This window comes from Bombina bombina, chromosome 2 (genome assembly GCF_027579735.1).
Source record: "Bombina bombina isolate aBomBom1 chromosome 2, aBomBom1.pri, whole genome shotgun sequence".
Lineage (NCBI taxonomy): Eukaryota > Metazoa > Chordata > Amphibia > Anura > Bombinatoridae > Bombina > Bombina bombina.
The window spans coordinates 1,318,637,748-1,318,781,926 of NC_069500.1; the positions used below are offsets into that span (position 1 = coordinate 1,318,637,748).

A 144,179-nucleotide genomic window follows, 5' to 3' on the forward strand; every position below is an offset into this window, starting at 1 on the left:
TACACACACATCTATAAACACATACACATACACACACATCTATAAACACATACAAACACACACACATCTATAAACACATACACATACACACACATTTATAAACACATACAAACACACACACATCTATAAACACATACAAATACACACACATCTATAAACACATACAAATACACACACATCTATAAACACATACAAATACACACACATCTATAAACACATACACATACACGCACATCTATAAACACATACAAATACACACACATCTATAAACACATACAAATACACACACATCTATAAACACATACACATACACGCACATTTATAAACACATACAAACACACACACACACACTTCTTTCTATATGTTCACCTAGGGCAGCAAAAACACTAAATATGCCACTATTGATTGAAAGGAGAATATGCTATAGCTGCCTCTGAGAAGAGTCGTATAACAGCCTTTTAAGCAGATTTCACTTTCAACAAATAATACCAAGAGAACAAAGCAAATTTGATGATAACAGTAAACTGGAAAGTTGTTTAAAATTGCATTCCCCATCTGAATCATGAACGTTTATTTTTGACTAGACTGTCCCTTTAAGTAACAATATCAGGCTGTAAATAATAATTTTAATATAGCATACGTTGTTAGTATACATTTCTATTGAGCTGCTTATAGCTTGGAACTCAAGGTATATTGTTGAAATGAATGCAATTTACAGTCAGCAAATTCTTACAGACTGGAGGACAGCAGAATTTCCTCTGTATTTAACAATCTGTTTTCTTTTCTTTTTTTCCCCTTAGCTCTTTATTTGTGCAGTGACAGAGATAGCAGAGTAAATTCCTTTCCTACAAATGAAAAAGAAATGGAATATTTCTGTTTTGGCAAGGAAATAGAAATGCTAGCTTAATCTGTTTCTCACATTTAACCTCTTAACCTCCATTCTTATTTTGCATCTCAGTACTGAGTACTAGCATTCACCGGATCTATGAGTTCCCCCATATTAAGCAAACATTCCCTAATAATCAATAGCATGCACATAAATAATAGGTTTTTTTACAGTGCTGATCATAATGTCACCTTTGAAAGATTATGAGATTGCAAAGCTTTTTAAAGTAGTGCATAGGTTCAGGGTTGAAAGGGATAGGAAAGTCAAAATTAAATTTGCATGATTCAGATAGAGCATGTCATTTATTACACTTTTGAGATGGGAGAGTAATCCAATAGCGCTAACTGAAATCGACCTATAGCTCCTAGAACCAATGGGTCCCTAGTTACCCATAAAAGAGCAGACGTTTATTTGTGTGGTTAAGGTAAGGAGCGCCTAAAAGAAGGCTAGGTCTTGATAATATATTGACCCAAGTACCACAAAGGTCCGTCGGTTTACAATGTGTTACTACTGTTATGGGTAGCACAAGGACCGAGAAGGACCAATGGGGGGTTGGAGTTCAAAGAATAGATTTATTACAGATTGCGTTTAATTGTTAATACATACATATAAAACATGGATCCATGTAAGAAGATTTACATAAAAGTTAAAATAAACAATAGAAAATAATTCTATATTGATAGTCTGTTGATTAAAACAGATAGTAACCTCTAATAAAAACAGTTAAAATAAATATGGCATATGATATACTGCTCTAAGATTGCCAAAGTGCATAAGAAATGAATTAGTTACCAAGTGATGTATAAAGGAACCCTAAATAAAAAGTAAACAATTAAATTGGCAATGAAATGAAAATAAATCACATACGGCTAGATTTAGAGTTTTGTCGGTAGCGACCCGCTTAGCTAACGCTGGCTTTTTTCTGGCCGCACCTTTAAAATTACTCTGGTATTGAGAGTCCACAGAATGTCTGCGTTAGGCTCCAAAAAAGGAGCGTAGAGCATATTTAACGCAACTGCAACTCTCGATACCAGAGTTGCTTATGGACGCAGCCAGCCTCAAAAACGTGCTCGTGCACGATTCCCCCATAGGAAACAATGGGGCTGTTTGAGCTGAAAAAAAAACCTAACACCTGCAAAAAAGCCGCGTTCAGCTCCTAACGCAGCCCCATTGTTTGCTATGGGGAAACACTTCCTACGTCTGCACCTAACACTCTAACATGTACCCCGAGTCTAAACACCCCTAACCTTACACTTATTAACCCCTAATCTGCCGCCCCCGCTATCGCTGACCCCTGCATATTATTATTAACCCCTAATCTGCCGCTCCGTAAACCGCCGCTACTTACATTATCCCTATGTACCCCTAATCTGCTGCCCCTAACACCGTCGACCCCTATATTATATTTATTAACCCCTAATCTGCCCCCCACAACGTCGCCTCCACCTGCCTACACTTATTAACCCCTAATCTGCCGACCGGACCGCACCGCTATTATAATAAAGTTATTAACCCCTAATCCGCCTCACTAACCCTATAATAAATAGTATTAACCCCTAATCTGCCCTCCCTAACATCGCCGTCACCTAACTTCAAACATTAACCCCTAATCTGCCGACTGGATCCAATCAGCCAATCGGATTTAACTTGATTCTGATTGGCTGATTCCATCAGCCAATCAGAATATTCCTACCTTAATTCCGATTGGCTGATAGAATCCTATCAGCCAATCGGAATTCGAGGGACGCCATCTTGGATGATGTCATTTAAAAGGAACCATCATTCGTCGTTCAGTCGTCGGCCAGGATGGATGTTCCGCGTCGGAGGTCTTCAGGATGCTGCCGCTCCGCTCTGGATGGATGACGATAGAAGATCCCGCTTGGATGAAGACTTCAATCGGATGGAGGACCTCTTCTTGCTCCGCTTGGATGAAGAATTTGGCTCGGCTGGGTGAAGACGACTCAAGGTAGGGAGATCTTCAGGGGCTTAGTGTTAGGTTTATTTAAGGGGGGTTTGGGTTAGATTAGGGGTATGTGGGTGGTGGGTTGTAATGTTGGGGGGGGTATTGTATGTTTTTTTTTACAGGCAAAAGAGCTGAACTTCTTGGGGCATGCCCCGCAAAGGGCCCTGTTCAGGGCTGGTAAGGTAAAAGAGCTTTGAACTTTAGTAATTTAGAATAGGGTAGGGCATTTTTTTATTTTGGGGGGCTTTGTTATTTTATTAGGGGGCTTAGAGTAGGTGTAATTAGTTTAAAATTGTTGTAATATATTTCTAATGTTTGTAAATATTTTTTTATTTTTTGTAGCTTAGTTCTTTTTTATTTTTTGTACTTTAGTTAGTTTATTTCATTGTATTTATTTGTAGGTATTGTATTTAATTTATTTATTGATAGTGTAGTGTTAGGTTTAATTGTAGATAATTATAGGTATTTTATTTAATTAATTTATTGATAGTGTAGTGTTAGGTTTAATTGTAACTTAGGTTAGGATTTATTTTACAGGTAAATTTGTAATTATTTTAACTATTTTAGCTATTAAATAGTTCTTAACTATTTAATAGCTATTGTACCTGGTTAAAATAAATACAAAGTTACCTGTAAAATAAATATTAATCCTAAAATAGCTATAATATAATTATAATTTATATTGTAGCTATATTAGGATTTATTTTACAGGTAAGTATTTATCTTTAAATAGGAATAATTTATTTAATAAGAGTTAATTAATTTCGTTAGATTAAAATTATATTTAAGTTAGGGGGGTGTTAGTGTTAGGGTTAGACTTAGCTTTAGGGGTTAATCCATTTATTAGAATAGCGGTTAGCTCCAGTCGGCAGATTAGGGGTTAATAATTGAAGTTAGGTGTCGGCGATGTTAGGGAGGGCAGATTAGGGGTTAATACTACTTATTATAGGGTTAGTGAGGCGGATTAGGGGTTAATAACTTTATTATAGTAGCGCTCAGGTCCGCTCGGCAGATTAGGGGTTAATAAGTGTAGGCAGGTGGAGGCGACGTTGTGGGGGGCAGATTAGGGGTTAATAAATATAATATAGGGGTCGGCGGTGTTAGGGGCAGCAGATTAGGGGTACATAGGGATAATGTAAATAGCGGCGGTTTACGGAGCGGCAGATTAGGGGTTAAAAATAATATACAGGGGTCAGCGATAGCGGGGGCGGCAGAATAGGGGTTAATAAGTGTAAGGTTAGGGGTGTTTAGACTCGGGGTACATGTTAGAGTGTTAGGTGCAGACGTAGGAAGTGTTTCCCCATAGCAAACAATGGGGCTGCGTTAGGAGCTGAACGCGGCTTTTTTGCAGGTGTTTGTTTTCAGCTCAAACAGCCCCATTGTTTCCTATGGGGGAATCGTGCACGAGCACGTTTTTGAGGCTGGCCGCGTCCGTAAGCAACTCTGGTATCAAGAGTTGCAGTGGCGTTAAATATGCTCTACGCTCCTTTTTTGGAGCCTAACGCAGCCATTCTGTGGGCTCTCAATACCAGAGTTATTTTAAAGGTGCGGCCAGAAAAAAGCCAGCGTTAGCTACGCGGGTCCTTACCGACAAAACTCTAAATCTAGCCGCAAGTTACTATACATGTACATAATGGGCTAAATGATGGTTAAATCTATGAATGTTTCAGTGATAGCTTTTACTGCATACTAAGGCCTAGATTTAGAGTTCGGCGGTAGCCGTCAAAACCAGCGTTAGAGGCTCCTAACGCTGGTTTTGGGCGCCCGCTGGTATTTGGAGTCAGTGATTAAAGGGTCTAACGCTCACTTTACAGCCGCGACTTTTCCATACCGCAGATCCCCCTACGCCATTTGCGTAGCCTATCTTTTCAATGGGATCTTCCTAACGCCGGTATTTAGAGTCGTTTCTGCAGTGAGCGTTAGAGCTCTAACGACAAGATTCCAGCCGCCTGAAAATAGCAGGAGTTAAGAGCTTTCTGGCTAACGCCGGTTTATAAAGCTCTTAACTACTGTACCCTAAAGTACACTAACACCCATAAACTACCTATGTACCCCTAAACCGAGCTCCCCCCACATCGCCGACACTCGATTAAAAATTTTAACCCCTAATCTGCCGACCGCCACCTACGTTATACTTATGTACCCCTAATCTGCTGCCCCTAACACCGCCGACCCCTGTATTATATCTATTAACCCCTAACTTGCCCCCCACAACGTCGCCGCAAGCTACTTAAAATAATTAACCCCTAATCTTCCGACCGCAAATCGCCGCCACCTACGTTATCCCTATGTACCCCTAATCTGCTACCCCTAACATCGCCGACCCCTATGTTATATTTATTAACCCCTAATCTGCCCCCCTCAACGTCGCCGACACCTACCTACACTTATTAACCCCTAATCTGCCGAGCGGACCTGAGCGCTACTATAATAAAGTTATTAACCCCTAATCCGCCTCACTAACCCTATCATAAATAGTATTAACCCCTAATCTGCCCTCCCTAACATCGCCGACACCTACCTTCAATTATTAACCCCTAATCTGCCGACCGGAGCTCACCGCTATTCTAATAAATGTATTAACCCCTAAAGCTAAGTCTAACCCTAACACTAACACCCCCCTAAGTTAAATATAATTTTTATCTAACGAAATAAATTAACTCTTATTAAATAAATAATTCCTATTTAAAGCTAAATACTTACCTGTAAAATACATCCTAATATAGCTACAATATAAATTATAATTATATTATAGCTATTTTAGGATTAATATTTATTTTACAGGCAACTTTGTAATTATTTTAACCAGGTACAATAGCTATTAAATAGTTAAGAACTATTTAATAGTTACCTAGTTAAAATAATAACAAATTTACCTGTAAAATAAATCCTAACCTAAGATATAATTAAACCTAACACTACCCTATCAATAAAATAATTAAATAAACTACCTACAATTACCTACAATTAACCTAACACTACACTATCAATAAATTAATTAAACACAATTGCTACAAATAAATAAAATTAAATAAACTATCTAAAGTACAAAAAATAAAAAAGAACTAAGTTACAGAAAATAATAAAATATTTACAAAGATAAGAAAAATATTACAACAATTTTAAACTAATTACACCTACTCTAAGCCCCCTAATAAAATAACAAAGCCCCCCAAAATAAAAAATTCCCTACCCTATTCTAAAATACAAATATTACAAGCTCTTTTACCTTACCAGCCCTGAACAGGGCCCTTTGCGGGGCATGCCCCAAGAATTTCAGCTCTTTTGCCTGTAAAAAAAAACATACAATACCCCCCCCCCCAACATTACAACCCACCACCCACATACCCCTAATCTAACCCAAACCCCCCTTAAATAAACCTAACACTACCCCCCTGATGATCTTCCTACCTTGTCTTCACCATGCCAGGTTCACCGATCCGTCCTGGCTCCAAGATCTTCATCCAACCCAAGCGGGGGCTAGACATCCACTGAAGAAGTCCAGAAGAGGGTCCAAAGTCTTCCTCCTATCCGGCAAGAAGAGGACATCCGGACCGGCAAACATCTTCTCCAAGCGGCATCTTCTATCTTCTTCCATCCGATGACGACCGGCTCCATCTTGAAGACCTCCAGCGCGGATCCATCCTCTTCTTCCGACGACTAGACGACGAATGACGGTTCCTTTAAGGGACGTCATCCAAGATGGCGTCCCTCGAATTCCGATTGGCTGATAGGATTCTATCAGCCAATCGGAATTAAGGTAGGAATTTTCTGATTGGCTGATGGAATCAGCCAATCAGAATATAGTTCAATCCGATTGGCTGATCCAATCAGCCAATCAGATTGAGCTCGCATTCTATTGGCTGATCGGAACAGCCAATAGAATGCGAGCTCAATCTGATTGGCTGATTGGATCAGCCAATCGGATTGAACTATATTCTGATTGGCTGATTCCATCAGCCAATCAGAAAATTCCTACCTTAATTCCGATTGGCTGATAGAATCCTATCAGCCAATCGGAATTCGAGGGACGCCATCTTGGATGACGTCCCTTAAAGGAACCGTCATTCGTCGTCTAGTCGTCGGAAGAAGAGGATGGATCCGCGCTGGAGGTCTTCAAGATGGAGCCGGTCGTCATCGGATGGAAGAAGATAGAAGATGCCGCTTGGAGAAGATGTTTGCCGGTCCGGATGTCCTCTTCTTGCCGGATAGGAGGAAGACTTTGGACCCTCTTCTGGACTTCTTCAGTGGATGTCTAGCCCCCGCTTGGGTTGGATGAAGATCTTGGAGCCAGGACGGATCGGTGAACCTGGCATGGTGAAGACAAGGTAGGAAGATCATCAGGGGGGTAGTGTTAGGTTTATTTAAGGGGGGTTTGGGTTAGATTAGGGGTATGTGGGTGGTGGGTTGTAATGTTGGGGGGGGGGGGTATTGTATGTTTTTTTTTACAGGCAAAAGAGCTGAAATTCTTGGGGCATGCCCCGCAAAGGGCCCTGTTCAGGGCTGGTAAGGTAAAAGAGCTTGTAATATTTGTATTTTAGAATAGGGTAGGGAATTTTTTATTTTGGGGGGCTTTGTTATTTTATTAGGGGGCTTAGAGTAGGTGTAATTAGTTTAAAATTGTTGTAATATTTTTCTTATCTTTGTAAATATTTTATTATTTTCTGTAACTTAGTTCTTTTTTATTTTTTGTACTTTAGATAGTTTATTTAATTTTATTTATTTGTAGCAATTGTGTTTAATTAATTTATTGATAGTGTAGTGTTAGGTTAATTGTAGGTAATTGTAGGTAGTTTATTTAATTATTTTATTGATAGGGTAGTGTTAGGTTTAATTATATCTTAGGTTAGGATTTATTTTACAGGTAAATTTGTTATTATTTTAACTAGGTAACTATTAAATAGTTCTTAACTATTTAATAGCTATTGTACCTGGTTAAAATAATTACAAAGTTGCCTGTAAAATAAATATTAATCCTAAAATAGCTATAATATAATTATAATTTATATTGTAGCTATATTAGGATGTATTTTACAGGTAAGTATTTAGCTTTAAATAGGAATTATTTATTTAATAAGAGTTAATTTATTTTGTTAGATAAAAATTATATTTAACTTAGGGGGGTGTTAGTGTTAGGGTTAGACTTAGCTTTAGGGGTTAATACATTTATTAGAATAGGGGTGAGCTCCGGTCGGCAGATTAGGGGTTAATAATTGAAGGTAGGTGTCGGCGATGTTAGGGAGGGCAGATTAGGGGTTAATACTATTTATGATAGGGTTAGTGAGGCGGATTAGGGGTTAATAACTTTATTATAGTAGCGCTCAGGTCCGCTCGGCAGATTAGGGGTTAATAAGTGTAGGTAGGTGTCGGCGACGTTGAGGGGGGCAGATTAGGGGTTAATAAATATAACATAGGGGTCGGCGATGTTAGGGGTAGCAGATTAGGGGTACATAGGGATAACGTAGGTGGCGGCGATTTGCGGTCGGAAGATTAGGGGTTAAAAGTGTAATGCAGGGGTCAGCGATAGCGGGGGCGGCAGATTAGGGGTTAATAAGTGTAAGGTTAGGGGTGTTTAGACTCGAGGTACATGTTAGAGTGTTAGGTGCAGACGTAGGAAGTGTTTCCCCATAGGAAACAATGGGGCTGCGTTAAGAGCTGAACGCTGCTTTTTTGCAGGTGTTAGGTTTTTTTTCAGCTCAAACAGCCCCATTGTTTCCTATGGGAGAATCGTGCACGAGCACGTTTTTGATGCCGGCCGCGTCCGTAAGCAACTCTGGTATCGAGAGTTGCATTTGCGGTAAATATGCTCTACGCTCCTTTTTTGGAGCCTAACGCAGCATTTGTTTGAACTCTCGATACCAGAGTTAAATTTATGGTGCGGCCAGAAAAAAACCCGCGGAGCGTTAACAGCCCTTTTACCGCCGAACTCCAAATCTAGGCCAGAGTATTTAAGGGTACATTTTTGGTAGCACACAAGTAATGTGCCAATTCTAAACTGAAATGCAATATGTGCCTTTCAGTTTTTGAGTTTTATGTCCCTTTAACAGAAATCTGCACAATGGGCACCTTGTTAAGATATCAGAAGTGGAATGTAATAACAATATTGTTTCCTGTTTATCTATTCTACATTTCCTGGCTTGAATTATAGTTCCGGAACCATGTGATATTTGTGCTGAGTCTACAGAATTAAATGCACTGTATGTACGCAGGCCCAGCAATGTATTGATGACAGACACATTTTGAAATATGAACAATTTATGATTTTTACTATTTTTGCATTTATCTTGTGACAGTCAAGTAAAAAATAGTATTTCATGATCTGAAGCATGCAATATTAAACCACTTTCTAATTTACTTTGATTATCAAATTTGTTTATTTTCTTTTGTTATCCTTTGTTGAGGAGTAAACCTAGGTAGCCTCATAGGAGCTCAGGAGTGTGCCCTTGTCTTTAGCATTTAATGGCAGTTACATTACAACAAACATTGTTACAAACACTGTTGCCATAGAATGCTAAAGATACATGCATGCTCCTGAGTTCCTTTGGTTTGCTCCTCAACAAAGGGTTCAAAGAGATGAAGCAATGTTTATGATAGAAATAAAGGGTAAATTTACTTAAAATTGCATGCTCTATCTGAATCATAAATGTTTAATTTTGACTTTACTGTCCCTTTAAGATTCTGAAGCTCAAATCTGATAAACTGGATAAACATATTAAAGAACTGTAAAAAAACAAACTAAATGAAGTCATTAAAGGGACAGTCTACTTGATTTTCTTTCATGTAATTGGCAAGAGTCCATGAGTACTAGTTTGGTTATCTGCTATATGTGGATGGGTGTCTTTTGGTTTTCATTACTTAAGATACTCTCAGCTATGGTTTGGCACTTTATGTATTTATATAAAGTTCTAAATATATGTATTGTACTTATATTTGCCATGAGTCAGGTTTAAGTATATTTCCTTTTGCAGACTGTCAGTTTCATATCTGGGAGATGCATTTTTTAGAAAAAAAAAAAAATCTTACCTGGGGTATAGTCTTTTTTCATTTGACTGTTTTTGTTCGCGGGCAAAATTAGGCTTGCGAGGGCACAAAATGCCAAAGTATATTGCGTGATTTTTGGTGCAAGGTTTTTTGGCGTGAAGTTACGTTTGATGACGCAAATTCGTCATTTCCGGCATCTTAGTTGACGCCGAGTCCTTCCACAAGGTTGCGTATTTAATGACGCGATTGTGTCATTTCCGGATGTTGCTAACGCCAAAAAAAAATTCTGTTTGTTTTGTGCGTCATACTTGCCGCCAAATATTTTCATTATTTAAAACCCCATTCCTATATAATTCTTGCCTTTTTTCTCTATCAGAGGACTATGCTGTTTGCATTTTTTTCCCATTCCTGAAACTGCCATATAAGGAAATTAATAATTTTGCTTTATATGTTGTTTTTTCTCTTACATTTGCAAGATGTCTCAATCTGATCCTGTCTCAGAAATCACTATTGGAACACTGCAGCCTGATAACAGATCTATCAAAGCTAAGTGCATTTGTTGTAAACTTGTGGAAATGTTTTCTCCAGCTGTGGTTTGTAATAGTTGTCATGATAAGCTTTTACATGCAGAGAATGTGTCCATCAGTAATAGTACATTGCCTGTTGCTGTTCCTTTAACATCTAATGTACAAGATATACCTGTAAATTTAAAAGATTTTATTTCTGATTCTATTCAGAAGGCTTTGTCTGCCATCCCGCCTTCTAATAAACATAAAAGGTCTTTTAAAACGTCTCATAAAGTTGATGACCAACAACATACTGAATTATCCTCCTCTGATGAGGATCTATCTGATTCAGAAGTTCCTTCCTCAGATATTGACACTGATAAATCTACTTATTTATTTAAAATGGAGTATATTAATTCTTTGTTAAAAGAAGTGTTGATTACATTGGATATTGAGGAAACTAGTCCTCTTGTTATTAATACTAGTAAACGTTTAAATTCTGTTTATAAACCTCCTGTGGTTGCTCCAGAGGGTTTTCCAGTTCATGATGCTATTTCTGATATAATTTCTAAGGAATGGAATAGGCCTGGTACTTCTTTTATTCCTTCTTCAAGGTTTAAAAAATTGTATCCTTTGCTAGCAGTTACATTGGAGTTTTGGGAAAATATCCCCAAGGTTGATGGGGCTATCTCTACTCTTGCTAAATGTACTACTATTCATATGGAAGATAGTACTTCCTTTAAAGATCCTTTAGATAGGAAACTTGAATCTTATCTAAGGAAAGCCTATTTATATTCTGGTCATCTTCTCAGGCCTGCAATTTCTTTGGCTGACGTTGCAGCTGCATCAACTTTTTGGTTGGAAATATTTAGAGCAACAAGAAATGGATTCTTATTTGTCTAGCATTGTTTGCTTGCTTCAACATGCTAATCATTTTATTTGTGATGCTATTTTTGATATCATCAAAATTGATGTTAAATCTATGTCTTTAGCTATTTAGCTAGAAGAGCTTTGTGGCTTAAATCTTGGAATGCTGACATGACTTCTTAGTCTAGATTTCTATCTTTTTCTTTCCAACGTAATAAGTTATTTGGTTCTCAGTTGGATTCAATTATTTCAACTGTTACTGGGGGAAGGGAGATTTTTGCCTCAGGATAAAAGACCCCAAGGAATCTTTTTCCAATTGGAAACCTTCTTCAAATTGGAATAAATCCAAGCCGCTTAAGAAACCAAAGTCAGCCCCCAAGTCCGCATGAAGGTGCAGCTCTCATTCCAGCTCAGCTGGTAGGGGGCAGATTAAGGATGTTTGGACAAATTCTGTTCAAAATCAATGGATTCTGAGTATTGTCTCTCAGGGGTATCGAATATGATTCAGAGTAAGACCTCCTGTGAGAAGATATTTTCTCTCACGCATTCCAGCAAATCCACTAAAGGCTCAGGCTTACCTGAAGTGTGTTTCAGACCTTGAGCTTTCAGGGGTAATCATGCCCGTTCTGTTTCAGGAACAGGGTCTGGGGTTTTATTCAAATCTATTCATTGTCCCAAAGAAAGAAAATTAATTCAGACCAGTTCTGGATCTGAAAATTTTGAATTGTTATGTAAGAGTACCAACTTTCAAAATGGTGACTATAAGGACTATTTTGCCTTTTGTTCAGCAAGGGCATTATATGTCCACAATAGACTTACAGGATGCATATCTTCATATTCCGATTCATCCAAATCATTATCAGTTTCTGAGATTCTCTTTTCTAGACAAGCATTACCAATTTGTCGCTCTTCCTTTTGGCCTAGCGACAGCTCAAAGAATCTTTTCAAAGGTTCTCGGTGCCCTACTCTCTGTAATCAGAGAATCGGGTATTGCAGTGTTTCCTTATTTGGACGATATCTCGGTACTAGCTCAGTCTTTACATTCTGCAGAATCTCACACATATCAACTAGTGTTGTTTCTTCAAAGACATGGTTGGAGGATCAGTTTACCAAAAAGTTCCTTGATTCCTCAGACAAGGGTCACCTTTTTAGGTTTCCAGATAGATTCAGTGTCCATGACTCTGTCTCTAACAGACATGAGACAATTAAAATTGGTTTCAGCTTGTCGGAACCTTCAGTCTCAATCATTCCCTTCAGTAGCTATGTGCATTATATGTCCACAATAGACTTACAGGATGCATATCTTCATATTCCGATTCATCCAAATCATTATCAGTTTCTGAGATTCTCTTTTCTAGACAAGCATTACCAATTTGTCGCTCTTCCTTTTGGCCTAGCGACAGCTCAAAGAATCTTTTCAAAGGTTCTCGGTGCCCTACTCTCTGTAATCAGAGAATCGGGTATTGCAGTGTTTCCTTATTTGGACGATATCTCTGTACTAGCTCAGTCTTTACATTCTGCAGAATCTCACACATATCAACTAGTGTTGTTTCTTCAAAGACATGGTTGGAGGATCAGTTTACCAAAAAGTTCCTTGATTCCTCAGACAAGGGTCACCTTTTTAGGTTTCCAGATAGATTCAGTGTCCATGACTCTGTCTCTAACAGACATGAGACAATTAAAATTGGTTTCAGCTTGTCGGAACCTTCAGTCTCAATCATTCCCTTCAGTAGCTATGTGCATGGAAGTTTTAGGTCTCATGACTGCAGCATCGGATGCGATCCCTTTTGCTCATTTTCATATGAGACCTCTCCAGTTTTGTATGCTGAACCAATGGTGCAGGGATTATACAAGGATATCACAATTAATATCCTTAAATCCCAATGTTAGACTATCTCTGACTTGGTGGTTAAATCACCATTGTATAGTTCTAGGGGCCTCTTTTGTTTGTCCAACCTGGACTGTGATCACAACAGACGCAACTCTTTCAGGTTGGGGAGCTGTTTGGGGATCTCTGACAGCACAAGTGGTTTGGAAAGCTCAAGAGGCGAGATTACCAATCAATATTTTGGAACTCCGTGCAATTTTCAGGGCTCTTCAGATTTGGCATCTGTTGAAGAGAGAACCGTTCATTTGTTTTCAGACAGACAATATCACAACTGGGGCACATGTCAATCATCAGGGTGGGACCCACAGTCCCCTAGCTATGAAAGAAGTATCTCGGATACTTTCTTGGGCGGAATCCAGCTCTTGTCTAATTTCTGTGGTACATATCCCAGGTGTAGACAATTGGGAAGCGGATTATCTCAGTCGTCAGACTTTACATCCGTGGGAGTGGTCCCTCCATCCAGATGTGTTTCTTCAGATTGTTCAGATGTGGGGTCTTCCAGAAATAGATCTGATGGCTTTTCATCTAAACAAGAAACTTCCCAGGTACCTGTCCAGGTCCAGGGATCTTCAGACGGAAGCAGTAGATGCGTCGACACTTCCTTGGTGTTACCAACCTGCTTATATTTTCCCGCCTCTAGTTCTTCTTCCAAGAGTGATCTCCAAAATCATCATGGAACAATCGTTTGTGTTGCTGGTAGCTCCAGCATGGCCTCACGGGCTTTGGTATGCGGATCTTGTTCAGATGTCCAGTTTCCAACCTTGGCCACTTCCATTTAGGCCGGACCTTCTGTCTCAAGGTCCATTTTTCCATCAGGATCTCAAATCATTAAATTTGAAGGTATGGAAATTTAACGCTTAGTGCTTAGTCATAAAGGTTTCTCTGATTAATACTATGTTACAGGCTGGTAAATCTGTTTCTAGAAAGATTTATTATCGAGTTTGGAAGACTTATATTTCATGGTGTTCTCATAAATTCTCTTGGCATTCTTTCAGAATTCCTAGAATTTTACAGTGGTTTCAGGATGGTTTGGATAAGGGTTTGTCTGCAAGTTCCTTGAAGGGACAACTTTCTGCTCTTTCTGTTTTATTTCACAAAAAGATTGCTAAGCTTCCTGATATTCACTGTTTTGTACAGGCTTTGGTTCGTATCAAGCCTGTCATTAAATCAATCTCTCCTCCTTGGAGTCTTAATTTGGTTTTGAAGGCTTTACAGGCTCCTCCATTTGAGCCTATGCATTCTTTGGACATTAAACTACTTTCTTGGAAAGTGTTGTTCCTTTTGGCCATCTATTCTGCTAGAAGAGTTTCTGAATTATCTTTCTTGTGAATCTCCTTTTCTGATTTTTCATCAGGATAAGGCGGTTTTGCAGACTTCATTTAAATTCTTACCTAAGGTTCAGAATTCTAACAATATTAATAGAGAAATTGTTGTCCCTTCTTTGTGTCCTAATCCTAAGAATTCTTTGGAGAGATCCTTACATTCTTTGGATGTGGTAAGAGCTTTAAAATATTATGTTGAAGCTACTAAAGATTTCAGGAAGACTTCTAGTCTATTTGTTATCTTTTCTGGTTCTAGGAAAGGTCAGAAGGCTTCTGCCATTTCCTTGGCATCTTGGTTAAAGCTTTTGATTCATCAGGCTTAGTTGGAGTCGGGTCAGGCCCCGCCTCAGAAAATTACAGCTCATTCTACTAGATCAGTCTCCACTTCGTGGGCTTTTAAGAATGAAGCTTCAGTTGATCAGATTTGCAAAGCAGCAACTTGGTCTTCTTTGCATACATTTACTAAATTCTACTGTTTTGATGTATTTGCTTCTTTAGAAGCAGTTTTTGGTAGAAAAGTTTTTCAGGCAGCTGTTTCAGTTTGATTCCTCTACTTATGTTCAAGTTTTTTCTTTTCATTATGAAAATAAACTTATATTTTGGGTTGTAGATTAATTTTTTTCAGCAGAAAATGGCTGTTATTATTTTATCCCTCCCTCTCTAGTGACTCTTCTATGGAGTTCCACATCTTGGGTTTTACTATCCCATATGTCACTAGCTCATGGACTCTTGCCAATTACATGAAAGAAAACATAATTTATGTAAGAACTTACCTGATAAATTAATTTCTTTCATATTGGCAAGAGTCCATGAGACCCACCCTTTTTATGGTGGTTATGATTTTTTGTATAAAGCACAATTATTTCCAAATTCCTATGTTCATGTTTTTTACTCCTTTCTTTATCACTCCACTACTTGGCTATTCATTAAACTGAATTGTGAGTGTGGTGAGGGGTGTATTAATAGGCATTTTGAGGTTTGGGAAACTTTGTCCCTCCTGGTAGGATTGTATATCCCATACGTCACTAGCTCATGGACTCTTGCCAATATGAAAGAAATGAATTTATCAGGTAAGTTCTTACATAAATTATGTTTTCTTTCATGTAATTGGCAAGAGTCCATGAGCTAGTGACATATGGGATATCAATACCCAAGATGTGGATCTTCCACTCAAGAGTCACTAGAGTGGAGGGAATAAAAATAAAAACAGCCATATTCCGCTGAAAAAATTAATCCACAACCCAAAAAGTAAGTTTATTTTCATTTTTGAAAGAAAAAAAACTTAAATCAAAAGCAGAAGAATCAAACTGAAACAGCTGCCTGAAGAACTTTTTCTACCAAAAACTGCCTCCGAAGAAGCAAATACATCAAAATGGTAGAATTTAGTAAATGTATGCAAAGAGGACCAAGTTGCCGCTTTGCAAATCTGATCAACTGAAGCTTCATTCTTAAAAGCCCACAAAGTGGAGACCGATCTAGTAGAATGAGCTGTAATTCTCTGAGGCGGGGCCTGACCCGACTCCAAATAAGCTTGATGAATCAAAAGTTTCAACCAAGAAGCCAAGGAAATAGTAGAAGCCTTCTGACCTTTCCTAGGACCAGAAAATAAAACAAATAGAATGGAAGTCTTCCTGAAATCTTTAGTAGCTTCCACATAATATTTCAAAGCTCTTACCACATCCAAAGAATGTAAGGATCTCTCCAAAGAATTCTTAGGATTAGGACATAAGGAAGGGACAACAATTTCTCTACTAATGTTGTTAGAATTCACAACCTTAGGTAAAAATTGAAAAGAAGTCCGCAAAACTGCCTTATCCTGATGAAAAATCAGAAAAGGAGACTCACAAGAAAGAGCAGATAACTCAGAAACTCTTCTAGCAGAAGAGATGGCCAAAAGATACAACACTTTCCAAGAAAGTAGTTTAATGTCTAAAGAATGCATAGGTTCAAATGGAGGAGCCTGTAAAGCCTTCAGAACCAAATTAAGACTCCAAGGAGGAGAAATTGACTTAATGACAGGCTTAATACGAATTAAAGCCTGTACAAAACAGTGTATATCAGGAAGTATAGCAATCTTTCTGTGAAATAAAACAGAAAGAGCAGAGATTTGTCCTTTCAAGGAACTTGCAGACAAAACCTTATCCAAACCATCCTGAAGAAACTGTAAAATTCTAGGAATTCTAAAAGAATGCCAGGAGAATTTATGAGAAGAACACCATGAAATGTAAGTCTTCCAAACTCTATAATAAATCTTTCTAGAGACAGATTTACGAGCTTGTAACATTGTATTAATCACTGAGTCAGAGAAACCTCTATGACTCAGAACTAAGCGTTCAATTTCCATACCTTCAAATTTAATGATTTGAGATCCTGATGGAAAAACTGACCTTGAGATAGTAGGTCCGGCCATAACGGAAGTGGCCAAGGCGGGCAACTGGACATCCAAACCAGATCCGCATACCAAAACCTGTGTGGCCATGCTGGAGCCACCAGCAACACAAAAGACTGTTCCATGATGATCTTGGAGATCACTCTTGGAAGGAGAACTAGAGGCGGGAAGATGTAAGCAGGATGATAACACCAAGGAAGTGTCAGCGCATCCACTGCTTCCGCCTGCACATCCCTGGACCTGGACAGGTATCTGGGAAGTTTCTTGTTAAGATGAGAGGCCATGAGATCTATCTCTGGAAGACCCCACATCTGAACGATCTGAGAAAACACATCTGGATAAAGAGACCACTCCCCTGGATGTAAAGTCTGGCGGCTGAGATAATCCGCCTCCCAATTGTCTACACCTGGGATATGCACCGCAGAGATTAGACAGGAGCTGGATTCCACCCAAGCCAGTATCTGAGATACTTCTTTCATAGCTAGGGGACTGTGAGTCCCACCCTGATGATTGACATAAGCCACAGTTGTGATATTGTCTGTCTGAAAACAAATGAACGGTTCTCTCTTTAGCAGAGACCAGAACTGAAGAGCCCTGAGAATTGCACAGAGTTCTAAAATATTTATTGGTAATCTCGCCTCTTGAGACTTGAACAACTTCCCAACCTGAAAGACTTGCATCTGTTGAGATCACAGTCCAGGTTGGCCGAACAAATGAAGCCCCTTGAACCAAATAATGGTGATCTATCCACCATGTCAGAGAGTGTCGTACATTGGGATTCAAGGATATTAATTGTGATATCTTTGTATAATCCCTGCACCATTGATTCAGCATACAAACCTGTAGAAGTCTCATGTGAAAACGAGCAAAAGGGATCGCGTCCGATGCTGCAGTCATGAGACCTAAAACTTCCATGCACATAACCACTGAAGGGAATGACTGAGACTGAAGGTGCCAGAATGCTGCGACCAATTTTAAACGTCTCTTGTCTGTTAGAGACAGAGTCATGGCACTGAATCTATCTGGAAGCCTAAAAAGGTGACCCTTGTCTGAGGAATCAAGAAACTTTTTGGTAAATTGATCCTCCAACCATGTTTCCGAAGAAACAACACTAGTTGATTTGTGTGAGATTCTGCAGTACGTAAAGACTGAGCTAGTACCAAGATATCATCCAAATAAGGAAACACTGCAATACCCTGTTCTCTGATTACAGATAGTAGGGCACCCAGAACCTTTGAAGAGATTCTTGAAGCTGTTGCTAGGCCAAATGGAAGAGCAACAAATTGGTAATGCTTGTCTAGAAAAGAGAATCTCAGAAACTGATAGTGTTCTGGATGAATCGGAATATGAAGGTATGCATCCTGCAAGTCTATTGTGGACATATAATGTCCTTGCTGAACAAAAGGCAGAATAGTCCTTATAGTCACCATCTTGAAAGTTGGTACTCTTACATAACGATTCAAAATTTTCAGATCCAGAACTGGTCTGAATAAATTTTCTTTCTTTGGTACAATGAATAGGTTTGAATAAAACCCCAAACCTTGTTCCTGAGGAGGAACTGGCATGATTACCCCTGAAGACTCCAGGTCTAAAACACACTTCAGAAAATCCTGAGCTTTTACTAGATTTACAGGGATACGTGAGAGAAAAAATCTTCTCACAGGATACCCTTGAGAGACAATGCTCTGAATCCAATGATTTTGGACAGATTCTATCCAAAAATCCTTGAAAATCCTTAATCTGCCCCTACCAGCTGAGCTGGAATGAGGGCCGCACCTTCATGCGGACTTAGGGGCTGACTTTGGTTTCCTAAATGGCTTGGATTTATTCCAATTTGAGGAAGGCTTCCAATTGGAAGCAGATTCCTTGGGGGGAGGATTAAGTTTTTGTTCCTTATTCTGACGAAAGGAACGAAAACGGTTAGAAGCCTTAGATTTACCCTTAGGTTTTTTATCCTGAGGCAGAAAAACTCCTTTTCCCCCAGTGATAGTTGAAATAATAGAATCCAACTGAGAACCAAATAAATTATTACCTTGGAAAGAAAGAGATAGTAATCTAGATTTAGATGTCATATCAGCATTCCAAGATTTAAGCCACAAAGCTCATCTAGCTAATACAGCTAAAGACATGGATCTAACATCAATTTTGATAATATAAAAAATGGCATCACAAATAAAATGATTAGCATGTTGCAGTAAGCGAATAATGCTAGATATATCAGAATCCAATTCATGTTGCACAAAATTCTCCAACCAGAAAGTTGATGCAGCCGCAACATCAGCCAAAGAAATAGCAGGTCTGAGAAGATGACCTGAATATAAATAGGCCTTCCTGAGATAGGATTCAAGCTTCCTATCTAAAGGATCCTTAAAGGAAGTACTATCTTCCATAGGAATAGTGGTACGTTTAGCAAGAGTAGAAATAGCCCCATCAACTTTGGGGATTTTTTCCCAAAACTCTATAGATTTTGCTGGTAAAGGATACAATTTTTTAAACCTTGAAGAAGGAATAAAAGAAGTACCTGGCTTATTCCATTCCTTAGAAATCATATCAGAAATAGCCTCAGGAATAGGAAAAACCCCTGGAGAAACCACAGGAGGTTTAAAAACAGCATTTAAACGTTTATTAGACTGAACGTCAAGAGGACTGGTTACCTCAATATCCAAAGTAATTAACACTTCTTTTAATAAAGAACGCATATACTCTATTTTAAATAAATAAGTAGATTTGTCAGTGTCAATATCTGAGGAAGGATCTTCTGAATCAGATAGATCCTCATCAGAAGAGGATAAATTATTATGTTGTTGGTCATTTGAAATTTCATCAGCTAAATGAGAAGTTTTAAAAGACCTTTTTCGTTTATTAGAAGGTGGAAATGCAGACAAAGCCTTCAGAATAGAATCAGAAACAAATTCTTTAAAATTTACAGGTATATCATACACATTAGAAGTTGAAGGAACTGCAACTGGCAATGTACTATTACTGATGGAAACACTATCTACATGTAAAAGTTTATCATGACAACTATTACAAATGACATTCGGTGGAATAATTTCTACAATTTTACAACAAATGCACTTAGCTTTGGTAGAACCGATGTCAGGCAGCAATGTTCCAGCAGAAACTTCTGAGACAGGATCAGATTGGGACATCTTGCACAATGTAAGAGAAAAAACAACATATAAAGCAAAATTATCTATTTCCTTATATGACAATTTCAGGAATGGGAAAAAATGCAATAGCATAGGCCTCTGATAGAGAAAAAAAGCAAGAGGCAAACATTCAAGGGGTATTGAAATAATGAAAAAAGTTTTTTGGCGCCAAAAATAACCGGAAATGACACACTCGCCGCCGTGTGAAAAGTTGCGTCATAAACTTATTTTTCGTGCCAAAAATATTTTCGCGGCAAGAATGACGCAATAAAGTTTAGCATTTGACGCACCCGCTGGCCTAATACCCGCAATTGCAAGAAGTAGTCAATTTGAAAAAAGACTAAACCCCAGGTAAGAAATAAAGCGTTCTTTGTGAAACGCGCGTCAGGGGTCCGACAGGAGTAGCTTCGTCTCTCCTTGTTATTTATTTTAACCTGCTTACCATGGTTTAATATATCAGCTAACTGGTATACCATTACTATGTACCTCTGCCTAACAGTTTTATCTAAATTATAAATATAAGATTAATTTAGCCCTCGGATTGTTTATTTCATTTTATTTTTAACTGTTGGCTGATATTTATTATTCATGAGTATTTTTCTGGTAACTTTATATTTAATACCAACCTGGTTTAAGTGTTTTTATAAATTAGCTTAAGTTATTGTATGATTGATTATTCCTGGCTGTGACTTAGATTTTTTAATAAAGATAGCAATGTGTGAATGAAATGGAATAATAATGGAATAATATTTTTCTATAAATTCTAATCAGTCTCAGATAGAGCATGCAATTTCAAGCAACTTTCTAATTTACTCCTATTATAATTTTTTCTTTATTCTCTTGGTATTTTTATTTGAAAAAGCAGGAATGTAAGCTTACAAGCGGGCCCATCTTTGGTTCAGCACCTGGGTAGTCCTTGCTAATTGGTGGCTAAATGTAGCTCTATATAACTTTTGTGTGCAATATATTTATAAAATAATTGTTATCAGACAGTGTTAATATGAGTGTAACTGTACTTTGTAATGTATTTTTGAAGTGTTTTGTGCAACTTTTTTGTTTCTGAAAAAAGTTAACCGCAGCTCTGAGATCACAGTAAGGATTTTGGTCAACTTGTAATATCAGCACAATTAAAAAGGCTTGCGAAAAGACGATATCGCTTGCGCAAAAACGTTTAAGCCTCACTTGTAATCTAGCCCTTAGTGTGTCTTCTGTACATGGCTGTGCCTTGATTGGCACACCAGACTGGCAGTAATAATATGAGTAATTGCCACAAATGAGAATTTACACACATTCTAAAATTAATCTATTTTATGCTACCAGGAATGACTGTGGAACATTGCTTGCAGTTAGTTTTAGGATCCTACTCAATTAATTGCTCTTTCAATAAGTATGAAATGAGTCTTATGGATTTAAGAATATCTATAACACTTAGGATTGCAGCACAACTGGTATTTTTTATAGATTTATGTAAATGTACCTAATTAAAAATACTGTTTGTGAATCTAATTTGAAATACATAATAATTTTTAGTATGGCCTAGTAGCTATGTTTTAAATGATCATTAATGCTAATGTATACTAATTAGCATGTTGGGTATTTTTTAAAAAAATGAAAGATATCAATTGCTCATGTGCCAGAGCTCCTAACCTATTATAATTCCTTTAATAAAAACTGTATATTTCTGTCACCGTCCCATGAGATTATATATTCATACTTACGTGATTATGACAGAAATATAGATACCGTGTAATTGAGTGATTATCTGTATCAATATAACATTTTGTTAACCCCTTAATGACTGGACCATTTTTCAATTTTCTTTCCCTTAATGACAATGGCTATTTTTACATTTCTGCAGTGTTTGTGTTTAGCTGTAATTTTCCTCTTACTCATTTACTGTACCCACACACATTATATACCGTTTTTCTCGCCATTAAATGGACTTTCTAAAGATACCATTATTTTCATCATATCTTATAATTTACTAAAAAAATGATAAAATATGAGGAAAAAATGGAAAAAAACAGACTTTTTTTTAACTTTGACCCCCAACATCTGTTACACATCTACAATCACCAAAAAACACCCATGCTAAATAGTTTCTACATTTTGTCCTGAGTTTACAAATACCCAGTGTTTACACGTTCTTTGCTTTTTTTGCAATTTATAGGGCAATAAATACAAGTAGCACTTTGCTATTTCCAAACCACTTTTTTTCAAAATTAGCGCTAGTTACATTGGAACCCTGATATCTGTCAGGAATACCTGAATATCCCTTGACATGTATATATATATATATATATATATATATATATATATATATATTTTTTTTTTTAGAAGACAACCCAAAGTATTGATCTAGGCCCATTTTGGTATATTTCATGCCACTATTTCACCGCCAAATGCGATAAAAAAAAATAAAAAGTTCACTTTTTCACAAATTTTGTCACAAACTTTAGGTTTCCCACTGAAATTATTTACAAACAGCTTCTGCAATTATGACACAAATGGTTGTAAATGCTTCTCTGGGATCCCCTTTTTTCAGAAATAACAGACTTATATGGTTGCTTTTTGGTAATTAGAAGGCCGCTAAATGCCGCTGCGCACCACACGTGTTTTATGCCCAGGAGTGAAGGGGTTAATTAGGGAGCTTGTAGGGAGCTTGTAGGGTTAATTTTAGCTTTAGTGTAGTGTAGTAGACAACCCCAAGTAATAATCTAGGCCCATTTTGGTATATTTTATGCCACCATTTCACTGCCAAATGCGAGCAAATAAAAAAAAAACTTTACATTTTTCACCATTTTAGGTTTCTCACTGAAATTATTTACAAACAGCTTTTACTATTATGGCAGAAATTGTTGTAAAAGCTTCTCTGGGATCCCCTTTGTTCAGAAATAGCAGACTTATCTGGCTTTGGCATTGCTTTTTGGTAATTGGAAGGCCGCTAAATGCTGCTGCGCACCACACGTGAGTTATCCCCAGCAAGGAAGAGGTTATATTAGGTAGCTTGTAGGGAGCTTGCAGGGTTAATTTTAGAGATCAGCCTCCCACCTGACACATCCCACCCCCTGATCCCTCCCAAACAGCTCTCTTGCCTCCCCCACCCCACAATTGTTCCCGCCATCTTAAGTAATGGCAGAAAGTCTGCCAGTACTAAATAAAAGAGTTTTTTTTTTTTTTTTTAAATAAAAATAATAAAATGTTTTAGCTGTGATGGACCCCTGCCTTAGCCCCAACCTCCTTGACCCCCCCCCCCCCTCCAGCTCTCTAACCCTCTCCCCTACTTAATTACCGCCATCTTGGGTACTGGCAGCTGTCTGCCAGTACCCAGTTTGGCCCCAAAAACCAAAGTTTTTATTTTATTTTTAACTTTAAAACTTTTTCTGTCATGTAGCAGCCCCCCCCCCCCCCCCACACACAATACCCGCACCCCCTCCCCTCCCAGATCCTTTTATATTTAATTTTTTTTTTACTTTTTTCTCCCTTTCTGCCCTCATTGGTGTCAGTGTGGCTAATGCGCGCGCGTGCACGTGCAAGCACCCCCGTGCACACGCACACGCCCCCGCGCACCCACGCCCATGTGCACGCGCACGCCCCCTGCACGCGCGCGCTCCCACTCAGACAACGGCACCATCGCTACCGTTGCAGAGAGGGCCACAGAGTGGCTCTCTCTGCATCGGAGGCTTGTAAAGGGGTATTGCAGGATGCCTCCATATCGATACCCTCAGAGCTGCTGGAAGCAATTGCGATCGCTTCCAGCACTCTGTTAGACAACTGACGTACCTGGTAGTCTATTGTCATTAACTGTTAGTTTTTGCATAACGTACCTGGTACGTCAGTTGTCATTAAGGGGTTAAAGGGACATAAAAGTGAACTGTTGCTTGCAGAGGTATTACACGTGATTATAGTCAGCCCCATAGCAGCAATGCGCTACTGGGAGCTAGTGGAACACATATGGTGAGCCAATTACACAAGGCATACATGTGTAGCCACCAAACAGCTAACTCCCAGTAGCGCACTGCTGCTATGGAACTGACTAGTGGCCAGGAGTTGAATCCCAGGTGTAATGGCTTGTGGACTTTTATCATCATGAAATAAATTAATTTTTCAGATAAGCATACTTTTTTGTTTTGTTTAATAAAGTTATTTTTTTGCTAATCCAATTGATTTAGTATCTGTAACAAGACAAAAAAGAAAGCTGTTTTGACAGACTTTAAATGTTAATGGTCAACTCTTTGTTAGTTCAGAGAGTCAGAGCTCAGCACCAGGCTGTTCAGTCAACAGGAAAGGTAAAGAGGTCATACAGGAAGGGATGTATCACAGGCAGTTCCTTGCACAGCAAAGCATTTACCCGACTGATATCTGACCAAATGTCAGAAGAAATACTCTCTGCACAGGAAGGTAAGAAATACATTTTATTTTAATGCAGAACGTTTCAATTTAGTTTGTATCTAACCTATATTATTAGTGAGGAAATGACAGGATAATCTGTTCTTATTTTGTGTCGCTGATGTTGCTTTTTAGTCTAGAGCTGTATCTCTAAACTAGATACGATTTTAAAGTTATGGATGCAATGCAGAATCTGCTATCTATCTATCTATCTATCTATCTATCTATCTATCAGATTTAATGAACATAAAACATACATGCACTCACCACCACTTTATCAGAATAACATTATAACTTTAGTTTTTATCTAAACTAGTAACTAACTGTGTTTGTGTTTGTGTCTGTGTTTGTGTGTGTCTGTGTATGTGTTTGTGTGTGTGTGTGTTTGTATGTGTGTGTGTGTGTCTGTGTGTGTATTTGTGTCTGTTTGTGTGTGTGTGTGTTTGTATGTGTCTGTGTGTGTGTGTGTTTGTTCGTGTGTGTGTTTGTTTGTATGTGTGTGTGTGTGTGTGTCTGTGTCTGTGTGTGTGTTTGTGTGTGTGTGTCTATGTGTGTGTGTTTTTCTACAGGCTAGTAACTTTTTTTCCTGACTAGTATATGTGTGTGAGTGTGAGAATCAGAACTCGTGCTTGGAATGTTAACAAATTATAGACTAGTAGAAATTAGCAATTTAATTTGAGTCATCGGCACCTTTGCCAAAAAAATGCTGTAACACTAAACTATTCTAAAACTTTAACTTTTAGGTTTATACTCTACATAGTTAAAGGTGAGGGAATGTCTAAGAGTAAATTCCACTACTATATACAAACCATTAAAATAATTTTAGTCACCAACTAAACTATATGTTATCGCATATCACATTTTAAGTTCTAGAATATTGTTATATGCAGCTAGAAATATATATATATATATATATATATATATATATATCTCAAGTTAAATTGTAACTACAGACTGAAAACGTTACTGAGATGGAGTGAGAGATTAATATATGTCAATGTTTCCATTACATGTATTTGTTTTACTTTGTGTTGAAATTTGAACAAAGTTCCAGGCAGCATTTGCAAAAAATAAGTAAAGTAGGCTGTGTATGTGATTAGTTTTAGCTTGCAGTTTGTTTTAGCTATCAGTGTGAATCTAATGAAAAAAACACGTTACATTTCTCTTCAACGTTAATTGGTATATCTCGTTGTCTACATTAAAGGGACAGTCTACTCCAGAATTTTTATTGTTTAAAAAGATAGATAATCCCTTTATTACCCATTCCCAGTTTATTTTAATACACTTATTACCTCAGTGATTACCTTGTATCTAAGCCTCTGCATACTGCCCCTTATCTCAGTGCTTTTGACAGACATGCAGTTTAGCTAATCAGTGCAGACTCCTAAATAACACACATGAACTAGTACTGTCTAACTGTGAAAAACTTTTAAAATGCTCTGAGCTAAGAGGAGGTTTTTAACTGTTTTAGAAATCAGTTTGAGCCTGCCTAGGTTTAGTTTTTCAAAAATACCACTAAGGGAACAAAGCTAATTTGATAATAAAATTAAATTGAAAAGTTGTTTAAAATTGCATGCTCTATCGGAATCATGAAAGTTTAATTTTGACTACACTGTCCCTTTAAGTACAATTAAAGGGAGATTATACACTAGATTTTTTTTGTATACATGTTTTGTAGATGATCTATTTATATAGCCCATCTGGGAGTATTTTCTAACAATTTATAGCTTTGCTTATTTTTAAATAACATTGTGCTGATTTTTAGGCTCCTAACCAAGCCCCAACATGTTAGATGTATACTAATGTATACAGACTTTTCATATGCAGGGGAGGGGGAGGTTCTGCTATCAGCCCCTTTCAGTGGGTGCCCAAGGTTTATCTCATTAACAGGGTTAAATTGGAAGCTTCTAAGTAAGTTTTAGAACTGTTTTATACTGGATTTTTATATCAGTATCTGTGCATATTATTATTTATAGTAGTGTCTGTTACATGCAGTTAAATGAAAATTTGTGTAAACTGCCCCTTTAAGTAATTCCACCCATCCCGTATTTTTTAAGCTGCTTGTAAAGACTAAAAAATGCAGCAAGCACTTCATGTAGCTCACTGTAACAGTACGTACCCTGTCAAGTGTGTGCACGGTTTACACTCACAGTCAGCCTCCCCAATTGTTTAAAGATCAGCACCAAGGATATGCCTACGAATTAGATCTTATATGCAGAATGCAACTCCCAGAGGTAAATATTCTATATTGCAGATTAATTGCTTGCCAGTTGTAAAAACCCCTGCATGTAAGGTAATTTACATCAGATGGTAACTCATGGGCAGGCCTTGCTGTACCTTCATTATTTATGCATTATTTGATTGTTATCATGTCATAGGGCACCTAATGCTTATAGCCAATGGCAGTTTAATGGGGGTTCACAGAGGGTGCAAAACCACCCCAGTTTTTCAACCACCATTGTGCTGAGGAGGAGGGACAACATAGTTTCTTCCTGCCTAGCCAATGCCACCAGCCATACCCTTAATTGCCCAGACTGCTCAACTCCAGAACACATGTGACTTCATCCTACCTGTGTCTTCTCCACATGCAAAATAACTGAGACCCCCTACACCCTTTACTTTGCATTTACTGCCCCCTCCCCATTAATCAGTTGCTAGAACTGCCAGTGCTTATAATACCGTGGAGAATGTTGGTGCTTTGCAAATAAATGACTGTAAATAATATTTTTTCTAAATGCTATAATGTCCCTTTATTAAAGTATAAATAATAATAAAAACATAATCTCTACAACATTTAGAGTTTATTTATATTTACTAAGATGAACCAATATTCAGAGAAAGTTAAAAAGCCATAATAGTTGAAAGATTTCCTGCTCTAATTTATTAGAACATGTAATATTATGATTATCTAGCCTGCACTACTGTGTGTTTAACCCACGCAAAGGGTTTAAATACACAGTAGAAGTATCTCTTGGGACCCACAGAGCACTGCTGTTCCAGAGCAGAAACTGCCAAAACGGAAACCACCTCTGATTAAATCAGCAGCACTAGTTGCATAGCTCACAGCGAAGATGCAAATTTAAAGGTATATGAAACCCAATTTGTTTTATTCTTTCATGATTCAGATAGAGCATGCAATTTTTTTTTTTTTTTTTTTTTTATAATTTCTTTTTTATTCAGCATGATAACTTCCAACATTTTATTAACGCCATGCAAGACACAGTTTAAACATTTGGCAAAAAACAAGAATAATCTACAATCAGTCTTGACTGTCTTAATGATATAGATTCAACGTATCTTATATAAGAAAGAAAAAAGAAGAAAAAAAAAAAATGATTTGATATTAGCTTAGATTAAGCCCTAGCTCTTCTGATTCGTTACTTTCATGTTCATTAGCTGATTTTTAGTTCTATCTATAACCCCCACCCAACCGCCATAAAACAACCCAGCAGGAAGGAAAAAAAAAAGAAAATAATAAAAAATGGGGGGAAAAAGGGGCAAGGGGAATTCCCCTTCCTATCCATTTTCACTCCCCCCATCCACCCGAGGGACTGTGTTTAACAGGACCTCACAGAATGTATGCTAAAACAGCCTGATAAGTTGGTGCTCTCTACTAAAATTATTACCAGGCTCCTAGGAGTATCAATTCAGAGTTTCTAAACGGGAAAATTATATCATTTATCTCCGTGTCTGGCAGAGATTTGATAAATACTGACCATTTACTGAAAAATTGTCCTAATATCCTCTTCATTATCTAAATTGGTGTCTCTTTGTTCTAACAGACATTGGGGCCTAGTTATCAAGAAGTCAACCTCAAATACGCTGGAATTCCGCAGGATATTTGTGGCGAGGCTGATTCACCTTAGTTATCAAAGGCTAGAAACCGGCAAAAGTAGAATTTTGTGACGTAAACTTTGATCCGCCGGACTCAATCCAACACAGATCGATTCTTACGTCACTCCAGATGTTCCGCACACAAGTGCGGCACAATCTGACTACTTTTGCTAGTTATCAAAAAACTAGCAGGTACGCTCGGCACTTTTCCGGCCCAGCGTACCTGGTTTTCAAACCTCCACCCTGGAGGCGGCGGATCCCATAGGAATCAATGGGAGTCTGACCATAGCGAAAGTACAAGTTTGCTGCTGCCAGACATCCCATTGATTCCTATGGGAGCTGTCTACACCTAACACCCTAACATGTACCCCGAGTCTAAACACAACTAATCTGTCCCCCCTACACCGCCGCAACTAAATAAAGTTATTACCCCCTAAACCGCCGCTCCCGGAGCCCGCCGCAACTATAATATATGTATTACCCCCTAAACCGCCACTCCCAGAGCCCACCGCAACTATAATATATGTATTAACCCCTAAACCGCAGCTCCCGGAGCCCACCGCAACTATAATATATGTATTAACCCCTAAACCGCCACTCCCAGACCCTGCCGCAACCTATATTAAATTTATTAACCCCTAATCTGCCCCCCTACACCATCGCCACCTATAATACATTTATTAACCCCTATCCTGCCCCCCACTACACCGCCGCCACTGTAATAAATTTATTAACCCCTAAACCTAAGTCTAACACTAACCCTAACACCCCCCTAACTTAAATATTAATTAAATAAATCTAAAAAATATTTCTATTATGAACTAAATTAATCCTATTTAAAACTAAATACTTACCTTTAAAATAAACCCTAATATAGCTACAATATAAATAATAATTATATTGTAGCTATCTTAGGATTTATTTTTATTTTACAGGTAACTTTCAATTTATTTTAACTAGGTACAATAGCTATTAAATAGTTATTAACTATTTAATAGCTTACCTAGCTAAAATAAAGAGAAATTAACCTGTAAAATAAAAACTAACCTAAGTTACAATTACACCTAACACTACACTATACTTTAATAAATTATTCCTATTTAAAACTAAATACTTACCTGTAAAATAAACCCTAAGATAGCTACAATTTAATTAATAATTACATTGTAGCTATTTTAGGAATTATATTTATTTTACAGGTAACTTTGTATTTATTTTAGCTAGTTAGAATAGTTATTAAATAGTTAACTATTTAATAACTACCTAGCTAAAAGAAATACAAAATTACCTGTAAAATAAATCCTAGCCTAAGTTACAATTAAACCTTACACTACACTATCATTAAATAAATTAAATAAATTAACTACAAATAACTAAAATTAAATACAATTACATAAACTAACTAAAGTACAAAAAAAAGCTAAGTTACAAAAAATAAAAAAAATAGGTTACAAACATTTAAAAAATATTACAACAATTTTAAGCTACTTACACCTAATCTAAGCCCCCTAATAAAATAACAAACCCCCCCAAAATAAAAAAATGCCCTACCCTATTCTAAATTAAAAAAGTTCAAAGCTCTTTTACCTTACCAGCCCTTAAAAGGGCCATTTGTGGGGCATGCCCCAAAGAATTCAGCTCTTTTGCCTGTAAAAGAAAAATACAACCCCCCCAACATTAAAACCCACCACCCACATACCCCTAATCTATCCCAAACCCCCCTTAAAATAACCTAACACTAATCCCCTGAAGATCATCCTACCTTGAGTTGTCTTCACTCAGCCGAGCAGCGATGGAACCGAAGAGGAGACCCGGAGCGGCAGAAGTTATCCTCCAAGCGGCGCTGAAGAAATCTTCCATCCGATGAAGTGATCCTCCAAGCGGCGCTGAAGAAGTCTTCCATCCGGGCGATGTCATCTTCCATGAGGCGCTGAAGAAGTCTTCTATCCGGGCGATGTCCTCTTACAAGCGGGGTCTTCAATCTTCATCCCGCCGACGCGGAACATCCTTCTTTCCCGACGGACTACCGACGAATGAAGGCTCCTTTAAGGGACGTCATCCAAGATGGCGTCCCTTCAATTCCGATTGGCTGATAGGATTCTATCAGGCAATCGGAATTAAGGTAGGAAAAATCTGATTGGCTCATTGAATCAGCCAATCAGATTCAAGTTCAATCCGATTGGCTGATCCAATCAGCCAATCAGATTGGGCTCGCATTCTATTGGCTGATCGGAACAGCCAATAGAATGCGAGCTCAAAGGTCTAATTGTAACTTAGGTTAGGATTTATTTTACAGGTAATTTTGTATTTCTTTTAGCTAGGTAGTTATTAAATAGTTAATAACTATTTAATAACTATTCTAACTAGCTAAAATAAATACAAAGTTACCTGTAAAATAAATATAAATCCTAAGATAGCTACAATGTAATTATTAATTATATTGTAGCTATCTTAGGGTTTATTTTACAGGTAAGTATTTAGTTTTAAATAGGAATAATTTATTTAAGTATAGTGTAGTGTTAGGTGTAATTGTAACTTAGGTTAGTTTTTTTTTACAGGTTAATTTCTCTTTATTTTAGCTAGGTAAGCTATTAAATAGTTAATAACTATTTAATAGCTATTGTACCTAGTTAAAATAAATTGAAATTTGCCTGTAAAATAAAAATAAATCCTAAGATAGCTACAATATAATTATTATTTATATTGTAGCTATATTAGGGTTTATTTTAAAGGTAAGTATTTAGTTTTAAATAGGATTAATATAGTTCATAATAGAAATATTATTTAGATTTATTTAATTAATATTTAAGTTAGGGGGGTGTTAGGGTTATTGTTAGACTTAGGTTTAGGGGTTAATAATTTTATTACAGTGGCGGCGGTGTAGTGGGGGGCAGGATAGGGGTTAATAAATTTATTATAGGTGGCGACGGTGTAGGGGGGGCAGGATAGGGGTTAATAAATTTAATATAGGTTGCGGCGGGGTCAGAGAGCAGCGGTTTAGGGGTTAAACTATTTAGTTGCGGCGAGGTGCGGGATCAGCAGGATAGGGGTTAATAACTTTATTATAGAGGGCGACGGTATAGGGGGGCAGGATAGGGGTTACTAGGTATAATGTAGGTGGCGGTGGGCTCCGGGAGCGGCGGTTTAGGGGTTAATACATTTATAAGAGTTGCGGCATGGTCTAGGAGCAGCGGTTTAGGGGTTAATACATTTATAAGAGTTGTGGCAGGGTCTAGGTGCGGCATTTTAGGGGTTAATACATTTATAAGAGTTTCGGCAGGGTCTAGGAGCGGCGGTTTAGGGGTTAGTAACTTTATTTAGCTGCGGGGGGCTCCGGGGGCGCCGGTATAGGGGGTAGAACAGTGTAGTTTAGTGTGGGTGCTTAGTGACAGGCTAGCAAGAAAGCTGTAAAAAAGCCGAAGAGCAGCGAGATCGGATGATTGATAACTCTCACAGTCCGCTGCTCATTGCCCCGTACTTGGTGCGCGGCTTTTTGACAGCTTTTTTGATAACTTAGGCGAATTTTTGCAGGTCCGCGGCGGCGATGTGAGGCGAGCTTAGGCGGGCGTATTGGGCCGACGAAGGCAGGTAAAATAGACACGTTGATAACTACCCCCCATTGTTTCTTTAAACAGTGTTTAATCTCTGGAATAGATGGTGGTGTCTTAAGCTTCCAATTTTTAAAGATAAGATATCTGGATGCCAATATGGACAGGAGAATTAACTTATCGTTTATTTGATGTGGATTTTGATTCGGTAGCCCAAATATTATTTGTAACTGTGTTATCGCTGATAGAGAGATTTTGAGTGTTTTAGTAAGCCAGAACTCTAACCTGCACCAAAAATGTTTTATTTTAGGACAATCCCAAACCATATGCATTAGATCTGCTGCCTGCAATGAACATTCTGGGCAGTGACTGAAGCCATGGTTACGAATTTTACTGCCTTTTTTGGGGGTAAAATAAGAGTTATGTATTAATCTGATATGCGATTCTCGCCAGGTGGCTGACAAGGTAGCCTGAGCCACTTTCTGAATTGATAATTGAATGAATTCAGTATCAATATTGGAATGAGGGATCATCTGGTTCCATAGCATGCAATTTTAAGCAACTTTCTAATTTTTTTCTATCATCAATTTTTCTTCATTCTGTTGGTATTTTTAATTTGAAAAAGCAGAAAAATAAGCTTAGGAGCCAGGCCCATTTTTGGTTCAGCACCCTATTATATCTTTTCACAATTTTTTTCTCTTTTACTCTCCCTTTTTCCTCCCTCTTATCAGTCCTTTTTTTACCATCCTTATCCCTATTTCTTTGTTATTTTTCTTCCCTCACCATGATTTCTTGTACAACTTTCTTGCTATCACTCTCCGGATCTTTATTTTTACCTTTGGAGGGTCAAATGTAATAAGGAAAAAGTCTGCCTAAAGCACCAGGAAAACACTCCTTTGTGGAGTCACACGTGTACCATCGGTTGAGATAGGGTGAGTGGAGGTGTATTTACGGATGTTCCATGGGCAGGGGGAGTTGGAGTGACAGGTGTCCCACAGGTGCCTGGATGCATATTTACTGGTGTTCCAGGGCAGAGGGAGGTAGAATATCAGATGTTCTGATGTCAGAAACATGTGGTACGGGGTTGAGGTTAGGCAGGGACATGGATGGCCTAAAAGGACATGGGCAGGGAGTAGTAATTTGTACCTTTTTGCCCTCCACCTCAGGCTAATAGTGGTACAAAATAGAAGATTAGGGGTGCTTTGTACCCCTTGCTCCCCCTAGAAACACCATTGGCACCAAAGCTGTAGGTTGGCCATCTTACAACTTTTTTAAAACAGATAGTTGCAAAGAGACATTTTTACCTTAAACAAAAACGCAGTAGGTAGATCTCTAATGAACTTTGTATAACAAAGGACAAGGAATTGCACTAAAAATAAAATAAATATTAGAAGTTTTACTTGGTTGAGCTCCCAATAATATATATATAAAACAAAATCCATGTCCTGAGCATTAAGTTTTACCTTTTGCTATACTTTTACATTTATTTCCCAAACTAAAGGTGACAAAAAGATGGTGAGAGACTGGTTGTTCTACTGCAGAGGCCCAGACTTTAATGACTAAATGTAGTTACTAATTAGTTAGTAGTTTCTAATTGAGCTAGAACAGGAATAGTTAGTCACTAATGGCATTAGAATAGGAAACCTTTTATATGAAAGGTTTGTCACCAATTGTGCAAAAGCAGGGGGACTCAAATTTTTTTTTATATGAAGGGTTTGTTACTAATGGTGCTAGAACAGGGAAGCTAATGTTTCTGTCATCAATTACTAAAAACGGGTAATAAACTCACCCTTTCTGTGCTGAAGTATATCGTCTAAATCAGTGCCTCCGGCCACCCACGGCACATCGCTCTTCTTCATGGAGGTGATGTTTCCACCTCTAAACCTATAGCCATGCGTGTCATCTGACATCCTAGCATGGTTGGCCGGAGGCGCTGATTTAAGCGATATACTTCAGCACAGAAAGGGAGAGTTTAGCACCCGTTTTTGTAGTAATTGATAACAGAAACTTGACTTTATTTTTAGTGATGGTAAATCCTAGCGTTTGTTAAACGCTTGGATATACCATCACTTTAAACTTGCATGATTTAGATAGAGCATATAATTTGTTCTCTTTTTTAAAAAGAATATGCACATATCCTAGACTAGTGAGAGCTAGCTGCTGGTGTTGCCTGCACACATTTGTCTCTTGTGATTGGTTTACTAGATTTGTTTATCTAGCTACCAGTAGTGCAATGCTGTTCTTTCAGCAAAGGATAACAAGAGAATTAAGCAAATTTGATACTATAATTAAATTGGAAAATTGTTTAAAATTGTATATTCTATTCAAATCATGAAAGAAAATGTTGGGGTTTCCTGTCCCTTTAATAGTGCTAAGGAAGGCAACCTTTTATATAAAGGGTTGGTCACCAATTGTGCAAAATGATATGAATGGTTAGTCACTAATGGTGCTATAGTAGGAAACCTTTTATATGATGGGTTGGCCTCTAATTCGGCACCTCAAAATCATGGTACACAAAGTACGTTTTGCGAAGTGCATTAAAATAGTATTTTATTTCTAATTATTTCTCTTTTAAAATGTTATCAGACTGATGATGGTCATTGCTTCTATTTAGAACACCTTAAAAATGTTTGTTTGTTTTTCACTGAATTTTAGAAATAAATAATTAAATATCCTTTAGACTGTAGTTTTCATGAATTATGTTTGTTGTTTTTTAGATTTCTTCTGTCATGCAAGTATCATAGCTTCAGATAAAAGCACATTATAATGGACCAATTGGACATCAATACCAATAACTCTCAGGCTGTGTTTTACAAGCTTCATACTATTCAGGAGGATGAACTAGAATCAGAAGTGAAGAAGGAAACAGACCTAGAAAAACAAGAGTTGTCAACTGGAATAATTAATAAGAGGCATGGTGCAAAATGGGGAGACCCAATATCGGAAGAAGGTCAAGTAAAAAATTCCAAATCTTTGGTTGCTTCTATGAAAAAGGTTATCTCCTCTCTAGGACCTAGTGGTAAGTCATTCTAAAAATCTTGTACTTTTATCAAACATTATTCAGAGATCACAACTGTCCTACATTTTGGGGTCAATTTATTAAATGCCGGATGGACATGATTCGCTGTAGCACCCGACATCATTAAAAATATCAAAGATAAGAGAGGGCGCATACACTATATATACACTGTACAACTTCAAAAAACAACATACACAGCTCATTGAATATATGGCACTTGTTCCTATTAACATACAATTATATCAAAGTTCCATGTAGATATTATGCCGTGGTGAACAAGTTAAGGAGCAGCAGTCTTGCGACCGCTGCTTCTTAACTTAAGTTCCGGTGAGCCTGAAACTTTGGGCGTAGAAAGCAGCATCCGCTGTTTGTTAAATCTTGCCCTTTGTGTAAATATTGTTTTGTGAGATTTTTGCTGGTGCCTCTCGTTCCCCTTTAAAAATTTCGGTTTCACTAGATATTTCCTATCATACCTCCAGACCACACAGCCATAAACATGAACTTATCTGTCTGTACTGTCTGTACTCATTGACTGTTCTCACTCTACCCATGAATGATTCTGTCCCTGGACCTCTTAGCCTCATAGAGAGCCCTTCCCAAGCCAAAAAACAAAAATGTTAATTTTGGGATGCATAGTTATCTATGTATTTAGCTAAAACCACAACCAAACAATTTATTTGTATTTTTTGTTGTCTATAAAATACAAATAATGTCTATAATTAACCCCTATCCCGCCGCTCCAGGACCCCACCGCAACTAAATAAAGTTATTAACCCCTATCCCGCCGCTCCCAGACCCCACCGCAACTAAATAAATGTATTAACCCCTAAACCCCTGGCCTCCTACATCACTACCACTAACTAAACCTATTAACCCCTAAACCGCCAGCCCCCAACATCCCCATAAACTAAATTAAGCTATTAACCCTTAAACCTAACAACCCGCTAACTTTGCATTAAAATTACAACATCCCTATCTTATAATAAAATTAAACTTACCTTTAGAATTAAAATAAACTATATTAAACTATTAATTAACCTACCCTATTATACTAAAATTACATTAAACTATTAATTAACCTACCCTATTATACTAAAATTACATTAAACTATATTAAACTATTAATTAACCTAAATAAAAAGAGAGAAGCGCTCAACCTGGGAACGAACAATAACATAATAACTTGTTCTATGGCCAGTTACCACCCAAGAAGCAGCTATATATATATATAAATATTTGTATGTATGTTTGCATGCCTCCCAACTGTCCCATTTTGTGTAGGACAGTCCCAATTTATTTTTGAGATCTGTCCCGCTGAGACAGCCTATAGTCCCAAATTGCCACCACTCCCATGCCCTTGACCTACCAAGATACCAGTAATCAGAGTAATATAACTGTCACACAGTCTATAAAAATGCCATGTCCAGTAACTTCAATTCTCCTCTGCAGAAATCAGTCTGAGACCTCTCTCCCTCCTACTGCTCAGTAGTAGGCATTACATTGCGGAAATTCCCTGCCTTGCACATGCCACACGCAAGGGGGAACTGTTCTCACAATGCTCTGAGAAAACTTCAACTGGGTTTTACACACCGGCAAAATTTGCTGCTCTGGTCATCTTCTCCTGTTAGAAGAACTCATGCACTAACTGAAGGACCATCTGCCCAGTTACCCTGGCTTCTACAGTATCTCATAGGACCCCCGTGATTAGGAAGCTTGTGACTTGATCCCTGGCAGTATGATGCAAGTACATATTACTTGCCCGCCATCATGCCTTGTCATTTAACCCCTTGGTGATAGGCCCAGGACCACGTCAAGGTCTCTTCATCCCTGGGTCCCTAACCTACTGCCACACAATGCATGCCTTCAACCAAACACACTGAGATACAAACAAGGATAAAACAAGCCCATAGGGCAAAACAAAATTATTACTACAACACATAGAAAGTCTGGTACTCTCTTGTAGGCACACATCTAGATTAGCATTCAAGTGATAAAAATAAAATATTTTTTTAGCTCATCCTATAAAAGTCTGGGGAGTATAGACAGAGAGTTAGAGTGGTTGCAATATGCGGCCTCCAGATGTTAGCACGCCTGAGTCTTTTGCTTGCGTGCTAACTTTTTTCTATCTAAACCATGAAATAATATTTGGGTTTCATGTCCCTTTAGCAAAGCCTCAGTATATAAATGGGGGAGATTAAACATGTTCCAAATTGAGCAACACTAATTAAGGAAAAGTCTAGTCAAAATTAAACTTTTATGATTCAGATAGAGCATGCAATTTTAAGCAACTTTCTAATTTACTCCTATTATTTTTCGTTCTCTTGGTATCTTTACTTGAATGTAAGCTTAGGTGCCGGCCCATTTTTTTGTTCAGCACCTGGGTAGTGCTTGTTTATTGGTGGCTACATTTCACCACCAATCAGAAAGCCCTACCCAGGTGCTATGCCAAAAATGGGTCGGTTCCTATACTTAAATTCCTGCTTTTTCAAATAAAGATACTAAGAGAATGAAAAAAATTGATAATAGGAGTAAAATTAGAAAGTTGCTTAAAATTGCTTGCTCTATCTGAATCATGAAAGTTTAATTTTGTTTAGACTATTGTTTTAAGATGATAACCTTAAGTGTAATAGAAGACCAAGGTACACAGCAACCCCAGATGATCATTTCAGCCTTCATTGGGCCTTGTCAGTGAGCTGTAGCCATACTCCTCTAAGCACACTGAGCAAAGAGTCCACATATGGTTGCCCATTTTTCCCTTAGGGAGGCTAAATACATACAAAGAGAAGCACACTCACAGGAACGAACAACCGGCTCAATAACATTTTTAGCCTGTTCTATAGCAAATTACCACCTAGTTGCAGCTTCTTTTTAGCCCAGTAATGCTTTTCACAGAGTAGAACTTTCCTGTAGTATATCAGTCTGATTCCGCCAAAACGATCGTCTGGGGTTGTTGTGTTTCTTGTTCAGAGAGGAATTCCTGGTATTTCTGCACTTGACTGACCGTGAATAGGCGAGATCAGACTGATATACTACAGGAAAGTTCTACTCTGTGAAAAGTATTACTGAGCTAAAAAGAAGCTGCACCCAGGTGGTAAATTGCCATATTTGGCAACTATGTATCTGACATAGTTTTAGCGTTTCCCCATATAATGTAAGCACACACTAGACTATTATTTGAGAGATAAAAAAATACTTTGGACTTTTAAAATGAGCACTCCACTTGTAATTTAAACCAAAATGATTAAGTGTAAGTAGCAAAAATTACTACTTGTTTTGTCCACCTTTCCAATAAAATGTTTGGAAACATTATCCTTAAATATTATATAAATACAAAAAGAGAAGTGTTCTATCTAGGAACAACAGCTCAGTAGCTTTTTCTATAGCTCTGTTACCATCTGGGAGTAGCTTCGTTACCCCAATAGTGTTTTTCGCAGAGGAGAACTTTCCTGAAGGTTATCAGCCTGATCCTGCCTCACAAGGTCAATTCAGTCCAGAAATACCAAGCAATTTTCATTCTGAATAAGGGAAATAGCAACCCCAGACAATCGTTTTAGCCTCCTTTGGGCTTCAGTGAGGTGCAGCCATACTGTATCCCTCTAGGTACATTAGGCAAGATGTTCACGTCTGTTTTCCCCCTTCAATATTAGGGAGACTTTCCCCAGGGTCATAATACAAATACATACAGAAATAGAAGCAGTCTTGCAGGAACAAACAGCTCAGTAGCTTGTTCTATGGCCAGTTACCACCTAGGAGTAGCTTCTTTTAGTCCAAATCCAGAGAAAAATAATCCCATTCTTCTTTACAAAAAAGTTCAAGTTCTTTCAAATTGTGAGGGGATCTCCTGGGTACAACTCTGTTTAGGTAATTTCACAGGTTTTCAATGATATTCTTTGATTTTGATTTTCTGATACCTTGGTAGACTTGGATGTGTTCTTTTGCCATTGTCATTTTGGAATGTGAAATTCCTCTTCATCTTCAGTTTTCTGACTAGCAGGTTTTCTGACAAAATATCTTGATATTTGGAGCTATTCATTACCTTATTTATCTTGACAAGAGCCCCTGACCCACTGAAGAGAAGCAGCCCCAAAGCATGATACTACCACCACCATGCTTCAAAGTCGGTATAGTGTTCCTTGGATGATGAGTTTTATAGGCTTTGCACCAAACATGTCTTTTACCGGACCATAGCACATTTCCCCACATGGGGTGACTGAATTAATCTTTTGGTATACTTTAGACAGGTTTGGATGTTCCTTTTTGTAAGAAAGGGTTTCCATCTTGCCATCCTACCCCATTGCCCAGACATGTATGGAATATGTGAGATGGTGGTGGTCACATGCAAGGAATGACTGGTACCTGCCAGGGATGCTGTTGTCCATTCAGTGTTGCTATTGGCCTCTTGGTAGCCTTCCTGATAAGTTTTCTACTCGTACTGTAATCAAGTTTGAAACATTGTCCTGATCTTTGCAATGTCTCTGTGGTGCCACATTTTCTTCACTTATTGATGATGGTTTTGACATTACTCCATAGTACATCCAGTGCCTTTGATATGCTTTTATATCCCTCTCCTGATTAGTACTTTGCAACAATTAGATCTCACAGTTTCTTTGGCAACTTTCTGTGGACCATGGCTCTACCAGTTGGATACAACCCCAAACATTCAAGCAAATCCTACAGCAACAGCTGACTTTATCTTGGGTTTAATTAAAATCACTTTCATTGATTGCAGGTGTATGATATTTACCTACAGGAATGAGTTATAATGTGATTGGTTAACTGTAAATACAGCTAGATACCCCTTTATGCAATCAGGGTGATGTAGCTTTTTTATTGTTTGTTTGTTTTTTAATTTAAAATGTTCAAAGTTGACCAAAGCATGGCTTCAGAAAAGGAAAATTGCCCAGTCAGAGACCAAACTCAAATCCCACCGAAAACCTGAGGAATAACCTGAATAGAGCTGTACACAGGAGATCCCCTCACATTTCGAAGGAACTTTAACTTTTTTGCGAAGAGTGACATATAATTCCAAAGTCTAGATTTGCAAAGTTAAAGGGATAGTAAACCCAAATTTTTACTTTCATTATACAGATAGACCATGCAATTTTAAGCAACTTTCTAATTTACTCCTTTACGCATTTTATCTTCATTCTCTTGCTATCTTTATTTGAAAGAAAGAATGTAAGCTTAGAAACCGGCCCATTTTTTGTTCAGCACCTGGGTTGTGCTTGCTGATTGGTGGCTAAATGTAGCATAGCCACCAATCAGCAAGCACTATCCAAGGTGCTGAAGCAAAAATGTATCGGTTCCTTAGCTTAGATTCCTGCTTTTTAAAATAAAGATAGCAAGAGAATGAAGAAAAATTGATTATGGGAGTAAATTAGAAAGTTGCTTAAAATTGCATGCTGTATCTGAATTATGAAAGAAAAAATTTGGGTTTACTATCCCTTTAAAAGAGACTTATTTTACAAAGACTTGCAGTTGTAAAAAAAATCAAAAGTTTCTTTCACAAAGTACTATTTAGGTTGCAGACATATGCAATCAGTGTGTTGTCATTTTTTTATATTTATTTAAAATGTTCCTAATAATTAACTAGTTGGGTTTTTTTCCTCTAGATTTTTGTTTGTTGAAAAATCCCATCACAAATGGAAAAAGCCTGAAATTTCATAAGGGTGATGTAGACATTTTATTAAACTCTTTATTCACTAGAGAGAGTCTGGAAGTCAAATTTTGTATCCTAAGTATGCTGCAAATTTGCCAGAACCTGCTAAATACTATACAGGTGGCCCTCGTTTTACAACGGTTCAATTTACAACGTTTCAGAATAACAACCTTTTTATCCAGTCATGTGACTGCTATTGGAAAGCATTGAGAAGCAGTACATTTATTAAAATAGCCTGTAGGTGGAGCTGTCCGCTTGTGTTGCAGCAAAGCCAAGCAAGCTGAAATTAATCAGTTTAACCAGACCTGAGCTATTGAGCAGATTTCAAAGATCTTCCTGTCTATAAATCAGTCCAGATTGGAATGCATAGAAAGAACTGTTTGCAGAAAAATGCAAGTGAAGTCTGTGTTGTGTGATTATTTTATTAGGTTTATAATGCTGTTTAGCAAATGTTTTTGTTCATTTAACTTAGTTTAATTATATATTCTGTGTTGTGTGATTATTTTATTAGGTTTATAATGCTGTTTAGCATTTAAATTCTTCATTTCAAAGCTTTAAAAATAATGTATTAGGTGTTATTATGACAATTTTGAGAGGGGCCTGGAACCTATCTCCCTCACTTCCCATTGACTTACATTATAAACTGGGTTTCAATTTATGACGGTTTCAATTTACAACCATTCCTTCTGGAACCTAACCCTGGCGTAAACTGAGGGCTACTTGTACAAGGAAATCCATTAAATGTCAATTTACAACAAAAGCAAATATAGAGTGTATATTAAAATGCTGTTTCCTTTTCATTGAATAATCTATTGGGAATTCGGTTATGAGTTTAATGTGACATAAAACCCCAATTTATCTTTCAAACCCCAATTTGTCTTTCATGATTCAGGCAAGAGTATACCATTTTAAATACCTTTCCAATTTACCTGTATTATATTATGTGTTTTTTTTCTCTTGTTAGACAGTTTGTTTAAGAAGCAGCAATGCACTAATGGGAGCTGGTTGAACATATTAAGTGTGCCAATCACAAGAGACATTTATATGCAGCCACCAGGCTCCTGAGACTACCTAGGTATGCTTTGTCATAAAGGATACAAAGAGAACAAAGCCATTAGCTCACATAAGTTAATTGGAAAGTTGTTTAAAATTGCATGATCTGAATCATGAAAGTGTAATTTTAACTTTACTGTCCCTTTAATGGCACTATAAAAATATTTTGTAAAATAAGTCAGATTACCAAGTTATAGACTAGGGATGGGCGAATGTGTAAATTTCCGAATTAGAATGTTAGAACGAATGTTATTACCAAAATTCGAATTACAAATCCGAATGTTGATACAAACGAATATTCTTAAAAAATCTATAATCGAATGCTATTTACAGTTTTCGAATGTCACTTTTTCGAATTCAAATGTTTATAAATAGATCTCGAATTTAACATTCTATTTAACAAATACTATTCAGAAGTTCAATAGGTCATGTGGTAGGGAATCTAGTAAATTGATACATAATAGATACAAATATATCAATTTGAATGTTTCTATTTCAATCGAATATTGCATAATTTGAATATTACATTTAAAGAAAGCATTAGAAATACTATTACAAATATATAAATTCAAATTTTTCTAAACAAATATTTTCTAATGTAATCGTAAAATTCAAAACCGAACATTCGAAAATTGAATGTTAGAATGTTATGTAAACATTCGAAATTCGATTCAAACGAACAAATGTGTTAAAATTCGTTTCATTTTTCGAATGTTGCGAAACATTTGCCCATCCTTATTATAGACACAGACATTTTGCTGTGTTAGATAGTTTGACAGTTTCTGAAATGGTTGTGGTTTCCTTTAACATTGCTAATTTTGGAAGTGGCTTTACACCTCTTTTTTTTCCATTAACTTAATTAATCCCATTTAAAAAGTGACCCATTACACAAGCAATCATATCCATGAATTCTGTTTTTAGCCAGAAATGTATCTAAACTATTTTTAAATGTATCTAAGGTATTGGTATTTACTACCTCCTTAGGTAATGAGTTCCACAATTTGATTGCCCATACAGTGAAAAATGTTGCAGTAGATTCAATTTCCTTTTCTCCAGTCTTAAATTGTGACCTCTTGTCACAAACAATAAACATAGCTTCTGCCATCTCTATATATGAGCCTAGAATATATTTATATCAAGTTATCATGTCACCTCTCAAGCACATTTTTCTATAGAAAACAGACTCAGTTTGGCTTGTTTAAACTTTTTGTTAAATTATTTTAGATGATGTCTAACTTTAACTAAGGCAGAACACATAACAAGGTGCCTACACACACCATACACTCATAACATAAATGTATTTTATAACATTTTGCCACTTATTTAACTACAGTAGTTCCTTTTTATTGTCGCTTAGGGGTCTCAAATATTGTTATTAATGTATACTGTTTTAAAGAGACTAGAAGAATCATGAGATATTAATATATATTTTTTATGAGTAATAAGACAACTTTACAATATACTTTCATTATGTATTTTGATCCTTTTATGTAATTTCGTTCTGAAAATCGCACACTGTAGAATTCTCAAGGTTTAAGTGATGGTAAACTCTTTTTAAAATCAGATCTGGAATTTAAGCGCTATTTTAGAAGGTGTTTTATTCATCATGTGCAATGAAGATGCGCTATAACTTAGATATTAATATAGATATGAAATTCAAATACCCCACGTTACACTACCCACTTCAAAAGTCAATTTTCCTGTCAGCTAAATGATTGAATTACTCTCCAATCAATGCTCTAGCTACAACAAAAGTGCCATATGGGGAGAGCGCTGATTGGACAACAATTCAATCTGTTAGCTCACAGAAAATGTTACTTTTGAAGTGGGCGGAGGAGCATGCAGTATTTGAATTTCATATCTATATTAAAAAGCATGTTATACTGCATCTTCATTACAGCTAATGAATTAAACTCCATCTAAAATAGCGCTTACATTCCAGATCTGATTTTAAAAAGGGGAGAGTTTACCATCACTTTAACCGAGCTATATCTTCCCCTAATTGGCTTCAGCATATATACTGGTAAAACAATGCAGTTAATACTTAAAGGGACACTGAACCCAAATTTTTTTCTTTAGTGATTCAGATAGAGCATGCAATTTTAAACAACTTTCTAATTTACTCCTATTATCAATTTTTCTTCGTTCTCTTGCTTTCTTGCTTTCTTTATTTGAAAAAGAAGGCATCTAAGCTATTTTTTGGTCCAGAACCATGGAAAGCACTTGTTTATTGGTAGGTGAATTTACCCACCAATCAGCAAGAACAACACAGTGTGTTCACCAAAAATGGTCCGGCATCTAAACTTACATTCTTGCATTTCAAATAAAGATACCACGAGAATGAAAATAATTTGATAATAGGAGTATATTAGAAAGTTGCTTAAAATTGCATGCTCTAACGGAATCACGATAAAATTGTGTTCAGTGTCCCTTTAATGACCGTGGCTAGCCTTGTATCCTGCTGAAGTAAGCCCAAATTGGTTCCTTCAGATGAGGCAATTGATAAATGGAAATCTATGAGAAGAAAAAACAGAAGCGCCACATGGCCCAATATTGTTTTTTCTTCTCATAGATTGCCGCTCCTGGATCCTGGCCTGGATCATCACAGATAGCTGCCTCCCATCCCAATAGAGACTTTTCACTTTATTACCATTGTGTTTGTATGATTGTATAATATTTGTCTCACTTTGTATTACATTGTCACTAATTTTTTATGCCTAATATTGCACATTTTTTATTATTTACAACCCTTTATTCGCATTGATATTGGTATACACAGTATATTATATAGATATCCCACTATTATACTTAGATTTGTTAGCACTATATTTATAACACAGGTACTTAATATATAGACATATAAGTATAGATTTATGTGGTTACATTCCCTCTCTTACACTTAGGGCGCCCCCTCTCTATCTCTTTAATTGATAAATGGAGTTTGCTGTTGAAAAACAACTGCAGCAAACAATATGTTTATTTGTTTTAATTTTTGTTTGGTCCTAACTGAATTTTTATTCTATAGCAAGGCAACAGAAATGTCTTATAAATAAAAGGTGTTTACTGTCCCTTTTAGACCCCTTAAAGTCGTGGTAAACTCTCCTCTTTGGATAAACAGATCCGGAATGTTAGTGATATTTTAGATGAAGTTTAATTCATCAGTTGTATTGAAAATGCACTATGTTACTTTTTAATGTAGATATGAAATTCAAATACTCTGCTCTCCACTTCAAAGTCATATTTTTTTTGAGCTAACAGTTTGAACTCTACTCCAATTAGCACTCTAGCTACAATAAAATTGCCATATGGCTAGAGTGCCGATTGGAGAACAGTTCAGATCAGATCCTGTTTCCTGCACACCCTGTGAATTATATGCCCACCTAGGACCTCAGATCTGACTGAGATGCAGGCCCAATCTGTCATATGCCCACATTATACCTCAGACGGTATAAGTAACTTGTGGAAGTGCTTCTTCACGTGGAAAACGCTTCAGTTAGGGGCAGTAAAGTGAAACACTATGGTGGACTTCAAGAATGCCTGAGATAAGATAGCGTACGTACTAATTAAGCTTATACTTTTTAGGAAATGGGGGCAGCCTTGTTGGGCCTATGGTTCTTATATGCTGTCCAAATCTATGTTTCTTTGTTACTATTAAAGGCTTAAAGGGACAGTAAACCTTAAAAATAATGTTATATAATTCTGCACTGTTATTTTTAGTCGGCGCATCAGGCCAGCTGTATAGTCACAGCCCGGCCCGACCGCGCCATAAGACTCCTGTCCTGTGACTATACAGCTGGCCCGATGCGCTGACTAAAAATAACAGACCCGCTCAGCAGAGAGCAGAGAGCGGGTCTGTAAAAGCGCCATATTTTTAGCAAAGTAAAAGGTAAAAAATGCGTTTATGGCTATAGCACCTAAATAATGTTATATAATTCTGCACTATGTGCAGAATTATATAACATTATTTTTAAGGTTTACTGTCCCTTTAATTTCCATTGATGTTGTAAGCGGTATAAATTGGTGGCAACATGAAACACTTCCATGGACTTTAATGGAGATTCCTGTTACCACCAGTTTACAACAGTAGTGAATCAGACAGAGGATTCTAAATTTACTTCTATTATCCAATATTTGTAATTCTCTTGGTATTATTTAAGGATAGCTAGGTATGCTCAGAAGTAGCAAGACACTACTGGGAGATAACTGGTGATAGGTGGCTACACACATATGCCTCTTGTCATTGGCTGATCACATGTGTTAACCTTGATCCTAGTAGTGAATTGCTGCTCTGAAGCTGGATTTAATAATGTGTGTAATAATGTGTGTATCCCCTTTGCAGGGTTAAAACATAGTTATATGCAAGGAACAGAGCAATAATATGTTTTAACATTCTCTTTGTATCCTTTATTGAAAGAGCACCAATGCACTACTGGGAACTAGCTGAGCACATTGTTAAGACAAAAACAACAGGCATATATGTGCAGCCATCAATTAGCAGCTAGCTCCCAGCTTATGAGCCTACCTAGGTATGCTTTTCAACAAAGGATACCAAAAGAACAAGACAAAGTTAAATAATAGAAGTAAATTAGAATTTTTTAAAATTAAAATTATATGCTAAACTATGAAAGAACATTTTTGGTTTTCATATCCCTTTAAATTAATTTTATGAAGAGTAGTGTCCCTTTTACAAACATTTTTTGTTATGTCTTCTTTTACAGCACCAGATGTGGTTGCAGACTTTGTTCATATTAATGACTGCTTAAAAACAGATTCAGGGCAATGCAGTGACCAAACAGACACATTTATTACAGGTACGTACTTGTCCTTGGTGCTGATGTGACTATTGATCAACAATTTGGAATTTTATCATCAAAAACAATAAAAACAAGATATTTTCACATGAAACATGAATCTCTCATAAAATGTGTTATTTGTGTTCTTCTTCTAGAACAGGTTTGTTCTGGCATAAGCTGCAGGGGCCAATGTGGCCCTAAACTGATGTTTTTTGTACACGTCTAAAAGTAAAACAGGTCAGCGTTACAAAGATTATTACATTTCACTCCTGGATTATTACATGGCTGGAAATAATGCTCCCATCTAGAGTTCTTGTAAATGTATAAAATTCTTGTAAAACTGCTGCCATATAGTGCTGTAGACACGTGCATGCTCCCGAACGCACTTTCCTGCTTTTCAACCAGGGACACCAAAAGAATGACATGCTCTGTCTGAATCATGAAAGAAAAAAATGGGTTTCATTTACCTTTAAAGGGACACTGAACCCAATTTTTTTTTTCTTTCGTGATTCAGATAGAGCATGCAATTTTAAGCAACTTTCTAATTTACTCCTATTATCAATTTTTTTTCATTCTCTTGGTATCTTTATTTGAAAATCAAGAATGTAAGTTTAGATGCCGGCCCATTTTTAGTGAACAACCTGCGTAGTTCTTGCTGATTGGTGGATAAATTCAACCACCAATAAACAAGTGCTGTCCAGGGTTGTGAACCAAAAATTGGCTGGCTCCTTAGCTTATATGAACAAACCAAAAGAGAGAGAGTCCCAACTAGACTTTATATATTTAAGCCCCACTGTGGTTTGAACCGGAAACACAAACTTTAATGTGAAACTCTGGATAATATCAAGTAGTTACACCTTAGGATTCATAAATGGATTGTTGACTTAATCCAATTTATGCCCATTTTACATTTCTTTGGTAGAGATTAATTGCCTTTATAGCTACAACCGCCAGTTAATATTAAGAATGAATCAAATAGGATATCCAGTTCTATAAACCTTTCCGTAGTGCACACTCTCACAATGACAAGGTTCTTTTTAATCAACAGTTCAAAGTACCACTCCACGGCTTTATATCACCCCAGAAATAAAACAGGAGAAGCTAAACGTATCTCACCAGTTATTCGCACGCTCTTCCAGACCTCAGTCTGTCCACCACCGCGGATCGAGCGGCGTCCTTCTGCTGACGGGGAATACCTGTGGCTTGTAGCACTTGGTTGTTCAAACAGAACAGTTCCGTTGCGTGTCCAACGTGTCGACCCGGCTCCTGTCCAATGAACGCCCAGTATGGTGACGTATCCTGCGTGTCACCACCGGCACAGGCCAGGGGCGTATTCAAGATATCAGGGGCGTACTGGCGTTATCCTGCAGTACCCCAAAGGCTGCAACTGTTCATCCAAGGCAAGGAACTTGTATTGACAATTGCAAGTGGGTGCATAAACGGAAGGTTTAAAACGTCATATAGTACTGGCAAGGTTGTGTTGTATAGGTAGGGTTTCAAATTACCATAGGTGAAACTTCCGAAGAGGGAAAACCAGCTTTCCTTTTCCTCCTCACAGATAGTCAATCCGGTGGGCTTATGCAGAAAGTGCTGGCTAGTGGTAAAATGGCATTATCAAAAAAATCAGGAAATAAGCCAAGCACCAATGAGTAAAAATAAAACTTAGAACTTTATTTTGACATTTAAAATGAAGAATATAAGCGATAGAGAGTATGGGTAACCCCCAATAAAGACTAACGCGTTTCGGCTAGGAGAGCCGTACTCATAGTCCCTAAAACCATTGAAAACACACTGACTTAAATACCCAGTGTTACATCATGATAGGTTGGACAGTTAATTGAAATTTAAAGGTATATTCTCTATCGTAGTTTCACATCATATAGTATCTTATTTAATATATTGCTAGATATTGGAATTACCTTTACAAAAATTCCTTTAAATGTCCAACAAGTGGGGGGATTTTTTTTTGTTTTGTTTGGGGTGATCATGTTTGTATAAATTTAAATTCATTTATAAAGTATTAACAACAAATTGTACCTTGCTATAGGATTGTTTACATCAGTAAAAAGATCAGTATACATATGGTTTACAAACTGCATCCTAAACCTAAATATACAAAATATATATAATAAAGATACATGAAAAATGATAATAAAAGGAGTATATTCTTTGTGTATACACCATCCAAAGGATCCTATTGCACCCTAACAACTAACCAAAAGTGTCTATACAAAATAATAATGCAAAATTATATAAATATATTCAAATCCCAAAATTGAGCCTATGACAAGAGATATGGCCAAAAAGTCCAAAATTTATCTAATTGTTTTCCAATACATAAAAAATTAAATTAATTAAGGAATATGTGAATGGAGAAGTAGAACCAAAAATGTGTACACATGTGCTAATTTGTATATATTATTGTTACTGAGCCTATGACTAGAAACTATACTACATATTGACAATTGATCTCTAGATCAATTAAAAAATGGAAATAAATCTAATAAGGACACTCACAGGGGATACATATCCTTTTGGAATGTTATCACGACCAGTGATTGATAAAGTCGTATTCGGAATTCAGGCCCCCAGGTCTCTTAGTTTGGAGCCTGAAAATCCAATACATTTCCTGTCTTGAAAGGACCTTAAAGCGGTCTCCCCCTCTCTTCTGGGGTTGGACTTTTTCAATAATCGTCCACTTAAGTGAACTACAATCCTTGTCATGTTTTTGGACAAAATGGGTCACTAATGTGGTACTACTCTTGCCCACCCGGATAGTGGACAAATGTTCGCGTATCCTTGAGCGAACATCCCTGGTGGTCAGACCCACATATTGTAGATTACACTCCTCACACCAGAGGAGGTAAACACAGTATGTGGACTTGCAGTTCACACAAGAGGAAATATCAAAAGTTTCCCCTGTGACCATTGAGGAAAAAGTATTACCTACTCGTACGTGTTCTCTGTGTCTAAGCCAGGAAGAAGTACCTGTAGCTGGAGTAGCTCTTTTTAATTGGGAAGGGGAAACAAGATTACCTATTGTTTTATTTCTCCTGTAGGAAAACCTACAGCCTTTCTTCACCGTCTCTGTGAGGGCATCATCTGCCACCAACAACCGAAAATGATTTCGGACTATGTTACAGATCTGTGGGTATTGGACTGAATAATCTGTTACAAAGGTAAGTGTATTTTCAGAACTTTTAATAGAAATTTGTTTATCTTGAAGGAGACTTCCTCGTGGGATACTATCTACTTCCTTTCTGGCTCTTTTGATGACTTTTCTATTATACCCCCGTTGTTGCAGACGTTTCTCCAGATCATCCGCATGTGTCACATAACTTTGGGATAAGGTACAGTTGCGTTTAATACGCACAAATTGGCCTTTGGCCACTGAATAGGGCATATGTTTAGGATGGCAACTTTTGGTGTGTAAGAGGCTGTTTCCTGAGATGGGCTTCCTATACACCTGTGAGGATACCCTCCCAGAGGACCAGCCCCTTAGTTCCAGATCCAAATAGTGTACCCAGGTTGGGCTGTACTCAAATGTGAATCTTAGATTCACCTCATTGAGGCCCAAATAGTCAGCAAAATCCTGCGCTTGTTCCTTAGTACCCTTCCATATAAATAGAAGATCATCTATATAACGAATATACAGTTTGATTTTCGATCTGAAGGGGTTCCCAGCCGCATAGACGTGGGACCGCTCCCACCAACCCATGAACAGGTTGGCGTAAGTGGGGGCAAATTTGGCCCCCATTGCAGTCCCACGTCTCTGCAGGTAGAATTCCCCCTCAAACCGAAAATAGTTATGAGAGAGCAGGAATTTAGTGACATCAAGAACAAAGGAGATGAATGACTCACTGTGGGTTGTTCCCTCCTCCAGAAAATATGCAACTGCCTGAATACCCCATTCATGTGGTATCATTGAATATAGGGACACAACATCCACAGTGAGCCACCCAAAATCCTGCTCCCAGGGTACCTTTTCTACCAAGTTCAATACTTGTTTAGAATCCCTGACATAGCTGGGGAGAGACTTAACCAGGGGTTGGAGTATTCCGTCCAGCCACTCAGAGAGATGTTCCAGCATAGACCCTATGCCATTCACTATGGGTCTACCCTGGACATTCTCTAGTGACTTGTGCACCTTTGGAAGGTGATGGAACAAGGGGATGACCGGATGTTCTACAAAAAGATATTTGGAAGTCTTATCATCTAACAGTCCATCCTCCACTGCTCCATCAAGAAGGTGCACAAGTTCTCTCTGAAAAGTGTGTGTGGGGTCTTGTTTCAAATGTTCGTAATTTTCTACATTTTCTAGTTGTCTCAGGGCTTCCTTAATGTAGTCAGACCTGTTTAGGAGGACCACTGAGCCCCCCTTGTCCGCCTGCTTGATAACCACATCTGGGTTCTCTTCCAAAGCCTTAAGGGCTTTTCTTTCATTCAGTGACATATTACTCGGAGTGTTTACCTGTGACAAAGTTAATTGCCTTAAGTCAGATTCCACCCTTCTGTAAAAGGTCTCTATGATGTTACCCCTACTTTGGATAGGGTAGAATGTGGAGGGATTTCTGTATTTTCTAACCCTATCTGGATTCTGCTGTTCCATACTTGATGTTCCCTCTCTCTCTAGTTCCCTTAAAGTGATAAGATCACATGTTTCCAAAAAATCTAATTCCTGAAGAGGACCCCCCTGAGTTGGTGTGAATCCAGTTGCTATCTCTTGGTCTGAGTTTGCCTTTGAAAAGTGTTTACGCAACGTCAAATTACGAATAAACTTATTCAAATCCAACATTGTCTTGAATAAATTGAAGTTTACTGAAGTTTTTTTTTTTTTTTTTTTTTTTTTTTTTTGATAATGCCATTTTACCACTAGCCAGCACTTTCTGCATAAGCCCACCGGATTGACTATCTGTGAGGAGGAAAAGGAAAGCTGGTTTTCCCTCTTCGGAAGTTTCACCTATGGTAATTTGAAACCCTACCTATACAACACAACCTTGCCAGTACTATATGACGTTTTAAACCTTCCGTTTATGCACCCACTTGCAATTGTCAATACAAGTTCCTTGCCTTGGATGAACAGTTGCAGCCTTTGGGGTACTGCAGGATAACGCCAGTACGCCCCTGATATCTTGAATACGCCCCTGGCCTGTGCCGGTGGTGACACGCAGGATACGTCACCATACTGGGTGTTCATTGGACAGGAGCCGGGTCGACACGTTGGACACGCAACGGAACTGTTCTGTTTGAACAACCAAGTGCTACAAGCCACAGGTATTCCCCGTCAGCAGAAGGACGCCGCTCGATCCGCGGTGGTGGACAGACTGAGGTCTGGAAGAGCGTGCGAATAACTGGTGAGATACGTTTAGCTTCTCCTGTTTTATTTCTGGGGTGATATAAAGCCGTGAAGTGGTACTTTGAACTGTTGATTAAAAAGAACCTTGTCATTGTGAGAGTGTGCACTACGGAAAGGTTTATAGAACTGGATATCCTATTTGATTCATTCTTAATATTAACTGGCGGTTGTAGCTATAAAGGCAATTAATCTCTACCAAAGAAATGTAAAATGGGCATAAATTGGATTAAGTCAACAATCCATTTATGAATCCTAAGGTGTAACTACTTGATATTATCCAGAGTTTCACATTAAAGTTTGTGTTTCCGGTTCAAACCACAGTGGGGCTTAAATATATAAAGTCTAGTTGGGACTCTCTCTCTTTTGGTTTGTTCATTTTGGTGGCAGGTGGTAAGCCACTGGAACCAACTAGATATTTCAATATGCAGCAAGCTCAAGAAGAAACAGTGATGGTATTTTTCTCACTTAAAAAAGCGGATGAAAGAGATGGGGATAACAGAGAGGTTGATCAAATATTTTCACAGGATAGAAATAATTTTGACTTACCTATGCTTTTTGACGATATGGAACGTTTGTTAATCAAAGAGAAAAAGCTGAAATGGGACATATGGACTTTAGAAAAATACTCTGCCCTTAACATGATACCAAGGGGACTAAGAGTTAACAAATTCCCTACTTTTGAAACTGAGGACTCTGAATTTATAGATATGTGGAACACTGTGCTTAATGATTGCTCTTTCAGGTTGATGAAATTGTTGATTACTTATAAGTCCAAAATGTTAACATTTGTAAGATCTGAGATTGTGGAAGTGCAATTGTTGTTAAATGCCTATTCTAGCACAGTGGACTATCCTAATTTTGATAAGGTATTACAGCGTACCATACAAGAAGTGAAAAATGAGATAGTTAATATTAAACATACCAAATTCATCAGGGACAAGGCAGATTATGACAGCAACAAAATCTATATTTGGAACAAGAGCCAAAGATCCCAATTCAGGAGATCTCAAAATTTCAACAGAGGGGGTAGACGGGGTAGGAGGAGAAGATCCAGGGGCAGAAAAACTGTAACTTTTTCTGAAAGTGAGGCAGATTCTGGTGGTGATAGTACACAATCAGAGAATGAGGATGGGAGTAATTTTTCTCAAGAAGTTGTGAGCATGAATACTGAATTCAATAGAAATGGGGTCACACTTATCAACAGCATAGGATGGGTGGTAGGGCAGGATCAAGGAGAGGTAGAGTAATATATAACTCTTCTCGCTCTAGGGGTCAACCAAATCAACAAATAAGATACCAACCCACAGTTGACCATTCCTACCCCCCTGCCCAATCTGCAGCAGCTCAGAATAGAGATAATGAGCTGGTACAGTTGGAGCAGGTTTTTCAGGTAGGACACCAACCCCGGGAAGGGGGAGGTACGAATCTACAGGGACCCCAACAAGGGAGATACCCATCCCGTCAGACAAGAGCCCCGTCGAAATACGTACCGTCATAAACCTATCTAACCACATCTTAAGTAATTACGAGGAAAGAGTGCTGTCACTTGGTCTGGGTTTTGTACCCACAGTAAACTTCAATTTATTCAAGACAATGTTGGATTTGAATAAGTTTATTCGTAATTTGACGTTGCGTAAACACTTTTCAAAGGCAAACTCAGACCAAGAGATAGCAACTGGATTCACACCAACTCAGGGGGGTCCTCTTCAGGAATTAGATTTTTTGGAAACATGTGATCTTATCACTTTAAGGGAACTAGAGAGAGAGGGAACATCAAGTATGGAACAGCAGAATCCAGATAGGGTTAGAAAATACAGAAATCCCTCCACATTCTACCCTATCCAAAGTAGGGGTAACATCATAGAGACCTTTTACAGAAGGGTGGAATCTGACTTAAGGCAATTAACTTTGTCACAGGTAAACACTCCGAGTAATATGTCACTGAATGAAAGAAAAGCCCTTAAGGCTTTGGAAGAGAACCCAGATGTGGTTATCAAGCAGGCGGACAAGGGGGGCTCAGTGGTCCTCCTAAACAGGTCTGACTACATTAAGGAAGCCCTGAGACAACTAGAAAATGTAGAAAATTACGAACATTTGAAACAAGACCCCACACACACTTTTCAGAGAGAACTTGTGCACCTTCTTGATGGAGCAGTGGAGGATGGACTGTTAGATGATAAGACTTCCAAATATCTTTTTGTAGAACATCCGGTCATCCCCTTGTTCCATCACCTTCCAAAGGTGCACAAGTCACTAGAGAATGTCCAGGGTAGACCCATAGTGAATGGCATAGGGTCTATGCTGGAACATCTCTCTGAGTGGCTGGACGGAATACTCCAACCCCTGGTTAAGTCTCTCCCCAGCTATGTCAGGGATTCTAAACAAGTATTGAACTTGGTAGAAAAGGTACCCTGGGAGCAGGATTTTGGGTGGCTCACTGTGGATGTTGTGTCCCTATATTCAATGATACCACATGAATGGGGTATTCAGGCAGTTGCATATTTTCTGGAGGAGGGAACAACCCACAGTGAGTCATTCATCTCCTTTGTTCTTGATGTCACTAAATTCCTGCTCTCTCATAACTATTTTCGGTTTGAGGGGGAATTCTACCTGCAGAGACGTGGGACTGCAATGGGGGCCAAATTTGCCCCCACTTACGCCAACCTGTTCATGGGTTGGTGGGAGCGGTCCCACGTCTATGCGGCTGGGAACCCCTTCAGATCGAAAATCAAACTGTATATTCGTTATATAGATGATCTTCTATTTATATGGAAGGGTACTAAGGAACAAGCGCAGGATTTTGCTGACTATTTGGGCCTCAATGAGGTGAATCTAAGATTCACATTTGAGTACAGCCCAACCTGGGTACACTATTTGGATCTGGAACTAAGGGGCTGGTCCTCTGGGAGGGTATCCTCACAGGTGTATAGGAAGCCCATCTCAGGAAACAGCCTCTTACACGCCAAAAGTTGCCATCCTAAACATATGCCCTATTCAGTGGCCAAAGGCCAATTTGTGCGTATTAAACGCAACTGTACCTTATCCCAAAGTTATGTGACACATGCGGATGATCTGGAGAAACGTCTGCAACAACGGGGGTATAATAGAAAAGTCATCAAAAGAGCCAGAAAGGAAGTAGATAGTATCCCACGAGGAAGTCTCCTTCAAGATAAACAAATTTCTATTAAAAGTTCTGAAAATACACTTACCTTTGTAACAGATTATTCAGTCCAATACCCACAGATCTGTAACATAGTCCGAAATCATTTTCGGTTGTTGGTGGCAGATGATGCCCTCACAGAGACGGTGAAGAAAGGCTGTAGGTTTTCCTACAGGAGAAATAAAACAATAGGTAATCTTGTTTCCCCTTCCCAATTAAAAAGAGCTACTCCAGCTACAGGTACTTCTTCCTGGCTTAGACACAGAGGAACATACAGGTGCGGATATTCACAATGCAAAGCATGTGAACACGTACGAGTAGGTAATACTTTTTCCTCAATGGTCACAGGGGAAACTTTTGATATTTCCTCTTGTGTGAACTGCAAGTCCACATACTGTGTTTACCTCCTCTGGTGTGAGGAGTGTAATCTACAATATGTGGGTCTGACCACTAGGGATGTTCGCTCAAGGATACGCGAACATTTGTCCACTATCCGGGTGGGCAAGAGTAGTACCACATTAGTGACCCATTTTGTCCAAAAACATGACAAGGATTGTAGTTCACTTAAGTGGACGATTATTGAAAAAGTCCAACCCCAGAAGAGAGGGGGAGACCGCTTTAAGGTCCTTTCAAGACAGGAAATGTATTGGATTTTCAGGCTCCAAACTAAGAGACCTGGGGGCCTGAATTCCGAATACGACTTTATCAATCACTGGTCGTGATAACATTCCAAAAGGATATGTATCCCCTGTGAGTGTCCTTATTAGATTTATTTCCATTTTTTAATTGATCTAGAGATCAATTGTCAATATGTAGTATAGTTTCTAGTCATAGGCTCAGTAACAATAATATATACAAATTAGCACATGTGTACACATTTTTGGTTCTACTTCTCCATTCACATATTCCTTAATTAATTTAATTTTTTATGTATTGGAAAACAATTAGATAAATTTTGGACTTTTTGGCCATATCTCTTGTCATAGGCTCAATTTTGGGATTTGAATATATTTATATAATTTTGCATTATTATTTTGTATAGACACTTTTGGTTAGTTGTTAGGGTGCAATAGGATCCTTTGGATGGTGTATACACAAAGAATATACTCCTTTTATTATCATTTTTCATGTATCTTTATTATATATATTTTGTATATTTAGGTTTAGGATGCAGTTTGTAAACCATATGTATACTGATCTTTTTACTGATGTAAACAATCCTATAGCAAGGTACAATTTGTTGTTAATACTTTATAAATGAATTTAAATTTATACAAACATGATCACCCCAAACAAAACAAAAAAAAATCCCCCCACTTGTTGGACATTTAAAGGAATTTTTGTAAAGGTAATTCCAATATCTAGCAATATATTAAATAAGATACTATATGATGTGAAACTACGATAGAGAATATACCTTTAAATTTCAATTAACTGTCCAACCTATCATGATGTAACACTGGGTATTTAAGTCAGTGTGTTTTCAATGGTTTTAGGGACTATGAGTACGGCTCTCCTAGCCGAAACGCGTTAGTCTTTATTGGGGGTTACCCATACTCTCTATCGCTTATATTCTTCATTTTAAATGTCAAAATAAAGTTCTAAGTTTTATTTTTACTCATTGGTGCTTGGCTTATTTCCTGATTTTTTTGATAATTCCTTAGCTTATATACCTTCTTTTTCAAATAAAGATAGCAAGAGAACGGAAAAAAATAGATAATAGTTGTAAATTAGAAAGTTGCTTAAAATTGCCTGCTCTATCTGAATCACAAAAGAAAAAATTTGGGTTCAGTGTCCCTGTAAGGACACTAAGTTTAAACATGAATTAAAGTGAAGGTAAACTTTGGTGAATGAAAGCACGTATTTTTAAAATACTATTAAAAACAGGGACACTTTCAATCATCAAAGTTTAGAAGGCAACCGTTTTGATTAAAAACTTACCTTTGTATTTTTCACAGCCAGAGCAGCTTCCCCCACCCTGAGATCCTCTCTTCACACGTCATCAATGACTAATCAAGCTTCCTCCAATAACGGCATGGCCTCAGGCAATGACTACCCTGGGGGGAAAGCTGTGATTGGAGGAAGCTGGATTAGTCATTGATGATATGTGAAGAGACGATCTCCGGGTGGGGGAAGCTGCTCTGGCTGTGCAAAGAGGAGAGGTAAGTTTTTAATCAATGGCTGCTTTGTAAACTTTGATGAATGAAGTGCCCCTGTTTTTTTAATAGTATTTTTAAAAAAACGGCTTTCATTTATCAAAGTTTACCTTCACTTTAAACTCTCATAAAACAATCTTAGTGGAGTCATGAATTCAAGCAGATTTGTTTTATAATCATAAGCCCATCAGAGTGAAAGTGTCCATCCTTTTTTCTCACCGATAATATTTAGGAAGAGTGATGAAAGTTCATTGGTTAACTAACATTTAATCATCATCCTTGTTCAACCAATCAATGAAGATAAACGGGGAAGGATTGAAAAATAACATGAAGGAACTGAAAATAATACATGATCAAACAGAAATAGGTTGTATACAATGTAAATTTCCCACACAAGAATAACAGTATATTTAATAAACAAACATAGTCACAAAATGCCTTTTAAAGGGACATACCTAGAGTTAGGATAAAAGAGGCAGGGGTGGAACTACCATTGGTGCAGCAGGTTCATTGGAACAAGTGCTGGGATGGACCCATAATACTCCATCTATACATAGGTAAATATGTGCAGAATGTGCATAATCCTAAAGCAGGGGAGCCTTTTATTAGTGCAGGTTGCAGGTCCATCTTATCTATCAATCTTTTTATCATCTATCTATCTATATCTTATCTTATCTATCTATTTGTCTGTCTGTCTATCTGTCATCTCTCTATCTATCTATCTATCTATCTATCTATCTATCTATCTATCTATCTATATCTTATCTATCAATCTATCTATTTATCTATCTATCTATCTATGTATCTATCATCTTATTTATCATCTATCTATCTTATATATCCTATCTATCTACTCAAAATCATTATACAGAGCAGCAGGTGTATTATTAATATTGCTTACTACCAAGTTACCTTGGTGTGTGTGGGGGGGAAACAATTTTTGCATTGGTGCCCTCTGTTAAATAGTTCACTACTGGAAACTGGCTGATAGATTTTAGTCTGGGGGAGGCAGGTAGTTTTGAATTCAAGCATCTCAAAGGAGTTGATATTCTTTTACCGTTATTCTAAGTATAGTATAGCAAAGTCTATAGCAGTATTCTCAAGTACTAGGTCTATTATAGTTCGCTCAGCACTGAGATTCCAAAATATATAACATGTTATAATAAAAGTCCATTTTATCTGACTAAACTGCTTTTTACTTGGCTTCCCCATCTCAAACAACTCCTCAAATATCTCCTTCGGCAACACACATACGCCTAGATTTAGAGTTTTGTCGGTAACGCCCCGCGTAGCTAACGCATGCTTTTTTTCCCCTGCACCTTTTAAATACTGCTGGTATTTAGAGTTCACAGAATGGCTGCGTTAGGCTCCAAAAAGGGAGCGTAGAGCATAATTTACCGCCACTGCAACTCTCAATACCAGCGGTGCTTACGGACGCGGCCAGCTTCAAAAACGTGCTCGTGCACGATTCCCCCATAGAAAACAATGGGGCAGTTTGAGCTGAAAAAACCTAACACCTGCAAAAAAGCAGCGTTAAGCTCCTAACGCAGCCCCATGGTTTCCTATGGGGAAACACTTCCTAAGTCTGCACCTAACACCCTAACATGAACCCCGAGTCTAAACACCCCTAACCTTACACTTATTAACCCCTAATCTGCCTCCCCCGTTATCGCTGACACCTGCATATTTTTTTAACCCCTAATCTGCCACTCCGTACACCGCCGCAACCTACGTTATCCCTATGTACCCCTAATCTGCTGCCCCTAACACCACCGACCCCTATATTATATTTATTAACCCCTAATCTGCCACCCCCAACATCGCCGACACCTAACTTCAAGTATTAACCCCTAATCTGCCGACCGGACCTCACCGCTACTCTAATACATTTATTAACCCCTAAAGCTAACGCTAACCTTAACCCTAACACCCCCCTAAATTAAATATAATTTAAATCTAACTAAATAAATTAACTCTTATTAAATAAATTATTCCTATTTAAAGCTAAATACTTACCTGTAAAATAAACCCTAATATAGCTACAATATAAATTATAATTATATTGTAGCTATTTTAGGATTAATATTTATTTTACAGGCAATTTTGTATATATTTTAACCAGGTTCAATAGCTATTAAATAGTTAATAACTATTTAATAGCTACCTAGTTAAAATAATTACAAAATTACCTGTAAAATAAATCCTAACCTAAGTTACAATTAAACCTAACACTACACTATCAATAAATTAATTAAATACAATACCTACAAATAAATACAAATAAATAAACTAACTAAAGTACAAAAAATAAAAAAGAACTAAGTTACAAAAAATAAAAAAATATTTACAAACATTAGAAAAATATTACAACAATTTTAAACTAATTACACCTACTCTAAGCCCCCTAATAAAATAACAAAGACCCCCAAAATAAAAAAAATGCCCTACCCTATTCTAAAATTAAAATAGAAAAGCTCTTTTACCTTACCAGCCCTGAAAAGGGCCTTTTGCGGGGCATGCCCCAAAGAATTCAGCTCTTTTGCCTGTAAAAAAAACCATACAATACCCCCCCCAACATTACAACCCACCACCCACATACCCCTAATCTAACCCAAACCCCCCTTAAATAAACCTAACACTAAGCCCCTGAAGATCTTCCTACCTTACCTTCACCAGCGATTGGTCATCTTCCGGATCCATGTTCATCCCGACGACGCGGAACATCCATCTTCACCGACGACTTCCCGACGAATGACGGTTCCTTTAAGGGACGTCATCCAAGATGGCATCCCTCGAATTCCGATTGGCTGATAGGATTCTATCAGCCAATCGGAATTAAGGTAGGAAAATTCTGATTGACTGATGGAATCAGCCAATCAGATTCAAGTTCAATCCGATTGGCTGATCCAATCAGCCAATCAGATTGAGCTCGCATTCTATTGGCTGTTCCGATCAGCCAATAGAATGCAAGCTCAATCTGATTGGCTGATCGGATCAGCCAATCGGATTGAACTTGAATCTGATTGGCTGATTCCATCAGCCAATCAGAATTTTCCTACCTTAATTCCGATTGGCTGATAGAATCCTATCAGCCAATCGGAATTCGAGGGACGCCATCTTGGATGACGTCCCTTAAAGGAACCTTCATTCGTCGTCTAGTCGTCGGAAGAAGAGGATGGATCCGCGCCGGAGGTCTTCAAGATGGAGCCGCTCATCATCGGATGGAAGAACATAGAAGATGCGGCTTGGATGAAGATGTTTGCCGGTCCGGATCTACTCTTCTGCCCGGATAGGATGAAGACTTCTGCCCGAAGATGGAATTCTTTAGCCGCCGCTTGGATCAAGACTTCAGCCGGAGGATGGACGTCACTCTTCAGCCCCCGCTTGGGCTTGGATCAAGACTTCGGAGGCTTGGATCAAGACTTCGGTGGACGGATCGGTGAACCCGGCGTGGTGAAGACAAGGTAGGGAGATCTTCAGGGGCTTAGTGCTAGGTTTATTTAAGGGGGGTTTGGGTTAGATTAGGGGTATGTGGGTGGTGGATTGTAATGTTGGGGGGGGTATTGTATGTTTTTTTTTTACAGGCAAAAGACCTGAATTCTTTGGGGCATGCCCCGCAAAGGGCCCTTTTAAGGGCTGATAAGGTAAAAGAGCTTTTCTATTTTAATTTTAGAATAGGGTAGGGCATTTTTTTATTTTGGGGGGCTTTGTTATTTTATTAGGGGGCTTAGAGTAGGTGTAATTATTTTAAAATTGTTGTAATATTTTTCTAATGTTTGTAAATATTTTTTTTTTTTTGTAACTTAGTTCTTTTTTATTTTTTGTACTTTAGTTAGTTTATTTAATTGTATTTATTTGTAGGTATTGTATTTAATTAATTTATTGATAGTGTAGTGTTAGGTTTAATTGTAGATAATTGTAGGTATTTTATTTAATTAATTTATTGATAGTGTAGTGTTAGGTTTAATTGTAACTTAGGTTAGGATTTATTTTACAGGTAATTTTGTAATTATTTTAAATAGGTAGCTATTAACTATTTAATAGCTATTGTACCTGGTTAAAATAATTACAAAGTTGCCTGTAAAATAAATATTAATCCTAAAATAGCTACAATATAATTATAATTTATATTGTAGCTATATTAGGGTTTATTTTACAGGTAAGTATTTAGCTTTAAATAGGAATAATTTATTTAATAAGAGTTAATTTATTTCGTTAGATTTAAATTATATTTAACTTAGGGGGGTGTTAGGGTTAAGGTTAGCGTTAGCTTTAGGGGTTAATAAATGTATTAGAGTAGCGGTGAGGTCCGGTCGGCAGATTAGGGGTTAATGCTTGAAGTTAGGTGTCGGCGATGTTAGGGAGGACAGATTAGGGGTTAATACTATTTATTATAGGGTTATTGAGGCGGGAGTGAGGCGGATTAGGGGTTAATACATTTATTATAGTGGCGGTGAGGTCCGGTCGGCAGATTAGGGGTTAATAATTGTAGGTAGGTGGAGGCAACGTTGGGGGCGGCAGATTAGGGGTTAATAAATATAATATAGGGGTCGGCGGTGTCAGGGGCAGCAGATTAGGGGTACATAGGGATAACGTAGGTGGCGGCGGTGTGCGGTCGGCAGATTAGGGGTTAAAACATTTTAATAGAGTGGCGGCGATGTGGGGGGCCTCGGTTTAGGGGTACATAGGTAGTTTATGAGTGTTAGTGTACTTTAGAGCACAGTAGTTAAGAGCTTTATAAACCGGCGTTAGCCCAGAAAGCTCTTAACTACTGACTTTTTTCTGCGGCTAGAGTTTTGTCGTTAGATTTCTAACGCTCACTTCAGCCACGACTCTAAATACCAGCGTTAGAAAGATCCCATTGAAAAGATAGGATGCGCAAATGGTGTAGGGGGATCTGCGGTATGGAAAAGTCGCGGCTGCAAAGTGAGCGTTAGACCCTTACCTACACGACTCTAAATACCAGCGGTAGCCCAAAACCAGGAGCCTCTAACGCTGGTTTTGACGGCTAACGCCAAACTCTAAATCTAGCCGATAGTAATGAATTATTCCTCTTTTATCTCTGCAGATCTAAGTTTCTTGGTTTATATGTATAAATAGTTTTGACGCATTTATAATAATAAATAATTGATCCTTTGTAAGTTGTTTGTAGACAACGTATTTTTATTCTCATTTGTAAATGTTATTAATGGTTCCAAATGTTTAAATAAATTGCAATGTGGCCCCTCAGAGTCATTACACAAGGTAGGACATGCACATTCTGGAATAAAGAGACACTGTAGTTAAGGCACTTAGTAATAAAAGTACCTCTAATCAAAAACAAACACAGTTATTGTTTGACATTTACCTGCAATACCAATAACTGGTTAGCCTTTGAAGGAGTCCTTTACAGAAAAGGCATGAAGTTAATGTGTTACCAGTTGTTTGTTTTCATGTGCTGGAGTTTTTACCATTATGTTATGAGCAATAATTTAAAGAAGCATTTAACTAAAAAAACAAAATCCCCTTTAATCGCTTTTGCTGTAAAATATCTCTGAAAATGCTGCTAGTTCTGCACGAACAAGAGACGTTGGAGCTATAAAATTCTGCAAATTGGACATCTGAACAAAAATATCTGGCAATTGTGCTTGTTCCACTTCTTCCATAGAGATTGGAGTGTCAATATTATTTTTAATAATGACCCTGCAATATTGTGCAGAGTGATTGGTTAGATCCGAGCTCAAGTTAATTTACTTCTGTCCTTAAAGGGACATTGTACACTAGAGTTTTCTTTCCATAAATGTTTTGTAGATGATCCTTTATATAGCGCATCTGGGAGTGTTTTTGTAACAATGCGTGGTTTTGCTTATTTTTTAATAACATTGTGCTGATTTTCAGACTCCTAACCAAGCCCCAAAGTATCAGATGTAGACCCAGGTCTACAGACTCCTGCTGCTCTTGTTTGTGTAATCTTTCTTTTCATATGTAGGGGAGGGGGGTGTCTGCTCTTCCTGATTTCCCAGCCCCTTTCAATGGGTGTCCCAGCCTAACTTCATCAACATTGCTAAACTGGGAGCTTCTAAGTAAGTTTTTAAAAGGTTTTATACTGGATGTTTAGATCAGTATCTGTGCATATTCTTTATAGTAGTATCTATTATATGCAGTTTTATGGAAACTGTACACTGTTCCTTTAATTAGCTACAGCAATGGAGACCACCAAACTTTCCAGTCAATGTATCCCTGAACGTCTCTTGATTTAAAACCTTGTAAATCACTAGTTAAAAAAAAAACATTTAGGCTATGCACAGGACTAGAAATTTCCACTGATCCACTTATGCCAGACAAGTAAGAAATGTCAGCAAATTCATTATTCTGATAGCGCATACAATGTTAAACTGCTTTCCAAATTACTTCTATTATCAAATTTTCTTCATTCTCTTGGTATCTTTTATTGAAGAAGCAGCAGAGCACTACTGGGAGCTTATAAACACATCATGTGAGCCAGTCATATGAGGCATATATGTGTAGCCACCAATTAGCAGCTAGCTCCCAGTAGTGCATTGCTGATCCTCAGATTTCCTAGAGATGCACATATTCTGTGGAATTCCCTGCCTTACTGTGTAAGATTGGCCTTGAGCATTCAGAGTTTCAAGGTCTCCCTAATAACACACCCAAGTGATGTGACTAACGCTATTATCTTAATTCTCAGTTCAGACCCTTCACCTTCTCTCTCAGCATGTATTTCCTCTAGCGTGCACCTTCTCAACATTTTCCAGACACCTTCTTGGACTGGGAGGTATAGACTGTGCAAGGGAAATTTCAGGGTGGGAACATAAGACTATGTGGGCGGGGTCATGACTAGAAGGGAGGAGTTACAAGTGTGGGGTCTGGACAGTCCCTGAGCTTACTTTAGGAACTGAGACATTTGCACTAAAGGGCAAGTTGCAAGAGGGACAGTGAGGATGATCTCTCAGACCATTATAATGCTGCAGTGTGTGGGGTAGTTGGGAATTCTGTGTAAGCTAATGGGCCCACGCGCCTTTCATTTATCAACCTGGGTAAAGGGGATAAATAGGAATTCACAAGCAGGGCCTTATAGCTTTTATTATTTGAGTAATTGCCTTTTTACTCTATTCATGTGCCTAAGTCATGTCTGTGGTTTATAAAATAATGATAACTACAGTACCACCGTGTACCATTAAAAAGATCCACAGAAGGCAAAAGCACTATATTGTAGGCTATAAAGATGATAGATATTATAATATTTTCCTTAAAATTAAACCATGTTTTTTTAAAAATTAATTTTATAAACATTTTTAAACAGAATTAAAGTTGCAATAAAGTCAATATTGAACTTTCATGATAAAGCATGCAACTTCACAATTTACTTCTCTTATCTCATTTGCTTTGTTCTCTTGGTATTCTTTGTTTAAAAGCATACATAAGTAGGCGCAGGAGCAACAATGCCCTACTCGGAACTAGTTGCTGATTGGAGGCTGCACATAAGGTGACCAGATTTCCCAGACTCAAATTGAGGACACATCAGACTAAAAAATAAAACGGAAAATTTGAATGTAAAAATAGTAAAATATATTGCTAAGATAAAAATGCTGTTATCCTTACTTACAATTAGGAAGAAGAGCTGCTATATTTTTCAGAGCTGTGAATAAGAAGGTCTTTCTTCATCTGAAGTATCTTAAAACTCAGCACAAGTTTCATCATAGTCAACCTTAGTCACTAACATTGCCTTTAGCTTAGTTTTGTCACTGGTCCATATGTTATTTAGTATTTAAATGGAACTGTATTAAATTGCACATCTACATAGGGTTACTACAAATCTTTTACTGTAATAAAAGTTTGAGACTATTATAAATAGGGATCTGGTGAGAGCTATTGACTGCTCCTTCTTTCACCAGCTATTGTCAGTTAAAGGGACAGTCAAGCCCCAAGGCAGAACATAGAGTGATCTGAGATGTCATCGCAGAAAATGCAGCATGTCTGCAGAAAGAACAGCAACTGTTAGCACTTTAACTTTTCAGTGCTGCTCCACATTAGGCTGTTCTTTTTAAACAGTGCTGTTCTCTGTATAAGTTTTCCATAACACAGTGCACCCAGAGCAGAGTGCTGTTTGAAGACAACAGTCAAATATGCAGTAGTGCATTGATTGTTGTCTGGCTCTGAGATTTTTGCAAGCTCGTTCCCTAGCTTTTCACAGTCTGTAAAGCTGTTTTTCTCTGAATGTAAGATGTTTGTATGAGCAATGCACCTTTTTATTACTACATTTCTATGTTAGACTAAGAGAAAAGGAATCAAATTAATTCAAGAGACATTTTACAATTACTTTTTTTGTCTGCAGCCAATTTGCAATGCGATTTTCAACTACTGCACTAGATTACACAACTTTAAATACTGCTTTATTCTCCAGTTAACCAACACATTGCAATTGATCTGGTGCTTTAGTGTAACTGACAAATTAACAATTTTATTGAAAAATGACCTGCAGAAAAGTTTTTACTAAAAAAATCTCATCGCAGAAAGTGAAGAAAATTCTGTCTCTGGGCAGTCAAGAATAAATAAAACTTTCATTATTCAGATAGGACTTTTAATTTTAATTGACTTTCCAATTTACTTTTATCATCAAATTTGCTTTTTTCTCTTGCTATTCTTAGTTTAAACTAAACATAGGTTGGCTCATATGCTAATTTCTAAGCCTTTGAGGGCTGCCTCTTATCACATGCTTTTTAAATCTCTTTTCAACACAAAGAGACAGAAAGTACACGTGGGCTATATAGATAACACTGTGTTCAGGCACAGGGGGTTATTTAAGATCTAGCACAATACAATGCTAAATTTAAGACAATAGATAATAAACAGTCACAGTCATGTGATCAGGGGGCTGGAAGAAGGTTCCTAGATACAAGGTAATCACAAAGGTAAAAAGTACATTAATATAACTGTGCTGGTTATGCAAAACTGGGGAAGGAGTAATAAAGTGATTATCTATCTTTTAAAACAATAACAATTCTATGGTTGACTGTCCCTTTAATAGTTTCAATACTGCCATCTAGTAGCAATTTTTATGAACTGCATATTACCTCAAATTTATTGTTTAAAGGGACATTGAACCCAAATTTTTTCTTCCGTGATTCAGATAGAGCATGCGATTTTAATCAACTTTCGATTTTACTCCTATTATCAACTTTTCTTTATTCTCTTGCTTTCTTTATTTGAAAAAGAAGGCATCTAAGCTATTTTTTTGGTTCAGACCATGGAAAGCACTTGTTTATTGGTAGGTGAATTTACCCACCAATCAGCAGGAACAACACAGTGTGTTCACCAAAAATTGGCCGGCATCTAAACTTACATTCTTGCATTTCAAATAAAGATACCAAGAGAATGAAAAGAATTTGGTAATAGGAGAAAATTAGAAAGTTGCTTAAAATTGCATGCTCTATCTGAATCACGATAGAAAAAAATTGGGTTCAGTGTCCCTTTAAGTTAGTCAATCTAACGTAAAAAAACAAACAAAATGCTCAATTGCCTAACAGATAAAATTCTCTGGTTAGTTTAAAGAGACATTCTAGGTTTAAAAAAAAAAAAAAGCTATACTTTTTAGCAGATTAATCTTAAACAAATCCCTTTATGTGTTTAACCCCATCAAAAGGGTTAAACACACAATCAAAGTTGCAATCCTGGGTCACAGCCAGTCTGTTCCTGATGAGAATAGAGCCAGTGATTGCATCATATACGTGTTTGCTTCTCATTTATCATAGCTTTATCCACATGTTGAGTAGCACAGAAGCACAATTTGAATGTGTATTTAATCCACATGTACACATATATACTAGAATGTTCTTTGAATGCTGTTTATAAACATGAATAGCATAAATGTCAGTTTGCATTTAAGTCCCAGGAAGAGAGACATAGAACTACTATGGGAACACAATACAGGCTTGGACTGTTGAATTTTGAATAGCCTTTTCAGGGCAGAAGCAGAACGTAAAAGAAAAAACAAAATTGAAATCTAGGAGCCATACACACATATATACATACACTCACACACGCTCACACATTCACACCCATACACCAACACACACACACACACACACATGCACACCAGGGATATATTATAGCCTATGTATGTAAATACATATTGATATTTAAATAGGAACATACAGTATCTCACAAAAGTGAGTACACCCCTCACATTTTTATAAATAGCTTATTATATCTTTTCATGTGACAACACTGAAGAAATGACACTTTGCTACAATGTAAAGTAGTGAGTGTACAGCCTGTATAACAGTGTAAATTTGCTGTCCCCTCAAAATAACTCAACACACAGCCATTAATGTCTAAACTGTTGGCAACAAAAGTGAGTACACCCCTAAGTGGAAATTACAATAAAAGTAAAGAAATTCTGATGACTAAAATACAACTAAAACTAAAATGTCAGTTTAGTCAAAAGTCTATGACTAAAACTAAATCAAAATGCGGACGGGTATTATACGATGTAGCGTATCATGTATGCCGCATATCGATAAATGCCGACAGCATACGCTGTCGGCATTTATCATTGCACAAGCAGTTCTGTTGAACTGCTTGTGCAATGCAGCCCCCTGCAGATTTGCAGCCAATCAGTCGCTATCAGGGGGTGTCAATCAGCCCAATCGTATAAGATCAGGCAGAATGAAGACCGTGCCCTCAGAGGCAGCGGACAAGTTATGGAGCAGCTGTCTTTAGACCGCTGCTTCATAACTACTGTTTCCGGCAAGCCTGAAGGCTCGAGCGGAAACAGGGGCATCAAGCTCCATTTGAAGCTTGATAATTCGGCCCCTATGACACGTTATGCAAGGTGTTATAATCAATCCATGTCTAATTACTGCTCTTTAGTAACAAAAAAAAAGCACGGCTATCTTCTTGTTTATTTACAAAACTTGTTTTTATTTCATCTTAAAATAAAGACAAGTTATATACCACAACAGTTAAATCTGTATTGCATGTACTGTATTGTATACTCCAGGAGTATATAAGAGCAGTGTTAATTTTGTTGCTGAAATTTATTCGAAACTGTGATCAGTTAATTGATTCTTCCTATAGAAATAAGAATAACTCACGAGTATGGGTTTGTTATGCTGTGCCTGTGCTAGCTGCAGAAACCTTTTGTTGTGTTGAGTTACTTGATACTTGTTTTAATTATTAACAGAGAACTGTTAAAGTTTTTATATTGGGTAATATGTGCAATGGCGTTACAGCCAATACAGTTTACAGTTTTTTGTTTTTATATATACTTCTGTTTGTTTATGAAACCTGGTTTTATTTAATTTTTAAGTTTAATAAAGACGTTATATATCACAACAGCTAACTCTTTGGGGCATATTTATTAAAGTCTGGCGGACCTGATCCGACAGTATGGATCAGGTCCGCCAGACTTCGCTGAATACGGCGAGCAATATGTTCGCCGTATTCAGCATTGCACCAGCAGCTCACAAGAGCTGCTGGGGCAACGCCGCCCCCTGCAGACTCCCGGCCAATAGGCCGCCAGCAGGGGGGTGTCAATCAACCCAATCGTACTCGATCGGGTTGATTTCCGGCGATGTCTGTCCGCCTGCTCAGAGCAGGAGGACAGGTTATGGAGCAGCGGCCTTTGTGACCGCTGCTTCATAGCTGCTGTTTCTGGCGGAGCTTGATACATATGCCCCTATGTCTGTATTGCATATTTAAACCTTAATACCATAAATAATAACAGGTTATTAAATGTTACATCCTGGAGTATATAATGAGTTTGGAAATTATAGAGAAATGCTTAAAGGGACATGAAACCCAAATTTTTCTTTCATGATTTGGAAAGAGCAAGCAATTTTAAACAACTTTTTAATTTACTTCTATTATCTAATTTGCTTCATTCTCTTGATATGCTTTGCTGAAAAGCATATCTAGATATGCTCAGTAGCTGCTGATTGGTAGATGTACATAGATGCCTCGTGTGATTGGCTCACCCATGTGCATTGCTATTTCTTCAACAAAGGATATATAAAGAATGAAGCAAATTAGATAATAGAAGTAATTTGGAAAGTTAGTTAAAATTGTATTCTCTACCTGAATCATGAAATATTTTTGGGGGATTTAGTGTCCCTTTAAATAATGCATTACACTTTAACTAAACCACTTAGATTTTAGTCCACTAAAATCTACTGGAGATTTAGTCTACTAAAACTAGACTAAAACTAAAACAATTCAGATGACTAAAATACGACTAAAACTAAAATGGCAGTTTAGTCAGAAGTCTATGACTAAAACTAAATCAAAATAAAATTTCAAGACTAAATCAAAATTTTCTGTCAAAATTAAAACTGGTGCTTTCAATGGAAACCTGATGTAAATTTGCACTTTTTGGCTTCTATTATTTTCTATGGGCTGTGTAATTCTTTGTCGTCAGCCGAAGCCCGGCTGCCAGTAATGATGGAAAACGCACAATTGCAAACTGTCAATAAGCATAATGGCTTCTGACAGCAGTTTTTTTCATTTTATGGCCTCACGAAAACCCAATTGCAGCACAATGGAAACAAGCCCTTGGTTGGCACAAAGTATAAAACAGTGATTTAATGTAATATGTCCACAGATAGTGTATCAACCCATGGGTTATCATTACTTTTTAGGTTTCAAGTAAATCACACAGCAGAGTTAGAACCCTCCAGCATATCATAGGACTGTCATGTTTTGGGTATTCTCCCTCACTGTCCCTCCCACATCTTCCAATGTGGATCACTTGACCCAACCCATGTCAAGTGCAACTCTCCTTACAGTTCACTGGTGACAACCTTTTCTTATTGTAACTGTTTGTAACTGTGCTATTTATGTTCATAAGGGCCCCTATAGAGCCATATTTTTTTTAGTGGACCTCATATCCACCTCCTATTTATGAAGCTCCCCTGATCATTGATTTGGGGTTTAGACACCTCATAAAGTGGTTAAGGCTTACGTGCCATGAAGTTTTGTGTTATTATTGGTCCCATCTTATTAATACAATTTACACAAAAAAACAAATCAATATGTGATCAAAGATATGCCTAGAAATAACTATTAATTATCTCCATTAACAGATGATATTCAATTTTGTGATTAATCTTATTGCATTTGACTTTTTATATTTTACCAAAATAAATTGCTGTAGGGTGTCTTCAGGGACCACACAGTGGGGTAAATTCCATTCCAATCTTAGCTCCAAAATTCCTCGTAAAAGTATATTTGGAATTTTCTATAGAAATTACATGATAAGCTTTATAATTTAAATAGGAATTATCCCTATTTTTTATGGGCAAAAGACAACGTATCAAATTAATTATTAATTTAGTATTAATTATTTTGTGTTTTAGATCTTTGTCTCCAAATAGTCATGGTAAGAAATGGAGTTCCTGATCCACATTTACAAGGCGAGGTCAGGAAGAGACTACGACTATTGGAGAATGACAATAAAGAAGTAGCTGCAGTATTAAGTGTAAGTGAGAAAAACTTATCATTGCATCATAATAAACTCTTACCTCTTTTTCTACAATAAACTGGCTTCAGTACTTGGTGGATTATTAATTGTGATATAATATACTAGTTTATAAACTCTTGCTACGTCATTACTGCTAGTCTTGCACCTTCTGTGCCCACCATTTTACACATTGACTGAATCTCAGCTCCTGATAGCTTTCCACCCTTAACATTGTGCTTTAGCCAGTCCCTTTTTTATCATCCATAATCCAAAATAATTTCTATACAAAAGATAATCTTTAGGTAGTTTATTTACACTTGTCGGAAGAGCATTTCATTTTAGCATTGCTGTATATATGGGGTATAAAACAATAAGTTCATAGGAAAATCATTCTGGTTGTTATAGGAACTACTTTTAAATCTTTAATTATTTTTAACTTTTTGGGCTACATCCTCCTATTTCTGCATCTTCTCCAATTTCCTGAGGAGGGTTCTATTCTGCCTTTCAGCTTGTTCTACATGAATCTGTATGACTTTAATTATTTCAACAATCAGGATTTGGGAAAATGATCCTATTAAGGATTATTGCGCATTAAGGATAATTATTGGAAGGAATAAAGATGGGGATTGGTGGTTTCAAGCAGAAATTAAGAGGCAACAGAATGTCACTAAAACAGATATTGAACTTGAAACGTAAAACTAATTGTGGGTGCTGGTCCTTGGGTCGCAAATTGGGTGGGCACCAGGTGTTAATTAGTTCACTATCCAAGTACCAGCCTCCGCTTTAATAAAATTTTGTGGTTCCCAATGGAGCTGCCAAAAAAAAAGATAATAAAACCAAATCCTTAACGTAACATCACATTTCTATGAATTATACAATATGATTCACTGTATTCTTCTCACTTTCTGCAAATACACAGGGTAAATGGTAGAATATTATACAGATCATGCCTAGGGTGACCATATTGCCGCTTTAAAAAGGGACACAAATGAAAAATACATATGTCAGGGCTGTTTTCAGTGCTGTTTAAAGAAATGTTTTGTATAGGAACCCTGACATGTATTTTTCATATGTGTCCCTTCTTAAAGCGGCAATATGGCCAGTCTAATCATGCCACATGTTCTAAATGATTCTTTGGTTCAAACAATGTTTTGAGCCTACATAATTTCTCACCAAATCATTCGTTACTAGATGAACAATCATTTCTTATTCCCTTTCTTTTCCTCCTGCAAGAACATTTTTTATAACATGTTTCCTATGTGTATGTGCAATAGTTCCTAGAAGACACCTAATCTTACTTAACATTCTGCTAGTTTCACCCAAATACAATATTTTCTCCTCAAATGTACATTTGCAGCTCCTATGTGTATCTTTCCTTTTTGGCAATAGACCAGTTTTGATATTACAGCTTCAGAAGATTGATGAACTCAGCAAAACAGTATAGAAATTTTGCGAGGGAATAGGTTGAGGGAGACATATTGAATCCTCAACTCTCAGGGCATTGACAGAAATCAAGCAAAAATTGTTTTATTTTAGAATTATACAATGTATGCATCTCTCCTTCACATCCAGACCTGTGATTTGCAAGATTAACCGTTCAGAAGCTAAAATTTGCTTTTCTAAAGTCTTTTGAGGAACCTCACAGTACTGATGAGACTTATTAGTAGATGTGCATTTGTGTATTTAGTTAGTATCAAATGTGCAGAAAGGTGGCCAATCACAGCATTCAGCTATTTTCAAGCCGGATTCATAGTGTGTTTCCACTTTCACAATAAGAAATCTGTCTCTGAAAAGAGCTGTATATGCTGTGAGCGCCAGCCTTCTTCTGCATTTGGATACTAAATAAATAAATGCACATGTATACTTATTAGATACCCTCTTGAAACCACTGAGCCAGGGGCGGAACTACAGGTGGTGTAGAGGTCGCAACTGCGACTGAGCCCCTGAGGCAAACGTTGACCTGCCACTGCCTGCACTGATATCACGTGAGTGTGACATGATGCTTCACTAGTGTCTCTGACTACAGGGGTTAGTGTTTCTGTTTTACCCATTGGTGTTTATGTGTGTATGTGTATGTGTGTATGTTTGTATGTGACTGTGTGTGTATTTATGCATGTATGTGTGTGTGTATGTTTGTAGAACCAGCAAATTACAGACCTTGTTACTACAGCATGGGGGGGCGGGGGGTAAACAGTGTCACTATACAGTACCACTATATACAGTACGGGGGTGCTGGACCATGTCACTGACTACTGTGGTCACTTTATAAAGTACTGGGGCGGGTAGGGTCAGGCCAGCCATCTCACTGGCAGATTACAGACTGTGTCACTGACTCACTATATACAGTACTGGTGGGTTAAACAGTGTCACTATATAAATTAATAGGGGGTCAGACCATCTCACAGACTGTGGGCACAGGGTACCTCCTTTTGCAGATATGTAATCAGATTCACATTGTTTTTTTCTGTGTTAAATGTAAAAAAAAAAAAAAAGATATGTATCAAATTCTTTTGGGGATGGGTGGGGGGGGGGGCCTTCTTAGATTCTTGCACCTGGACCCTGTGGTTTCTAGTTACGCCTCAGCACTGAGCTTTAGAGAACAGAGCCCTCAGTCTTTGAGAGCAGTAATCCATCTTCCTGGCTTTGTTGGTCTCTGAAGTAGTGATGTTTATCATTGAGACAGCTGGAGTAAAAAGGCAAATTACTATCCTTACATTTAAGTTTAGCTATTTCTTCCATTAAGAGAAAACTATAAAAATGTGAATTTTGATAGTCAAATATCTGAATACTACATTTGATAAAGAAGAGTTAACCTGTGTTTTGGCCAAAATAAAAGCAATGCCTAATAACCAGTATTCAACATGTGTTTAAAACAATATAAACAGAAAAGAAGCCAAAGGGGAGAAATAGATAATGTTCAATAAACAATATTCATTTGCTTTTTTATGTTTTAGGAACTTTCTGCACGGTTGCTGTCAATTCAGAGTGATAAAGATCTCATAATTGTGACCTTCAAAACATTTGAGGAGATATGGAAATTTTCCACCTACTTTTCACTAGGTAAAATTATATAAGTAACTATTATAATATTAACTGTCAAAAAATGTTAATAGTTACTTTCCTGTTATCGTACGTTATTGTAACTGATGTAATAATGTTGTAAGTGACAGTCTTAAAGGAATATGAAACCCCAAATTTTTCTTTAATGAGTCAGAAAGAGAATACAATTTTAAACAACTTCCCAATTTACCTCTATTATTTAATTTGCTTTCTTCTCTTGTTATCCTTTTCTGAAAGGTTTATCTAGGTAAGCTCTGGAGCAGCAAAAAACCTAGGTTATAGCTGCTGATTGGTGGCTGCATATACTGTATATACCGATTGTCATTGGCTGGCCCATGTGTTCAGTTAGAAACCAGTAGTGCATTGCTGCTCCTTCAACAAATGATACCAAGAGAATGAAGCACATTAAATAATAGAAGTAAATTAGAAAGTTGTTTAAAATTGTATGTTCTTTCTAAATCATGAAATATATTTTTTGGGTTTCATGTCCCTTTAATTATTAAAAGAAAATTGTATATCATAATAGTAAAAGAAATGTGCAAAAGGGGATTTTAATTTTATACAGAAGGATTTTTGCAACATATTTAAATCATGAACAATTCATCTGGTAAAAGCTAAGATTGTTTCAGGGACATATGCACATATGCTGCCTATTTCCCTGTAGCTCTGTATCTCACAGTCTCACTATGTTTCTCACCATGAAAAGAGATACATATAGAACAATAGTGTACTCAGAGAAATCTGATCTTTACTCACGTTAGTTTGTGTTTTGTGTAAAGTCCTGGGGTTTGGAATATGACTTTATGATATGCTGCAGAGCTTCTAAATGTACTGCTGTCCCACCACTACATTCCTTCCTTCTAAACAGGAAACAACCGCACTCTCCCTACTTACGAGATTAAGTCAATGGGACACCCTGCTCACTGCCCTACCTGATTTTGCCCCTGGACACAGATGGGAATATCTGTGTGGACTAGACAAGGGCATTGATTGAATGTGTTTAAAGTAAAATGAAAGTTAAAAATAAACTAACATGTAGAGCGTGTAAATGTGAACAACTTTCCATTTGACTTTTAGCATCACGTTTACTTTGTTCTCTTGGTATTCTTTGTTTAAAAGCAAACCTAGGTAGACTCCGGAGCATGCATGTAATCTCAGCACTATATTACAGAAGTGTTTGTAGCAATGTTTTTACCAATATTATACATTGTTGAGCACTATATAGCAACAGCAAATATTGTGGAAAATACTGCTGCTATATAGTGCACAAGATGTTTTCTTTTTGCAGCCCCTATTAGGTGTGTGTGTGCTGATTGCTCCAAATCACAGGAAGCTTTAATGAATTTAGTTCAGTTTGGTTCAATTTACCTGACACTTTCACTATTTTTTATTTAAAAATAGGGCCCAGTTAACAATGTGTGTACAGACAACGTTCCGAGCCATGGAACCTGTCAATCTGTGTATAATAAGGCTTATATGGCAGCATCTGCTGTCCTTCTGCCCCCTGCTCGTGCACAACCACAGGGCTTGTCACTTATCTGCAGCTTGATAAATGGTGACAATAGTTGAGATTGAAAACCTATGAGCTCCAGTAGTGTTCCAGGCAATGAACATGTAATGGAAAAGTGTATTTGTTAAAAAAAATATATATACCACGTATGTGGTATATATTTGACATATATGTACCATGTCAAGGTCTCTCTCAAAACCTGGGTCCCTAAAATAGCCAAACAATTACCTAGATTACAAGTTTTGCGGTATGGTGCAGTACGGCTATACAGCTGAAAAATTGACCACTGCATGTGGAATGGCAGGTCTCCCGTATTACAAGTCGCTGCGGTATAGCTATAACGCAAGTGTTTTAGCCTGTAACCCAACAATCCATTCCGCACTCAAAAAATGACGTTTGAGTGCAGGATTTCCATAGTGCCGTATTACAGGTTTTGCGGTTCAGCTAAAATGCTTGCGTTATAGCCTATACCGCCCTGATCCATACCGCAATTCCGCACTCAAAGAATGACGACAATGATAATGTTTGAGTGCGGGAATTTCCATAGTGCCGTATAACAGGTTGTGCGGTCCAGCTTAAATGCTTTCGTTACAGCCTATACTGATACAATCCATTCTGCAATCTGAGATCAGTAGTTATGGATTTTGCAAATCAAAAATGTTTCACAAAACTTACAACTAAAATTTTACAAAGTAAACTAACACCCATAAACTACCTATTAACCCCTAAACCGCCACCCTCCCGCATCGCAAATACTATATTAAACTTATTAACCCCTAATTTATTTAATTTTTATTTATTTTTTCCTGTCTGTATGTCACAATCTTCTCTAGCTGTGTCTTTGGTTTGGTTTTTGTGTTCTAAAATGCAAGTAATAGTCTATATGTATTTAAAACAACAAATATGTCCTTTCTGATTACAGTGCTAAAGGGTACCCTGTATACAAAAGCATTAGAAATGATATAAAACTACCTTTAGGTTGCATTTATAAGCTATGTAATGACATTAACTATTGCCTATTTTTGTTCACACTTGGTCCTATCCCTTTTCCCAGTTATCAAATTTTACAGATGCAAATATTCCAAAATCCAAGCTATTCCGCAATCAAAACCTTTTCTGGTCCCAAGTGGTTTGGATTTTCTTTTACCTTTATATAATTATACATGTATATATATATATATATATATATATATATATATATATATATATATATATATATATATATCTAAAAAGCTCTTGTGTTTTGCATCAATTCAGGGTTTCTGAATCATTGCATGGAGAACATATTTTTAGACGAATCATATTGGTTATCATCACCAGAGGAGGACGATACTGAAATACAAGTCCATTTCAGTGAAGAGTCATTACACTTGATATATAAGGGACTTCTGGTGGAGGAAGGTAAGAGGAACCTGCATGTGACAGATCAAATTATTACTGATATAAATAGTACATAGCTATTTATTTCATTCCATTTCAGATTTTAACATTTTTATAAATACAGGTCAAGGGCCACACTCAAATGTATACAGGTAATATAATATACTTAGACATTTTGAACTATATTTGCTCTTTTGATGTAAGCTATAACATAACCACTAATGCTAGTAGACCTGTCAAGTGTCCGGTATTTAACTGGGCAGTCCAGTATTTAAATTGGCTTTCCAGTACAATATATGAAGAAGTAATGAATACTTAATTGATTGGGACTGATATTGACATATGTCTCACTGAATACTAGGTAGAAGGTCTGGTCTGGCAACTATAGATACTGAGTATATCTTGGAATCCTGCTGAAACTCAAAAAATAGCAAAAAAATACTAAATGCAAGCAGTACTATAATTTCTGTGCTGAGTATTGCAGGCTATGTCCACCTAGGGTTCTGATTTCATTAGCGATTAAGGTCATAGGTTTTTCAAACAGGGGGCGAGATTACATATGTGGCGTAAGTTTCAGAGCTACTGCTGAAACCCACGTCGCCCGTAAGTTCACCTTGCACATCGTGTGAATCACATAACCTGCGCCTCCAGATGATATACTGCCGTAAGTCGGAAAAAAACGATGAGGCTCAGAAATGTATACTTACGCCAGTATATCTTCTTGCACGCATAACTAAAAATGAAATAAATATTGAATTTACCCGTAAAAATCTAAACCGGAATATAAAAATTAAACCAACACGTCAAAACGCCATTCAAAACCCCTAATCCGCCATTCCCCCATATCGCAATCACTTATAAAAGTTTTTGACCCCTAAACCGCCATCCCCCCACATCGCAATCACTAATAAAAGTTTTTAACCCCTAAACTGCCATCCCTCCACAACTTGAAGTACCTAATAAAACTATTAACACCTAAGCCGCCAGCCCCCCACAACGCAAACACCTAATTAACCTATTAAAAACTAATCCGCCAACCCCCTACAATGCAAACACCTAATTAACCTATTAACCCCTAATTAAAATACACTAAAATAAAAAGATACTAACTACATTAAACAATAATAAAAAAAAAAAAAGGTTGCTACTCCTTACAATCAATCGGGATCATTGATAGCCCCTGCTAGCGTCCAATTGGCCACCAGTGAGCAGAGCAGGGGGCGGCATTGCACTAGTATTTCACTAGAAATGCTTGTGCAATGATAAATGCTGACAGCGTGTGTTGTCGGCATTTAGCGATGTAGAGCGGACATGATTCGCTATAGCGAATTGTGTCTGCTCGACATATGATAAATGTACCCCATAGTCTTAAAAATTATTCAAAGCCATCTCCATCTAATTATTAGTCACACGATAATGGTTAGTCAAGTTGATTACCCTAAGATATTTGTAAAGTTGTGGGTAGCATTATTTTGTTTTTCATAGCAGTTAAGTGTTAAGACTATAAAAAAAAAATAATTAGAAATAATTTATGCTTTTTTTATTATCATTGTTGTACTGTACATTACTGATAATAAGTTTGTAACAAAACCATTATCTATTTATTCAATAGGATTGTTCTTTGTTCTATGTCCTGACAACCATATACGACAAGCTACCGTTGTAGACGAGGTCCTGCAAGTCTCCCAGGACAGCCCTATTGCTGAAGTGCAAACTGTTGGATGGTACCCAACAAAGCACAGTGAGACTGGGGCCAGCTCATTAAATGCTAAAGATTCTCCTGTACCATTATGCCCATTTCATCAGTAGGTAGCTGCCTTCTAATGTTTCATTCTATGTATTCATTTTGAATTCTAATGGTACGTTGGGAACTGCTGCACTGTTCCTTTGCGAGAAAGTATTGATTACTGACTAGAATCTGTACAGTGTACTCAATAGGTAACCAAGATCTTAATAGTTACCAAGCTCCCCTAAGAATTCAGTGCAGCTGCCTATGTTCTTCATCTAATTGGACTTACAGAAGCATAATGGAACTCTCTAAATTAAAGTGAACCAGAGTTACATTAAGAAAATAAATATTTGTCAGATTAGATCAGTTAATTATTTAAGGGATAAGGAGGTGATGGCTTCAGACTAAAGCATCATTTCTACTCTCTATTGTTAAAAATATGTACTGTTTGTTTTGTACAATCTTAAATAAACCATATACCTTCACCATCTACATTCTGCTCCCTGTCACTGCACAAAATTCAACTTAAGGGGCCTGGAAGCAGTGGTTTGCCAAAGAGGGGGGCACTAGCCTCCTCAGCATAATGGCTGCCTACCATATACCCCACCCCTTTGTTCACACTTGATTTTGCCTCAACTATTATGCCCACTGCCAACCCCACCCAGCTCCACCCATAGCACACCTAATCAAACCCACTGACCTTGTCCTTGATATACCTGCTCCTCCTGCTGTAGTTCTGCCCATAATACTCTGGTGGACTTCTGGGAAGTGCCCCTGCATACCATTTATGGAGATACAACTATCTAGAAGTTAAATTCTCATGATACAGATAGAGGATACAATTTTAATTTTTTTCTAATTGATTTCGAATAACCTCTTTCTATTGGCATCCTTTCCATTAAGGCATACTGAGGTAGGGTCAGGTGTGTGCACGTGCCTTGTAATACTTTACTAAGCATGTATCAGATGACTTTAGTGCCTATTTAACATGCAGTAACTATTTGCCACATTTAACTTCTATGTAATCTTAAATAATACTTTATTTCTGCTTTTTAGGTGGTTTCTTAAAACAAATTCTGTCCCTGATCTGGATGATGTTGAATTTATGAAGAAAAATATTATTGGTAAGGAAGAAATTAGAATTTTGTTCTGTATATTGTCATTGCACATCTTTTTCATAATATTAACATAGACACAAATAACTATACATAGCTTCAATAAACTTCAGAACATCCAAGCCTACTGAAGGGGTAAATAAGCAAATTGAATTTGGGCTACTAATACTTAATTTAAAAAAAAAATTAGTAACTTTTATAATTATGTTCATGAGACCCAAAGAGACTTCAGTCTTACGTCTTCATTCCAGTTCACTGGAGTTTGTTGTGTAAAATATTTGGCTCCTTTTCTACATCTGTTAAAAAAGGACAAATTAGTCAAATCAACATAAAAGTCAAAAGAAAACGTTCATCATTCAGAGTGTACAATTTTACAAAAACACTTTCAAACTTACTTCTGTTAGCAAATGTACCTTTTCTCTTGGTATAACTCAATAAAACTGCATTAGAGCACGTCAAGTACCCGGTATTTAACTGGGCAGTCCAGTATTTAAATTGGCTTTCCAGTACAATATATGAAGTAATGAATACTTAATTGATTGGGACTAATACTGACATATGTCTCACTCATTACTAGGTAGAAGGTCTGGTCTGGCAACTATAGATACTGAGTGAATTCAGAGCAGCTGCCTATGTTCTTCAACTAATTGGACTTACAGAAGCATAATGGAACTCTCTAAATTAAAGTGAATCAGCTCACTAGAGTTACATCAGGAAAAGAGATATTTGTCAGATTAGATCAATTAATTATTTAAGGGATAAGGAGGTGATGGCTTCAGATTAAAGCATCATTTCTACTCTCTATTGTTAAAAATGTGTACTGTTTGTTTTGTACAATTTTAAACAAACCATATACCTTCACCATCTACATCCTGCTCCCTGTCACTGCACAAAATTCAACTTAAGGGGCCTGGAAGCAGTGGTATTGCCATAGAGGGGGGCACTAGCCTCCTCTGCATAATGGCTTCCTACCATATACCCCACCCCTATGTTCACACTTGATTTTGCCTCCTCAACTATTATGCCCACTGCCAACTCCAGCAAGCCCCGCCCATGGCACGCCTAATCCAACCCACTGACCTTGCCCTTGATATACCTACTCCTCCCATTGTAGTTCTATGGGAGGAGCACATGAGCATTATGTGATGGTGATGTTTGTAACAATGTCATAGATTCAGTGCTCATAACGTGTGCGCACTCTCAAACGTATCCAGATCTGCTCTTGTGGAAAATTTAAAAAAGTAACTGTGATGAGAGCAGGATGTGATGTCACTAGCATGTGGGCGGGGCTTGGGTCCGGTGTCTGTGTCGCAGTTAGTTTAGTACAATCAACCTGTCTGGATGTGTATTGCTATGCTCTGTAATAAAATAGAGTTGTACCATCATTGCTGTGTCCTGCATATGTCCTGCATCTCATGACATGGTGTCAGAAGTTCTGGACTGCGCTTCTGTTCCTGATCGATTGCAATGTCAAAGTTTACCCCACCTGAGCCTTTTGACTTTTCTCAGCCTGCAGCTTGGCCCACATGGCGTCAGCGGTTTCAGCGCTTCAGGATTGCATCCAAACTGAACAAGGAGAGTGGTGAAGTACAAGTTAATTCTCTTTTATACTCCATGGGGAAAGATGTAGAGCCAGTGTTCAATGCTTTTACTTTTCAAGAAGGGGAAGAAGTTAACTTTGATATAGTTATGGATAAACTCAGTGCCCACTTTGTGCCCAAAAGAAATGTGATTCATGAGAGAGCTTGTTTTCACAAACGTAATCAGCGTGTGGGAGAATCTGTGGAGTCATTTGTGCGCAGTCTGTATGAATTAGCTGAATTCTGTGAGTTTGGTGTTGCTAAAGAAGAGCAAATCAGAGACAGAATAGTTATTGGAATTGCAGATGCTGAAGTCTCCCTGAAGCTGCAGTTAGAGCCTGATTTAACGTTAGAAGGGGCTATTAGGATGGCCCGCCAGAGTGAACTGGTGAAAAAGCAAAGTGCTGATCTGAGGTCTGAGAGTATTGTGGATGAAGTGCAACAGTCTAGAAAAATTACTAGTGAAAGGCACAGTGTGAGCGGTAGATCAAAAGTACTGGAAAGGCCTAGAAGTGGATGGGCGCAACATGGCCGATGCACACGGTGCTACCGGGCTCATGATCAGAGTGCCATATGCCCGGCCAGAGATAAAAGATGCAGAAAATGTAACAGAATAGGCCATTTTGAAGTGGTGTGTAAAACTGAATACATTAAGGAGATGCAGGTGGACAGTGACCAGGAGGGTCAGGAAGTGTCTTTTGTGGGGTCTGTTGTGGAACGGACAAGCTCAGAGGAAGATTGGAAAGTTACTTTTACTGTAATGGGAGCCAATGTTGATTTTAAGATTGACACAGGAGCTGATATCACTGTAATGTCTTTTGCTGAATTTATGAAACTGCCTCGACAGCCCCAGCTGGCGAAGGTTACGACAAACGTCCATAGTCCTGGTGGCCGCATTGATTGTGTGGGGAAATTTCTCGCCAGCTGTGAGTACAAACAAAAAAAGTTCACCATGTGGGTGCATGTGATCCGAGGTCAGTGTGTTAACAGTTTATTGAGCAGAAAAGCAGCCTGTGACTTGGGCCTCGTGGCCAGAGTGAATGAGGTCTCTGAAGATATGTTTGGCGAGTTGGGCCTACTGAACTGCAAACCTGTCCGTATAGCACTTAAAAGTGACGCAGTCCCATACAGTATTTCTACTCCTCGTAGAATTCCGTTCCCGCTCATGCCTCAAGTGGAGAAAGAGCTCATGCGCATGAAGTCTATGGGGGTTATTGAAGAGGTTGTTGAAGCAACTGACTGGTGTGCCCCCATTGTTCCAGTTGCAAAGAAAAATGGGAAGGTGCGCATCTGTGTGGACCTGAAAAGGTTGAATGAGGCAGTGAAGAGGGAGAGATTTGTGCTGCCGACGTTGGAAGATATAGCCCCGAAGTTGGCTGGGGCGAAGTTCTTTTCCACATTAGACGCTTCTAGCGGCTTTTGGCAGATCCCCCTGGATCCAAAGTGCCGCAAACTGACTACCTTTATCACTCCGGTAGGTCGGTTCTGCTTCTGCAGACTTCCCTTTGGGATATCCTCCGCTCCTGAGATCTTTCAAAGGGAAATGAGTTCTCTCCTGAGTGGCCACGTGGGCACAGCAGTCGTCATGGACGACATTCTAGTGTATGGGTCTACAGTGGAGGAGCATGATCAGCGTTTGAGTTGTGTGCTGCAGGCTATCAAAGAGTCTGGGCTGAAGCTGAATAAAGAAAAATGTCATTTTAGGAAAACTGAATTATGCTACTTTGGGCATATCATCAACGGGGATGGCATCAAGCCGGACCCCGAGAAAATTCGGGCTATCGAACAGATGAAAAGCCCTTCTGATATACATGAGCTGAGACAGATATTGGGCCTTGTAAATTACGTGGGCAAGTTTCTTCCAGATTTATCTACAGTTTTACACCCTATCACAGAGTTGCTTAAGAAAGATGTTGCCTGGGTCTGGGGACCCTCACAAGAAAAAGCGTTCCTGCATGCTAAGTCCCTGCTGGGGTCTGCCCCAGTGCTGGGGTTCTACGACCCTTCAAAAAAGACTGTGGTTAGTGCTGATGCAAGCAGTTATGGGTTGGGGGCTGCACTCCTGCAGCTGAATGACAACAAGCTACAGCCCATCGCCTACTGTTCCCGCACACTGACGGCTGCGGAGTCAAAATACGCTCAAATTGAGAAAGAGTGCCTGGCTGCAGTTTGGGCCTGTGAGCGCTTTCAGCGTTATCTAGTGGGTTTGGAGAAATTTAGTCTGGAAACTGACCACAAACCGCTAGTCCCTCTTATCAATTCTTATGACATCGACAAAACACCCTTGAGATGCCAGAGACTTTTAATGAGACTGCTCAGGTTCAATGTTCAGGCAGTGCATGTGCCGGGGAAGCAGCTGGTTGTGGCAGATACACTGTCCAGGCTCCCGCTGGCTGCTGCTGAAGAATCCTCCACAGAGTCGGATGTAAAAGTGTATGTTGATTCAGTTCTGGCCTCTAAGTCCATTTCTTCAAGGAAACTGGAAGAGATAAAGAAAGAGACATATTTGGACACAGATCTGCAAGAAGTTATAAGGTACATAAGAGATGGCTGGCCCGAGAGCCGGGCAGCCTGGATGTCTTTAAATGCTTACCAGCCAGAGAGGTCGCAGCTCACGGAGCTGGAGGGGTTGGTGCTGTTCCAAGACCGTATTGTAATTCCTGTCAGCATGAGGAAGGAGATGTTAAACAGGATTCACGATGGCCACTTAGGCATTACAAAGTGCAGAGAAAGAGCAGCTACAGCTGTGTGGTGGCCTGGGATCAGCTCCGACATTGCAAATCACGTGTCTAAATGTGCCTTTTGCCGGGAACGCCGGCCTACTCAGAGAAGGGAGCCCTTAATGTCTACTCCGCTGCCTGCGGGGGCCGTGGCAGAAAATAGCTGCTGATTTGTGCGAACTGCACGGGAAAAAGTTTCTTGTTGTTATCGACTACTATTCCAGGTATTTGGAAATAGCACCCCTGAATGATATCACAAGTCAGGCCGTTATCATTCGCCTGAAGAGCTTGTTCGCCCGCTGGGGCATTCCAATGGAGCTGGTGAGTGATAATGGCATGCAGTTCGCTTCTACAGAGTTCAGTGCTTTCAGCAGGGAATATGATTTTGTACATTCCACGTCAAGTCCACATTATCCGCAGGCCAACGGAATGGCTGAAAGGGCAGTTCAAACAACAAAATTCATTCTAAAGCAATCTGAACCGTACCTAGCCCTCTTGTCATACAGGGCGACGCCCATTCAAGCCACCGGGTTTAGCCCGGCACAGCTGATGCTAGGACGCCAGATTCGCACCACTTTACCCTCAGTGGGTGTCTTCAAGCCGCCTGGCCCTGTTCCTCGGGACGAAGTCCTTAGGAGGGATGAAGAGGCCAAAAAGGGTTATCGTTTCTTCTACGACAGGAGACATTCTGTCAGGCCTTTACAGGAACTGAAAGCGGGCCAAAGTGTCAGAATTAAACTGGATGATGAGAAGAAATGGAAGACGCCTGCTACGGTAGTGGGCCGCTCTCCAGAACCAAGGTCTTACACAGTCCTTACAGAGGGAGGGACGGTTACACGCCGTAACCGAAGACATCTTCAGCCTGTACCTGAGAGTCTGGAACCGGATACCTCAGTACCACCGCCGGTGGGATCCCCTGTTCTAAGAGAGGTGCCTTCCCCTCAGCAAGATCATAGCGGGGATATATCTTTGCCTCCAGCAGACTCTTGTTCACCATCTTCTGTATCAGAGGACAGTTCATGCAAAGTTACATCAAGCGGAAGAGTGGTGAAACTTCCGGCCCGATACAGGGACTGACTTTAGCTAGAACAGTGACCGGAAGTATGGGCAGAATAATCCCATGGTCACTGTGGACTAGGGTAGTCTACCCCGATGTCCAAGTCAGAATGTAATTTATTTGTTCATGTTTTCTAATCTATCTGTTTTTATAATGTTCAAAAACAAAATGTTGTTGTATACCCTGTTGGTGTACCTTGTTATTTAATATATGCGAATGTATGCTTTGCCTTTGAAAAAGGGGAAGATGTGATGAGAGCAGGATGTGATGTCACTAGCATGTGGGCGGGGCTTGGGTCCGGTGTCTGTGTCGCAGTTAGTTTAGTACAATCAACCTGTCTGGATGTGTATTGCTATGCTCTGTAATAAAATAGAGTTGTACCATCATTGCTGTGTCCTGCATATGTCCTGCATCTCATGACAGTAACCAAAGAGGTAAATTGGGCAATAGAAGTAAATTTGATGTTAAACAGTGAATACATGATAGACATAATGTATTCATTGCAAAGATTAGCCTTATAATTCTTTGTAGATGTATTTGTACAATTATATTAGTCATTTAAATATTTAAAATAAAAGTGAAAAGGCATTTTTTTTTTTGCCTTTTCATTAGTGTTTTTAGCAGATGTTTTGTCAAATCGAGCATGGAAGCAAAAGAAATGGCGAAATGAAACTAAAACATGGTGTTTAATTGATTCAATAATAATAACAACTGTGTATGAATTCAAATATTTTTTTCACCAATATTATAATGATTTTAGTTTAGTCTTATTTTAGTCTTGTACTAGATTCATAGGGGCTGATTTATGAAAGTGCGAACGGACATGATCCGCTGTAGTGATCATGTCCGCCGCACATCGATTAAAGCAGACACTAGAAATGCTTGTGCAATGCCACCCCCTGCAGATTCACGGCTAATCGGCAGCTAGCAGGGGGTGTCAATCAACCCGATTATCTGTGATCGGGTGGATTGCTGTCTGCCGCCTCAGAGCAGGTGGACGAGTTATGGAGCAGCTTCCTTAAGACCGCTGCTTCTTAACTTCTGTTTCCGGCGAACCTGAAGGCTCACGTGGAAACAGGTGTATACGGCCCCATGGACCACATCGTTAAAAAGTGGGATTCAAGGAATACTTCAAACTTTTTATTAAACCATAAAGCAGTTGTGTTTATTATCATGGCAAATGAGCATATGCAAAACATGACATATTAAAAAAAGGCATGTACACAAGAAACTGTGTGCAAAACAGACAAAACCTAGCTTTCAAGTAGGCAAAGATGTATTAAATAATCACAGAAATCATGTGAAAACCTGTGCTAAAGTATTTTCTGATGTATATGAATTCTGTTGATGATGGTTCTTCATATACAATCTTGAATGTCTTTCACTTTATAGAAAACTGAGAAATCATGCGTTTCTGATGGATTGTAATTGTCTAGTAAATAGTTTAAAACCCTGAGTGAAACAGGCGCCGAGCACAATGCATAGCTTCTCTAGAGAGAATAGAAGGAAGGAAGAAAAGAGATATAGCGTTATAAAATGAATCATGTCCGCTTGTGCAATGCTGCCCCTGCTTACTGGCGGGCCAATCAGTCACTAACAGGAGCTGTCAATCATCCCAATCTTACGACCGCGAAAAGAGAGAAGAAAGATGATTTGGGAAAAAGAAAAGAGATAAAAAGTTATTAAAAGAGAAAAGGAAGGAGAAAAAAAGAGAAGAATGAATGAGAGAAGATAGAGAGAGAGAAGGAGAGAATTAAAGATAGAAAGTGAGGAGAAGGGAGGAGAGAATGAAAAGAGAAATAGAGGAGAAGGAAAGAGAGAGAGAAAAAGAGGAGAAAGAAAAAAGAGTGAAAGAGAAAAAAAGAGAAGAAAGAGAAAAAGAGGAGGGAAAATATGACAGAAAAAAAATTACGCACCATTGTGGTTTACTGTACAAGTCACACAATTAAGGCATCTGAATAAATAGTACTAGTCTAAATTACATATAGGGGCTGAATTATTAAATGGCGGGCTACATGCTGTAGCGAATCATGTCCGCCCAACATCACAACATCACTAAATCCCAACAGCATATGGTGTCGGAATTTAACATTGCACAAGCAGTTCTGGTGAACTGCTTGTGCAATGCTGCCCCCTGCAGATTCGCGGCCAATCGGCTGCTAGCAGGGGGGTGTCAATCAATCCGATCGTATTCGATCGGGCTAATTGCTGTCCCCCGCCTCAGAGGCGGTGGACGAGTTAAGGAGCATCAAACCTAAAGGCTTGCGCAGAAACAGGGCCCTTGATATTCGGCCCTTGATAATGTGGCCCCATAAGATAGAACCTCAGACAGCTTGATTTGCATTTTGATATATATATACACATATACAGAGAGAGAGAGAAACAGAGTGTTAATATTTCTTTAATCTATCATTCAGCTACAGACAAATGTGAAGCTCTAGTGAATTATGAAAGTACAGCTCCTGATGAAATCAGCTACAGAAGCGGAGATATTATTGAGATTGTCAGCACATTTATGCAATGCATGACGTGGTTTGTTGGAAAGAACGTGTCATCTGGAGATATTGGCTTTGTAAAAACCAGTAATGTAAAGGCTTTGGCATCAGAGAACGGGTGAGCGATGAAATTATTATGATGTACATTTACAATTGTGATGTAAAATGTCTTTTATTGAGTTCCAACCAAACATTCTAAGTCCCTGATAAACATCATAAACTGATCAACATGAAGAGAAATCACACAAAACCTTAGGGGGGCTTATTTTTGAGCATTATATTATAATGCCACTGTCTCTCCCCCTCTAGAGCCCTGTATAGTGAGATTAGCAGCTCTCAAGCTAAAATTTACTTTTATACAATTCTTTGAAGGACCTTACAGTATTGAGAAATTTTAAATTATCTTAAAGGGATACTGCACTCAAAATGAACTATCATTCATATGAAAGAACAGCATTTAAATATATTGATATTTTAGTAAGTACATAACTGTTACTGTTTACATTTAAAAAGCTTTTACTTTACATTACTAAACACTCTCTTGTTTTTGCCTAATTTATATCTGTCCCTTATTGTTCTCAGCAAAACAAAAAAAGGGGGGGGGGAATCTAGATTCCAACATGGTGGTGCCCATTAATTTATAGAGACGTAGCAGACTTGACAAACCCAATCTTTTTCAGAGTTATTTTATTTTATGGACCAAATAAATATAAAAATTATATTGCAAACATTTTATATTAGAATCGCAAACTATTTAATGCGCCTTTAAGACTTTGTCTGTCAGTGGCATTGATTATTTATAGCAAGTCTTAGTATAATTTGGTAACACATATTTATTTATGTTTAACTAAGATTTGCACTAGCTAGGATTTAAAGGGACATGAAACTTTTTCTTCCATAATTCAGATAGAGCATAGTATTTTTTCCTTCAACAAATGATACAAAAACATGAAGCAAATCTGAAAATTGAAGTAAATTGGAACATTGTTTAAAATTGTATGTTCTATCTGAATCGTGGAAGAAAAAAAAATGTGGTTTTCATGTTCATTTAAGTCCTAGCTAGAACAAACCATCAGGTGACTAGTAAACTACTAAAAACCCCAGCATTGAGCTTTAATTTGGCTGAATTTTAGATGTTGGTTATTTTTGGATAGCTGGTGTGCTATACTTCTCGCAACCTATTACAACCGATTACAACCGTTTTAGCTTATGCCGTTGGTAAAACATGACTCTACAACTGACTTGCATAAGGTGTATTGGCAAACCAGCTGACTTAGCAAGGTTTCTACTAGTCAGCGATTTTATCTTTGCTTGTTTTTGTGTAAATAAATGTGCTATTCCCACTCTCCCTAGAAAGACCAAAAGGCAAATACTGTAACCTGAAAATGCTGAAAATTGTCTACAGAAACTATTTAATTTGCAGCATTTTGGAAAGAAAGGTTACAGAACTTGTGGGTCTCTCCAGGAGGCTTGGGACAGGCACATCTTTTTTAACAGCTGGAAGTGTATAAGGTCCACTTAAAGGGACAGTCTAGGCCAAAATAAACTTTCATGATTCAGATAGAGCATGTCATTTTAAACAATTTTCCAATTTACTTTTATCACCAATTTTGCTTTGTTCTCTTGGTATTCTTAGTTGAAAGCTTTACCTAGGAGGTTCATATGCTAATTTCTTAGACCTTGAAGCCCACCTCTTTCAGATTGCATTTTAACAGTTTTTCACCACTAGAGGGTGTTAGTTCACGTATTTCATATAGATAACACTGTGCTCGTGCACGAGAAGTTATCTGGGAGCAGGCACTGATTGGCTAGACTGCAAGTCTGTCAAAAGAACTGAAAAAAGGGGCAGTTTGCAGAGGCTTAGATACAAGATAATCACAGAGGTTAAAAGTATATTATTATAAATGTATTAGTTATGCAAAACTGGGAAATGGGTAATAAAGGGATTATCTATCTTTTAAAACAATAAAAATTCTGGTGTAGACTGTCCCTTTAAGTCAGTTCATAGTCAGAGTATTCTTGCACAATATCAACATTCCTCAACATCACAATTTGGACCTGGAGAATATGCTTTATGTTTTATAAAGTTTGACAAATATTCTACATTTTAATGTTTTTTTTCCTTCTTCCATTAGGCAAACACAGATAACATTTATATTTGATCAAGAAAAAGTATACCCCGGAAGCAAGGATGGTTTTAACTTAAAGAATGCAGAGGATTTACTACAGAAAATATCACATTCAGATGTTTGTACTATTTACAGAATTGGTAAGAAACGTTATTATCGAATAGCAGAATATAGTTTTAATTTTATTATTTCAGCAAAATTGACTGCTTAAAGGGACATTGTACACTAGATTTTTCTTTGCATAAATGTTTTGTAGATTATCAATTTATATAGCTCATCTGGGAGTGTTTTTGTAACAATGTATAGTTTGGCTTATTTTATAATAATATGTTGCTGATTGTCAGACTCCTAACCAAGCCCTAAAGTTTTAGATGTATACTCATGTATACAGATTCCTGCAGCTCCCGTTAGTATAATCTGTCTTTTTCATATCTTAGAAAGGGGGGAGGGGGAGTGTCTGGTCTTCCTGTTTTTCCAGCCCCTTTCAATGGGTGTCCCAGCCTAACCCCATCAACAGTGATAAACTGGGAGCTTCTAAGTAAGTTTTTTAAAAGTTATATACCGGAGTTTTAGATCAGTATCTGTGCATATTCTTCTTTAAAGCTCTTCCTGTATTCCCAGCCCCTTTCACTGGGTGTCCCAGCCTAACCCCATCAACAGTGCTAAACTTAGAGCTTCTAAGTAAGTTTTTAAAAGGTTTTATACTGGATTTTTAGATCAGTATCTGTGCATATTCTTCTTTAAAGCTCTTCCTGTATTCCCACCCCTTTCACTGGGTATCCCAGCCTAACCCCATCAACTGTGCTAAACTGGGAGCTTCTGAGTAAGTTTTTTAAAGCTTTTTTATACTGGATTTTTAGATCAGTATCTGTCCATATTCTTCTTTATAGTAGTGTCTATTACATGCAGTTTTTATTAAATTGGTGTATACTGTTCCTTTAAAGGGGCAATACACTTAAAAATGCAATTCCCCATAAAACATTTAATTTCTCATTGTCCCAAAAGGGACAGTGTTTTCAATCAAGCAGAAGTAAAGAGTTCATTGCATTTAAAACTGAATAAGGAACACCATTTGAAAAGGGCTGGGCTCTCCCAGCTCCATCAGGAGGCGTTTTCTTCTGATGCCTCTTGGTATACATAGCTTTTCAGCAGCCAGTACTCCTGTACTGAAATTTTTTAGCCAAGTGGAGGATTGAACATGAAAAAAAACTATTTCACATAATAAAATAAAGTAGGTAATTGTAAACAATTTAATATATTCCAGCATCTAAAATTGATCAATGGGAAACTTTAAAATGATAAAATACAGTACACTGCCCCCAATGTAGTTGTTTAATAGTTCATTCATTTAAAACTTTAACCCTGCAACATTGTACATTGTGATTGCTTGATCAGTTCAGGAGTCTGTCCCTAAGTGGTTACAACAAAGGACATATGATAAACAACTGGCTTTTCAAGGGTATGTCCTTGACTGTAAAACTATTTCTTAAAAAAACTAGCAATTGCAATATGGTTCTTAACTGCTTTTATATAATTTGCATTTAATGTCTTTTTTTAAAAGAGATACAGAATTCGAGAATAATTGACCTATAATCAAATCTCCTTTATTTTTCTTAAAAAAGTCTGCTCAATAACTAAAAGTTTTGATTTTTTTGTGTGTGCTTATTTTGTGCCTGAAATGTAAAGGATTTAAATTAACACGAGCATGTAACTGTCATATCAAACAGTTGTCAAACGCATCCATTCTTGCAGTTACATTTAACCACCAATCAGCATGCGCTACCCAGGCTCTGAACCAAAATTTGCTCCTAAGCTTACATTCTTGCTTTTTCAAATTAATGATACGAGGAGGACTTGTTTTATGTGCTGGGAACCGAATGGTTAAGAGACAGATGAAGTTCCATTGATTATAATGGAGCTTAACTCACAGATGTGACCAGGGCAGGTACAAATAGGGTTGCCCACTTTTTTTGAAGAAATTAAGAGACGAAGGAATCTACAAATTTCACTAAGAAATCTACAAATTATACAGTTGTTATTGAAAAAAAAAACAGTTTATTTTATAATTTTATAAAGTTTGGTAGTGGTACAAAAAAATTCTTCACACAAACCATCTTCACTCACCTAGTCTCGTTTAATACGGTCAACAAGTTTCCGCAAATCCGTGAATTCTATTTCTCATTTAATGCATTTTGGGAGTAAAGACGTTAAACTGTCAGATACAACAAAATTATTAGCTAAATAAGAGTACAATGTTATATGTATGACATGTAGATTTTACATGTTGTAGAACATTAGGGAGAAATTGTTCTAAGAGCAGATTAAAAAGGAAGCCTGTGAGACTGTAAATATGTTGTGAAAATCAGGGAAATCCCTGGAAATAAGTGAGCGTTGGCAACACAAGTTGCAAATCTTTATGAATTTGTACAATTTTCAAGTTGTAAAGCTGCGTTAAGATTTTCTCTGATATGTGTTAGTTTTACAAATGAATTTATTGAATCTAAGTAATTAAATTCAAATGTCTACATATTATCAAATTAGTTTTCTTCAAACCATTTTATAATGCACTCAGTCTAATAGTTTATAAATAATGTTCTGAGTTCTGGTGACACCAGCAGATATATTAGCAACATACAATTTCTGTGATCTTTTACTGTTCTATAGATTTCCCACTGAGCTGAACAGCAATTTATGTAAATGAAAAAGTGATTCCTGGTTATGAGAAAGGAAATGTTGTTTTTATGACTCACAGGTGAAACATTGATCTGTTACAGACCATACATAACCATAATTAAAATGTAATTCACATTATTAAAAAATAAAACTGTAGTTAAATATTTTTTTTTCATCTTTTGTATTTTTCTGTATTTATTCAGATGAATTTGAAGAAATGAAATGCTCACAAAATAGAGGTAAATTTGCTACCTATTTTACATTTATTATTTACTTTGGCTTTTGGAATCAAACTGGGGAATAGTTAAAGGACACAATGGGGCCTATCTATAAAGCTCCGAATGGAGCTTGATGCCCCGTGTTATGCAGCAGCGGTCACAAAGATCGCTGCTCCATAACCTTGTCCGCCTGCTCTGAGCAGGCGGACAGACATGGCCGGAATTCAACCCGATCAAGTACGATCGGGTTGATTGACATCTCCCTGCTGGCGGCCCATTGGCCGCGAGTCTGCAGGGGGCGGCGTTGCACCAGCAACTTGTGTGAGCTGCTGGTGCAATGCTGAATACGGAGAGCGTATTGCTCTCCGTATTCAGCGAGGTCTGGCGGACCTGATCTGCACTGTCGGATCAGGTCCACCAGACTTTGTTAAATAGAGGCCAATCTATTTATCTCACAATTGTTGCTAACTACAGTTAAGATATTATTAGATGCCTCTTAGGCTTCCTGTATAGTCAATAAAACTCATTGAAAGAATTAAAGTTAAAGTAATGTCAAAATTAAACTTTCATGAAAATTTGTGCAGTTTTAAACTGCTTTCCAATGGACTTCTGTTATATAATTTGCTTCATTCTCTTTCTGTCCATTGTTGAAAAGCATACTTAGGTAGGCTCAGGAGCAGCAATGCACTACTGGGAGCTAGAAGCTGATTGGTGACTGCAGATATATGCCTCCTTCCTTTGGTTCACCAGATGTGTTCAGCTAGCTCCCAGTAATACATTGCTGCTTCTTCAACAAAGGATACCAAGAAAAAGAAGCATATTTGGTAATAGAAGTAAACTGGGACGTTTTATGATTGTAATCATAATAGAAAACATGTTTTATGTCCCTTTAATTTGAAGATGTTGAGATGCCCTTGCTACCTATTTAGGCACTAATCTCAGCCACAACTCAGATGTAAACTCAAAGCAAAGGGCTTTGCTTAAATGTTGGTGTCTGTTGAGATCTCTGTAGTTTAAGGAATAGAAAAGTGTAAAAAGAAAATGCTCTTTTATGTTAGAGCATTTAATTATATCACTATTGTTTGCATATAACTATGTGTTTAACCTCAGCAATGCCGAGCTAACTGAACACATCTGGTGAACCAAAGAGGAATAAAATGTTTGTAGCCACTAATTACCAGCTAGCACCCAGTAGAGCAATCCTGCTGCTTAGCATATGTACATAAGATTTTCAACAAAGGATACTAAGGAAACAAAGTAAAGTTGATCATTGAAGTGAATTTAAAAGTGTCTTAAAGTGAATGTTAATTTTCAGCAATGAGTGCCCGGTTTTTAAAAATACTTTTAAAAACAGGGGCACTTTCATTGATGAAAGTTTACATTGCACCGGATTTGTAGAAATACTTACCTTTTACTTCTGCAAAGCTGGATCAACATTCCCCAACCTTCTTCTTCCTGCTGTACAAACAAAGCAATGACGAAACTGGCTTCCTCCAATCACAGCCGGGCATCATGAGATGGACGCTCTGGGGGGGATGCCATGATTGGAGGAAGCCGGTTTTGTCATTTCTGACGTCAGGACAGTGGAAATGAGGCTGAGATCGGCGATCCGGCTTTGGAGAAGAAAAATTTAAGTATTTCTACAAATCCGGTGCAATGTAAATTTTCATCAATGAAAGTGTCCCTGTTTTTAAAAGTATTTTTAAAAACCGGTCACTCATTGCTGAAAATTGACAATCACTTTAAAGTTACATCTCTGAACCATGCAAAGGTAATTTTGACTTCCCTATATTAACAACAGTATCTATATACTATAGGTGGACAGTATCACTCCTATTCCATAAAGAATATTCTGAACTATTAGCCCACCCTGTTTCTTAGCTGCGACCTTCCCAAAGGATTACACTTTTAACCCCTTCATCATTAATTCCATACACTGAAATATTAACTTTATTTATTTTCATCCAACGCTGACAAACACCCAAGCCACAGCACCTTTAGATTTTGTTACCAGTAACATACTCCCCTAAGTTAAAGGTACTATACTCCCGACCCCTAATGAATACTCCAGTCCACCATGGTATCGTACCACCTATAATGCTGCCTCCAAGGGGTGCTCATCTTCCATTTATTCCTCTATTTCTCCAAACGCAACACCATAGCACACAAGTTATACCTTTCTATGATCACCAGAATAAACACCCTGCTTGAGTGTATGTTTGATCCAGCAATGTATCACTACTGAATAAAGGCAATGGTCTGAATCACTAGCCTCTTCTAGCTTTGACCATCCCATAAAATTTTACACTTTTCATTGGTGCTCAGTCCCAGCTGATAATTTGGGGGGAAAAACATGTAATTTGTAGTTTCCAAGTTCCTTTTTAATTTCTCAAATAAGTTTCAATTCGGCTGTACTGCAATGGTGGCTAATTACTATATGCTCAAGGGAAAATTAACCTATATCACTAGTGGCCAAGAGGCAGCCTAAGGAATTCTATCTATCTATCTATCTATTGATGAATTCTATCGATACATACATTCTCTCTATCATCTATCTATCTTTCTATCTATCTATCTATCTATCTATCTATCTATCTATCGATGAATTCTATCGATACATACATTCTCTCTATCATCTATCTATCTTTCTATCTATCTATCTATCTATCTATCTATCTATCTATCTATCTATCTATCTATCTATCTATCGATGAATTCTATCGATACATACATTCTCTCTATCATCTATCTATCTTTCTATCTATCTATCTATCTATCTATCTATCTATCTATCTATCTATCGATGAATTCTATCGATACATACATTCTCTCTATCATCTATCTATCTTTCTATCTATCTATCTATCTATCTATCTATCTAGGTATTCTATCTATGCATTCTATTGATCTAACATCTATCTATCTATTTATCTTTTTAGACACACTCTTGTTAGCTGTTATGAATTTTTTTTCCAGCAAAATCACTTCTGCAAATAAATGTCCCATTATACAATTATGTGTTTGTCCTGTATTATTTGTTAGAAGAAATGAGTAGGAACAGAAAGGGGGATGGAGCGCAGCCAAGGGGAAACACACTAGTCTAAGTGCAGATTAAAACAAATATTCCACTTTATTCATACAGATAAAACATCAAGATGTACACTTACAGACTTCACCCTCAAACATATGAGGTATATCAAACAATATGAGGTATATCAAACATATGAGGTATATCAAACATATGAGGTATATCAAACATATGAGGTATATCAAACATATGAGGTATATCAAACATATGAGGTATATCAAACAATATGAGGTATATCAAACATATGAGGTATATCAAACATATGAGGTATATCAAACATATGAGGTATATCAAACATATGAGGTATATCAAACATATGAGGTATATCAAACATATGAGGTATATCAAACATATGAGGTATATCAAACATATGAGGTATATCAAACAATATGAGGTATATCAAACATATGAGGTATATCAAACATATGAGGTATATCAAACATATGAGGTATATCAAACATATGAGGTATATCAAACATATGAGGTATATCAAACATATGAGGTATATCAAACATATGAGGTATATCAAACATATGAGGTATATCAAACATATGAGGTATATCAAACATATGAGGTATATCAAACATATGAGGTATGTAATGACACTTCGTTTTGATGTCCAAAACTAAGCAAAACAGTTCATACTTGTATATGCAAAGGTATTCCAAAACTGCTTGTGTCCCACTGAGAAAAACACTTAGCCCACTGTGAGTGCTAGACTGTCCAGGGTAATTATATTCCTTTAATGGTGTGCTATATGCACTAGGAGCGTTATTCCCCACAGTCACAGGTGATGTAAATATAAAGGGGCCTGATAACCCCAGAGGGCACCAAATATCAAACAATAGGAGGAGGTAGATACCGTGGCAGCGGTAATCCTGAAATTGGATGCCGGCTAAAGGATCCACCGCTGCACACAGCTCACCTGAAACCTCCGTCTACGAGATGGGCGTGGCCTTACGCGTTTCGCTGGGCTGCTCCCAGCTTCGTCAGAGGCAATGCCCATCTTGCGTCCTGACGTGTCTAATGGAGGAGCCCAGCGAAACGCGTAAGGCGACGCCCATCTTGTAGACGGAGGTTTCAGGTGAGCTGTGTGCAGCGGCGGATCCTTTTGCCGGCATCCAATTTCAGGATTACCGCTGCCACGGTATCTACCACGGTATCTACCTCCTCCTATTGTTTGATATACCTCATATGTTTGAGGGTGAAGTCTGTAAGTGTACATCTTGATGTTTTATCTGTATGAATAAAGTGGAATATTTGTTTTAATCTGCACTTAGACTAGTGTGTTTCCCCTTGGCTGCGCTCCATCCCCCTTTCTGTTCCTACAGATTTCTTCTAACAAACCTTTTACCTCACGGAGATCACACCAGTGATTGGAAGGGAGCTGCACGGCGAACACACAAAAAGACAAGAACTCTCTATAAGGGAAGTGAACAGCATATATTTCTTTTTCACCACTGAAAAAAACTTTATTCCTTTTATAAGGGGACTATACCTATGTGGTTTACTGAACATTTTTATACTACATTTCATCTGGTATTTTGTCATACAGCTGGTAACTGTTTTATGATTCTTTAGCATTAGCATATTTGTTTTTAGCTCGTCTATATGTAGTGTTTTTCATTTGTAACATCTACCATACTATTTTCACCTATTTGTGGCGCTACCTTAGTATTGTATTTTATACAATATTTTTCTCTGTTGTCCTGTATTATAAAGTGTTTTGTTATAATGACATATGTTTCATTTCCCAGAGACACAAACTCCAACACCTAATACTGAGGCAGCAATTTTAAAGGAAAGAATTAAGGATTTTATAATAAAATGCAACAAGAGTCAGGCATTGTCGGAAACCACTGAAAAAATACAAAATAACAGTAGTAGTTGTTTAGCAAATGAAATGCAGATGAACTGTGAAGATTATGAAGATCCAACTTTTTGTATATTTGAAGAAAAAGAGAAAGATGAAGCCTTGCAGTCATTACTTTTGTTCTTAAACAGTGAAAAATTTCTTCCAAGTTTCAGGAATCTCTATGATATGTCTTATTCATTTCTAAAAATCTCTTTTAATGGCTATAATGAAGAGGAGGAATTGGTGAGGTACCTCAGCATGGCACGAGAGGCCGCAAAAAAAGCCAACATGATTTGGGCCTTGACAAGGCTTTGCTTTCTTTTGGGCAGGTTAAGTACTAAAAGGAACAAGTTCTCTCAAGCTAGAGTTTATTTTGAAGAAGCTCTAGGTGTTATTAATGGGGATTTTGGTGACCTTTATCTCATTAGCGCACTATATGCAAATGTAACTGCCATTTACTTGAAACAAAAATACAAAGAACGCTATCTACACGTGATTGACAAAGCAGCTTCTCTTCTCATGGGAATACAAAATAATATCAGTAGCACGGAAATGGAGTCGGTCATACTAAAATATGCGCTAAAGAAGACAATATTCAGTCAAGATCAATATACTGAGGCAAGAGCCAGCCTTCTTTTGGCAAAACTATACACTAACTTAAGACAGTATGATGAAGCATTGCCATTCATAGAGCGTCTGCAAGTTCTAATGAACATATTGTCCCTCAACAACAGTTCTTCTTCTTCTTCAGGACTGTATTTTAAGCTGGCAGAGATATACAGTCACAAGTGTCTACCACACATGGCATTAAGTTGTGTTAAAGTCATTTCTTGTGGTTCTTGTAGTTTTTTGGACTCTTTGAAAAGAGTGGATTTCATCATTGAAAATTCCCCCAAGTTCTGTGAAATAAAAAGAGGTCGGCTGATTTTTCCTACTCAGATTGCCTACTACCTCAAGAAAGCACTTACGTTAGCACACACCGAAGAGGAACAAGCACTCTGCACTTTGATTTACCTGAGCTTATCTGAATTATGCACTAATAACAAACAGTACAAAAAAGCAAAGCTGTATTTGCTGAAGGTCATTGACAGCAGCATCTCAATGGATGTTAAAATTAGGGATTATATTTCTGTTTCCCTTGCGTGGTTGTATATGCTTGAAGGGGAAAATAATGTAGCACTTGATATTTTAGACAGTGTAATGAAACTGTGTTCTTGCACATCACATCAGCTAGGTTACATACATAACATATGTGCCATCTCCTTGAGAAGGACAAATAATATTAAGGATGCTGCTGTGCATTACTGTAAAGCATTGCACATTTCAAAGGAGACTGGCAATCTACAAAACCACGCTGCTGCACTGGCTAACTTTGGAACATTGTGTTTGCATTTAAAAGCCCCTATTTTGGCAGAACACTTCCTAGTTAGATCTGTCTCTATTTACTCCAGACTTCCAACCAAGGACACAGGAATTGATTTTATCCACGTGCTGATTATGCTAGGACGCTTTTATATCAGTGGGATTTATAAGGAACAAGGAAGGTTTTATTTTGAGTGGGCATTTCTTGTGGCAATGGAGACCAACCATTTAGAAGGTATGTGTTGCTCTTTTAATCAGTTCAAAGACGCCATTTTAACAACAAATGGTGTCAATTAACCACACATGTTTAATTATAGACATTTGCACAACCCTGTATGTACATGTACGGTATAAACCTATGGACAACCTATTAAAAAGAACCTAACCTTATAAATACAGCTACACTAAACATGCAAAACTTTTGGATCAGTTTACTATTGAACAGAATCCAGTTTAGTTTACTACTTGCTTTTAGTACAGTACAACTTTTTTTTTTTTAAATAAAATTGTATAATAATGTTATATATTATTATCGTATAAGTTTTGGGATATAACACAATTATATTTTTGAGAGAGATATTTTATGTATGGAAAGATTGTTACACAAAATTTACAAATGTTATATTGCATATGGAGTATAGTAGTATAAATAACTATTGTTGGTCTAGAATTATGAAATAACACTTTATAGATAGGGGACTGCGTCTTTAGCTGATTCATACTGTAATGTCAAATTGCTAAGCTTACTGTTTAGACTAATCTTTCAAAATGCATTTTATTTTTCTTTTGATAATATTTTTGCCCTAGTCCATGCTTTCTTTTTGTGCTATGGAGACACAGTGAGTTTTCTTCTCATTTTTATTTTCAACACAAATTTAGGCGCAGTCAGTCATGGATAGATATTCAACATGTTATACATTTGTTAACATTCGAACCCTGTATGTATAGTATATACAATATTCCAATTTACTTCTATTATCTAATTTGCTTTGTTCTCTTCATATCCTTTGTTGGAAAGTATACCTAGGTAGGCTCAGTAGAAGCAAAGCACTACTGGGAGCTAGCTGCTGATTAGTAAATGTACATAAAAGCCTCTTGTAATTGGCTTACCTGATGTGTTCACCTAGATCCCTGTAGTGTATTGCTGCTCCTTCGACAAAGAATACAAGATAATGAATCAAATTTGATAATAACAATAATTTGGAAAGTTGTTTGAAATTGTATGCACTGTCAAAACAATGAAAGACAAAAATGGGTTTTATGCGCCTTTAATCATGCGGCAAAAGCAGGCGAAATCACTGTTAGAAGACACTTCACTGTGGGAGGCGATGGTTCTCTGCCACTCAATATCAAAAGTAGTATGGCCATCTGCAGAGAAGGTGTAATGTAAATGATCCCTTTAGACAATATTAAATGACAATGCAACCCAACCTCTTTTGTTACAGTACATGAATAATGTACAATTACACAATGAGCAATAAAAATGTAACTTTTTTTACCAAAAAATGAAAAAATTACAGCTCAAAGGCAAGGCACAGTCTAACATGTTTCACACCTTCAATGGCGCTAAATTATAGCCTAAGTCTATGCTTTTGCTGTTAATAGTCTTGAAGCTCAAAATTCTTACCTCCTTAAAACAGCACAAAATCATTATCTGCGTTGCTAAACTCCTGACTTAGTTATCCAAAAATTAAATGTGCACCATTAATAACAAACTGGCGATTTCTGGGCCTGTATGTGGATTGAACCCTTTTAGTGGTGTGTGCTGATGCTATTAGGTTACGTGCGCAATTAACCTGTGGTTCTCCAAAACCATAGAGTTATGTGTGTATATCTTTTTAAGGGATCTGAACAGGTGTATTACTGATATGAGCCCAGATTACAAGTGGAGCACTAATGATAGTGTGGGACATAATTTCAATATTGCTGGACTGTGCTAAAATTAGCACTCAAATTTATATTACAGATCTGTGGTAAAACAAATTTGCCAGAGATGGTTTAGCACAAACTACATTGATTTAGCAAGCCCTATACGTTCAATGGATATTGTGACCAGGCTAAATATCAAAAGTTAAATAGCGCTAGGAGAATTAGTGCTAACTGAGACCTGAAGTCATGTGTTAGGGTTATAATAAAAATTTCACAAAACACATCGAAAACAAAGGAAAATAAAGTATTACACTCATATATAAAGATTTCTAATAACAAAATGTTTAATATTGAAAACATTTTTTAAAAAGGGTTAAAAAAAGGGTTAAAAAGGAATATGGCATTTGACAAGGTGTTTGACTGGGAAGGGTTTTTTTTATATATATATATATATATATATATATATATATATATATATATATATATATATATATATATATATATATGTCTATATGTTTGTGTGTGTTTTACCCCCCCCCCCCCGTTTCACTTTATATATATGTGTGTGTATGTATATTGACAGCATGAACACGCTAAAAAAATGGGAGTGCAGCATTGATTCTGCCCTGTGAAGCTATACTAAAGATTGAACAAAACATAGACACTTGGATTTTAAATTAATTATAAATAAAATTAAAGTATTTTAAAGTCCTGTGAGTGCCCTTCCATGACTTGCCTATATTCAGTGCTCAGCATAAATGAGTACACCCCAACAGATTTGTCAGAAAACCTTTACTTACCTTTCAGAAACAACATATATTCTATGGGACACTATACTACAAAATAATCCTACAAATGCGGGCCATTGATTGCAACCAAGATTTGTTAATTGGCACACACAACAAAGTATTTTTCCTAACAAATTCATTCAAAACCATGTTGCAAAAATTAATACACCCCAATGAAAGTCATAGGAGCAAAGCTAAATGTCTGACAACAAATTTTTAAGTAGAATTCAACTACTACTAATTATTCATTAAACAGGTGTCCAGCAGACAGTTGATTATAAAAGGGTGTTACCTACCAAATAAAACCTCTTCCCATGTCATGCTGTCAGCAATGGCACCACATAGAAGAGAAATGTCACAATGCCTGAGAAAGAAAATAATTTCTTTACACAAGAAAGGTGAAGGCTAAAAGAAGATCAGCAAAGCTTTGCTTATCATTCAGAATACAGTAGCAAAAGTGATACAAAAATGTAACAAAGATGAGAAGGTTTTAAGAAACTCGCCATGCAAGTTCACTGCAGAGGAATGGCCTGCATGGATGTCGTCCATGAAGGAAGCCTCTCCTAAAGCCCATGCACAAAAAAGCCTGTCTAGAATTGCCAGGGCACATGCTGAAAAAGAAAAAGACTACTGGGACTCTGTACTCTTGAGTGATGAGACCAAGATAAATGCTTTTTGGAACTGATGGATTTAAAACTGTATGGCGTTGCAAAGGTAAGAAGTACAATGAAAAATTCATGGTGCCTACAGTGAAACATGGTGGTTGCAGTGTCCTTCTGTGGGGCTGCATGAGTGCTTCTGGTGTCAAGGACCTGCATTTCATTGATGTACTGCTCTATACATCTCATATACATATCATAAATTCACAGATGTACTGCTCTATACATCTGTCCTTGATCGTCGTGCAGTTTTCTAACATGACAATGATCCAAAACACACATCAAAGGCCACCATTGCATTTCTGATGAAGAACAGGGTAAAAGTGATGCAGTGGCCAAGAATGTCTCCTGATTTAAACCCAATTGAACACCTATGGGGATTTCTGAAGAGACAAGTTGAGCATCACTCTCCATCCAGCACCCAGGCTTTAAAAGAGGTTGCTCTTGAAGAATAGAAAAAGATAGATGTTGCAATATGTCGCCAACTTGTTCATTCCATGCCTATAAGGCTTGGTCCTGTCCTTACAAATCATGGAGTTCATGCAAAATACTAGATGTTATCCAAAACTTAGTAATTTTTGTTGTGGGGTGTATTCATTTGTGCATCACCTACTTTGAGTAAACCTGAAGATTTTGTAATCTAAGTTATATTATTAAACTTACTTTTATGTAATGAGCTAAACAAATGTTCTATAAAACTCAGTTTTGTTAAAATTCTGGAAATTGTTCTTGTGTTCATTGAGATACTGATTAAAATCTTGCTTTTCAAAAGTGGTGTACTCATTTATGCTGAGCATATTATGACTTCTAAATTTATCACATTCAATAGGTCAACTTCAATCCATCCAGTTACTGTGCTATTTCTACAGCAAAGTTGTAGTTAACGAAGCTCAGTGTATTATCTACAATGAATATCAGTTGTCATTAGCAAGGAAGATGTCTGACAAAGTGTTGGAAGGACAAATACTGGAAACAATTAGTCAGCTTTACTTATCTTTAGGTACCGAAAGGTAAGTGCAATTCCTTACTGAAGTGAATACTTAATTAACTCCCACTCCCACAGAATCAGTTATGGCAATAATAACAGTAGTTGTTTTCATTCTGTATAGCAGAAAAGGCAAACATGATGCAATATGGGATGTTATTGGACTGTTAGTAAGATAGAAATACTAGAGTTCACAGTGTAGTGTTATTCATTTTAGTTTCCTAAGATTCCATCTGACAACTGTTTAGATAAGGTAGACTTTATCTTGGTCTAGATTTGTAGCTCTTGTGGGTAAGAAGAACATTAGATTCTTTGTCAGTGTTTTTACTTTTTCCTGTTTATTTTCATTATTTATAATTAATTTGGAATAGATCCCAGAGTTACACTTTCACTCGCACACATGTTTGTAGGTTTATACAAATTAAAAGTGCACAAATATGCTCTAATGTGTTATCTATGTGTGTAACTCCTACAAATAGATTAGATACAAAGTTATGGTTGGTTCTAGAGCAGCAATGCACTACTGAGAGCTAGAGGAACACATCTGGTGAGCCACTGACAAGAGCCATATGTATTCACCAATCATCAGCTAGCTCCTAGTATTGTATTGGTACTTCTGAGCTTTCCCAAGTATCCTTTTTCAAGAGAGCTAAGCAAATTTGATAAAATAAGTAAATTGAAAAATCTTTTAAAATTACATAATCTATCTGAACAATAACATTTTTATTTTGATTTTTTGTGTCAATTTTAGCAACAGAAGGATAGTTATCTGCAGGACAGGAGCAAAATGAATTGGTCTTTAATTTTCAAACTACATACAGACATCTGATATTATCTATAATTATACTCCTGGCAGGAAAATATAACGTTTTATTCATTATTGTTTCACTTAGAGCTTGTAGATCTGCTTTGGACTACACCAAAAGAAGTCTTGGAATTTTTATTGATCTGCAAAAAAAAGAAAAAGAGGCTTACGCTTGGCTCTGTGCTGGAAAAATTTACTATATCCTGGGACAGAATGAACTAGTGGATCTTTATATCCAGGTACTCCAAATGTAACAATTATACAAAAATAAAAAGTGTAGTGTTAGTGTGGTTATTTGTTAGCCAAAGGGATCATTTTCAGAAATCTCAACCCTCCCTATATTGTGGGATTACAAGTCCACAGTCCGGAAGCTCTGTCACCATGTCTTATTTTTTCTTTTTTTTAGGCAGTATTGGCTTGCTGTATAGCCAAACAAATGCTGTACCATCTGCCCTATAGGAGGCAGTACACCTGAGCTGACCACAGGCAGTGATTGGCTGCTGGTCACCTTTGCCACTCATTGGCTCACTGGTCATTGCTGTTCTAGAAATAACTATCGGCTAGATTACGAATTTTGCATTATGAGTGAAAAAGCAGCGTTATAACGCTGCTTTTTCACTACCGCTGCTATTACGAGTCTTGTCAAAAAAGCTGTACCGCACACTTTTTTGGCCGTAATGCAAATTAATTTACGCAATTTGTGTAAAGTCTTTTTTCAATGGGACTTCCATAGCGCCGATATTACAAGCTTTTTCTGGGAGGCCAAAAAGTGAGCGGTACAGCTTATACCGCAAGATTCGTAATGCAATCTAAAGTCAGTAGTTATGAGTTTTACGCTACAAAGCTGTAGCATAAAACTCATAACTAAAGTGTTAAAAAGTACACTAACACTCATAAACTACCTATTAACCCCTAAACTGATGCCCTCCTGCATCGTAAACACTAGTTAAATATTATTAACACCTAAACTGAGGCCCTCCCGCATCGCAAACACTAAAATAAAATTATTAACCCCTAATCTGCCGCTCCCGACATCACCGCCACTATAATAAACATATTAACCCCTAAACCGCCGCACTTCCTCCTCACAAACACTAATTAAATATTATTAACCCCTAATCTGCTGTCCCTAACATCGCCGCAACCTACATTACAGTTATTAACCCCTAATATACCGCCCCCAACGTCGCCACCACTATACTAAAGTTATTAACCCCTAAACCTAAGTCTAACCCTAACACCCCCTAACTTAAATATAATTAAAATAAATCTAAATAGAAATTACTATCATTACCTAAATAATTCTTATTTAAAACTAAATACTTACCTGTAAAATAAACCCTAAGCTAGCTACAATATAACTAATATTTACATTGTATCTAGCTTAGGGTTTATTTTTATTTTACAGGCAAGTTTGTATTTATTTTAACTAGGTAGACAAGTTAGTAAATAGTTATTAACTATTTACTAACTACCTAGTTAAAATAAATACAGACAATAGAATGCAAGCTCAATCATATTGGCTGATTGGATCAGCAAATAGGATTGAAACTCAATCCTATTGACTGATTGCATCAGCAAATATGATTTTTTAACCTTTAATTCCGATTGGCTGATAGAATTCTATCAGCCAATCAGAATTCAAGGGATGCAATCTTGGATGACGTCACTTAAAGGAACCTTCATTCTGGAAGAAGACTTTGATTGAAGAGGATGCTCCGCGCCGGATGTCTTGAAGATGGATCCACTCCGTGCCGGATGGATGAAAATAGGAGATGCCGTCTGGATGAAGACTTCTGCCCGTCTGGAGGACCACTTCTGCCGGCTTGGATGAAGACTTCTCCCAGCTTCGTTGAGGACTTCTTGCCGCTTGGATGAAGACTTCTCCCGGCTTCGTTGAGGATGGATGTCCGGTCTGCAAAACTGTAAGTGGATCTTTGGGGGTTAGTGTTTGGCTTTTTTAAGGGTTTATTGGGTGGGTTTTATTTTTAGATCATGGTTTGGGCAATTGAAAAATAACTAAATGCCCTTTTAAGGGCAATGCCCATCCAAATGCCCTTTTCAGTGCAATAGGGAGCTTATGTTTTTATAGTTAGGATTTTATTTGGGGGGTTGGTTGTGTGGGTGGTGGGTTTTACTGTTGGGGGGTTGTTTGTGTTTTTTTTACAGGTAAAAGAGCTGATTTCTTTGGGGCAATGGCCAGCAAAAGGACCTTTTAAGGGCTATTGGTAGTTTAGTTTAGGCTAGGGTTTTTTATTTTTATTTTGGGGGGCTTTTTATTTTGATAGGGCTATTAGATTAGGTGTAATTAGTTTAAATATCTGATAATTTCATTTTTTATTTTGTGTAATTTAGTGTTTTGTTTTTTTTGTAATTTAGGTAATTTTATTTAATTTAGGTAATTTATTTAATTGTAGTGTAAGGTTAGGTGTTAGTGTAAGACAGGTTAGGTTTTATTTTACAGGTAAATTTGTATTAATTTTAGTTAGGTAGTTAGTAAATAGTTAATAACTATTTAGTAACTAGTCTACCTAGTTAAAATAAATACAAACTTGCCTGTAAAATAAAATTAAACCCTAAGCTAGCTACAATGTAACTATTAGTTATATTGTAGCTATCTTAGGGTTTATTTTACAGGTATTTAGTTTTAAATAGGAATTATTTAGGTAATGATAGTAATTTCTATTTAGATTTATTTTAATTTTATTTAAGTTTGGGGGTGTTAGGGTTAGACTTAGGTTTAGGGGTTAATAACTTTAGTATAGTGGCGGCGACGTTGGGGCAGCAGATTAGGGGTTAATAAATGTAGGTAGGTGGCGGCGATGTTAGGGGCAGAAGATGAGGGGTTAATAATATTTAACTAGTTTTTGGGATGCGATAGTGCAGCGGTTTAGGGGTTAATATGTTTATTGTAGTGGTGGTGATGTCCGAAGCGGCAGATTAGGGGTTAATAAATATACTGTAGGTGTTGGCGATGTTGGGGGCGGCAGATTAGGGGTTAATAATTGTAAGATTAGGGGTGTTTAGACTCGGGGTTCATGTTAGGGTGTTAGGTGTAAACATAAATTTTGTTTCCCCATAGGAATCAATGGGGCTGCGTTACGGAGCTTTACGCTGCTTGTTTTGCAGGTGTTAGGCTTTTTTTCAGCCGGCTCTCCCCATTGATGTATATGGGGAAAACGTGCATGAACACATAAAACCAGCTCACCGCAGATTTCAGCAGCGCTGGTATTGGAGTGCGGTATGGAGCTCAATTTTGATCTGCGCTCACTTCTTGCCTGTTAACGCCAGGTTTTTATAAACCTGTAATACCAGCGCTGTAGGGAAGTGAGCGGTGACAATAACGTGGGGCATCAAGCTCCAAACGGAGCTTGATAAATATACCCCTTAGTAGTGCATTGCTGCTCCTTCAACAAAGGATGCCAAAAGAATTAAACACATTTGGTAAAAGAAACAAAAGTGCAAAGTTGTTTAAAATGATATGCTCTTTCTGAATAATAAAAGAGAAATGTCATGTCCCTTTAATCATGCTCTCTTTTACCCTACAAGGTAGCACAAAATGTAGCTCTTAACACTGGAGATCCAAGCTTGGGAATGGAGTTGTTTGAAGCAGCAGGGGATATATTTCTCAATGGTACCAGTGACAGAGATAAAGCAATCTCCTTTTATAGGGTAATGTAAAATACATTTTTATCCCTTGACTAACGTATTGCTAAGGAATGCCAGCAACTCGCAGACAACCAAAAGACGAAATAATTGTTGAACCAAAAACAAAAGTAAAACACAATTTTCTTAAGGAATGCATAATCATTTTTGTCCTATGTATATAAAAAGTAAACATTTATTATAATAAATGAGCGCACTGTTATCTGACGTTACATAATACTAGTAAGAATAATTGCCTATTTGCTATTTTAAAATATATTTTTTTATTTTTGTTTTTTAAGGAGCGTGCTCTTCCACTGGCTGTGAAAACTGAAAATTTGAGTGTGGAGCTTCGGCTGAGCAACAAACTCACAGAGCTGCTAATGAACAAAAAAAGTTATGAAGAATCCCTAGAACATGCAAAGACAGCACTTGCACTTAGTGTGAGTTTAGGTAAAAGTCATGCACTGTTTAATGTATCTAAACTCAAATGGGCATTACATATCCTGCAAAATGTTATTCATGCAAGAGTTGAAGGTTCAAATTATTGCTGATTTCTCTAAAGTTATTGATAATTTGAGGTGGTTTATGCTGTATTTAATTTGTTTATGAATTATTCTAGTCCAAAGAAAAATGTGTACTTGAACATCAAATGCGAATGCACCCAAATCTGTAGGAGCAAGGTACTGAGAGGTATGCAACAGAAGGGAGAATGTGACTTTGGTCCCACACTCAATGACAAATTAAGACACATCCATATTATGTCCACAGACATTCCAGCAAGCTCTGACCAGGCCCTGACCATTCATGCCTTTAAAACAAAGCTATACTCACAAAACCTACAGGGCAATACGGTCAGACTGATTCATGCCATAGTCACAGAGCAGCAAAGGAATGTGTGTCCAAAGTGTGGTAGGGTACATCCAGCACAAAGATGCCTAGCGTGTCTGTTAGTTTGTTATGCTGGCAACAAAAAATAATTACTTTGCAAAAGAGAACCAAGATGCCAGCATGAAAAATTCTGTTCTGGCCTCTCATGTCCTAGGACATAAAACAGACATATTATAAATATGATGCATGTTAGGTATGTGCATTTGGATTCTTGTGAGGATCCGAATGCAGAAGTAAAGAGCCGCTCGTTCCCTTCAGATATTTTGATAGCTGGATTGATTCCTGTAAAAGATCCCCACTCAAAGATCTGGCTATGCAGTGACGCAGGGAAAGAGCTTTAAAATAGAGATACATAGTACACATATACATGTCTAAAGATGTATATGTATGTATATTTATATGTCTATATATGTGTTTATTTATGTATTTACAGACAAATATACACATAAATACATAGGTACACACATATAGACATATAAATAAATGCATTGGAGCCCTTTGCAGTTAAAGTGATTGTAACGTTTCTGAATGCAATCCACAGTATATACAATTAGCCTTCAAAACAGGGGCACTTTCATTGATTAAATTTTTTCAAGGCAATTTATTTGTAAAATATTTACCATTTAGTGGTGGTAAACATACCACTGTTCCTCCACCCACATCTCATAGTTCATTTAGCTGAGTGACACTGCTAAGTCTAAAGGTCACTACTCTATGTTAATTCCTTTCAAACCTATCTGCAGCCTTTGATACTGCTGTTTGAAACTCTTCAAACCTTGGATAATTGTGACAGAGGTGTGGCTTTCTTCCAAATTTTCTAACCATACCTTCAGTGTATCGATTTCTAGCTCTTCCTTCTCCCCTCTACACCTCTCCATTGGGGTACCTCAAGGCTCAGTTCTAGGTCCTCTTCTTTTTTCAGTCTATACATCATCTCTAGTCTCCTTAATAAAGTCTCATCTTTATGCTGACGACACCCAAACCCTCCTTTCTGCACCAGACATTTCGTGCTGACTTGTGTCACCAAACACATCGTACTGTGAATATCTTTGTCATCCCCTCTACCCATCAGGCCTGCTGCCTTGGGGTCATATTTGACTCTTAACTCTCCTTTGCTCCCCATATTAAGTCCTCCTTAACACTTTCCACTTCCACCTTAAAAATATCTCTAAAATAAGTCACAGCTGACTGTCCCCACTCTAATCCATCATGAATGGCTCTGCCCAGCTCATCTCCCTTATCCATCATTCCATATCTGCTGCATCTCTCTGTCAATACTTCCATTAGCTTCCCTTAGCCTCAAGAATAACACTCAAAATGTTTACCCAAACATACAAAGCCCTAACCATCTCTGCACTCTCCTATATTTCTGCCCCTGTCTGAAACTTACGTACTCCCCAACTCGCCCCCTCTGCTCCGTCTACAAACTTCTTCTTTTCTCATCTCTCATTACTTCTTCACACTCTCGTCTGCAAGACTTTATCAGAACTGCACCTATCATATAAAACTCCTTGCTTCACCCAGTTAGACTTTCTTCTAGTCTCCAAAGCTTCAAGCGTTGTTTAAAAAACATATCTGTTCAGGGATGTATACAACTTACTTTTAGATGTCTCGCCTGTGTCTGCTCCCTTTCTCTCAACTTCCCCATGTACTTCCTTTAGAATGTAAGCTCACAAGTCCACCTGTCCTGTTGATCATCTTACATAAAGATGGTTTATAGTTTACAGTGACTCAAGGGTGGTGCCCTTTATGTAAATGTCTTCTGATTATAGTACTACACAACTGTATAATTAATGTTACAGTGCTGCACAATATGTTGGCACTTTATAAAGTTTGTAAAGGATAATAATAATAAAGTGATCGAAGGTTACGTTTCTATTGTAATATGATTAAATAGTTCTTACATAATTCTTAAATTTTTTATTGGATTTATGTGTGTGTGTGTGTGTGTATATATATATTGTTTTCAGTTATTTTTTATATATACAACAGGAAACTGGTAGAAAGAGAAATCATATTGAAGTGTAATTATGGAATTCACCACTTAGTGGTACTGTTTCATTATGTCTATTGTATAGGCGTTCTATTTTTGTATTAGCTAGAGTGACGTAAATAATAAAAGGGAAGAATAGAGGGACAGAATTATGAACTGAGTACTGGTATAAGTACTTGTAAAACAAATTACATGGCAAACAAAAACAAAAAGTTTAAATATGGGGAAATGTAAAAGAAAAGATGAGGAGAGAAGTTAATATCACTGTTATTAGTCAGAGAAGGTGACTGTTTGTTCCTACTTGCCACCAATGTTATACCATGTACCTGATCTCAGAAGTGTTTCAGAAAGGTAGGCTACTATAAGAACATAATGCTTTCCTAAGTCTTCCCAGAGGTCTATTCATTTACGTTTATGCTTAAGAAAAAATAAGTATAGCCACTAACAGATGTTTTGAAACTACATTTCCCATGATGCTTAGGCATTCTGCAGTCTGGTTGAGCATCATGAGATATGTAGTTCCAAAACATTAGGGGTGTCAAGGTTTGCCATAACTGCCCTATACTGATATAGGTATATTCTTAAAATTGTGTCTGTCCCCAGCCCTCAGCAATAAACTATTGATAATAGTCTCTCTTTTATAAATTATACCTGCACCAAATAAACATGGCATGCATTTTAGTGGCAACACAACCATTTATACTGTTAATTTGTTCTGTAGTGTAGTGAAATTAAATAAAGTTTTACTGTCTGAGAATCATGCAGAATCTGTAGCTATTTAGGTCTATTGTGAAGTTTAAAAACAAGAATTAATATAAATCAGTTATTAGTCTTAACTGTGTTATTAGATACAAATAAGGTGAAGTAAGTAATGTTATATTAATAATGTCATCTTGTAATGTGTTTTAGGTAATCTGCTGAACGAGAGAGTTGCCTATCACAGACTAGCTGCCATATATGGCAATATAGGCCAGTATGAACTTGCTGAGCACTTTTACCTAAAAGCTCTTTCTCTTTGTCCATCACCCTTGGAGCTAGAAGAGGAAGCTGTGTACTACATGAAGGTTTATTTGATACTGGGAGATATAGTCTTCTACAGTCTTAAGGTGAGACTGATAAGCAGCCATTTTGTTTGAAGCGAGACTTTATAGTGTCATGCCATTCACTTGTCTAGATCTTCTGACTGAGTTGTAAACAAAAGTCTCCAAAATATTAAATATGGAGGTGATCCTGGTGAGAGTTGCTTTCTTCTATTAACTGATAAAGAACCATTTCTTAAAAATCTTCCTCCTCTTTGTTAAATAAAAGAGGCATTAAACCACATTTTTCTTTCATGATTCAGATAGAGTATATGATTTTAACCAAATTTAGATTATAGAAGTAAATTGTAATTTGCTTTGTTCTTTGGTATATTTTGTTGAAAAGCATATGTAGGTAGGCTCAGGAGCATTAATGCTCTATTGGGAGCTAGCTGCTGATTGGTGGCTACACATATATACCTTGTTCATCTGATGTGTTCAGCTAGCTCCTTCACTAAAGATGCACAAATGCTCCAGGCCCCAGCTCAAGCACTTTGTGCTAAGGAACAACATTTTCTATCACACATTTAATAAGCACACACACATATACAAATCCATGTGCCCTTCTAACACTGAGCGTTATTGTCTAATCTATAAACATTTTAGGTCAAAATAACAACATGCTTCCAAAATACTACAGAAAATTGGCTTTCAGTATTGTAAATAGATTTTCTGACTTCCTTTTCAGGATCCCTACGATGCAGCTGGATATTATCATCTTGCACTTGCAGCTGCTTTGGATTTAGGAAACAAAAAGTCTCAGCTGAAGATCTACACCCGTCTTGCCATCATTTACCATAATTTCCTTGTTGACAGAGAAAAATCTCTATTCTTTTATCAAAAAGCCCGGACTTTTGCTTCAGAACTAAATGTACGAAGGATAAACCTATCACCAAAGCAGTATTATCAAGACACAAAATGGACTTCCTATAAAACAGCCGTGTAAAACAACAAACACTAGTAAAGTTTATAAGAAAATATATATAGAAAATTAATATTTTAACACTAAATGCCAAACACAATTGTTTATTAGGTGCTGCATAGGCTAACTATTGATTATATGTGTGCTAATTCTTCAAAGTTAAAATTAAGATTAGTTTAAACTGATTTGTCAACCAACCCTTCTTTATTCCTGAAATACTGGAATGAGATCAGATGCCTTCAGCCTCTCCCAATGGGTTTGCCCAAAGTGGTTAGCACTGTATATTTTTAAAATTGAATGGACTGGGAATAAAAAGCAGCCCTGTAAAAAATGTATTTTTTTAATTTACTCTGTAGAATGCACATGCATTAGCATGCTCCCCAGAGCGCTACAGGTAAGTAAAATACCTAATAAATTATATTCGTTATTCTTTAAAATAGTTAGTGAATTCATTCAGATATTTGTTTCATTAAAACAAAACAAATATATGAATTTTCATTACAAATTGACATTCATAACAAAATTAAAGCACATTCCTAATTATCCATAATGTGATCTGGAGAAGACGGTCAAAACAGTGCGTCTTGACTAAACACTGGAAATGGTACATGGTCTAAAAATAAAACATACAAGGAAATACTTTGTGGCCTTAATACTTATAGCTAAAAGAAGAGACATGACACAACTGCTTTGCCTCACCAGCAGAACCACCCCCTTAAATTATGGTTGGCCAGCACCAGCTGCTGTGGCACAAGTGAAATGTCCTGGTAGGCCAATCTGGGCCGCGATCCGATATAAATCGTCGCCCACAAAAGCCGGCAACGCCAAATTTTGCGCTGGTTTGGTATCACATATACGGCGTAACATAGAAGTTACGCTTGTATATTTCTGCCTTCGGCCGTAGTTTTTTTGGCCCATAGACAGGTATACCAAACCAGCGCAGTTTGGTATCCAATATACAGCATAAGGATCTTACTCCATTTTCACCTCACCACAAATTGTAGGCGTAGTAAGCCTTACGCTGTGTATTGGAGCCCTGTAACTCCCTAAACTAGCTGCAAAATAAAACCTAACACCTAACGCATGCGCAATGTCTATCTACCTGTCAACCGCGAACTGCAAAATAAAACCTAACATCTAACGCATGCGCAATGTCTATCTACCTGTCAACCGCGATCCCCCGCCACAATCCCTAATAAAGTGTTTAACCCCTAAACCGCCGCTCCCGGACACCGCCGCCACCTACATTAAATGTCTAACCCCCTAATGTGAGCCCCCTACACCGTCGCCACCTACATTAAAATTATTAACCCCTAATGTAATCCCCCTACACCGCTGCCATCTATATTACAATTATTACCCCCTAATGTGAGCCCCCTACCCCGCCGCCACCTATTTTAACTATATTACCCCCTAATCTAATCCCCCTACACCGCCGCCACCTATAATAAATGTATTACCCCCTAAACTGTCCCTACCGTAAACTAAATTAAAAATAGCCCTGAAAAGGGCTTTTTGCGTGGCATTGCCCCAAAGTAACCAGCTCTATTACCAGCCCTTAAAAGGGCCTTTTGCGGGGCATTGCCCCAAAGTAATCAGCTCTTTTACCAGCCCTTAAAAGGGCTTTTTGCGGGGCATTGTCACATAGTAATCAGCTCTTTTGCCTGTAATCTAAATCCCCCTACACCACCGCCACCTATAATAAATGTATTACCCCCTAATCTAATCCCCCTACACCGCCGCCACCTATATTAAATATATTAACCCCTAATCTAAACCCCTACACCGCCGCCACCTATATTAAAATTATTAACCCCTAATCTAATCCCCCTTTACTGCCGCCACCTATATTAAATTTATTAACCCCTAAAATACTAAAATTTCCCTACCACTAAACCTAAGTCTAACCCTACAAATAGCCCTGAAAAGGGCCTTTTGCGTGGCATTGCCCCAAAGTAACCAGCTCTATTACCAGCCCTTAAAAGGGCCTTTTGCGGGGCATTGCCCCAAAGTAACCAGCTCTTTTACCAGCCCTTAAAAGGGCTTTTCGCGGGGCATTGTCACAAAGTAATCAGCTCTCTTGCCTGTAATGTAATCTAATCCCCCTACACCGCTGCCACCTATATTAAATATATTAACCCTAATTATATTAGGGTTAATATATATATATATAATATAGTTATTATATTATATATATTAACTATATTAACCCTATCTAACTCTAACACCCCTAACTTAATTATTATTAAAATAAATCTAAATAATATTAACTAAATTATTCCTATTTAAAATGAAATACTTACCTATAAAATAAACCCTAAGATAGCTACAATATAATTCATAATTACATTGTAGCTATTTTAGGGTTTATATTTATTTTACAGGTAACTTGGTATTTATTTTAAATAGGTACAATAGCTATTAAATAGTTAATAACTATTTAATACCTACCTAGTTAAAATAATTACCAATTTACCTGTAAAATAAATCCTAACCTAAGTTACACCTACACTATCAATAAATTAATTAAATAAACTACAAATATCTAAACTAAAATACAATTAAATACACTAAACTAAATTACAAAAACAAACACTAAATTACAAGAAATAAAAAAAGATTACAAGATTTTTAAGCTAATTACACCTATTCTAATCCCCCTAATAAAATAACAAAGCCCCCCAAAATAAAAAAATTCCCCTACCCTAATCTAAATTACAAAAGTAATCAGCTCTATTACCAGCCCTTAAAAGGGCCTTTTGTGGGGAATTGCCCCAAAGTAATCAGCTCTTTTGCCTGTAAAAAAAAAAAAACAACCCCCCCCATTACAACCCACCACCCACATACCCCTACTCAAAGAGTAAAAGATTATTTTTAATCAGGCATGGATAACTTATTTTGCTTACATGTGAAATACCATTAACAAATTGAGTACTTACATTACACATTATGTATTGATTTGAGCAATTAGATGGAGTGGTTGAATGGTATCTGATTCCATTCTCTTTCGCATGATTCCATGAACTTTATTTGTTTTTGTAGAACTGGTACTTACACATTTCACACATACTCAGAAATTAAAGGGACATGAAGCACAAAAAAAATTTATTTCATGATTCAGAAAGAACCTACAATTTTAAATAACTTTCAATTAACTTCTATTATCTAATATGCTTTATTCTCTTGGAAATTATTTTTTTAAAATAAAAGAATACCTTGGTAGGCTCAAGAGCAGCGATGCACTACTGGTAACTAGCTGCTGATTGGTGGCTGCACATATATACCTCTTGCTATTGGTTCACCCAATAGCAAGAGGTATATTGGATCGCGGCCCTGGCCTTGGTTTTTTTTAATATCAAAGAGTAAAAGATTATTTTTAATCATGCATGGATAACTTATTTTGCTTACATGTGAAATACCATTAACAAATTGAGTACTTACATTACACATTATGTATTGATTTGAGCAATTAGATGGAGTGGTTGAATGGTATCTGATTCCATTCTCTTTCGCATGATTCCATGAACTTTATTTGTTTTTGTAGAACTGGTACTTACACATTTCACACATACTCAGAAATTAAAGGGACATGAAGCACAAAAAAAATTATTTCATGATTCAGAAAGAACCTACAATTTTAAATAACTTTCAATTAACTTCTATTATCTAATATGCTTTATTCTCTTGGAAATTATTTTTTTAAAATAAAAGAATACCTTGGTAGGCTCAAGAGCAGCGATGCACTACTGGTAACTAGCTGCTGATTGGTGGCTGCACATATATACCTCTTGCTATTGGTTCACCCAATGTGTTCAGCTTGCTACCTATAATACAATGCTGCTCCTTCAAAAAAAAAATTTGCTAATTGAAGTAAATTTGAAAATTGTTTTAAATTGTATGCTCTATCTGAATCATTATAGAAATGTTTTGAGTTCCGTATCCCTTTAGCCTACACCTCAGTCTAAGTAACCAAAATGTTTTCTTATTTTTTCCAAACTGACATGATGCGTGTATATTCATAGTCCTGTTTGTTCCAAAAAGCAAAAGTAAGCATTTTATTGCAGTAAAATTATACCAGTTTCAAATATTTTATTTAACAATTGCTAATTATGTTTAATATGTATATAAAAGACCAAACCGTTTAGATTCATTGAATAAAATTCAAATTGTACGTTGTAATATAATATGCCTTTTCCTATTGTTGTGTAATTGGTAGTGAGCACTAAGTAGTGACTAATTATTATTGATTATAATATTGATTCATTATTGATTATAATAAAAGATCAGATAATCTCAATCTCCCAATCAATAATTTGTATTTTGCATCAGCTGAAGCTGGTTCTGATTGGCTAAACCTTTTTTAATGAAAATACCAAACCTGCATCACTTGGTTAGAGCGACAACCTTAAGCCACAATTATTGCTATATTATATATTGTTTATAAATTGTTTTTAGCTTCCTAATTTTAAATGTGGTTACATATTTATATTCAGAATCTCTTGTATACTATATAGACTTTTTGAGTGTTTTTGTCACCAGTAATATCAAATGTAAATACAAACTTAATAAAATAAAAAGCTTAATTCTGAAAAACAAAAATCACAGCATAATTATCTGCTTATTCACTAATCTATTTCAATATTAAAATTTAACAGCTTCTTATAGTAGTTTGTTACTCAATTCTGTCTTTTCCTCTTTTGAGGATAGGCTTTGCTATATTGTCATTTATATTCAAGACTGTTGATGTAACAGGAAATATATATATAATTGTACAGAGTTCCTTCCAGTTGAAGCTGACATGAGAATTTTGCAATAAATAAACATGGTTATATAACGATACAGCAATAATGTAACATGAAGGATGTCGACCAGAGGTTCTGGAAATTTTCTAAATTATACTTAACTAGTCCTAAAGCCCGTGTACACAGGACATTTTTTGCAGTACAGCGGCCCCACCCCTTGCTCTCTCTCTATCCCCCCTCTCTTTTGCTCTCTCTTTCTCCCCTCTCTTTTGCTCTCTCTCCCCTCTCTTTTACTCTCTCCCCCCTTTCTTTTACTCTCTCTCTCCCCCCTCTCTTTTGCTCTCTCTCTCCCCCCTCTCTTTTGCTCTCTCTCTTCCCCCTCTCTTTTGCTCTCTCTTCCCCCCTCTCTTTTGCTCTCTCTCTCCCCCCTCTCTTTTGCTCTCTCCCCCTCTCTTTTGCTCTCTCCCCCTCTCTTTTGCGCTCTCTCTCCTTCTCTCTTTTGCGATCTCTCTCCTTCTCTCTTTTGCGATCTCTCCCCCTCTCTTTTGTGCTCTCTCCCCCTCTCTTTTGCGCTCTCTCCCCCTCTCTTTTGTGCACTCTCCCCTCTCTCATTTGTGCACTCTTCCTCCTCTCTTTTGTGCACTCTCCCCCCTCTCTTTTGTGCACTCTTCCCCCTCTCTTTTGTGCTCTCTCTCCCCTCTCTTTTACTCTCTCTCTCTCCCCTCTCTTTTACTCTCTCTCTCTCCCCTCTCTTTTGCTCTCTCTCTCCCCCCTCTCTTTTGCTCTCTCTCTCCCCCCTCTCTTTTGCTCTCTCTCCCCCCTCTCTTTTGTTTCTCTCTCCCCCCTCTCTTTTGCTCTCTTTCTCCCCCTCTCTTTTGCTCTCTCTCTCCCCCTCTCTTTTGCTCTCTCTCTCCCCCCTCTCTTTTGCTCTCTCTCTCTTCCCCCTCTCTTTTACTCTCTCTTCACCCTCTCTTTTGCTCTCTCTCTCCCCCCTCTCTTTTTCTCAGTCCCCCTCTCTTTTGCACTCTCTCTCCTCTCTTTTGTGCTCTCTCCCCCTCTCTTTTGTGCTCTCTCCCCCTCTCTTTTGTGCACTCTCTCCCCTCTCTTTTGTGCTCTCTCCCCCCCTCTCTTTTGCTGTCTCTCTCCCCCCTCTCTTTTGCTCTCTCTCTCCCCCTCTCTTTTACTCTCTCTCTCCCCCTCTCTTTTGCTCTCTCTCTCCCCCCCTCTCTTTTGCTCTCTCTCCCCCCTCTCTTTTGCTCTCTCTCTCCCCCTCTCTTTTGCTCTCTCTCTCTCCCCCCTCTCTTTTGCTCTCTCTCTCCCCCTCTCTTTTGCCCTCTCTTCCCCATCTCTTTTGCTCTCTCTCCCCCCTCTCTTTTGCGCTCTCTCTCCCCCCTCTCTTTCGCGCTCTCTCTCCCCCTCTTTTTTGCGCTCTCTCCCCCTCTCTTTTGCGCTCTCTCCCCCTCTCTTTTGCGCTCTCTCCCCCTGTCTTTTGTGCACTTTCCCCCCTCTCTTTTGTGCACTCTCCCTCCTCTCTTTTGTGCACTCTCCCCCTCTCTTTTGTGCACTCTCCCCACTCTCTTTTGTGCTCTTTCCCCCTCTCTTTTGTGCTCTCTCCCCCGTCTCTTTTGCTGTCTCTCTCCCCCCTCTCTTTTGCCATCTCTCTCCCCCCTCTCTTTTGCCGTCTCTCTCCCCCCTCTCTTTTGCCGTCTCTCGGCCCCCTCTCTTTTGCCATCTCTCTTCCCCCTCTCTTTCACTGTCTCTCTCCCCCCTCTCTTTTGTGCTCTCCCCCTCTCTTTTGCTGTCTCTCTCCCCCTCTCTCTTTTGCTGTCTCTCTCTCCCTCTCTCTATCCCCCCTCTTCTGCTCTCTCTATCGCCCCTCTTTAGAGCTCTCTGTCTCTTAGCAGCTGACCCGGAATCTGGCCCGGCCCCGCCCACATCATGCCCGACCACGCCCACATCACACCTACCCGGTCACGCCCACTCCACACCCGTCCGGCCTCGCCCACTCCCCCACACAACGCCAGGTTAGTTTGAAGGCCAGGTGTGTTTGTCCTCGCGCGCTGTAAGGATATATTCTGTAAACCCTAATATATATATAAATACCACTCAGTCTCACACCACACTGCGAGTATTGTAAAGTCTGCAATACTCTGGTTTGCTCATAGACTGAGGGTGACCTAGCATAGGTCAATTAAGTGCTGATACACTGAGGAGGAAGTAAACAGTGGAGAGAATCAGTAATTCTGATAAATAAGTTTGGAGCACAAGAGATGACTCCTCAGTTATATGAGGCAGACTTGAGAGTGTTACTTAGTATGCATAGCAGAATATGGTCAGGTACATGGTAGAGGCACATGAAACAATGTAGAAGGAAGATGGTGTCACTTTAAGGGAACTCCGTTACATGTGTAGTCAATTGCAAGGTGTTTTGATGAGAGGGTACAACTGTAATGTTTGTTTAACTGAGCAGCAAGGTGAGGAAGTTGAATCAAGCAGGTAAGTTTAACGTAGATAGCTTGTATATCAGAGCACAGTTCAAATAACGTTAATTAGAAGTGACTATAAACAGTACCATAGTTTGGAGCCTCCCACACAGTCCGGAGTCCTAGACGTTATCAAGAGGTTAGGTAGCTTCTAGCAGTGTCCCCACACTTGTCCGGAGACTAAGGGGATACGGAGGCAGTTGGTTATCTGGCGGTACACGCAGTCGGTCTGAGAGCCGACGCTCTGCTGAATGACGTCACATGCTCCAGCGTGTTTCATGCAAGTGAGAGTGGTAAGTTCCTCACAAGCACAGAAGGTTGAAACGAAAGTCCTGTAGCAAGGAAACAGGTAGAGGAATTAGTAATAGAACAGAGGCTTGAGTTGAAGCTGCAGACCTTGGACAATAGCGCAATTCACGCAAATAGGAAGTTCACAAGCGTAGAAATATCCAACAGGATCAAATTACCTAGCAAAGGTAGGTGGGTGAAGGATGGTTAAATACAATCTTGAGGTCACATGTGAAGAGACTTAAAGGGGAAGCAAGTATATACATATGATGTTTAACATATTCCTGACACGCGCAGTCTCTACTGCGCATGACAGCTTCAGACAAACACACTTGGCCTTTTATTATATAGGACAGATTTTTGTACTGATACCTATGGACATTGGGAAATGGAGAGTGGATTTGAAGCAGGAGGCGGGGTTTGAGACATCTAGAGACAGGGCTCCTATAGAGTCCTTGTTTGCAAGCCAATAAAATAAATATAAGGTGAGGGTAATAGATAGCTACAAAAAGATGTCTTGTATCTGCTTTACTGCTATAGATATACAAAGGGCAAATTTAATTAAAAGGTGAATAACCTGCTGCTTCATAAACCCTCTCTGGAGTTGTTTGATGAAAATCACCCCAGATTCATTCAACTGGGATGATTGACAAGCTCTACTCTCACTCAATTGGTTTGCGTAAGAGTAGGGGGGCCGTATTGCACAAGTGTTTCCTTGTGCAACGATAAATATGGGGAACACATCTGCCTACAATTTGTTTTAAAATGCAATCAGGTTTATAATATGTGAATCCTGTCCGCTCGCAAATTGATAAATCGTGCCCTAAATCCCTAGGAATGACTTCAAAGCAAGTCTTAACACATTAGCTTATTAGTTCTGTAGCTTATTAATCAACTATTAACTCAGTCAGTGCAGCAGAATGTGGTGCAATGATGAGCTGGGTTTCTGCATTAAAGTTTGTAAGGAATATTATAGCTTTCAGGCACATACTGCAAGGTATTGACATTGCATTGATATTGGGTAAAAAGCATAACAAGGTATTATAAATATATTAATTACTAAAATTTTAAGATCTTGAAGGATAATGTAAAAAAGCAGGATTTGCTCTGAAACTTAGATATTAAAAATACAGAATTTATTGCAATGCAAGATAGTAGAAACATCTGTACCCTTATTTTTTCCTATTTATTTAAAAATGCTAAATCTATTAATCCTCAGTTCAGATCTATGCAGATCTCAAATATTATTATATTATATTCTCCCTCACACCCACATCGCAATATCTTCTGTAAAAACGTATTTATTATTTGAGTATCCAGCTTTCTTCTAAAACCAAATATTTATATTTCCTCATGTACTTAACCCTTTGCCATACCCCTTTCACATTTACAAATCCACCCACAGACATCCCTGTGTTGTGTTGCCACCCCCCTCAAAAAAACTGTGTTTATGGAACTCCCACTGCACTCAACAATCATAAATATCAATTTGTTTCTAAAAGTTATTATTTAAGAAATTAAGCTAAAATTAAAAATGTTTCCTAAGAAACTGGACATTAAACATTAAATAAATGCTATAGTTATAGTAAATATTGACAAAATAAGTGTAAAGTTTTGGTGTCTATAAAACAATGGGAGCTGCCATGTTGTAACTTAGGTTACCTTCTTTGCTGTGCCCAATTAGGGGCAGTTATAAATAGGTCACTAGAGTGTGCAGCCAATGGCTATGTGGAATATAACAGTGATCTGCACTTTCATTTCTAGCAGGAACTGAAAAGCTCACAATTTCAAAACTATATATATATGATTTATCTTTTTATATTACCATCTCAAATTGTTTAATGTCTCTTTAAATTAGAAAATGTTTCGTATCCTAACAGTTTCTGCTGTATTTAACTGAACTGCAATAAAAACAAATTCCAATAGACAGCGCTGTTGTTTTATTCAGAACAATACAGGGATTATTTATCAAGAAAGTTTAGTTTTGTAAGAGTCCTGCATATTCTGTTTTAAAAACACAGTATCATGTCTTAGTTTTAATAGTGATGCATTTGATGTAATTAGGTGTCTATTTCTTAAAACTCTGAAAATAATAATTAATTCATTTAATTGCTGGCTCCCAATCTTTTTCTTTTTTTTTGCCTTGGGATGTTCTTAGCGTTAGTTTTATTTTCATGTGAGCTATGAGGTATTATGGCACACTATTTCAAGTTTCTTCTTCATGATCACCATAAACATTCTTAAACTATAAAAAGGAAGCCAGATATATATATGGTTGTCTTTAAATGTTTTGATTATATTTAAGGAATATGAAATGTAAATTGTAATACTTGTCTTAGGGACATATTTCTTTAAAGAATATAAAAGTAAAAATTAAACTATTTACTTCTGGAGCTTACATTAACTATGTGTTTAACCACATTGCATAAGCTAGTATGTTTCTTTAATTCTGTGTGTTTCCATCTACTATGGGCTTTAATACCCAGTGTATCCCTATACTTTGATAGCAGTTGCTGATGTAAACCATCCTAGTAAAACGTATTTGCTTTTAAAATGTTTTAATTTCTGTAGCTGCAGTTCTGATTTTGACGTTTTTGATGTTGAAATATCTTTTAAACTGCAATTCATATCTTCACCTCAGGCTGTTTAGCTTCTGATTAGTGCATCCAATAGCTTATGGTAAAACAAAATAATATATATATACTGTATATATATATATATATATATATATATATATATATATATATATATATATATATATATATATATATATATATATATATATATATATAACCATAATATATCTTAAGATGTAATGATTAGGGTTAGGGTTATTTTATTTACAAACATATTTGGGAGATTTATATTTTTAACAATCTGTTTAATTTAGCACTAATTAAGAGCAAATAAGTATAATTATTTGTATGTATACAAGCCTTTTTAACTCTTAACTTACCAGGCAATCACAACAACATGTCTGAAACAATTTTTAAAGAAAGAAGACCTTTAATTGAAGTCAAAATTGTGTTACGACTATAATTTTTAAAAATGTATATATAACATGTAAATACATTTTAAAAACATATGTAAAAAAACAACACAGGAATTATATCAAATCTTTTTATTAAGACATAAAGATAAAGGATATGATGACACCAAAATACTGTCAAGTTTTTTATTTAAGATATTTCAAGAAGATGACGACATAAGTTTCATGTCAAATCTTTTTCAGAACAGCTTTAAATAAATAAGATGACAACACAAGATTAATGTCAATTGTTTATATTCAGATGATGTTTTCTTTAAAAATGAATATCTCACATAGATATGAATATTATTAAAGGGACATTATGGTGAACAAATCTAAAAAGTTATTGCGCATTAAATATTAACATATTAACATAATTGCAAATAATTTATCCTGACAATATAGTACATCAGGTAAAATTATATTTATGTGAATAAATATAGCAAGTGCATGTTTATGCATAAAGTATACCTTGGTATCCAAGTTTTATTGCCTCATATGAGAAACTTTATCAAATAATAACTGTTCAACTTAGTTCAATGCCATACTATTCTTCCATCACAGTACTATCAAACAAATCCATATTGCATGAAACACATGGAATTCTAAGGTACAATGTCTCTTTAATAATAATGATTTCAAGAAAATTGCAATTGGTCTGAGAGAGCAAGAGACTGCTTTAAAACATTTTTAAAAAATATATATATTTTTTAATGTCACTCATGAAATGTTTTTTTAAAATAATATGTGCACACCACCATCACATATTTAATTATCTTTTTTTTTTTTTTTATTGAAGGTCTATGGTTCAGTAACAAACAGAGACAGACATTCAAATTCTATTGGACCAGAACACAAATCTGCTGCATGTTACATATCCAAAACATTCACAAAAACATAAAATACAAAATTACATCGATATTTCCAGGGGGAAAAAACACGGCCTCAAAGACCTCAAGTTATACAAAAAAATAGGGAGATCTTTGGGAGAAATACTTTATTATTATTATACTTTATTTATGTAGTGCCAACATATTCAACAGAGCTGTTCAAGGATACAATTTGTTTAAAGGGACTGTCTAGTATAAATTAAACTTTCTTTATTCAGATAGGACTTTTAATTTTAATCAACTTTCCAATTTACTTTTATCATCAAATTTGCTTTTTTCTCTTGGTATTCTTAGTTTAAACTAAACATAGGTAAGCTCATATGCTAATTTCTAAGCCTTTGAGGGCTGCCTCTTATCACATGCTTTTTAAATCTCTTTTCAACACAAAGAGACAGAAAGTACACGTGGGCCATATAGATAACACTGTGTTCAGGCACAGGGGGTAATTTAAGATCTAGCACAATACAATGCTAAATTTAAGACAATAGATAATAGTCACAGTCATGTGATCAGGGGGCTGGAAGAAGGTTCCTAGATACAAGGTAATCACAGAGGTAAAAAGTACATTAATATAACTGTGTTGGTTATGCAAAACTGGGGAATGAGTAATAAAGGGATTATTTATCTTTTAAAACAATAACAATTCTATGGTAGACTGTCCCAATAAAATAAAACATTTATACAAGAATTGAAAGAGACAAGACAAAATTGGACAAACACATACAGGAGCTGAGGACTCTATTCCTGTGGGAATTTACAATTTAGAAGGATAGGAGGGTGAGAAAAAGGAGGTGAGGACTGCAAGGGAGAGAATATGGTAAATACTGAGTTAGATGAGAACAATTATTGGGTAAGTGGGATTAATTTGTTACTCAGCTGGGTGGTAGGCTTCACTTTGTCATTAGGGAGCGTTTGAAAGAAGGCAGATTAGAGGAAAGTCTGACAGCATGAGTGAGAGGATTCCAGAGCATAGGTGCCGCACAAGATAAGTCCTGCAGTCTAGCATGGGAAGAGGTGATAATCAAAGATGCAAGAAGCAGATAGGTAGTGGGAGCGGCATTGGTAAGGGCTTTGTAGGCCATGGTGAGAATTTTGAATTTGATTCTGCTGTGAATGGGGAGCCAGTAAAGGGACTCGCAGAGAGGTGCAGCAGATACACAGTGATGAGAAAGGTAAATTAGCCTTGCAGAGGCATTAAGGATGGATTGAATGGGGGAGAGGCAGGAGAGATGAAGGCCAGTGAGAAGGTTATTGCAGTAGTCAAGTTGGGAAATTACAAGGGAGAAGATTAATTGCTTTGAATTGTCAGCGCTCAGAAACAGGTGAGTTTTGGAAATATTACGTGGATGGTTGTGGCAGAATGAAGATAGCAATTGGATATGGGGGATGAAAGACAGGTTGGAGTCAAGTGTAACTCTGAGGCAGCGGACTTGAGGTGATGGGGAGATGGTGATGCTGTCGACAGTGATAGAGAAGTCATAAATTGGACTGGAGCTATGGGGGGGGGATTAGAAGGAGCTCAGTCTTGTACATATTAATCTTTAGGAAACAATGCCAGATAAGCAGTCACTGACATTAGAAAGGACAGAGGGAGAGAGAGCAGGGGTGGAGAGGTAGATCTGAGTGTCATCAGCATAGAGGTGATATTTGAAGTCATAGCTGTTGATACGTTTACCCAGTGAAGAAGTATAAACGGAGAAGAGTAGATGACCCAGGACAGACGGAAGCCAGATTGCAGTTGAGTCAAGCAAGAAGATGGAGGACAGTTTTTTCTGGAGTTTTGATATTAGTGGAAACAATGATATGGCGAGCTAGATTGCCAAGGGAGGGTTTTTTAAAGTACGGAAGTGACCTTTGCATGCTTGAAAAAAAGATGGAAATGAACCAGTAAAAAAGGGATTGGTTGAAGATGTGAGTAAGAGCTGGAGTGAGGGTAGAATACAGAGAAGGTGTTAGCTGGGAAGGAATAGGGTAAAGTGGGCATGCAGTGAGGCGTGAGGAAGACAATTATGAACCCACTTCATTCTCGGTGGCTGAAGAGAAGGTGCAGAGAGTCGTTGAGGAGTAACTGGGGGTGGAGTTTATAAGTTTGCAGTTTACTGACGGGATGGTGCTTTGGATCATATGTGTTTTGTCTTGAGCACTAAAGACAGATGGAGGGGTGGTGCAGGTGGGGAGAGGAGAGAGTTGAAAGTTGAGAAGAGTCATTTATGGTTTGATGAAAGAGTAGCTATAAGAAAAGAGAAGTAAGTTTGCTTGACTAAGTGAAGGGCAGATGTGTATGAAGAATGAACTTTATTTCAAAAGATTGATTTATTATCCATATCTACATCTCCTCCCTTATAAATTTTCTGACACTATTTATAAAATGCTTTCCCATAATGGCCACTATATAGCGCTTTTTCTCTCAGGTTTGCCTATAATTATTTTTGCTTTAGAAACAGATCTTTCTCTGTCTTGCTTGCAATATACTTAACCCAAACAATTTTGGTTGGATTCTGTAAATACGTCTTAAAACTATTTCTCGCCTAGATGGATAACAGAATTTCTCTGGCTTTATTTTTCTTTTTCCATTTGCTTAGGTAAGCTTTAATTTTACCTCTGAGGAACGCTTTTGTGGCTTCCCAGAATATTTCAATTTTATTGTAATATTTATTATTAAAATAACAATCATCCTTCCATTTCCTGACAAGCCAATTTCTAAAATGTATATTATGCAGAAAATATCTTGGGAAAAATATCTAGAGGTACTGTTTTGTGTGTATTTGATTTGAATTTGTATGCAACTTTTTTTAGGATAGTCATAAACAATCAGCAATATTTGAATGTCAGCTTATCCCTGATAAGCTGATAATTCTGATTGTACAAAGCCAAAAGATTCTCTCTTTGTAATGTATTTTTATTAAAGTTGGATAGACCAAGGATTTTAGCTTATCTTGCTCTCTTTGTAATAAGTTAAAGAAATCTCACAACTATATAATTCCCTGTATAATAAATAAGAGGCAGAAAAAAATCAAAGTTATAGCACAGTCCTCCGGCATAAGAAAAAAAAAGTGCAAGTGATAACAGGTTAGCCATGTAGCAGACTTCCATACTGATGACACTGGATAAATCCAAGTGATTAAAGCCTTGTATGAGCAAAACTTATATTTTTTTGTATGTTAGGGTATTGTGACAGGAACACTTTTAACCACGGTCTTCTAGGGCACAAATGCAGCACAGGACAATCCACTGTAGTTTAAAAGGCTTTATTTTTCACAGCAATAACAAACAGGCAGTTCATTTTCAAAAGAGGGAAATCCTTCCTCTGCATCAAAGTTAAGTACTTTTAAATGTGTCCCAGCACTTCACAGCATTCCACAAGTGCTTTGTAAAAATAATGTCCTTTTACAGTTCACAGGAACAAAAGTCTTTTACACAGTGTAACAAACACACACACCAGCTTCTGTAGCTGTGTAACTCTCTCTCAAGGCCTAAGTGAGGCTGCTATTTAAACCCTCACAACTTCTAATTAGCCACACCTGTGATTAGCTGCTAGACAGCTTCCCAGCTGTCTGGGATAATCAAATACACACTCTTTCTCCCTGGGGTTTTAACTGAAAGGAGAAATAGCATGTACAATGCTTGGTCTTAAATATCTTCCATTTATAACCAGGCCTTGCTTTCTGTCACAGTATATAGAGCGTAAACAAATAGTGTAGGTTTTCTGGAACCATTTATTGGCAGCATATATTGAACTCAAAAGCAGAATATCGGCTTTAGTCATGTCTGCATAAACAGTGTTACACAACAAGAAAAACTATTTTACAGTACAACAACAATGCATTTATTTGAGCCATTAAATATCAAACAGAGAACAAATGAGGGCCCTAATTTCTGCATTAAACTAAATCACCCACAGAAGTCTCCAAGTGCAGAGGAAGATGGTGAGAGATCTGCAAAGTTATTGGCCATATCTGTTATAAATTGGCTCAAGGTTTTTTAGATCTAGTTTACCATACTTATATAAAATACAATACCAACAATACCTTTTTAAAATACATGATTGTTCTCCATATTAGTTGTGAATCTCAAACATTTTAGCATTGATCTATGTAATAAATCCAGATATATTATTTGTGCATGAGTGACAAGAAAAAACATTTTAAAATAAAAGAATAAAGGAAAAGGAAGAGGGATGATGTGAGTGATACTGGCTCTAAGGCAATAGTGGCAGGAGGACAAGAAGGCAACAAGCTTAGGAAGGGGGATGTCAGGGTTTCACCTGACTTTGCTTGTTGTTTGCAGATTTTTGTTTTAGCTGTCATTTCTCTCACCTGTGTTCTCTCCTTGTCTGTAGCAGAGTGTGTAATGCTGCTCACTACACACAGGCTCCCTCTTGTGGCTAAACTAGAGAACATCTTCAGTGAGAGACAGGTTGCAGTCCCAGAATTGTGATGTCATCACTTTCTATTTAAAGTGCCTCAGTTCAGTCTGCCTTTGCCCTTGCTTTGTCTCTGAATTCTCTGTGAGTTCCAGTGTTCCTGATTATGTGTATACCTGGGTTGTTTGACATCCATTTTGGTACCTCATCCCTGGCTTGTTCCTGACTCCATTGATCTGACTCCTGACCTGGTTCATCTGACTCTGGCTTTGAATCTTGGCTTGTTATTTGGTCTTTGGACTCTTTATTATTTTTTAATAAAGGTATGATTAATTTAGCATTTCATGTCTCTGCCTGATTCATGGTACCCTGACAGGTGTGCATCAGGGAAGGTGTTGTAAGTGTGCTCTGTGGTGCTGGAGCCCGTCTACTTTTTGAGATACATCACCAGTCTTTTCAATAGGCTGTTTTGTCTGCTGACTTCGTAGTGCATTGAATGAAGCTCTCTCACCATCTGTCTCTGCACCTGGATATTTCTGTGGTTGAATGTTTTAAAAGCAGATATTACGGCCCTCATTTGTTCTCTGTCTGCTTCTTCCCCTTGTGGTGAAGCTTGTGGTGTTGTAGCCTGTGATGGTAGTGTAGCCTATGGGGGTGGATTTGTTTTTACAAGGTGGTGGAGTGGAATATAGAATGGGTGTGGCGTAAGGCACCAGTGAAGTGAGTAGTGGTGGAGTTGGCGGAAAATGATGGGGAGGCTAAGCAAGTTGGGAGAGGTCCACGGGCTGAGAGGAAAGAGTCAATGCTGTATCTTGTCCTGAGTTGAGCAGGGTGTAGTCATCTCCTGGAGGAAGAGGGGACACATTAGCTACTGGTTGGGGGATGGATGGCTTTTTCTGCATTTTAAAAGTGGGCTCCCCATCTTCCTCCAGGAGTTGCAAGAAGAATACTCCAAGGGAGCACCAATCCTCTTTAGCCTGAGGTTCCTCCTCATGAAGGGCCTTTTCACCTTGCTCTTGCAATCTTTATGAAATATAGAAATACAATACACAATTTTGTTCCAATTATACATAAATCTTGTTTCAAATCCAAGACATCTAAATTACACTGCATAGTGTCTATTAATATATGTAATCGATTTGGGGAGTAGGCATCTTTTTCAGTGTAATTTTAACCAAACTTGGTCGAGCATGTAACTTTAATAATAGCTACCTTTTGATGCTATATGTTTTAATAAAGCAAATGGGGTTAAACACATAGTAGAAAGAACACCTCAGTACCCACTTAAAACTGCTAGTCCTGATTGGAAACTGCTGCTGATCCAACTAGCAGCCCTAGTAACAACGCTGAATTGTGCCACCGGCACTTTTGATTAGGTCATCAGTACTTTCAGCAAGGGCCCAGTAGTATATGAGAATATTTATTGCAAAAAAAAACATCAAACATTTTTTTTTGTTAGCTAGTAGATGTGTCTCTCAGAAGAGCAGAAGTGGTGTCCTTATGATTGCAAAATGTAATGTTTTCTATTGGTAACCTTTGCTTAAATACAGATTTCTTATGTGACACCATTGTAAGGTAGGTACTTTAAAAGAAAATAAAAACTAATTAAAGGGACACTGTACCCAAATTTTTTCTTTTGTGATTCAGATAGAGCATGCAATTTTAAGCAAATTTCTAATGTACTCCTATTATCAAATTTTCTTCATTCTCTTGGTATGTTTATTTGAAAAGCAAAAATTTAAGTTTAGATGCCGGCCCATTTTTGGTGAACAACCTGGGTTGTCCTTGCTGATTGGACAGCACCAATAAACAAATGCTGTCCATGGTTCTGAACCACAAATTTGCTGGCTCCTTAGCTTAGATGTCTTCTTTTTCAAATAAAGATATCAAGAGAACGAATAAAAATTGATAACAGAAGTAAATTAGAAAGTTGCTTAATTGTATGCTCTATCCGAATCATGAAAGAAAAAATTTGGGTTCAGTATCCCTTTAACTATGATTTCATAGAATTATTTTAACTTTAAAAATTCATATTCTCCATAAAAATTATGAAAAATAAAAGTTTGTAAACATTTTCAATAACTTGTCTTTTTTGTTATGTCTATATATTAATTACCTTTCTTTTATTTCACTTTTTTAAAACAAAATCGCTTTGAAGCTTTTTAGATTAAAAAAAAATGTATACAAATACTAAATATAGTTTATACTTACATGACTGCCTTTCAGAAGATGCAGCAGCCATTTCTCCTCCTGTTGGGATCTTGGGCTCTTAAGACGCAGTCATTCTATCCCTCAGTAACTCCTTACAACCACTATAGACTATGCGTTGGCCCCTGGGTTGACTTGGCCACACTTTTTCCATTTTTATTAAGCAGTTTATACTTACCTTAGCATCCTCTCTATGCTTTCCAGAGCACATTAAGATACGTATTGTAGCTGTAGCTGAACTTTTCACCTCTATCATTGAAACATTTACAATAAATTTATGAAAACCAATGTAAATGTTTAATGAAAAGTTTTCATTTTGTTTAAATGAAAAGAAAAACAAATAGGGCAGCCAACGAATATTCGGGGGAAGCAAAATTTTCTTGGCTGCACATGTCTAGTTAAAAAGAGACGTCGAGATCCGCTGGGTTACATTAAAATCAGAATTTATTAATCAGTTAAAAGTTCACATTCGGGAAAAGGCAAACAGCACCATACAAACAGATGAACAAGTGAAGTGGTGTGGCACTATTGGCTAGTGCTTATTACTGGCCATGGTGCATCTTCCAAGCGGCGAGTAGTCTTCATCCAGGTGGCGACATCCCAGTGTCGCAGAGCAGTGGAGGTGCGGAGCTGTGGTGGCAAGGACATCCAGCTTGGATGATTCTCTTCATACGGTTACCACTGTACATTGAAGCTTGAATGCAAGGTCTCCGTTTAAATATGGGGCACCTTGCATTCCTTTTGGCTGACATTTTCAAATCAGCCAATAGGATGAGAGCTACTGAAATCCTATTGGCTGATTTGAATAGCCAATAGGATTTCTGTACCTTTCATCCTATTCGCTGATTTGAAAAAGTCAACTAATAGGAATGCAAGGTACCCCATTTTTAAAGGGGTACCTTGCATTCAAGCTTCAGTGTACAGCGGTGACCGTATGAAGAGGATCCTCAATGCTGGATATCCGTGCCGCCGGCAATGATGCTCCGCGCCTCCACAGCTCCGCCACACTGGGATGAAGATAGAAGATGCCACCTGGATGAAGACTTCTCACTGCCTGGAGGAAGATGGATGTCCAGACTTCAGGAACCGTGAGTAGATTTCCTGGGGTTAGTGTTAGGATTTTTTAAAAATATTTTTGGGTGTTTTTTATTTTTAGATTAGGGATGGGCAGTAAAAGAGCTGAATGCCCCTTTAAGGGCAATGCCCATACAAATGCCCCTTTAGGGGCAATGTGTAGCTTAGGATTTTTTTAGAATTAGGTTTTTTATTTTGGGGGGTTGGTTGGGTGGGGGGGAGGGGGGTTACTTTTAGGGGAGACTTTGTAATTTTTTAATGTAAAATAGCTGTTTAACTTAGGGCAATGCTCTACAAAAGGCCCTTTTAAGGGCTATTGGTAGTTTGTTAGGTTAGGGGGTGTTTTTATTTTGGGGAGCTTTTTTGTTTTTATAGGGCTATTAGATTAGGTGTAATTTTTATTATTTTGGATCATTTCGGTTTTTATTTTTGTAATCTTAGTGTTTTTTTATTTTTCATAATTTTAGCTTTTTAATTTTTTGTAATGTTAGATTTTTTATTTTTTCGTAGTATTAGGTTTATTTAAATTTGTAATTTAGGTTTTTTATTTTTTCTTAGTGTTAGATTTTCTTTCATCATGTAATGTAATGGGTTTAATATAGTAATGTAACAGATTTAATATAGTATTTGCGAATCGGGAGGGTGACAGTTTAGGGGTTAATAGGTAGTTTATGGGTGTTAGTGTACTCTGTAACATTTTAGTTATGAGTTTTGTGAAACATTTTTGTTTTGCAAAATCCATAACTACTGATCTCAGATTGCAGAATGGATTGTGTCAGTATAGGCTGTAACGAAAGCATTTAAGCTGGACCGCACAACCTGTTATACGGCACTATGGAAATTCCCGCACTCAAACATTATCATTGTTGTCATTCTTTGAGTGCAGAATAGAGGGATGCGTTAAGGCTAAAATGCTTGCGGTATAGGTATACCGCAGCGACTTGTAATATGCGTTACCTGCCATTCCACACGCAATGGCTAATTTTTCAGCGGTATAGCCGTACCGTACCATAATGCAAAACTTGTCAGGTACAAATGAAGCCCAGTCATATTTATATACAATATACAGGGATGAGGTATATGCATTTAAAAAATGTTTTAAATAAACAAGAGAGCTTAAAAAGCAAAACAGATGTGAGTATGAAAAAAAAAAAATTTTAAAAAAAAAACGTAGTAGTGAAGTATTTTCCACCATGAAGTGTCTGGAATTCAAACAGTTCTATTACATCAGCCTGTTCTGTTGTTTTCCTCAATATGAAACACGCCCAAAAAGTACAACTCAGATTTCTTACTCTACAAATCTTAGTGCCAGTATAAATAATACAATATTCTCAGAGACTGTTCTTGAATGAAGTCATCTGAGTTGCAGAAATCAGGTGCTTAACTAATGAAGGAATGGAGTGAAGAATATAAGAAATTTCATGTTTGCTGTCTTACCATTTTGCTCATGGTTAGTCATCACACTATTGTTCACATGGTCTCAAAAACTATAGAATGGTCAAATATAAGAAGTAAATCCCACAGTCCCTGGACTTTTATAAATGTTTTTGTAAACTAAGCTGTGTTCCCTGTTTCATATATTTAATACATTTATTTTTATATTAAATTATATTTATTTATATATTTAATGACAAAAAAATCTTACAAATTTATTTTCTCACATATGTTTTTTATATACATAGGATTTTGTCCTTAAAGGGGCATTAAACACTAAGGGCTAGATTACGAGTGGTGCGGTGAAAGTCGCGTGAAAGCAAAACGTTTTTTTTTTGGAGGTGTTTGCGTGCGTCGGGTTTGTATTACAAGTAGAAAGTAAACAATCGCTTGAGTGCAAGTTAACATGCGTTGGGTTAGTGCAAGCTCAAAGTTCTGGTTAAAAGTTTTGCAAAACAAAAAAGTTGCACAAAACACATAAAAAATACATTACAAAGTACAGTTACAGTCATAATAACACTGAAAAAAATATTACATACAAAGTTATAAAGGCTCAAAGATTTGAGGTCTCAGGTGTTAAGAAAAAAAAGGCAAGTAAAGAGCTTTAACATTGAGATACATACATATACTTCTCTCAAGATGTGTATGTATGTGTATATATACATATGTCTATATATGTGTACATATGCATTTATATGTGCATTAATGTATTTACATTTATACACATATAAACACATAAATACATATTTACACATATAGGGGCCGATTTATCAAGGGCCGAATGGTCCCTGATGCCTCTGTTTCCGTGCGAGCCTTCAGGCTTGCTGGAAATAGCAGTTATGAAGCAGTGCTCCTTAACTGGTTTGCAGCCTCTGAGGCTACGGACACCAATCAGCACAATCCTATACAATCTGGTTGATTGCTAGCGGCCGATTGGCCTCAAATCTGCAGGGGGCAGCATTGCTAGAACTGCTTGTGCAATGTTTAATGTCAACAGCGTATGCTGTTGGCAATCAGCGATATCTGGCAGACATGATACGCTACAGCGTATCATGTCCGCCAGACTTTGATAAATCAGCCCCATACTGTAAGTGCATTAAAACCCTTTGCAGGTAAGTAGATAAAACTTGAAAAATATATTTATGCAATATTCATATTTAATAAATGTTTTAACTATATATATATATATATATACCTATACATATCTGTATATATCTATACCTATATGTTATCATGTATATATATAGGCATAAATAAATAAATTTGTGCAAAAGACCGTCAGATATATGTAGAAATATGTATTTATGAATAAATAGAACATATTCTTCTATGAGAAGAACATTGGAATGTGAAATTTTCGTATTTTCATGTCAGGTTAGCGCACTTGAGAATATGCAATCATGTTTGCATGCAAGTTGGGTGTATCCCATTGAGTTCTATGGGGGAATAGGTTATCACCCTTTTTTACGTGCTTCGGGTTAGCACGCAAGCAAAAACAGTTTACTTTCAACTTGTAATACGAGTGCAAAAACCTTACTTCTAGCGCAGTTAACGCTCGCGCAGGAGCATTAAATAGCGCTCCACTTCTAATCTGGCCCTAAATACATTTCATGCACCCCCCCTCTAATTTTGATGCAGCTATTTTGGAAACTAGGTTTCACCGCAGGTATCCGAGGGTGAGTTGCTGCGTAAGCATTTCTATAATGTTGATGAAAGGCAGGAACAAGACTTAATTGATCTACCTAGTGGAAATGCAAATAGGTGTGATGATGTGGAGGGGAATCTCTTAGAGTTCTCTGATTGGTGTAGTGTAATGGATCTTGAAAAACTAGAGCAAGAAAGTTCTGGAACAGGTTTACTTGACAGGACCGGGATTTCTCTCAAACACATAAAAAAGAAAAGTTATTTTTATCCTGTTCACACGAGACCAAAGGTTTTGGATAGTTTCCAAAAAAACTATAGAAGAAAAACTAGGATCTCTTAATGAAGTGAGAACAAATAAAAATAACAACAAACATTATCATAACTTTTTACCTTCAGAAAAAGAAGCCCTTAAATCCCTTACAAACAATGAAGAATTAGTTATCAGGCAGTCAGATAAGGGCGGCAATATAGTTGTCCTAGACAGGAAGGATTATATAGCTGAGGCCACGAGACAATTTAGTGATAGGGAAAACCCTAGCAAACAATTCAAGGCTGAATTATCCAATATAACCCAATATGCCAGATACAATAACATAATAAATGAGACTGTACAAGACGCACTAATACCACAATTTCCTGTTATTCCTATATTTCATTACTTTCCCAAAATTCATAAAGATCCCATATCTCCACCAGGCCCATTATTGCAGGCATTGACTCACTAAACAAATCTTTATAAGAACTAATTGATTCTTTTTTGCAACCACTTGTAAGAAACTTACCAAGTTTTATATAAAATACTACAGCACTGCTAAGAAAAATGAAAAACATCTGCTGGAAACCTACTTATAGGTTTATTGTTGTGGATGTCTCAGCGTTGTACACATCCATACAACATGAAAAGGGCATAACAGCCATAAAATTCTTTATTGATAACTACAGTAATTATGACCCAGCAACAAAAACTTTTTTGCTAAGAGCGATAGAATTTTTACTTACCCATAATTTTTTTTATGTTTAGGAGTGATTTCTATCTCCAGAGACGTGGGACGACTATGGAGGCCAAATTTGCCCCCTCCTATGCCAACCTTTTCATGGGTTGGTGGGAGCTGTCCCACGTCTTTGGAGATAGAAATCCATTCAAAGACCAAATTGTACAATTTCATCGATGTATAAATGATCTTCTATTTGTATTTGATGGGGATGCTAAAGAGGCTGAGCAATTTTGTCAATATCTCAATAGAAATGAATGTGAACAGAATGCATCTAGCATTAACTTCTTAGATCTTACCATTACCAGTAACGAAAGTAAACAAAGGATTAATACATCCATGTTTAGGAAGCCAACAGCAGGGAATACCATTTTAAAATATAATTCTTGTCACCCCATATATGTGGTTAAAGGTATCCCCAAAGGGGAACTAATTACAATAAAAAGGAACTGTTCGACTGAAGTAGACTATCAAAAACAGGCAGCAAAAGCTATGCAAAGGCTTAAAACTAGAGGTTACTCTGAAGAAGCGCTCTTAATGTCAAAACACAGTGTTGATAGCATCCACAGAGAGGAACTGCTAAAACATAAAGGAAATATAAATAAAAAGGACCAGAGCAAACAAAAACCAAAATTCATCACTACTTGAATACAACAAGGTATGTAACATCGTTAGGGATTCAATCCTATTTTATATTCAGATCCTATTTTAAAGGATATTATGAAAGATGGTTGTGACTTTATATCAAAAAGAGGGAAGACCCTTTCTAACTATTTCTCTCCCTCAGATCTCAAGACCAACAAATGTTGACTTCAGAGAAAGAAAGGCTTCTTCAAATGTAGAAGGCCCATATGTAGAACGTGTGGCTTTGTGACTGAGGGAGACATAGTGACCTCTTCTGTAACCCAAAAACACATAAAATTATTTTTTCCATAAATTGTTCCACTACACATGTAGTATATCTCCTCACATGTAAACTATGGGGCCTATCTATCAAGCTAAGATATGGAGCTTGACACCCCGTGTTTCAGAAACAGCAGTTATGAAGCTGTGGTCTAAAGACCACTGCTCCATAACCCTGTCCGCCTGCTCTGATGATGAACCTGATCGAGTACAATCGGGTTGATTGACACTTCCCTGCTGGTGGCCGATTGGCCGTGAGTCTGCAGGGGGGCGGCGTTGCACCAGCAGCTCTTGTGAGCTGCTGGTGCAATGCTGAATACGGAGAGCGTATTGCTCTCCGCATTCAGCGATGTCTGTCGGACCTGATCCGCACTGTCGGATCAGGTCCAACAGACATTTGTTAAATAGGCCTCATAGTCTCAAACAATATACAGGCAAAACTAAAAAGCCTCTCAAGGAGAGGTTTTTAGACCATCTACGCAGTATTGAAGATGAAGAATCAGATACCCCTGTCGCTAGACATTTTAGGGATCTTCATGACTCAGATATTACTGCACTCACGGTAAAAGGCATAGATTTTGTTCCTATATGGAGGAGAGGAGGGAATAGAGAAATGTGTCTAGATAAAAGAGAAATCTATTGGATGTTTACTCTTAAAACTAGTCAACCTCTAGGCATACATAAAAGGAGAGATTTATATTTATTTGTATGACCATGTCATGATATTCCATTATTTGATTAATGTCTTTTTTCCAAGTACTTTTTTTTACCAAGATCAATTTCTCTTAATGCCAATTAATATGTATCTCTTGCTAAGAAAAATCATGTTGTATGTTGACGTTTGCTATAACACACACACACACATATATATATATATATATATATATTATTATTATTTTTTTCATACTAAGTAAGTATCCACTATTACACATAGAAATATGAATATTGAATATGGTAGGTTGCTAAATATATATATATGCCAATTTTGCAAAACACTAGGGCCTAGATTTGGAGTTCGGCGGTAAAAGGGCTGTTAACGCTCCGCAGGCTTTTTTCTGGCCGCACCATAAATTTAACTCTGGTATCGAGAGTTTAAACAAATGCTGCGTTAGGCTCCAAAAAAGGAGCGTAGAGCATTTTTACCGCAAATGCAACTCTCGATACCAGAGTTGCTTACGGACGCGGCCGGCCTCAAAAACGTGCTCGTGCACGATTCTCCCATAGGAAACAATGGGGCTGTTTGAGCTGAAAAAAAACCTAACACCTGCAAAAAAGCAGCGTTCAGCTCCTAACGCAGCCCCATTGTTTCCTATGGGGAAACACTTCCTACGTCTGCACCTAACACCCTAACATGTACCCCGAGTCTAAACACCCCTAACCTTACACTTATTAACCCCTAATCTGCCGCCCCCGCTATCGCTGACACCTGCATATTTTTTTTAACCCCTAATCTGCCGCTCCGTAAACCGCCGCAACCTACGTTATCCCTATGTACCCCTAATCTGCTGCCCTAACATCGCCGACCCCTATATTATATTTATTAACCCCTAATCTGCCCCCCTCAACGTCGCCGACACCTGCCTACACTTATTAACCCCTAATCTGCCGAGCGGACCTGAGCGCTACTATAATAAAGTTATTAACCCCTAATCCGCCTCACTAACCCTATCATAAATAGTATTAACCCCTAATCTGCCCTCCCTAACATCGCCGACACCTACCTTCAATTATTAACCCCTAATCTGCCGAGCGGACCTCACCGCTACTGTAATAAATGTATTAACCCCTAAAGCTAAGTCTAACCCTAATACTAACACCCCCCTAAGTTAAATATAATTTTTATCTAACGAAATAAATTAACTCTTATTAAATAACTTATTCCTATTTAAAGCTAAATACTTACCTGTAAAATAAATCCTAATATAGCTACAATATAAATTATAATTATATTATAGCTATTTTAGGATTAATATTTATTTTACAGGCAACTTTGTAATTATTTTAACCAGGTACAATAGCTATTAAATAGTTAAGAACTATTTAATAGTTACCTAGTTAAAATAATAACAAATTTACCTGTAAAATAAATCCTAACCTAAGATATAATTAAACCTAACACTACCCTATCAATAAATTAATTAAATAAACTACCTACAATTACCTACAATTAACCTAACACTACACTATCAATAAATTAATTAAACACAATTGCTACAAATAAATACAATTAAATAAACTAGCTAAAGTACAAAAAATAAAAAAGAACTAAGTTACAAAAAATAATAAAATATTTACAAACATAAGAAAAATATTACAACAATTTTAAACTAATTACACCTACTCTAAGCCCCCTAATAAAATATCAAAGCCCCCCAAAATAAAAAATTCCCTACCCTATTCTAAATTAAAAAAGTTACAAGCTCTTTTACCTTACCAGCCCTGAACAGGGCCCTTTGTGGGGCATGCCCCAAGGATTTCAGCTCTTTTGCCTGTAAAAAAAAACATACAATACCCCCCCCCAACATTACAACCCATCACCCACATACCCCTAATCTAACCCAAACCCCCCTTAAATAAACCTAACACTAAGCCCCTGAAGATCTTCCTACCTTGTCTTCACCATACCAGGTTCACCGATCCGTCCTGGCTCCAACATCTTCATCCAACCCAAGCGGGGGTTGGCGATCCATCATCCGGTGCTGAAGAGGTCCAGAAGAGGCTCCAAAGTCTTCCTCCTATCCGGCAAGAAGAGGACATCCGGACCGGCAAACATCTTCTCCAAGCGGCATCTTCAATCTTCTTCCATCCGGTGCGGAGCGGGTCCATCTTGAAGCAGGCGACGCGGATCCATCCTCTTCTTCCGTTGTCTCCCGACGAATGACGGTTCCTTTAAGGGACGTCATCCAAGATGGCGTCCCTCGAATTCCGATTGGCTGATAGGATTCTATCAGCCAATCGGAATTAAGGTAGGAATTTTCTGATTGGCTGATGGAATCAGCCAATCAGAATCAAGTTCAATCCGATTGGCTGATCCAATCAGCCAATCAGATTGAGCTCGCATTTTATTGGCTTTTCCGATCAGCCAATAGAATGCAAGCTCAATCTGATTGGCTGATTGGATCAGCCAATCGGATTGAACTTGATTCTGATTGGCTGATTCCATCAGCCAATCAGAAAATTCCTACCTTAATTCCGATTGGCTGATAGAATCCTATCAGCCAATCGGAATTCGAGGGACGCCATCTTGGATGACGTCCCTTAAAGGAACCGTCATTCGTCGGGAGACAACGGAAGAAGAGGATGGATCCGCGTCGCCTGCTTCAAGAAGGACCCGCTCCGCACCTGATGGAAGAAGATTGAAGATGCCGCTTGGAGAAGATGTTTGCCGGTCCGGATGTCCTCTTCTTGCCGGATAGGAGGAAGACTTTGGAGCCTCTTCTGGACCTCTTCAGCACCGGATGATGGATCGCCAACCCCCGCTTGGGTTGGATGAAGATGTTGGAGCCAGGACGGATCGGTGAACCTGGTATGGTGAAGACAAGGTAGGAAGATCTTCAGGGGCTTAGTGTTTATTTAAGGGGGGTTTGGGTTAGATTAGGGGTATGTGGGTGGTGGGTTGTAATGGTGGGGGGGGGGTATTGTATGGTTTTTTTTACAGGCAAAAGAGCTGAAATCCTTGGGGCATGCCCCGCAAAGGGCCCTGTTCAGGGCTGGTAAGGTAAAAGAGCTTGTAACTTTTTTAATTTAGAATAGGGTAGGGAATTTTTTATTTTGGGGGGCTTTGTTATTTTATTAGGGGGCTTAGAGTAGGTGTAATTAGTTTAAAATTGTTGTAATATTTTTCTTATGTTTGTAAATATTTTATTATTTTTTGTAACTTAGTTCTTTTTTATTTTTTGTACTTTAGCTAGTTTATTTAATTGTATTTATTTGTAGCAATTGTGTTTAATTAATTTATTGATAGTGTAGTGTTAGGTTAATTGTAGGTAATTTTAGGTAGTTTATTTAATTAATTTATTGATAGGGTAGTGTTAGGTTTAATTATATCTTAGGTTAGGATTTATTTTACAGGTAAATTTGTTATTATTTTAACTAGGTAACTATTAAATAGTTCTTAACTATTTAATAGCTATTGTACCTGGTTAAAATAATTACAAAGTTGCCTGTAAAATAAATATTAATCCTAAAATAGCTATAATATAATTATAATTTATATTGTAGCTATATTAGGATTTATTTTACAGGTAAGTATTTAGCTTTAAATAGGAATAAGTTATTTAATAAGAGTTAATTTATTTCGTTAGATAAAAATTATATTTAACTTAGGGGGGTGTTAGTATTAGGGTTAGACTTAGCTTTAGGGGTTAATACATTTATTACAGTAGCGGTGAGGTCCGCTCGGCAGATTAGGGGTTAATAATTGAAGGTAGGTGTCGGCGATGTTAGGGAGGGCAGATTAGGGGTTAATACTATTTATGATAGGGTTAGTGAGGCGGGTTAGGGGTTAATAACTTTATTATAGTAGCGCTCAGGTCCGCTCGGCAGATTAGGGGTTAATAAGTGTAGGCAGGTGTCGGCGACGTTGAGGGGGGCAGATTAGGGGTTAATAAATATAATATAGGGGTCGGCGGTGTTAGGGGAAGCAGATTAGGGGTACATAGGGATAACGTAGGTGGCGGCGCTTTGCGGTCGGAAGATTAGGGGTTAATTATTTTAAGTAGCTGGCGGCGACGTTGTGGGGGGCAGGTTAGGGGTTAATAAATGTAATACAGGGGTCGGCGGGGTTAGGGGCAGCAGATTAGGGGTACATAAGTATAACGTAGGTGGCGGTCGGCAGATTAGGGGTTAAAAATTTAAATCGAGTGGCGGCGATGTGGGGGGAGCTCGGTTTAGGGGTACATAGGTAGTTTATGGGTGTTAGTGTACTTTAGGGTACAGTAGTTAAGAGCTTTATGAACCGGCGTTAGCCAGAAAGCTCTTAACTCCTGCTATTTTCAGGCGGCTGGAATTTTGTCGTTAGAGCTCTAACGCTCACTTCAGAAACGACTCTAAATACCGGCGTTAGAAAGATCCCATTGAAAAGATAGGATACGCAATTGACGTAAGGGGATCTGCGGTATGGAAAAGTCGCGGCTGAAAAGTGAGCGTTAGACCCTTTAATCACTGACTCCAAATACCAGCGGGCGGCCAAAACCAGCGTTAGGAGCCTCTAACGCTGGTTTTGACGGCTACCGCCGAACTCCAAATCTAGGCCTAGGTGTGCCGGGAATTAAAATGTGTTAAATGAATTAAATGAATTAAAAATTGAAGCTTAAATGGAGGCATGAACAGGTACACAGGTAAGCAGTGACCAAGTGCACATGTGCAAGAAACGCGTCTGCCCTATGCACCTGTCCGTCAACCTGGATTTTACCTTTGTCTTTGTACGGACATTTTTCTGTTTTTAAAAGTCCTAATAAACTTTTGTTTTTTACAAGAGGGCTTTGAGCCCTTTTCTTTTTAGAATTCTGTATATATCTATACCTATATGTTATCATGTATATATATAGGCATAAATATATATATTTGTGCAAAAGACCATCAGATATATGTAGAAATATGTATTTATGAATAAATAGAACATATTCTTCTATGAGAAGAACATTGGAATGTGAAATATTTGTATTTTCATGTCAGGTTAGCGCACTTGAGAATATGCAATCATGTTTGCACGCGAGTTGGGTGTATCCCATTGAGTTCTATGGGGGAATAGGTTATCACACTTTTTACGTGCTTCGGGTTAGCATGCAAGCGAAAACAGTTTACTTTCAACTTGTAATACAAGTGCAAAAAGCTTACTTCTGGCGCAGTTAACGTTTGAGCAGGAGCATTAAATAGCGCTCCACTTCTAATCTGGCCCTAAATAAATTTCATGCACCCCCTCTAACTTTGATGCTGCTATTTTGGAAACTAGGTTTCCCTGCAGGTATCCGAGGGTGAGTTGCTGCACATAAGCAGATACATCAGCATGGGAATGCAGAGAAAGCTAGTGACCCTTCTACTTGGTACTTACTTAATAAAAAACACAACACCAAAATGGGGTACCGCAGCTTTTATTTATGAACATATACAACCAGTAATCATCAATCAACATTTAAACCCAAAACACAGGGCTTGCCCATAGCAGTCACATACTCTCCATTATCCAACTCATTACCCACCAACCTCTCTCCTGATCATCCAGGAGGTACCCATAACTGCTAACTGCTATCCCCTAGGCAAGCACCCCGCCACAGGCAACGGCACCCTGCCGAACCCCGCCAACCAACTCCAAGGCCTTTGCTACCCCTTCCTTAAGATTGAAATTAAATAAATGCAACCCAACTTCGTTTAAGTGAACCCCATCTCGAAGGAAGAAACAACTACCCGACTCTCCCTCAAATTCCACATGCCGTAACGACAGCCCCCCCCCCAACCTTTTAACAAAAGAGCTCATCATCCTGTTAACTTTCCTTGGAGATGTATCCAATCTCTTGACATCCCAAGCCGACCTCCATGTTAACCTCGGCTCAAATGCCCTTCCTGTGTAGTCACTCCTCCAGGGCTCCATATTTTAACTTAGCAGCACCCATGACAAGAGGGTGACAGGGAATACCCTCAACACTATGCTTATAAAATGTATTTAGGGCAAGTTTATAAATGGAGCGCTAAATATCGCTTTTATTTGTATTTTGTATTATAAGTTGACAGCAATGTGAACGCGAGATTACGTTAGCATTGCTGGCATAGGACCGGCATGAGAACCTCGTGTAGCGAAGGGGGTAAGTAGTGCAGCGATAGCAGCAAAGTGTAAATATATATGCATATGATTAGATACATATACATTAATGTGTTTGCATGTGTATATACACATATTAACACATAAATATATATGTATATAAGCATATACATATATATTTACTGGGAACACACATTTCCCATAGACTGCAATGTAAAGGCACTTTTCAATGCCATTTTTTTTCTAACAAACCACAGCCACCAATTTCAGCCCCCCCCCAAAAAAAAAACAAAAAACTGCTAAGTGCAGTTTTCTTTTTTCTTTTTAAAAAATGTTTGTTTGTTTGTTTGTTTTTTAAAGAAAAACAAACACTTGATTTTGGGGGCATTTGGTGGACATTTATAAAATTAACCAGATATCTGATCTCTGGTTATTTTATAAGCGCTAATTTGTAATGGCTGGTTATTTATCACTCCACATGTAGTCTAGCCCTTCGTGTTTAATGTCCCTTTAAATAGACATTGAGGTATAAAAATGGCAAGATCTAATTAAGCTGTGCAACCAAGTGAGATTTGATGTTGTCATTGTACTTTAAATAACCAGTGACTTCATTGATATCTGATGTGATCATAAATAACATAGCTGATCATGTAATATTTTATCATTCCTTTATCATCACATGTAAATGACCACTAATGAAGCCTAAGCCTCAAGATAGAGAAAGTGCGCTAACAAGCTAAAAGTATACACACCACATTAAAAGATATTTAAATTTATTAAATGAAATAGACAAATTACATAAAAACATATATAGAAATTAGCGTTAGGGACGTCTCCCTTGTATAAAAAATAGTAGTCCGTGCAAATATTTGCAAATAGCAGCTAACAATTAGTAGGATGTAAATAAATGTTAAAAAACAATCATAATCTTAAATGTTTGGCATAACACTGATAATATTCATAAAAGCAAGGATTATTAATAAAAACAAGCACCAAGTTCAGAAATATAATCACAGTGCAGATGGCCGTGTGCAAATGAGCATCAATATTGTAGCATTACGGCTTGAATTCGTAACAAATTGGTGCCACAAACAGATACAATGTACTGTACCGTGAGTCAAGAGGGTACTCGGAGGGTGTTACCGAGGAAAGGAAATCTTACGGGCAAAGCTTGGACCTCGGCTGTAGTGACTGCCGTTCCTGGAAAGTAGAAGTGTACAGACCTCTGCACATGTGAGTCGGCGTCTGACGTCACAAACTTCCGCTCTTCTCAGGTAATGGATTGTCGTTCCAGCAGCGTGAGAAAGAAAAACAGCTGATTGCTGTGTGCTGATGAAAACTTGCTGCAAGAGCAGATTTAACTGCTGTAGATGTATCCGTTGTTCC

The 144,179-nt window shown here is 37.5% G+C and overlaps 1 protein-coding gene across 2 annotated transcripts; it reads left to right on the forward strand.

Annotated features, from left to right (window-relative positions):
* Positions 1-24,287: 24,287 nt before the first annotated feature.
* On the forward strand, positions 24,288-116,586 carry SH3TC1 (SH3 domain and tetratricopeptide repeats 1). Of its 2 annotated transcripts, XM_053704172.1 has the most exons (18): positions 24,288-24,355; positions 34,443-34,744; positions 46,175-46,267; positions 70,277-70,398; positions 73,335-73,440; positions 76,208-76,351; positions 77,943-78,135; positions 79,116-79,183; positions 86,949-87,144; positions 89,162-89,295; positions 92,032-92,067; positions 96,892-98,586; positions 102,497-102,677; positions 103,546-103,696; positions 107,007-107,129; positions 107,405-107,555; positions 110,896-111,092; positions 111,754-116,586. In XM_053704172.1, the coding sequence occupies exons 2-18, from the start codon at positions 34,492-34,494 to the stop codon at positions 112,009-112,011; spliced, it is 4,101 nt and encodes a 1,366-aa protein (XP_053560147.1). In that variant the 5' UTR covers positions 24,288-24,355; positions 34,443-34,491; the 3' UTR covers positions 112,012-116,586. The 2 variants fall into 2 exon arrangements, with proteins under 2 accessions (XP_053560147.1, XP_053560148.1); XM_053704173.1 differs by lacking the exon at positions 111,754-116,586 and having other exon boundaries at positions 107,405-107,545; positions 110,896-110,997.
* The last annotated feature ends 27,593 nt before the right edge of the window (positions 116,587-144,179 follow it).

Bases quoted from the DNA above. Each gene is read 5' to 3' on its own strand.
- SH3TC1 (XM_053704172.1), top strand. From the start codon at position 34,492: ATGGACCAATTGGACATCAATACCAATAACTCTCAGGCTGTGTTTTAC. The intron at 87,145-89,161 runs GTGAGCGATGAA...TTCTTCCATTAG, and splicing joins GCTTTGGCATCAGAGAACGG to GCAAACACAGATAACATTTA. The intron at 103,697-107,006 runs GTACTCCAAATG...TTACCCTACAAG, and splicing joins TAGTGGATCTTTATATCCAG to GTAGCACAAAATGTAGCTCT.